The sequence below is a fragment of the Carassius carassius genome, chromosome 8, assembly GCF_963082965.1.
Source record: "Carassius carassius chromosome 8, fCarCar2.1, whole genome shotgun sequence".
Classification (NCBI taxonomy): domain Eukaryota; kingdom Metazoa; phylum Chordata; class Actinopteri; order Cypriniformes; family Cyprinidae; genus Carassius; species Carassius carassius.
In genome coordinates, this window is record NC_081762.1 from 14,310,688 (window position 1) to 14,432,583 (window position 121,896).

Consider the following 121,896-nt stretch of genomic DNA (forward strand, 5'->3'; position numbering starts at 1 on the left):
GCCATATTGGCCTAGAAAGTTTTCATTTTCCGTCGGTCTTAGTACACAGTGTAACTACAGAAGAGTCAAGTTTTAATTAAACAAAAATAATTAAGAAACTCTTTGGTCATTTTTGAGCGAGATGCTAACGGTCTAATCAGATTCAATGATCTGTGCTAAGCTAAAAGTGCTACCGCCAGACCCAGTGATCAGCTGAATGGATTTGAAAATGGTAAAACTCAACTGTTTAACTCTAGGGGAGTTGGAAAATGAGCCTATTTAAAAAAAAAAAAAAAAAGTGGAGTGTTCCTTTAAGGACACATTTTTGGGTGTTTTTAACCTGTTGTTGTTGTGGTGGTCTGGACAGGAAGGCAGACAGGCCTTTGAACATCATTAGATTCTCTTAAACAGACCACCAACCTATTAACAAAACAGTCTTGGGTGTTTACATCTGAGAATGTAGTTGCAGCGCTGTGAGACAGCTGGGAAACACCCGATTCATTTTTTTTACACTGAGGGCACAAGTGTCCTTGAGAAACAATATTGCAGACTTATTATAGATGAATGATTTCCAGATGGTAGTTATGTAGCAAGTTTCTATTTAGTGGGAGATAACAGGAAACAGTAGAATAGTGTGTATCACCAAGACATATTTGTAAGGTTTGCAATGGCCAAATGAAGCCAACAAAAGTGCAGAGGATGAATACAATGACATTTTTTCACTGGTTCTGATTTTACTGCACTCTAATTTCTCATTACAGACAAGTGATTTTAGGTCATTTGATAAAATACTTGAATATGTTTTACTAGAAGTGGTTTTGTATGTTGATTTTAAACACTTAGTTCACCATCATGCTTTTACTATGGCTGTTGGGTATTAAGTGAACACAATAAAAGCACACTGGTTTACACCATATTTGCTGGCCATTATTTATTTGTTTATTTATTATGCCCTATGAATTTTGCGTCATAATTGTATTATTTGCATTTTGAGTACCCAGAAATTATTTTCATGTAACAGCAATATATGGCATAATAATTTATATCATCGTTATATAATATTTAAAATTGTGTATAATGAATTGAATATAATCTGTAATTTTAACCCAGTTGAAGGCGCTTCTCAACAGAGTAAACAAACTTGAGACAAATGCGATTAACAGATATGAGAAACGAAGCTCATCAGGAGTAACTTACAAAGAAAACTAACTCAGCATGAATTTCAGACGGAAATACCAATAAAAGTTACGTCCTTAATTTCCATTAAACAAAAGAGTTGTTCAGTAGTGCTCAGTCTTACCGTGTGTTACTGCAGCTGTAGGACTGTCGACTCAAAGCTCCCAGTGTGCAGCTGGCAGAACAGCATTGCATTACTATCTTCTAGGAAACCCGCGATCAGTGACCGCTGAAAAACCAGTGACAGACAGACAGCGAGCAAAGCAGTCTCGCGAGTCGCGTCGAGGCTCGCTGTTGCTCTTGTTTATCAGATTCAGCAGTGGACTTCATCCACCGAGACAGCGCACGCGATCGCCCCTCCGTGACTCTGCAATATCATTTCACTACATAATCAACATTTTTTTGGAAAAAATTCATAATTATATTCAGAAACCTTGCATTACATCGATCAAAAGCGGTAGTAAGGAATTTATAATTAACATAACATTTATATTTCAAATAAACGCTGTTCTTTTCAACATTCTATTTATCAAAGATTCCTGAAATTATAATTGTAATATTCCACAATATTACTGAGTTTACTGTATTTCTGGTTAAATAGTGCAGCCTCATTCATCTTTAGACGCATCTTTTAAAGACATGAAAACTTTTGAAAATTAGTTTACATTTTTTATTTCCTTTATACAGTCTATAAAAACAAAAAAAAACATATTTTGACTTTTTTTTTATTAAATGAAAATCAAAGGGGTTGATGTTTGGAATCCATTACGTTATGTTATTATGGGCAAAAATGTTTTAATTATCGTTTAAAATATCTTCTTTTATGTTCCACAGAAGAAATGGTAAAGATTTGGAATGACATGATGAGTAAATGATACCAAAAGTTAACATTTTGTGTCAAATAACCCTTTAAACAGAACTCATTTGTTGTACTCAACTACTCAGTAGCATTTGTGACCCTGGACCACAGAACCAGTCACAAGGGTCAAGTTTTTAAAATCAAGATTTATACATCATCTAAAAGCTGAATAAATACGCTTTCCATTGATGTATGGTTTGTTAGGACTTATTTTGGCTGAGATACAACTATTTGAAAATCTGGAATCTGAGGGTGCAAAAAAAACACAAAAAAAACATTCAAATTATTGAGAAAATCGACTTGTCCAAATGAAGTCCTAAGCAATGAAAATTTAATATATTTATGGTTGGGAATTGACAAAATACATCTTCATGGAACATGATCTTTACTGAATATCCGAATGGTTTTTGGCATATAAGAAAATTGATAATTCTGACCCATTCAATGTATCATTGGCTATTGCTGCAAATATATCCATGGTACTTAAGACCAGGGTCACATTTAGAAAAATAACAGGGAGACATATAGTTCATTACTGTACATTTTCTTTATTTTAATTTCATTGTTAGCACAGTTCTAGAAATGCAGTGGGAAGAAAGAGAACTTCCTGATGGAGGAGAGAGACCGACACTACAGGAAAGAAGTGACAAGACAGTTGCGGCATTTAGATGTGTAAATACATTTCTACAAATTTCCCATTAGAGAAGAATGACACTAGCTACTTAAAAGAACCCTCAGGACATCACAAGATCTTCTTGAATATCCCTTTGTTATGGTATATATAGATACATATTACCTATGTGGTGTGGTATCACATGTGGCTTCGCTGCGATGAGAATTTCGGGTGTGCGAGGCGACTGACGCGTGGCCCTTTAAGCAATGTATGCAACCAGTTAAAAAGGTTCAGATTTATTCATGACATGCATAAAGCCAAGCAAAGTATGTCTTATTATAGAGCAAGGTGGACCAACCTGATATGAACTGATATGACCATTAGTAATAATCGATAGTGAGCATTAAGGAACATTAATGACACGTCGCTCAGACCAAGAAGTTTTGAACTTCATCTTAAAAATCTGAGTTTCTCATAAGCTCTTTGATAAAAAGAAACCATTTCCATGTTGCACAAAATAACACCCACAACACCCCCCTCTTTCTGCTTGGTTTCCACCTTCCCTGTCTGACACACACACACACACATACACACATAATCTTCTCATTAACAAGGCAACAAAACTACATCAGCAGTCCACAACCTGTGCCACAGATAGGTTTCTCAGACATGCACACAGAGAGAGACGGTGATCCTAGTTTGGAGGAAGAGTTTCAGTCCGACTCCGCTCCTCAATGCATGTCCCACTGGAAGGTTATGGGGGGCCGGAGGAGGGTGTCCAGCAGTGTAGGTGCAAGCGCCTGTGTTTCTGTAGGTAAGCATGTGTAGGTATTTGTTTGAGTATGCATGTGAGTTAAAAAGCCAGCTAGGGTCCCCCTGCACTAAGAGAGTGCTGTAGTTCTGAATGGTGGCGGCACAGCTACAGGCCCTGCCCTCCCACATCTGAAGACTGGTCACTTCCACCAGAGCCGCTCTGAGCTCGCTTTATGTACAAATTCAAAAGTTTCAGCTGGGAAAAGAGAGAGAATGTACATGTTACAGATGTTCTGAAATCTAAAATCGATAGATAATGAGAGGCGGAAAGGTGGGAAAGGTAAAGGGGTTGGGTTCTGCAAGAGGAAACAGCTCACCTTGCTGCCAGACAGCTGGCTGAGGTGAGGTTTCAAATCCTCTCCAATGACAGCATAGATGGCCACAAGGCAAAATACACACGCCTTTCGTACACTGCTCTCAGAGTCATCATAACCCTGCAAAGGAGAGAAAAAGATCATTAAAACTAGCAGGGACCATCATCATGAGCTTATAACCTTACAAAGATGCTCAATATCAGGGTAAGTCAATGTATTTAGCTTGTTCCTAAATACGTCCACTAGGGGTTGTCAAAGGGGGTTAAATTATGTATAAAGTCAACTATCAAAGTTTGATAGTATGTTCTACAGCATCTAGAACAACAGACAATCAGTGTCCTGACATGCCATTCAACTGAAGTATGTAGATTCATTAACTGGAACTTCACATGTTAAATATATTTTGCTATATCATTAGGAATGGGAATAGTGAATAATTGAACAGTTCCGGTTCGGAGATAGATTCCTTAATGGTAAAGTACACTGATTTTAAATGGTTTGTTTACCCAGAAGTAAAAATTCTGTCATCATTTACTCTGTTATATTTACAGTGTTATCACCTTACATCACCTTCATCAGGACCAAAAAGCTGAACTTGAACAGACCGCACAGACTACAGCCGACTGCAAACTAACACATGCGTTCTGTGCCTGCGTCAGCTAAATTAACTGTATATATCAGCAGCTATCAATAGAATATATTCATAATTTAAAAGGAGAAACTGAAACAAGGATATAAGAGGTATATGCAGATTTATGAAATGTAAACAAAGCAGTGCTTGCTTACCATTTTGAATATCAGTTATGTTGATAACATTCTTTATTTTAAGCGTTTTATTCACATATTGGAATGCTTGGGAAAGATCATGTAACATTAGAACAGTCTTGTGTATAAAGTATATTGCTCGTTTTCATCATTTTCACTTTAATTCTCGAGCACTGACTCGTTAGCTAAACTGAACATCCAATCTGTGGAACACACCAAACATACTATCCTTACAGACACTCGCCGACAGCCAACCAGCACTTAAGACTTTCTTTTGTTAACAGACCACAAAATGAATGTTGCCAACCAAATAGTTTTGGTGACCACTGACTTCAACTGTATGGACAAACAACACTAGGGCATTTCATAATAACATTTTTAAAATAACACTTCATCAGAAACTGTTCTTGCTTCCTTACCCTATTCATACAGCTTGAGCTCAGTAAGATTTGTTAATGAAAGAATTTTCTTATGCTCACCGAGGTTGCATTTCTTAATCACAAATAAAAACAGAACTCTAATATTGTGAAATATTACAATTTCAAATAATTAGTTTCTATTTTATTATATTTGAAAATATAATTTATTAATTTGATGGCAAAGGTGAATCATTACTCCAGTCTTGAGTATCACATGACTTCAGAATTCACTCTAATATGCTGATTTGCAGCACATGAAATTATTTTCAATTATTATCAATGTTGAAAAATTTGTCCTTTTTTCAAGATTCTTTGATGAATAGGAAGTTAAAAAGAACAGTATTTATTTGAAACAAAAATCTTTTTTAACATTATAAATCAATTAAACTTCATTTCTTCTTCAAAAATAAACCTTACTGACCTCATACGTAGAGTATATAAAAGAGTATTTACCTGAATGAGCCCAGGGACAATCTCAGGGAGCATTTGAAGGAGACCCTCTTTGGGCAGCCGGTCAATGACTTTGGTGAGCATCTTGATGGCAGCTAGGTTGATGGGGTAATCAGCCGACTGGATGATGGGGCACAACACCTTAATACACTGATCGGGACTTATAGAGGTGGCCAACATAGACGCTGCCTCTTCTGCAGCCCGTACCACCTGATACAGAGACAAAAGGACATTCTGTGTTTAGTTACAGTCTGAGCTGTCGGTCTAACATGCTTCATGTGTGTGTCAAGGAGCCTGGACCTCTTTGTGTGGGTCTTTATGTGCTTCCAGAGTCTTCATAATGGTGAGTTCGGCATAGTTTTTAAAGCGCCACGGCTGCCGGTTTAAGATCTCCTTCAGCACCCGCAGTGCTAATGCCCGAATGACATGCTGAGAGAGAAAAATTAAGATCAGCAAGTAAATAAGATGCATTTGGTCATCTTGATGATTCAGATTAGAGTGTGTTTACAGCAGTGAGTGTCTGTTTGCATGCACCTCTCCATCCCCAAGAGTTTCTAGGAGCAGCAGGAGGATGGTTTTGAAGTGTTCGTCCCAAACATGCAGTTGTGTTTCTCTGATCAGCCGCATTAGCTCACACAGCGCGGCTTTCCTCTCTTCCACCCGCTCGCTGTGATTCGAGAGCTCCTTTAGGAGCTCAGCAACCACCTCAGACTGGTCCACGCCACTGTCTGTAACACCACCAGCAGAAAGGAAGTCAGACCCACACACATGCTTACATGTACACACTTCACAAAGCAGCTACAAATAGCTATGGAAGTGATTTACCATCGGTGAGGGACTCCGCATCTTGGTCTGCATCTTTCAGGCTTTTACTGAAAGGGGAGGAGGTGAAGGAGGTGTCGGAGTAGCTGACTGGCTGGTATTCCTTTGTTGGGCGGGGACTCGAGGAGAGGAGTGGCATAGTATTTAGCAGAGAGGTCTTGTTATCCAGTGCCGTCCGACCAGAGTCTGTGGTTTGATCACCACCCTGCACAGAGACACATTCATAACACATCCGTTTCATAGCCTCTGAAATACTTCATTCCAACTGGTCAATCTCAATGGTGAAAACTCAAAAATGGTTTTAAATAATGAGTGCTTAACTGTATGAGTGGTTTCATATCACTCTGCAGTCTCTTTCTTTTTATACAAACACAAGTTGGTAAATCAAAATTGCAGTGTTATTTTGGTATTACTTTTATACTATTAAAGTGTTTTCATTTTGAAGTTTTAGTAATCATGCTGTTTTGTCATTATTATTAGTTTTCTTTTAAAATTTCTATTCGGCTTTGATTTATTTGGTCTACACTTGTGTTTCTTACCTCTTCTCCACCATCTCCATCTCTTTTTCGCGGTGACTCCGTCATGTCCTCTTGGCTGCGGACGCTCAGGTTCTGGATGGCCTGACTGACTCCTCTCAGGGAGCTGTAGATCTCCTCAGAGTTCATGTTTTCGGTATCGTAATCAAATGCACTGTGCACACACAAAATGACACAGGACATAGTTATGGAGAAATGCTGAGAAAACTCAAACAACAACATTTGTGGAATGAATCTATGTCCATGTTTGTAGTTTGTGACTCAGTGGCATACCTTGGAGAAGGTGTGTTTTGTGATGTGTTGGTAGGGGATGTTAAAGGGCTCGACCAACTGGCTGGTGATCTTGGAGTGTGTCGGGTGAGCGGGCTTCCCATTGGAGCCTGCGAGAAAAAAATGATTTCTTAGGCTTACGATACACGGGGCAACTTTTTGAGCGATGTTGCAGGGCAAATTTAGTCAATGTTGCCATCAACAGGCAACCAGGTGAGACACAGCAACAATAATAATAGTATTAATAATAACAAATATATATATTTGATTACGGTTTAAAATATAAAAATTAAAAAAATCTAAGAAATATATTAATGCTATAATAATTTCCTACTGCAAAAATATTGAATATTTATTTTATTGTAATTTACTTAGTATTTAACAATTTAAAGGGATAGTTCACCCAAAAATGAAAATTTGATGTTTATCTGCTTTAGGGGTGTGCCGGTACTAGTATCGATACCGAACAGTTCCCGGGCAAATTCTGAATGAAAGTGATCATCCCTATCCCCTTGGAGTGGGGACTTTGGAGTGAGCAGGGCACGAGCGTGCCATTAAGTAGTGCGGCTCGTGACAATACATTGATGTGTAAAGACACAAAACAATCGGCCTGTGCAAGAAACTGAATAGTATTTATAGATATTTCTTTTTATCTCTGATGCACTGCAATGCCTGAACTGTATGAGCACCATCTAAAAACACAGCCTGCGTGTGAGGTTTCTTCTTCTTCTTGCTTTACGGGGGATCAAATTACCGCCACCTATCTCTCAAGTGGACCTAATTGAGGTAGAAGATAGAGTGTCAATGGTCAATTTGAGAGATAGGTGGCGGTAATAAGTCTATGATCCACCATAAAGCAAGAAGACCATGCATCACATGTAGGCTGTGTTTTGAGAAGGCAGTCATACAGTTCAGGCATTGCATCAGAGGTAAAAACAAAAATAAATAAATAAACCTATATAAATACTGTACAGTTTCTTGAATCGTTTTGTGTCTTTACACATTAATGTATCGTCACGAGCCACATGTATGCTTTTTTTTTTCAATTGTATGTTTTAGCCGTGATTCCCATCCACTTACATTATATGACTGATAAATCTCAGTTTGTGTTCTACTGGAGAAACAAACTACATCTTGGTACCCCTGGGGGTAAGCAGGTGAACATCAAATTTTCATTTTTGAGTGAACTATCCCTTTAATAATATTAATACTTTTATTTACAGCTTAATTTGTATCATTTAAAAAGATACCTATAGGACAGCATCACCTCGATCATATTTCACATTATTCTAGCATGTTTAGAATTCTGGGTGGTATAAGATACAACACAGTGCTCATGTTAGAAACGTGTTCATCACCTGGGCTGTGTTGCCTGTGTTCCGTAGGTGGTTCTGCAATAATTTGGTGGCTCCATCCTGAAAGGTTTTAGGCAGTGCAGCTAGAAGCATTGTAAACTCTGGTGTGTTCAGCTGAAACAGGGAGATCAACACAGACTGTGCTGCCTACAAACAAAGAACATAATTAGACCCTCAAACCAATCAACATCATCACAAGAGATTTAAAACAAAATATCAATAAACTGAGAGCTCACATTATTTAGCTGAAAACACATATAATTAGTGTAATGACTCGTGAATTGTACCTTTCTGACGTCGGAGCTCTTGGGTTCGGTTGTCCATGTAATAATTCGTGACACTGCCAGTCTGGTTTCGCTCGAGTTGACAAAATCCTGTGGCTCCATTTGTAGTGTGAGTGTTTCTATGTACTTCAAAATGGCCACCTTCACCTGAAACATTATCCCCGTGTTACAACTGTGCAACAAATTCAGCTTAGGCATATTATGTCATTGAACAGTAACATTCACTCCAAAAGTTCTACTTCAAGTATTTTACCTCAATCACAAATCCTCCTTCAATCAAACTTTTCCACACTCAGAATCAAAACCCCATCACGGCTGCATTCCATCAGTTACAAACAAGCACGCAAAGTCACACGTTCACAGCTATTCGTAAATCCATGACATGAAGCAAGACAGCAGGGGGAAGTTGGAGTGAGCATGTCAGGTGTGATTGGGTTCAGCACAGCGTTTCAAAGACAAAAAAGCTTGTGTCTCAAGAGTATGTGTTGTCAGCGGGTTGTGTCCTGCTCTCTTTCAGTGACATCCCTCTCTCTCGAACATCATGCCTTCTATAAAATAACCTTCTTCTGTCAATACTGAATAATTAAGGTAATAACTCGCCCTCCCCTGATATGGTGCTCAAGAAACATTTCTGATTATCAATGTTGAAAACAGTTATGCTGCTTAATTTTTTTGTGTGGATACTGTGATATATTAAGGTTCTTTGATGAATGTTCAAAAGAACAGCATTCATTTTAAATAGAAATCTTTGATTGAAGAAACTTCAATTAGAGGATCAAACTGGAGTTTTAAGTTGGATTGCATTTGACCCAGGTTTTGTGCCGGTTAGGGTAGATGAGAGATTTAAACAGTGGGTTTGGAGAGGTTTCACATCTTACTGTTCAGTCATCTCTAATGGGAAATTACAGAGTTATCAGACACTTTCAAATACATTTGGACTAGATAAGCAGGATGTTTATAGATATTTGCAGGTCAGAGATTATTTTAACAAGAAAATTAAAAGTACACTGCCAGAAGATCATAATTTACAATATTTTCAAATGCGTACACATTAAAAGATAACAAAAAGCTGGTTTCTAGATTGTATGGAAGTATGCAAGCTTCCAAGAATCATTCAACAATATACATTAAACAAAACTGGGAGAAAGAGTCTGACTTACAAATAACAGATGAAGACTGGATAGACATATGTGTGATACAGACAAATATCACAAATTCAAAATCCTGGAGGGAATTTGGATGGAAGAATTTAGTAAGATTTTTTATAACTCCCAAATTAACAGCACTTCATACAGGCTCACAGAGCCGTGGCTTTTGTTGGAGGCAATGTGAAACCCCGATGGCTAATCACTATCATATTTTCTGGGCATGTCCAAAAATAAAATTATTTTGGCAAGGAGTAGTGGCAGAGATTGGGAAAATATTGGGAGTAGAGGTTGATTTTTAGTTCACTACTATATATTTAGGTAAAATACCAGGAAATATTGTAGACAAGGATAAATATTTATTAAAAATATTGTTAGCAAGCGGTAGGAAAGCAATAACCCGTAAATGGTTGCAGATTGACCCTCCAACGAAGGATCAATGGCTAGGGATTGTAAACGAAATATACAGTATGGAGAGACTAACATTTATATTAAGGCTCAAATTCGACAAATGTAACAAGTTGTGGGAAAAATGGATTATGTATGTAAACCATTGAGGAAACTGTGATATTGTATATCAAGATGTTGGAATTATTTTGTGATACTGTCTGATATTGTAGCATCCATGATAACCTTGTGTGCTTTGTTCCAATAAAAAAAAAGTAAAAAACAAAAAAAAATCTTTGTAACATTAAATGTCTTTACTTTCACTTACAGTAAAGTGGATTGCCTAGACGGACTAGCACTTACTTGCCACTAAAGCATTATCAAAATAAACATGTATGCAATGGGCAGGGTTCTCAAATTGTGAATTATGGATTGAAATCTGCGGATCTATCTGTGAGTTTCTGTGGAAGAGGTAAATTTAGTAACTTCTCTAACTGTTGGTTCCTTTTGAAACTGGATTTGGCGTGAGTTAGGTTGAGCTGAGGGATTTTAGTTGTGAGAGCTGCGCGTTATAGAACTGCTTCCCCTGAGTCTCACTGACCTGTACTGCTTGGTTCCACACTTGGATATTTTCCTGCAGTGTGCAAACATGCCGTCGCTTTCTGAGGGGAAGCAATTCTATAGCCCCGCCCCCGTGCCAGCAACAACGCCTTTTCCCCGGCTTCAGAGAGAGAGAGGGAGAGCACATCAATGAAAAGAAGCCCCAGACAGACACGCAGATGAGGGGAGGGACAGGAAGGAAAACTGGACAGGATGCGGTATTAAGTAATACTGAATGTGAGGCAGATGAAGGGGGAGATGGTTTGGTTAGAGGGGAGTTCTGTCTTTGCGTGTGTGGACTTGGCAAATATGGTTATGGGCTTGGTGTAGGACAGTGTTTCCTAAGCAATTTGATTGTTGCAGCCAAAGGTAACAACACAAATGTTGTTTTTTTATATTACAAAACAATTTTAATTAAACTCTCAATATAAGATGTATCTTTTCTCATGTCTTTTTTTTTATCAACACTTGATATTTAATCGTTCATGTTGATTTCCTTTCATTTTATTTTTAGACTACCTTTTGCTGTCATCTAACACTGTAATTTTAGCAACCAAACTATTACAAATCGGGGAATTCTGAAAATAAAATAAATTATTAGATGGAAAACAAAAACGTTTGTTTAAATTACATTTTAAAAAGATGCCTTGGAATCTAACGGAAATAAATAAGAGTAAGTTGAAGCACTGAAGTTACTGAAAAAATAAATAAATAAATTGGAAGTACATAAAGAAAAATGAATTCATGAAATGCATGATAATGACAAACTAAAAATGAAAGCCAGTTCAAAATATTAATAAATACAATAATAGTAAAAAAAAAAACACTGCTCCCTTACTAACTAAATTAAAACTAGGTTACTTTAAGCATTTACACTAAAACTGAAATTAAATCAAATTAAGCTATATACAAAAATGAAAAAAATGGCACATGAAAAATTTTTGAAAATAAAAAAAACTAACTTAAACTTAATAAATACTATAATACTATATAAATAATGCTAAAAATACACTGGCACCCTATCAATAAAATGCAAAAGTGTATTTTGTATTGTGGTATCAACTGAATTATTCATTCACAAATTTGACAATGCATTAGCAATGCAACAACTGACACAGTGGCTCTTCAGATTCAGCTGAGGTGCATGAAACACTGAGGGAGAGGTTGGAGATTCTTATGCAAGGCAAAGTCCTTGTGGCTTGCATGAGATTTTATGGAGTGATAACTACAACCTGAGATCACTGACCCAGTGCATGATATCCTGAAGAAACTCCAAAACAAGCACTAAAGTAAGACCTGGCAGCCGCAATCCATGTTGCTTTACATTCTCTGATACCAGCATGTTGCATGACACTAGTCGCTCATCCACACAGTGTGAGAAGATAAACTGTCTCCAAGAAAGCACTTACCTTTAAGTTGGGTGTCTGTGTTTGATCAACTGTGAATCTCATTAAGATAGTGAACTGGAGATCATTCGGGAAAGATTCTCTGAAGAAAAACACAAGAAATGAATAAACTATTCTCGAGCACCAAAATCTGTGGACACTTCATATCAGAGCATGGCAGAAATAATGGATTCCAGTTTTTCCATATTATACCATACCTTGTGACGTCTAGGGCTTTCTGTACTTTGGCTTGTACTGAGCCGAGCAGATCCGCTCCCATTTTCTTCAGCAGTTGTGTGAGCAGTACAAAGAGCCAGTCCTGCAGATCCTCCTTATGAACTGCAATGAAGTCCACCAGTGTTTCCAAAAACATGCTGAACACCTGGACAAACACCATCAGCAAAACAGACATCAGAAATATACAACCGCATCGAAATCAATAAAAATACATTAACAAGTTAACAAATGCATGACCACAAAAATAACCACTTTTGATTCACTTTTGATTCATGCATTCATCTCACTCAGTCAGAGGACATTTGTTGTTTATTTGTTAAGAGTTAATGGTGCAATGTTTTTGTCTGCCAGTAGGAAAATATCTAAGCAGTGCCAATGCCATCACCCAACTTCACCCAAAACTGTGATACGCAAGATATAAAGCTTAATATAAATTCTGATTTGACTCCAACTGAATGGCAGTAGTTAGTAAAGAAACGAAAAGTCAATTGGAACAGCATAAATGTCATGATACACTGTCATCATGATGGTCTCTATATAATTAATAGTTGATGTAGGGAAGTTATATAAAATAGATAGATATGGGGAAATTTAAAGTAAGCAGAAATCGACTGGTTCACAATATTTGATAAAGTCTATCCAAATGCCACACTATGATTCAGCCTGCAGTTTATTTTTGTGTGATAAAGGCACTACTTAGTTATTTACCTACTTGGGAATTTCAGAAGATTTGTCCCTTTAAGAACAAATACAATGTAGAAATTAACAAAACTGCATGCTATTTGTTACATTACAGCCAATATTTCGAACGATCAAACATCCAAACTACAGATTTGTTTCCAATATAAACACTTTTTAGATATTCTTGATTAGTTAACAGCCAAGCCACAGATTAATAGCAGGATCAAAAACATCTTTGTCATCTGTTAGGTGTCACATTTTCATCATCCATCATTCATTCATCATGTTCTGGATTAGTACATTAGGAAAGTAGATTGCACTGTTAATGCTCAGTCCCAAGCACAGCCCAAAACTGATTAAATGCTTTCCAGCTATTTATTAGAGAAGCATTTCACGGTTTATGGATACTGGCATTGCATAAAAACAAACAAGCAGTAAAAAAAAAATAAAAAAAAAATTGCACAATAGTTAACCACACTTACTCTCTACAGTTCCACCACAGGGTAAGGCATGAAAAGAAACAAACACACTGGTGAATGTCCGTAAAAAGATATAAAAGATTTTGGGAACAACATAAAAATGAATAAAAACATAAAAAAATTAAGTTGACCATTTAAACATGTTATGTTACTACATTAAAAGGTTAATACATCCCAAAATGAATATTCTGTCAACATTTACTCACCCCATGTCATTCCAATCTCTTTAGAATATATGTATAGCGATCATGTCTTTTCAGAAGACTTGGATTAAACCATTCAAGTCCACATTCTGTATGCATTTGGAACGACATGAGGGTAAGCAAATGAAGACAGAATTTCCATTTTGGGGTGAACTACTCCTTTAAGGAAAGGATTCAAACACTAGAAATGAAAAATAAAGCACCATTTTGAAACGAACAATATAGATATATATAGATAGCATATATTTTAGTTATCGACATAAAAGGATCCAGGGTTTTCTATACCCCTGAAGAAAAGCTTGGGTTGCTGTAGAATGTGATTGTGTTGGACAGGAGTATGAGAATGACATCTGTACCTTAAAAGAGGCAGAACTGATACCGGATTCTGCCGTGCCGAAGCCTCTGGGATCACGCTGCAAATCAGAAAGAGGGGCGGGCCATGAGCCATGAGCCATGAGCCCAGTAGTCAGATAAATTGGGGGCGGAGCTACAGCCTACACGACTAGATACAGAATGCCAGAAGGAAGTCCAGGAGAAAGAGACACACCTCAAACGTGGGTTAGTCTGTGTGCGTGTAGGACTGGGATGTCAATTCAACCAATAGTTGAGGAGTAAAATTTTTAAGAATTATTTTAATTTATACAAGAAAAGACACTTGAGACATCAGCGCTTACACTGAAATCCTACAAGTCTATATTGAACTTTCACGTTCTCATTTCATTCTCTCATGTGCTTCAAAATTCATTTCATGAATTTCATGAAACTTTCTTCTTTTTTTTCAGGAATTGTGACAGTCCCAGTGTGTGTGTGTATGCGTGAATGCAAGCAAGAAAGGAAGGAAAGCTACAGAGGAAGTTTGGACGTCGGCCGTTACAGTGGTTGAAAAAAGACGAGCGAGCGGTCTAAAATCAGAAATCCACTCAAACCAAACCATGCGATTAGCCACGGTCTTCAACCCCAGAGTTAGTGTGCACTGCACATGCCTGAGAGTGTGGATCTGTGTGTCTGTGGCGTGAATACGGGCTGTGGGTGAGGCAGAATCCGATACAGTCAAGCGGTTTCGTGTGATGCAGTTCATGCTGGTGTATGTCTTGCAGAAGAGTGTGTGCATATGTGGGGTAAGTGTGTTCTGGAGCTTGAAACCGGCAAATGAAGGTACCTTGCTATGTGGGTCTGCAAACATCCTTGTGAAAATTTCGCACAACCTCTTCAGCTCAACACGGCTGAAACAGATAGAAAGAATAAATGAAATTTAGTAAAGCTGGGATATAAAAAACAATCACACCTCATTTTGTGTTTGAATGGGTTACCTGAGAGTTCGTTGGGTTTTTAACAGTGCTTGCAATCCCATCAGCCCCTCTTTTCTCTCAGACCAATTGGCAGAGGCACAGCGATTGAGCACTTCAGCCACATCTTCAGTCTGCCGCATATATGTTGGAATACTGCCATTCCGGGAGCTGTACGAACGCTCCGAACATGCACTGGAGGCGTCGCTATTTGCATCATCATCCGAGTACATCCCATAGGTGTCATACCGCCGCCGAGCTGATTTTTTCTGCTTAGAAACATACATCCAAATGAGAATTTTAGGTATAAATTTTTTTAAGTCATCTTAATGCAGAGAGACAGACAGAAAGCCAGAAAGACTAACCTTGCCCTGCATATCTCCTAATAGCTGGCAGCATTGTTAAAAAAAGCCAAAGGTTAAAACATGAGTTAAAGACAGACATTTAGCACATAATACACTGGATAGATTAATTTTGTGAGTACAGTTATTTTTCTATAAGTTTGCATGCCCCTTGCAAAATCTGCAAGATGTATATTGCTTAAAAAAATCAATAAAAAAAATAACATGCATATGACACTTTCGACATCCCTACATAATATTAAATCCCAATCCTATATAAATATATATTGACGTCGAAAGTCAATTTTTAAAAATCTTTTAAACTTCTTTAATAATATTCTTATTCTCACCAAGGCTGAATTTATCTGATTACAGACACTATAAAAAGAGTTACTGTGAACAATTATTACAGTTTAAAATAACAATTTTTTTTTTTAATATATTTTAAAATGTAATTTATTTGATATGAATTTTCAGCAGCCATTAATGTAAACTTCAGGTGACAATTATTTCAGAATTCATTCCAATATGCGGATTTACTGCTCAAACAATTATTATCAGTTTAAAACCATGTAAAAATCTTAGCAGTCACGTCTGAGCAATTTAATTCATACCTGCTGAATTAAAGTAATAATTTTTCTAAACTAAAAAAAACCTGACCTTAAACATCTGAAAGGTGTGTACAAACAAATAAATAAAATAAATGATTTCTCTTTTTAAAACTTCCAAAAGTCAGATTCTGGGTATGTCATTGTTTGATGAAAGGGTATGTGAACTTGTATGTGAGAAGGGTGTAAGCAGAGTTCCCATATGTGTCTGTATTTATTTTTACCAGAGCATCAGCCAGGGCTTCCTCCACATCCGATCCTGTGTTCAGCACTCTCATGGCACTAACTGAGGATGAGAGACGACTGGACTGAGACATACCCAACCCAGAACCTACAACACACATCACACATTTTACACATACGTGCACAAATACATTTCCAAACAAAAAGCTTCATGCAGTGATCTTATCAATACCGAGAAATCAATTAAAACACAACTGGCCAATAATATAGATATTGACAATAAAAAACAGAAACAAATGATTATCACTGAAAAACACTAATGAAATTTAACCACAAATGCCAATTCAACAACAACAAAAAATCCCAAAACAAGTACACACGTGAAAAAAAAAAAAAAGGGTTAAATTCAGATAAAAAAAAAACAGAAAAGATAAGTGACTGTGAAAGATGTTTCACATGAATCTACTTGAATACGGTTGTTATAAATGTAATGGGAGGAACAGCTGTTATGAACAATAAACTTAAAGCATGCAGGTCTGATGGAGGCTAAACTGAAAGCAGCAGAAGGATGAGATGAAAAATTCAAAAACTGACATAGAATAAAAAAAAAATTAAATAAAAGAAATAAAGAGTCCTTTGCCGGCTGGGGTGACAGTTCACCTGCTGCCCCGAAGGCATCTGGGGCATGAAGAGCACCAGTGGAGCGAGAATAATGCCGGGATGCTGCAACACACACACAAGAATGCAAACAAGCACACACACGCGTAAATAACCAGGCAAGTGTTAGAGCTCACCAGAGAAACTCCAAATTAGCAGTAATGTGAGAATGTGCCATCACCAACCACACACATGCCCCGCTGTGACGCACACATTTCACAAACTTCAAGTGTCAACGCTCATGGGTATTAGTCCAGTTCTGCTTGTGTTCTGCACAACACCAGGAATATTTCCACACTTGGGCACCCCTTAGAAAAGTTCTTCTGAATTACCTAACCTCAAAAATATTGCTGGCAGCAGAGTCTCTATCTTAAATTTTATATTATCCTCATTCCACTTTGAAGTTTGAGCCTCTCTAAACAAACTTGAAAATGTTGATTATTTCCCAAAAAGAAGAAGAAAAAAAAACTTTTTTGGCACAGTTTTGTTTCAGCCTGATTTTGTTCTAAATGACATCATTTCAGTTCTTCTTCAAATTTCGTTTGAAGTATATAGGGGCCTTGAAGGCTCCATGTTTACTTTAATAAAATTCTTGTGAGAAGGATTTTGCACAGTATGTACATTTATAGAATCATCAAGGAATGGCAGTTAAAATTTTTCTTCCTTACTTCCTTTCTTGACATCTCTGTGCAAAACAGGATATTCAACAAGACAAAAAAAAAGTAAATACTGATGAGGAACGTGTATTTAGAAAACTGATGACTATTAGGGTTATTCCTAATATTTCCTGTCTGTGGTTTTACATCATTTTTCTCTGGTGTGCTGTATTTAAGGACCTCAGATGAAGCTTGTGTCAGCATCCATTAGCAATGTTTACTATGTAAAATGAGGCAAAAAAAACAAGACCAGGAGAAAACTGCTTCTTGACCAAGCTGGATGATGTGTGGCATTTTCAACCTAAAAAATATTTGTAATTCAACGTGAATGTGCTTGCAGTGCTGTGTATCACTGTACAAACATTCCTGTTTGGTAGCTACAAAAACGTTGAAGCAAACTGAGTCAAGCAAAGAGCAAAATGTGCAGAAGCTTGACTTCCAGTTGGTCCTGCTGATTGGTCCTGATAGATAAAATGGTTGCCGTGGTTACTCACCGAGCGGCGTGAAGGAGCGCACAGGGCTGGTGTCTCTGCTGCTCTCTCGGCTGGCCTCACGACTGCAGCCCTGACTCACACTAGGCCGTGGTATACGACTACCCCTCGCTGACCCACCCCCAAGAAAACATATCAAGACAAGAGCAGAGAGAAAAAACAGATAAAGAAGAACAGAGACATTGAAAGGTATAACAGACAGGTAAGATAGGAGCAACAGAGAAAGAAAAGCTGTAACACTTGCAAAGTTTTTCTATGCACTGAAACTACAATAGAGTTATTAACTTTTTGAGAAAAAAGGGCCCAATACAGAGCCCTGAGGAACCTCACAGAAAAAAGGAAGACAAACATAAAAACACTGACATTTGTACTAATTTCTAGAGTCCATGCACAAATTCCACATTAAAGAAACTGATAAGAAAAAAGCAGACATTTAGTGACGGGGCAGAAGAATTAGAAGGTTTAGAATTACAGGGTGAATGCTAATAAATGGGAGTTGAGGGGTCAGGATCTTTGCTTTTATATCCTGTGTCTTAACTAATGTTCAACGTTCATCTGCATTCATGAGATGGACTTCATTCATTCACTTTGCAAGGAGCAGCAACCAAGCTTTGGGGTTTAACATCACAGCAGACAAGGGAAGACCCAGCAGGTTAATGTGACGGCATGTTCTGCTTTCACAAAGCAGCATGTTACACGCAACACAGCACAACCTCCAGCATTAAACACCAATAGGATGACAGCCCCAGCTCAGACAGGCAGATGGGTTATCATTATGGGATGACTGGTGGAGATCAAGCGGGAAAAAACACCAACATACCTCCTTTTGATCCATTGTAGATGTGGCTGAGGTTTGAAGGAGCTTTGATTGAAAGAAAACATTTCAGTTTTGGTAAGAACATTATCACCCTGTTTATGTGAAGGCCAACTGAAGTCTCACAGCCAATGTTCAAATGCAACACTTTTGCAACTTATGCCCCAACAGATTGAATGGACACACATTGATTAAAAAAAAAGTATTTTATTCATCAAAGAGGAAACAGCTGAGGAAATCATCAAGACAGAAGATCACAGACAGAAGCCAGTGCTTACCAACAGAGAGGCGTGTGGGGCTGGAGTCTCGACTGCAGCCTTGACTGCGTGGGATCCGGCTGCGACGGTGGGACCCTGGAGCTGCACTCACACGCTGAGCTCCTGTACTGAGTGTGCTCAGAGCTGTGCTGGTCAAAACCCTGCCTGGGGAACCCGAGCGAGAACCCGCTGTGAATATACAGAAAACAAAGAAGTTTTGTGAGCTTGGAAAACCATTGGAAAACCAAAATGTACATCTTCCTACCGATAAATGCTTTTATATGCAAACATTAACACAAACAGCATTAAATATATATACACAAAATGACACAAAATACAGACTGTACACTAACACCAACTTAAACTTCAACAACGAACTAATAATCATCGCTATGCTGACATTTTGTTGTTTATCCAGACAGCAATAATTTACATTACAATAACAATCACAGATAGGGTTGGGAACCGAAAACCGGTTCATATTCAGAACCGGGTCTGTTTTTTGAAAAGAACTGGAAACATGAGCAATTTCTAAGTTTCTGTTCCGAAAATGGTTCTGGTGGAACACGTGACCAAGCACTGTGAGCAGCCTTCCGCCGGTGTTCTGATGATTTGCCGTTTCCCGTAAAGGATGTCACAAACCAAATAACAGAAATGCCGCCCTGCCTCTTTAATTGCCAAACACATGTTTCCCACGACTGTACACACAATCGCTTATTGGAGTGTGTAAACATGGTTATAAGTATAACAGTTTATATTTCATTAATGTCGGGAAATGAACAAGTGTCTTCGCCCTCAAGAGGCTATTTGGCCAACCAGCTTATTCCTGCTTGAAAAGCAAAATGTTACTGATAGTGTAAAAAACATCAACTTTGAAGCACATGCTGATTGATGGACTAGCATTACTCAACATTACTTACTACCTTCCAGCAACACTAAATTCAATGAAGGTAAAATAGTTAAAAACATAGTAATATTTAATTTAAATGGAACCCGGAATCGGAACCTGAAAATTTGTATACTGTAATATATGTTGAATTTTGACATTGCCAACCTTTAAATTAAGTTGACAGTAAATAATAAACAGCACTGAGCATTGAGTAGTTGAGTATTGTGCATTTTTCCTTACCAATATTTTTTAATTGTTGTTTAATGATTTTAATGGAACTGGAATCAGAACCAAAACCATTAGGCGGAACCGGGACCGGAAAATTTCTAACGATTCCCAACCCTAATAACGGACACAGATGACAGTCTGACATAGAAGTGCTAGTGCTGTGATTCTGATTGTGTCCGAGACAAAAAGGGAAGAATGAGGTTTCCGTAGTGTACAAGCGAAGATGTTTCTATGACTACAAACTCTACACAAACACAAATGAACATGCTCACACTGCACTTTGACAGACCAATGACCAAATCATTCAATTTCCCCACTCAGTGACATGAAGTAGAGATGGGCGATATGACCAAAATCTTGTGTCACGGTAATAATACATGCCTCACAATAATTATTTTTGCTGGAAATTCAAGCAAATATATATTAAATTGTAACACAGTTATTTATTTTTTGATAATTTAGTGGCTTAAACGGTTTCAACGTGTAAAGAACATCTTACTTTATTTACCTTGAAAGACACAAGTACCGAAACAGCTTCACATTACATAACACCAAAGGTTTTTAAATTGCGCCACATATATACAGGAATCGTGTAGCAGATTCATAGTAGAAGCAGAATCTGTATTAAATAATTTATATATATACCGTCATACCGCCCAGCATTAAAGTGAAGTTTAACAAATGATCCACAGGTTTGAAGAGAGAGAGAGAAAAAAAACACCATCCAAGTAATCCAAGCAACACACCCTCCATGCGGTGAAGAAAGTTGGGGCTGATGGGAAAACCCTTTTTTTTTTTTCACCCCCGTAAACCAAGACCAGGGAAGATGTACGACTAGAGGTTGGAGGCCTACTGGATGAAAGTGACTGGGCTAAGTGAATGAGTGACAGGTGAAATATGTTGAAAATCTTACCACCAACAGGGGTAGCAGACTGTGATCCTGCGCCAATGAGGGGGGAGGATTAGGGAGCGGGGTGGGTCCAAAAGACCCATTGGGTGGGGGGAGGAACAGCATATTAAACGAATATAAATGCATTATGGGGAAAAACATGCAGTCAATGTGTTGTTTTGACACACCGTACAAATGAATAAAACCATCAGCCTGCAAATAAAAACATCAGTATGAGACACACACATAAATTTAAATAGCCCTGCAACAGCATCGTAACTGACGTGACTCCACAACATCACCATGAAGGCACACAAAAGATGAAAAACGTCATGGCTGTGTTTGCCACCGCTTTAGTTCCATCAATACTCTCAATATGTTTAAGCAGCCCAGGCTGCCCAACATTCACAGCTAAACCGATGTGTCTGAGAGTTTGTGTTTCTACACGCCTGCAGGCAGAAATGGACTGATACCGTCACACCCAAGTGAAGACCACACAGCATGCAGGCCACTCAAGACATAAAACGTTTGCTCGCTCACAAACGCTCCCACACATGTTTGCATGAACTAAACACACTCGCCCACAATGTCAGACGAGGGTACCTGGTGTGCAATCAGAATCGTCGGAACCTAGAGGCACAGAAACAGTTGGAGGAGCTGTGTGTTACATCCTTGGAGCAGGATGACTCCTGATAATCTTTTACGTAAACACACACACATGCAGTTGACAATGTGTGTTACAGCATGTGGTGTGAAGATGGTTTACAGAAAAATAGCACTGAGTCTTATTTTTCCTAAATAAATGAATACTTTTATATATCGAGGATGCATTAAATTGATTAAAAGTTACATTAAAAATATTTTAATTGTTACAAAAGATTTACATTTCAAATAAATGTAAAAATGCATAATAGGAATAATAAAATGTATAAAAAATTTGTGTATGGATCATTCCTGGGGGTTTGCAGTCAGTACAATCCTCTACTGGCAAATATTTTGCACTTACAGAAATCTCCAGATTAAATTTACATGAGAGCGGTGTTATGTTAATATAGTGCATTTATGGTGTGGTACGTGTGTAAGGAATAGTATATAATATTTATCTACAATATGTGACCCTGGACCACAAAACAAGTCCTAAGTCGCTGGGGTCAAAATTATAGATTTTTTTTTTTTATGCCAAAAATCATTAGGATATTACGTAAAGATCATGTTCCATGAAGATATTTTGTAACTTTCCTAGTTTAAATATATCAAAACTGAATTTCTGATTAGTAATATGCATTGCTGAGAACTTCATTTGGACAACTTTAAAGGCGATTTTCTCAGTATTTTGATTTGTTTTTGCACGCTCAGATTGCAGATCTTCAAATAGTTGTATCTCGACCAAATATTGTTCTTTCATAACAAACCATACATCAATGTAAAGCTTTTTTTATTCAGCTTTTATATGATTTATAAATCTCAATTTTGAAAAAAAGACACTTAAGACTGGTTTTATGGTCCAGGGTCACATATTTGTGCTGCTTCACTGTATATGTGGAATGTGTATGAACACACGGTGTGTAGGTACTTACGTTGTGACTGGGACACCATCTTTGATCTGGTCCGGCCCCTTGAGTCCACCTGACTGCTGCCCATGCCAGATGCCGTTGATAAAGTCTGCTTTGTCCGTAGTCGCCCTTGAGAGAAACAAACATGCTGTAATACTTCAGGTCAATCATAAAAGCACCAACAAATTACTAATAAGAGATTTCCAGAGTGTCTCGCTGGCCCTCCAAAACCACCCACTTGGGCCAGTCCTGTGATTGAGGGAACATATTAATGATTGAGTTCAAGGAAAGACGACAGCATAGAATGGATAGAGTAAGAGGACAGCATCAGATCAGTAAGGGTGATTTTTAATGAAGCAATTTAACTTGACACAACCAGAAGCTGAAAGGCAGATGAGTCATATTCTTGCGAAACCACACGCCACCAGCAGACAGCAACAGCGCTACATCACACACAATGAGCTCCACCCACTATATGTGAGAGGATCAGGTTCCCTATTATGTCTACAAAGCACTGAAAAACTACAACAAAAGGCAAACAACTTTTCACCTAGCATAATTTAAGACAGATCAGAGACACGTAAATAAATCACCCCAAAATCCTGATCAAAAATTCAAAGACACACAGTAGGAAACCGTGAGTTACATGAACAGAAAGGAAGGCTGATAGAGAGAGGGAGAGGGCAAGTAAGAAAAGGGGAAGATGAAGAAGAATGGATGAGCAAATGGCAGATGATCTTACCATCTTTATCAGAGGCATCATCTTAAGCCAAAGAAGAGAGAGAGGAGCACAGCAAACCAGTTAGAACAAGACACAAACATACTTACAACAGAATCACACAACCACACAGTCACACAGACACACACACACACAGGTAACATTGAAGAATTAAGAATTCTTCACTCCAGTTTCTATCGCATGTGGTAGAAAAGAGCGGAGAGCCTGTATATTCACATGTATGAGTTATGCATATTCATAAGTTAAAGAGGTCATATTATGCGATTTAAATTTTTCCTTTCTCTTTGGAGTGTTACAAGCTGTTGGTGCATAAAGAAGATCTGTAAAGTTGCAAAGACTAAAATCTCAAATCCAAAGAGATATTCTTTATAAAAGTTAAGAGTCAGCCACGCCTACCTACCTCATTTAAACACGCCCCCACATGTCTACGTCACTGTGTGGGAAGATTTAAATAACACTGCCCAAATGTTCACGAAAAGAAAGAAGGTGTAACTTTTATTTTGCCACCACCACCATGTTGTGGAGACGCTGTTTCGTTGTGAAAGCGAAACTACTTTCTTTGGCCTTCCAAAAGAGGACATGACTAGAAATCAGTGGTTAAGTCGTATTTACAACACTGTTCCAGAACAGTTCAACCCAAATATTCAGATGTGTGCAGTGCATTTTATGAAGGACGAGGACTGTTTCCTGAACCAGTAACCTACAATGCCGGTGTCTGTTTCTATAAAGTGGGGCAATTCCGACTTTGCAAGGACAGTCTGACGCTTCTGACTCACAGCAACAAATGGCTCGTTTGTAAAGGGTTTTATTGGTTTTGTCTGGTCATGCCAGGACACATCATCACAGTTTGGTAAGGGACGTAACATTTCTGTCACACGCTTGAGGTATTCAGCCAATCACAATGCACTGGATATCTGGCCAATCAGAGCACACCTCACTTTTCAGAACGATGAGCTTTGTGAAAATTGACGTGTTTCAGAAGGCGGGGCATAGAGGAGCAACAGTAATGTACAGTGTGTGGAAAATAATGTGTTTTTTTTTTTTACCTTAAACCACAAACACATTTCACTAGACCAAATACACAAAATAATGTTCTTTTAGCGTGATCATATGATCGCTTTAATAAAATCTGGTAAAACTGTGCATCAACTTTATGTGGCTCTTACCGAGAGATGCGTATGATCCAGGGGTCAGGCCTGTCGTGACTCGGCCCGCCCCTCCAACCTGTCCGCTGTGTCTGGCTTTAGCACCGGCAGCTGCGTTGACATCCACATCACTGCGGGAACGCTGCAAAGAGCCTGGAGATCCTGACGATTTTGAACTGGCAGGCACTAAAATAACAAACAAATGTGTATGCAATATTTATTTAAATAAGCATGACAAGTGGAATCTAAAAGCAATCATTTACATTTATATTTTGTATAACATTCTCACTGTGGACCTTATCAGTATTTATATTCCAGTATTTTTTTTTTTTATTATTTAGATTTCAAAATAAGTTTCAGTATTAATTAACAATACCATCCCGGCTGTAGAACACGTGACATACTTGGGAAATTCACACACTTTCACATACTATCACAAGTTAAACATCCCATGCTCTCACAAACAAACTTAAACACCATTTTGAAAATTAAACTTAAACAGCATTTTGAAAATTCCTTTACAATTTTTATTTATGGAATATTTGTACCTTAAAATTAAGTAGTTAGGTTAAAGAGGTGTTTAAAATGGGTTAAAACTGTCAAATTAAATTGTCAGGACCTAAAATACTGACCTTTTTCTCAATTCAGTAATTACATTTTTATATAAAAATTGTTTTTTAAAGTCACTGAACACGAACAGAAGACATGCACACACACACACACAAGGATCTCACCTCTGCCTGGAGCAGCTGACCACTTTGACAGCGGCCGACTGTGGAAAAAGAAGAGAGAAAAAAAACAGCTCTTTTTTTAAATTCGCTGTATACTGGTTGTCTCTGGTATAGTCAGATGAGGTTATGTGAGATATTTTTACTTAAGGCTTTCTTGCGAACTGGAGGACGAGCGATCCGACTGAGGCAGGGATGCCACGCTGCCCGAGCTCTTTAGATGCGACTGAAGTGTCTTCTGATAGGACGATTCTAATGAGTTATAGAGAGAATCTGCCTCCCCAGGGAAATGAGCCCGCAACCCCCAGTATGCCCTGAGAGAGAGCAACATAGGAGATAAAAAACAACAGAAATGGCAAAATACATAAAGTAATTTGAAGACAGCACTCACTTCCTGGCCTCCACTCGAGCCTCAGAGTCTGCATCTCTGATTCCCTTCTTAATACTGTCCACCAACACAGCCACATGCCTGAGACACGGAGGAAAGAGAAAGAGCAGTTACATAGTGCAGCTTTGGCCTTTCAACCCCAGTAGGCAGTAGGTGGTACCTCTCCAGAGAGTGAGTCTGCCATTCCTGCAGCAGAAGATCCAAGAAGTCATAACAGCGCCTGACAAGACAGAGAGAGGAAGAAAGTGAATTCAGCAATGAATGTGCTCATAATGTCTGTAAACTTGCAAAGGGCTCAGAAGGTCTGGGAGATAAATTCAACATTTACAATATTGATAAAAACTGCAAAGTCGATTCATCAAAGAATCCTGGAAAACACTGTCAGGGTTAACACAAACACAAAGGTAAAAAAATAAATAAAGTAAATCGGAAAACTTTTCCCCTGTTTTGACCCAGCTGTAGTGTGCTGAAGTAGTTTTAACATCTCACCTCCGGACGGACACAGACTTTGACGTGCAGTTACTAGTGATGAGAGGAATCAGACGTGGAACATGAGTGTGCTAAAAAATTTAAAAAACATTTGGTCAAACAGACACACAGTGCAGTCAGACACAACAAACTAATGCACACCACTACTTCTTACCCGTATGATGATGCGTATGGCTGCTGTGCCTGATGTGGCCATCACTTTGGCACAGTTAGGGATAAGATTGAAGAGCACTGGAACAATGGCCTCTGCTCCATGATCAAACTTATTCCCTAATAGTGTGGAAAGATGCCTGCAAAGACACAAACATAAAATGGTGTTTTTTTCACAATGAACAAAAAGTCAAATCAAAATTAATTTGACTGGAAATGAGAATTGCTTTGCTCTGAAAGCTTGTCACCTCCTTGTCTCCAGCACTTAATTAAGTGGCTGATGGAAAGCAGATCTTAATAATCTACATACCATGTAAATACAATGTTCTAGTGCCAGAGATTTGAGTTCATATTGTTTAAGAAGTCAATTAGACACTCACGCCACCGTGATGCAAGCCTCCCGCACCACCTGAGAACGCAGGTCTTTTGCCGACAGCTTAAAAGCGCCATCCAACAGACGCAGGTGCTGGTAGAAACAATCATAGTCCGCTGCACCGGCAACCAGCAGAGATCGGAATTTCTTTAGCTGTGATGGGAAATGGAGGGGGAATGAGAACACATCAAAGAGGGTTTGTAACAAATGAATAGAAATGCATAAGCAAAACTAGACAAAAGCCAGGAAACTTCTGACAATTCCATTAAATATTGATTACAGGTTTAAAACATGAAGTGTAAATGAACCATATGTATGGTCACAAAGAAAACTCTAGGGCTGGTGCATCTCAATGGCATGAACTCTTGAACTTTTGACATTGTCATGGGAAACATTTCACCAAATATTTATTCAGTAAACAAATTCAGCGGCTTGTAAGTAGAATATGGAGACAATGTCAATGTGCTTAATGCCGAGTTCACACTGCACGGTTTTCAGACTCTTCGGACCGCCATTGTTTTCACATTACGTCTCTATCTGGGGTAGCATTCAGGTGCTGCTGTGTTCACATTGCACGATGGATCGGAGACAGGGGGTTTCACATTGCATGACTTTATAATAAAAAAAGATTTTTTTTTTTTTATGACCCAGTCTCGCTCAAGAACTCTGGTCTGATGCACGCGGGTTCTCCCGTTATTTCCTTATCACTTCTCGCGTGTGGTTTAGTTGTGAAACGTAGTTTGCGGAACGATATGTGTGTGTGTATATATATATATATATGTGTGTATGTATGTATGTATACATATATAGCCCACAAATTGTCTGTGAGCTGATTTCCAGCTACAAGGAGAAAAAGAAAAACAGATTATGCAGGTGGGAGATGCAGGGAACAGGGATTGGGTGTTCTTATGCTCATGTTGTGGCTGGTCAAGCAAATGTTTGTGCTTGTTTCGTTATAATATAATTGTTCATATATCTATTAAAATACTTATATTCTGGTATATAACTAGGTTTTATTGAACAAAACTTAAAATTCGTAATGTATTATAAAGAGCTTACGTACATTACACATTATAATAAATGCAAATAATTAAATTACATATATCAAACCTGCATCACATATATTTAATTAAATCATAGCATGTGTATGAAAGAAAAAAGGGGTCCAGGGTGCTCAAGGAGTTAAAAAAAAAGGGTTTAGTTGAAGGTGCTCGTTGGGGTCGGGAATTCAGTAAAAATGTACTAGAAGGAAATCCAAGGCACTCTTCTTTAGAAAATTATGACATATATATCACATATAGCATATATTCATATATTCATAGTAGCATTATGCTTTATTATGATTTTTAATGGGTTTAATATATCATGTAGCTTTGTAAACCAGTCTAAAGGTGTGTCATATCACGCCATATCATAATTACCATGATCGTGAGGTACTAGCATTCACATACTTGTAAAAATCTTAATTACAATTTGTGAACTAGTAAAATTAAGTAGAACGTGTTGTCATCTCGAAATTAAGTAATAACTCAGATTTAATTGAGGAATCATGACAGCCCTAGTCATAAACATCCAGTGATGCATACTGAAGTCCACTTAAACCCTTACACTTGGATGTGCGTCACAAAACAGAAGATTTGACGCTACTTCTGGTTCATTGCGACTTTAAAGAGAGCAGAACATTTTGAGTGAAGAATTGCTTACTTTTTCCTCATTAAAAACTTTTTTAAATTAAGAAATGAAAACTTAGATGGAGTTTAATCCGTAATCTAATGATTTTCTTTTTAGCGCATTGATGGAGCTCGTGCACTCTGTATAGTTGTTTATAACCTAGGGAAGCCCAAGTGCATTTAGATTCAACCCCTCACGGGCCAGACCGAAAGATTGAGTTGTTCCGGGTGGGTCCTAATTGGTGCTTCCATAGTCTGGGGCATTCCCATAGTGAGATACCGAGTGATTGTTTAAAAGAGAACTGAAATTATTGTTTGAATAAAAAAAAATTAGCAGAGATTTTGTTTCATACCAAAAGTAACCTGCTGTGTCTTGTCTATTGGCATGTTCTCAGTTTTGTCTTTGGGCCATGATGTATTTTTCACTGCACGAGAACATGAGAGCAGCATGGCTTGTCAGACCTAACAACCTTAACGAAGGGAGGTGGGTCTTTGCGAAGGGTCAATTGATCAATTAATAGGACTATAAAAAGCAAAAATGTGGCATTAGTATCTGCAAATTAGGGGTGTGAATCAGCACTGGTTTCACGATTCAATTCGATTACGATTATCACGTCAACGATTCGATTCAATTCGATATCACAATGTTTCACAATACATCATGATTATATCAAATTTGTTTTGTGCATTTTTATTAAATTATATAAGCAGGCTACTTTTAAAAATAATTATGTTCATTAATTAATATAGAATAAATTTATTATTGTTAAGAATTAAAAGAAAATACAGCTTCAAAACATAAAAGGAAATATAAGGTAATGGAGGGGGGCAATTACAAGTGATAAACAAAATTCACTTTCAGCATTTGGATGTGCTTTAAGTATCGAAAGTTTACAGATAATCATAATTATATGTTTTGTTTTTTTTTCTCAGCATTATTGCCATTTGATTTTTACTGATGAGATCATAGACAGTGACAGCTTTAATAGACTGCATTCACACTAATGCACAGATCTATTTCCACATATAAGATGTTTTGTCCTGTTCTGAAAACTTAACTGTGTTTACTTGAATTTCGTATCATAAAAGTAGATGCAAGTGCATTTAACCACAACCGTGAGCTTCAGGACAAACAAACTCAAGGCGCACATGAAAGTCTATGAAGTACACGAATTTTGTGCATTTAGTACATACTGCATTCCAAGACGGCAGAAAAAAAAAAATATCTAAAGACTAAAATAACAGCGAATGAAAGCACTGTCAAGCAATGCACACGTGTCTCACAGCACATATTCTGTGCAATGAAGCCCGACGCATTTTTCTCGAGCGCACACGTGCCATACGTGATTTAAAAATATAGAGTGCATTTCTAATATTCGTGTGACAAGCATATGCGAATGACGTCACAGGCTATATTCGATTATGGTCTATTACTGCATTGATCCAGAATCATCTATGTCTGCATAGCAGATGCAACTATTAATTTCGACACCACTACTGCAAATGTGTTTTTTATGACACTGCATCCACACCACTAGGTGTCAGTGTAAGTCTAAGGCGACCGCCATATCAACCAGCGTAACTGGACAAAATTACCTGCATGAGTGTTTAAATCCTGTACTGTATACTGTACTAACCGCGTTTGTTCTATGGTCCCAGTCATGTTTATCGTCAGACAGAACTTCGCGAATCTTGTTCAGATTGTCCTCCAGGTCTCGTGTGGAGTAGATCTATGTAATGAGAGAGACGCACAGAGAGATACCAATTTTAGATCAAACAATTCCAAGCCTTTCATCAAACGTTAACGTTATGAAAGCCACGGGTGGATTGTAACTAGGTTCTGAGGGAATTGAGTAACGCCTCCCTCATTTACATGCAAGTGTCTCACCTGAACCGTGGGGACGTCTGTGAATGCTTTGATAAAATCCTCCTCATCAATAGCTCCTGCCCCCTCCTTAGTGATGCCTGCAAAACACATGAGTGACTTCCATTAAAACACAAAAACTTGAGACAGCTATGAAGTTTATGAAGGGCACATGAATCTGTCACTGTTTTGAGACATTTTTAATCTCAGTCACACTAGGAGAGAACTAACTGACAGTTACAGCCATTACCCTTGAAACGGAGCACAATGAGGTGTTCATATGGCAACTCTAGTATTGCTTGTCAAACAGGAGGGTGTTCTCTGTGGGGGGACAGAGTTTCATACATACAATGCATTCAGAATAATCAGACCCCCTTCACTTTTTTCAATATTTTTATGTTGCAGCCTGATACTACAGTTGTTTAAATTAATTTTTTTCTCATTAATCTACACTCCGTACCTAATAACGACAAAGTAAAAACAGAATTTCAGAAATGTTTTACATTTTATGTCTTTGTAAATGTGTGTGTGTGTGTCATATCAGGACACAACTTTGTACAATGACATGGGTATGACACAGGTATTACAAGGAGAGGCTGACTTATTAGGATATAACCCATGAAAACACTTATAAATCATACAGAATCAGTTTTTTTGAGAAAGTAAAAATGCACAAACTTTCCTGTGAGGTTTAGGGTTAGGTGTAGGGCGATAGAATATACAGTTTGTACAGTATAAAAACCATTACGCCTATGGGATGAACCCACTTTTCACAAAAACAAACGTGTGTGTGTGTGTGTTTTTAAATCTGTGTACCGAATGCAGTGAAATAGTGCTTTGTAACCTATTACAGAGGCTTTTAATGTTTTATATATGGATAGAAACTTATCCTACAAATTAACAGCTTTCAGTCCTAATGGACTTCCTGTCTGTCTTCCTGTCCGGTTGTAATCGAATGGTCAATCAAGAAGACCAGAGGGGATTTGGCCTAGTAAGATCTGCCACACAGGGGGGGGGGGGATTCGAAGAGTCTGATGAACACATCAGTATCAGTGAGCTATCAGTCAGCCTTCAGGAAACCCCATATCAAAGCATTTTGGGTGACAATTTTTAAAAATTGAAAGCTTGTAATGAGCCTCAGCAAAAAGTCAACTCATTTTGAACTGCTGATACAAGCCAAGTACTTTTAACAAAAAAAGTGATTTGTGCAAACTTGTGTGTTCTGTAAATCCAACGCATACAGCTACACAAATTACATGAATTGCATTGAAATAACGAGCAAACAAAACACTTTGCCCACTTTGCCCAATGCCCATAAGAGGTTTTGATCTCAGTTAGAGAGTATACATCTCATACAATAACAGAGATTCTTTACAACCAGTAGAAATATTTCTCTATACTGTAGTAGATATTTTGTATATAAGCAATGCAAAAACAAACAGTAATGCAACGTAATGAAAACATATACAGCAGAATGTGTCCCAATCAAGTCGAGACATTGTAAAACCGGCTATTAAGTTATTAACCAAAACGCAAAGCTAAATAAATGTATTGCTACCAAGCATTTCACAACTGGTGAATATTTTACAACAGCTCTGAATGTGGTTCATCAACTAGAATTTAAAACTGGAACAATCCATTTTATAATATAAATACTTTGATCTCATTATTACGTAATGTGAAGCTGTTTTTGCACTGATGCCAGACTGAATAATCTGTTAAGAGTAATACTCCAGTTTGTGTCTATCAAGTTCCAAATTAAAAGAGAAAATCAAGCGAGATACCTTTCAAAGTACCTTTCATGTGTGAAATGTTTTTTTTCTCCACTGGATTGTCTAAAAATAGGCTTCACCGAATGGTTATTTCATATAAACAATTTTTTTCCAATTCATTTCCATCCATTTCATTTCAACACATATAAATTTAGCATTATATAAATTTTTTTAAACATATTCTTAGACATAACACCAAAATGATAATCTTATAACATCTTCCTGACAGCACACAATAATTGAGTCTGTCATCAGTCAATATGGACTTTAAAATGCCCACCACATTTATCTAGATAACATGCACAACAAAGCTGCTTAACAGCATCAAGGCTAAACTGTTCTGCACCCTAGGATATGAAAATGCAATGTCACACTTGTCTCACCTGTCTTGGCAGCTCCAGTGGCACTGGGTCGTCTGGAACTGCTTGCAGAGTCTCCAGGTTTCTTGGGTACTTTGGGTACTTTAAACGCAGCCTGAGCCGATGACGGCCTGCTTCCATCCACAGAGTCATCATCATCGAAACTACGATCTGAGAAAAGCAATGAGAACATGAATCAATAGGACATCAAAGTCTGAGATCAGACCAGCTGAGATCAAGTGCCTCAATTTCTGTTCCAAAATAGACGTACTGCACAGTGACGATACATCAAACAGAACTTATTTTTGTACTAACAGTCTCATATTCTCATTCAAATGTATCTTATTCATTAATAATCAGAATATATCAATAAACCAATTAATTACCACTGAAACCCAAGACAAGTACATGTCTGATTTCCTCTCAACCACAATAAAGACCCAGGACATAATTGAGGCCCAAACCGTAAAAACAGGAAGTATAGGTAACATTAAATCACTCAAACACATTCACACACAGAGCAATGCCTGCACAACTCAAAGACTCCACAAAGCCACCCACACACAAGAACAGATTGGGTGCATCCAGTAAAGAGCAAGGTTGGAAGAACACACACAGTCTCTCATTTCATCCACCGGCTATTAAAAACACCACAAATCGCCACGGCACCTGATCGACACCCTATTCCTTCACTGGTTCAGATTTCAACAGTCATTTGAAATGCCAGCAACATTTCAAACACCTTGAGAAGACACTCACAGTCACAGATGCGTTTGCAGATAAGGCGCCTCATGCCTGAAGGCGGGCGTGGCTCTCTCTCGTATCCGAGGCAACGCCCAAGCTCCCGCTCACATGACAGCAGTTCTCATGGCGCCGAAATATCCCGAGACGGATCAGCAAGGCACGTAACAAGGTTGGCAGAAACCACCACCCAAAAGCTGGTCGGCATCTTCCTCTCAATTACACTCTTGCTCCATTCCTCCTCGTCTCCTCCTCCATCAATCCCTCCCTCGCACTTTGCTCCTCACCGCCCCCTCCTCCATCCCAGCACCCTAAGAGCCAATCAGGAGAGTGATGACATCATCTGTGACCAGCCAGTGAGCTTTGAGATTTGAGGATGTTTCTCGCATCTCAATGAGGCTTGTTTTGTCTGGAGCTCAAGCTAAGCTAATTAGCATCATGGTGCTGCATTACCATCGTAGTTTAAACCCAAATTCATGGTCAGACACACACATGGTTGAATAAAATGTGTAAATACTGATGAGAACAAAGGCCACACCGCTACAGCTCAAAAAGTGTGTGTGTGTGTGTGTGTGTGTGTGTGTGTGTGTGTGTGTGTGTGTGAAGTCACACTGTGACCCCTTTACTAAGCCGAGGGCTGACTGCACTGACACATTATGGATGCTGACCCCACTAGCGAATCTGAAAGGGCTCTGTGTCATTGCCTATGTGTTTAGCATTATTAGCATTGTAGCATAACCCGCCCTTTGTTCAGACGGGAGGGCGTGAACAACAATCTAACAATGACGGGCCAATGACGACCCTGTAGAGCAAGATCAAGTGAGAATGAGGCAGGCCAAAAGGAACAAAACAACTACAGGAAGCGAGAGTGAAAAAAATAAGAGGGGACAAGCTGAAGGGAAAAAGGGAGAAAAGGCAAGGATGAAGCAAAACAGACAGAGAGAGAGAGAGAGAGAGAGAGAGAGCTGGCAGCTCTCAAAGGCTGTTGCCATGACAACAAGAGCAGCCCGCATCAGTGGATTTAAAAGATAAAAAAAAAAGACTGAATAACATTGGTCTGAATTTTAGTATGCCAAAAATGGGTAGCTGAAAGCAAAAAAAATTCTGCATCTCATCAGTAAAGCTGGTCCTGTGATTAGTAGTAAATCACCATCACCTGCTTATAGATTGAGCGGCATTCACTACACAGAGCCGTAGTTCACTGACAAGCAAGGCGATATCGCGTTTAAAATCTAATGCGATTCATCTGCGATTATGAACGCGAAGTCAGTGAACTACGGCTCTGTGTAGTAAATGCCTCATCGTCTGAAAGCATGTTATGGGGATTTACTACTAATCACAGGACTGGCTGTGCAAAGCCCTACTATATATATATATATCACACACACATATACACACACACACACGCACACACATTTAAAGATATCTATCAAATATATATTTTCTGCAAATAAGGTTGCTAGGACATCTACATTTCAGAGACCAGCGAAATGTCACAATTCTCAATACCACAGCAGAATACAAGAGTAAATAATATTAGTTAAAACAAACAACAACAAAAAAAGGTCCTAAAAATTATTGAAAATAATCAAACTGCCAGTACCGGTAATAAAAAAAATCTAAAGAAATACAATGCCAGTTATAAAAAATCTAAAGAATAAATTTTTTTGAATGTGTCTGTTATTGTTTGATTAATATTAAGCACACAGCGGGCAGCAGGAATATTAGCTCGCTGTAACTGTGCAGATCCAATTTACTGTTACACAAGTATTTTCATTTTCAACTCTTTACATTTATTACATAACCGACGAGGGTTTACGTGAATAATCAATAAGCGCCACATTTTGACACATTTTTGTGTGTACTTGACCATTTAGGCGTATACACAATAATCTTCCAGAGGAAGCACAAGCACTCTTTCATGCTTTTAAAAACATAAATAAATCTTTAAAACTTAAATCAAGCACATCACAATTTTGCAAAAGTCTTGTTAAATGATTTTACAGATTTGCACGTGAAATCGGGCTTCCATGGAGGAACGAAAGAGCACCGCTGGAAAGGGGATGGAATGAATCTTTACATAAATATTTACATAATTGTTGGAGGGCGAAATTTAAACTGAATTTCGATTAATTGCACATACATATATTTTATATATATATATAAAATATATGTATGTGCAATTAATCGAAATTCAGTTTAAATTTCGCCCTCCAACAATTATGTAAATATTTATGTAAAGATTCATTCCATCCCCTTTCCAGCGGTGGATATATATATATATATATATATATGTACACACAGATTTTTCATGTTAGTTTGAATTTTGGTCCGCCAAAAATTATTATTATTAAAGACTAAATTTACATACGTTTACAATGTTGGTCTGCCCAAAATGGCCAGCTGAAATATATAAGTAAGTATTAGTAGGAATGGGGGAAATAGTAGGAATGGGTTTTATTTTTCCAAAACAGTATTTTACCTTCTAAAACATTCTCTTAGACTGCCCATCAAGCAATGAAGTCAGTGGGAAATCAATGATGTGAAAAAATTAAATGCTATATAAAATAAAAAAGGATCACTCTATTTTACAAAGCACCATTCAAGGAAGGCAAAGATTGCAAGATATAGATTTTTAATAAAAGAAATATAATATTGTATCGTGACTAAGTCATCAATGTAATGACACATTACCCACAAATTGCCAGTTATGAAGAATATGTATGTCATTTAAAAATAACACTTTTGACTGCACACTAATATGTGACATTTCTCACTCAAAACTGACCTGGAAACACACATACTGTCAGTCTAACTATATTGCTTATTGGTGGATGGGTGATTGAGTGTTGATGTCTAAGTCCTCACTGGTCAGTCTGTAACCTAACTGGCTATTTAATCTGGTTATCAGGATTACGGAGAAAAGAAAGCAAAGCTATTTACCCAGAAAGACAAACAGCTAAAGAGCAGCCTGTGCAGTAAGCCCACAAAAACATACCTCGAACACAAGTCTCGTGCTCAAAATCATTTATAGTCAACAAACACTCAGCATCTCATAGAATACCTACATTTCCAGGACAAGAACTGCAATACATTCTGATTAGGTATTATACCTTTAATATAAAGGTAATAAGGTATAACTCATTTTAACAGAAATGCACATTATGATTTGAAAGAGATGCAGATCATCACTAGAAGAAAGTATTTCCCAGACAATAACTCTGCCATGTCCTAATTTTTTCCAAAAGATTCAAATATACAAATCATAATGCATACTGTACTGTTCATATAAACAAACAACACAACAGCTTTTCATTTCCATACTACTTAATATATAAACGCACTCACCATCTCCATCATCACCGACAGACATGGCTTTAATGCTTCTGAGAAGAGGCAGCTCTTTCACTCTCTCCTTCTCTCGTCCTGCACTCGTCCTTCTCTCATCCTCTCTCTCTCTCTCTCTCTCTCTGTCACACAGTGTCAGAGTAATGCCGTGACAGGCACAGCTCTCAGCTCCCTCTCTATAACCCTCGACTCACAGCGGCTCCATTGGCAAAGCCAAAGGGTGGGAAAAAACTCTTTGAATGTTGTCTACTTTGTCTTCAGCCAAATAAAAAAAAATGACTAGTGAGGAAGTTGGCTGCATGGCGATCGACCCCCTTCCTGTTCTTATACTGAATTCTGGCCAGATGCATCTCAAGGCACATAGCCAAGCGTAACAATCAGTTTAACACTTTTGGAAGTTCACCAATACGTTTGAAGAGACATTGTTGAAGTGTGAATGGTCTCGAAGACCAATAGGAATCAGATTTTATCCATTTAATGGCCTAATGCAGTGGAGGAGAAGTCTTGAATCTGTTTTCCAGATTACAGGCAACGGGTCTGGTCTGGAGTTCTATTAACAAAGTAGTAGCTAGCTAGTAATAGTTAGTATAGTCATAAATAACACCTCAAACTCACATATGTCAAAGGTCAAGCAATATAAGTAAATGTTTCAAAACATGAAGCATTATAATAAATAATTCAGGTAAGAGTTAACAAGCAAAGACAAAGGAAGAGGTGACTGGAAAAGTTGGAAAAGAATTAAACACTGTATATACTCAATTATACTGTTAATTAAACATGTACTCAATATTCAAGGTTGGAGCAACTCTACAATATGGAACAAATATTGAGCATTTTGATTGTTCACTAATCTGAAATCCTCCATGTCCCTCCACTCAAGTCAAAGATAATGCTGAACCCATAAACACCAGTATAAACACGTTTAACCTCATAAACACAACAGCTGCAAACATGAAAAAGCAACCATGGTATAGCTTAAGTCACTGTAAAACACTATATAATTATATAACACCAACTCAACACCATAACCAAATGTGAGGGGCATGAAAAGAACAGCACAGTGTGATCTGCCTGGAGATCCAGCTCTTCCATCATATGACATATGGCAAACACATCATGGAGATTTCCAAGGCCATGGAAGTCTGACACCATCTCCTTTATTTAGATTCCAGCCCTCACGTTAAATCTAACTCACTGGAGACCGAAGGGACACAGAGAAATCCAGCATTTAGACGTAGCCAGTCACTTTATGTTGAAGTTAACCCTCTAGTAATGGTAATGAAAACCCTGACGATTAGCATTTAGATGAAAGTAGCATTGCGGTTAAAGCTGGAGCTCAGATGTCAAAGGCTTATGTTCAGTACTGTGGTCAAACACACTGACAAAGGCTAATATTAGCATTGTAAATGAAGCCAATGGAGACAAGTGTTGCAAACAGGATTTAGCGAGTTAACAAACATGGTAAAGTTAACTTACCTTGACTCAGGCTGAGAGCCATGTTTCCCGAATTTAGTACTTCATCAAAACGGCTTAAAATGGTCTGTAACCTGAAACACACCGAACAGTAATGGTTTGAGATTACTATTAAAACAATACACACAATCTCAATGAACAGCACATAACTTTAATGTGAATATTTTAGTCATAACTTGCCATCTTAAGCAATAGAAATTAAGGTATTATATAAAAAAAAGTATTATGAAGTGTAAATGTGGGCAATATCAAATATACACAATAATTTAGCTGGTGATATACTATAAAGTAACAGTGAATATTACGTTTTTTATTTTGCCCTTTCCTTTTCTTACAAGTATGCAAATGTTAAAGATGTTTTAGTCAGCCCAACTTGTCAGTCAATTTCAATGAATCAATTTAAAATTCAGATTCAAACATTAAATTGTGGCATCACTCAAAAAGATGACATGAGTGAACCACATTTTTCATGAATTAAATGTTTTAGGTAAAAAAAAAAACCTTGGGAAGTATGATTTTATTACTTAATTGAAATAGGTAATTAGTAGGAAGATTTAATACCATTCAAAACCTTCAGGTCAGCAGGATTTTGAAAAGAAATGCATACTTTATTCAGCAAACTGCATTATATCGATTAAATGTGACAGTAAAGAGATTTATAATGTCAAGATTACAATGGTTAGTTATAATCTCAAAGATTTCTTTTTGAAATGAAATCTTTTTTGAACTTTCTATTCATCAAATAATTATATTTCCACAAATATTAAGCAACTGTTTTCAACATTGATAATAGTAAGTGATGTTTCTTGAGCACCAAATCAGCATACTGGAATAATTTCTGAAGGATCATCACAATAATAAATTACATTTTTAAAATGTATTAAAACTGAAAACATTTTAAATTATAATATTTCTGTCCCAATTGAATGAGCATAAGAAATTCAAAAAAAACATTTCAAAAAAATCTTTCTAACCCCAAACGTTTGAACGGTAGTGTTCATACTGAAAATCGACAAAAGGCTCAAAAATACAAAGATTTATTTTCTTTTTTGTAATATCACCCACCCTCATGGGATGGTACAGTGCAATGACAACACAATAAACGTATTTCATTCTCTTTCACTGCACAACAAACAGTCCTTCTGAAGTCAAATACATCTTGCACACTTCAAACAGAATAAAACTGTGGCAACTGCACCAACAGCCTTAATCTGTCCATCACAATAATGTTGCTTCTGATTAAAACAGATACAGACAGCTCTGCCTTTCTACATGTTCGTGCACCGCTGTCAGAGCCCAACCAACGTCACTCACAGAAAATGTTCTGCTAAGTAGCTTTAAAGGCCTTTAATTAACTTTTTTCTTCAAGCATGAAAACGTATTAGCCATAAAGATATGCATTAAAGGCAATTAAGATGCAAAAGGTTAAAATAATACCACAGAAGAACCACAGGCATAGTGATATACATTGCAACAAATTAATGCATTTAATAAAAAATACAAAAATTTAAAATCACAGCAAATCCGCAGTGTGCAATGAACAATTAACAAGACACCGCAGAGTAATTACTGTCCCTCACCGGCCCAATGTATAGCAGACCAAATGCTAAACAGCAGCTACAAATGATGCTTACACCCTGCATGAGACTAAATTATATTTCATAAATGTGCTGGACCAGCAGACCCTAATAACCTGCAATAACATGAACGTTCACTTTCTCACATGTGATATGCATGTTAATTTGCACATTTAAGGCCACATGTGAGATGTTGCATGCATGCTCAACGCAGCGCTTGCAGACCAGACGAATCTGGCATGTTCTTATAAACATACGCACATACACACAGATCATCAATCCCTATTAACGCAACCGTTTTAGGATATCTGCTCTTTCTATTCTGTAATACGAGAGGCTAAAATGTAATGAAACAGAAAAAGTGAATGAACAGCCAAGAATGAGAAGAAAGAGAGAAAATGCAACGACAGGAAGAAAAGGGTACAGAGGGACGGCATGCGAGGTCCCACCCACCTGCTCAGACATACTGCCCTTCATATGTGGCCGAACAGCGTTGAAAAGACTCGACTGCCGCGTCTCTGTGCACCACAGAAAACGAAGGAATTGCCCACCGGTGAGTGTATGTTAGAGAGATACACAGCGCAAGAATTCTCTTCCCCTTTACATAACCTCCTGTCTGGAACACACATCTGTGGGAGGGGCTAAAGCTGTGGCGCTCAGAGACAGGGCTCCCACCCCTCCCCCTTCCAGACACGGGCACACGGGGACACACACACACACACACACTTAAGCACTGATCACATTCCCCCTGACCTCATTGCTACCCCCCGCGTCTCGATTGCCCTCTCACTCTCTTTCCTTCCTGTTTTGAACCCGAGCTCCTTTCAAACCATATCCATGTCAACAATATGCATGTCCTTTCTTGTAGCTGTTATCTCTTGGTCAAATGAGGGCAGCGCAGACACTGAATTACAGTGTTTGTATGTACAGTAGCTTAGAGTGGTTTTCGGGCTTTTGTGCCCAGCCTAGAGTGTGGGGGATAAGATCATATCATATCATATCAATGTGATGGAACAGGATTCCAAAGGCAAAGTGTAAGAGACAAACAACATCGGACCCTCACTAAATTATACATGAAGAAAGAAAGTGTGAACTCAAATGCTCTCTACTAATGTGTATTTCTTATACAAAATTTGTTATTGAACTGTATTAGAATTATTATTATTATTTTTTTTAAAGCAATATTGCACATTGTTCAAAACTGGATATTTAATACTTAGGGATCTACTGATACATTCGTGCTGATACAATGAGCAGTAAAGAAAAATCTTTTTCATTACCTGGGTGATAAATGCAAAATAAGATAAAATACTTATTTGATTAAATAAATAAGATGAATAAAATTCTATACTAATTTAACTAAGCATTTTTTTAATTAAAGAAAGATACTAATAATCACTTAGCCCTAATATTTAAGTCACCTTTATTTATATAGCCCTTTATAAAATACAAATTGTTTCAAAGTAGCTTCACAGTATTAAACAGGAAAATAACAGAATTAATGATGCAAAGTTATTTAATGAAGCAAATTCTGCTGTGAAGCAGCTATAATGAAGACAGTAGCATCGTTATTCAGCTTGAGTCAGTTCAATGAGGACTCAGTAACGGTGTTGATGCTGCAAAATGTATAAATTATTAACAAATTCAAATCAGATATAAATCAACTACACAGAAGTATTTAACATGCATTATATGCCTCGATAGATTTTTTTGATATAAAAGGAATTTTTAAAGTTGCAGTATTGATTTATATTTTTCCACATTATTTTTTAAATGGATAAAATATATTTGTGCATATATATAAAAATTTTAATTTAAACAAAATATATATTCAAATATTTTTGTGTGCACATACAAATACGTATAATTAAGTTACATTAACATTAATTTCATAAATGTATTAGTATTTATATGATGCACCCTTAGAGAAAACAATGAAATGCACAAATTACAAATCAAATAGACTTTAATATATCTTTCACATGGGCAGACACATGAACTTTTGTGTTCTAGACCAGCAGTATTGTCCGAGATGATGTGTCAGAGTCACAACCATGTCACACACCAGACAATCTGACACATCATACCATATATATGGAAGCCAGGTGGAACATGTGGGTCATCCCAGACCCCATGTAGTTTAGTTTGTTTTAAAACATCTGGACTACTAAACATGAATCATTCAGAACATTAAATCTGATTCCTGTGAGAATTAATATAGTGCAAAAATGCCAAAATCTAGCACCATGAAATCAAAAACACAACATATATTGCTCCAGAAAGAAAAAAAACACTTGATTCAGCATCATCCACTGGCATTATAAAACTGATCATGAAATGTTTAAGATGCAGCCAATGGAGTCTTTCCAAGCGCCTTACGGATCTTACATCAGACAGAGAGGAATGCAGGAGTATTAGACACAGTCTTCAAAAACTCAATTTACCACAGATCAACGTGCACACTGATGTCAGCCTGCAAGATTTGATCAGATTATAAGGAATCCTTTTTTAATTAAACACAACGTAAATAGACTGTCATCATTCTATCACAGGAAACCCATGAGTACATTTCTTGGAATGTACACCGTACACATATCACAAACATTACAAATAACCTCCTTAGAATGTTCAGACTGTGATAGAGTGCATGTACTGAATTTTGCAATAGAACTGCAATGACAGACTAATAAATCGAGTTCTGTAATAATCTAATGCTGTTTCAGTACTCTTTTATTCACTCAAAAGGCTGATCTCAAGAGAAACTGGTCAAGTAATCCATTCAAGGGCTTCTGTGTGTGGAAAGATAATTAAATGTTCATAGGTTCTGATTTACAAAAAAACTAAAATTGTGAATAAAAACATGCAAGATTTTTTTGTAAACAGAGAACAGTCCACTAGGCTAGTGAAGATAGACTTAACACACACATACATATATATATATATATATATATATATATATATATATATATATATATATATATATATATATTTAAAATCTGATAAAATACACTAAAAAAATAAATAGGCTATATGCTAATACATGTATATCTTATGCTGTCATATTTAAATGAATAGTTCACCCAAAAATGTAAATTTTCGGAAAACCTTCAGGCCATCCAAGATGTTGATGAGTTTCTTCATCAGAAAAGATTTTTAGACATCATTTGCTCACCAATGGATCATCTGCTATGGATGTGTGCCATCAAAATGAACTGATAAAATCATCACAGCATTCTAAATGACTCCAGTACACCCATTAACATCTTGTGAAGCAAAAAGCTGTGTGTTTGTAATTAACAAATTCACTATTAAGGCCTAACTTCAAATTGTTGTCTTCGATCCATAATATTGTTTTCTTCAGTGAAAAAGTTATATATCCTGATACAAGAAAGTAATCTGAACAGATAAAGCACCATTCACATTTGTCCAAAAACAAATCTGATGTAAACAAACATCCCAGTGGATTCTGATGTGAGAGGACAACAGTGGACGGATATTTTCACTGGAAGCAGCATTATCATGATTATTACAGCTAAATGTCTTAATGATGCATTTGTTTCATACAAAAGTGCAACTTTTCACTTCACAAGATGTTAACTTATGTACTGGAGTAATGTGGATTACTTGTGGATTGTCGTGGTGATGTTTCAGACGGCACCCATTCACTGCAGGCTCCACCGGTGGGAAAGTGATGTAATGCTAAATTTCTCCAAATCTGTTCTGATAAAGAAACAAACTTATCTATATCTTGCATGGCCTTAGGGAGAGCAAGTTTTTTTTTTAATTTTCATTTTTGGGTGAACTATTCCTATAATGGTCATCCCTAAAAATCACTGGTATTTAACAAGGACCACAAATGAGCAGCACTCCTACCTTAAACACAATTACCACATGCAAAAGTATCCTTTAAATATAGGTGTGTCCAATCTATGTGAATGTGCTGCCATTTGTACAATTCTTCATAATAAATCACCCAAAATACGCCCAAGATGCGCACAAACAATCAGGGAGATCGAAGTCATTACAACTGACTCATGGAGTAATTATACCATTCCTGAAACTGTCAACACAACCGTGGTGTGGGTATAACACGTGAGTGGGTTTGAGACGGAATGATGCTTGCTGGCTTAACACACAGTCATTAAACTGATAGATCTGTAAAAAGCTTGCGGGTTGAGTAGTAACACATACTAACCGTGCAGATGGTAGATCTCTTTTGTTGAGGTCTGCCCTCACTTTCTCTCCCACATGCCGATACACCTCCACTAGGGTTGTTATAGCTGCCTCCCGTACCTGTGGAACACAACACAAACTCTTAACCAAGAAACACAACTCTGTGAGAGTTGGTGACATGCATTATCATGTGACAGCATCTGATTGAACTGCTGTCTATGCGAATGCTTGCTGATTGTTACATATTCATCAAGTTTGGGGTAATATTTTGAAATGTTTTTGAAAGTAGTCTCTCATGCACACCAAGGCAGATATATTTGATCAAAAACACAGTAAAACAGTTATATATAGATATTATATTACAATTTAAATAGCTTTTTTCTGTTTTAATGCACTGACAAATTGGTGTAGGATTTACTTTGGAATTATTTACCAGAAACTTGTAAGTGTTAATTGTTTCAAAGAAATGACAAGTAACACGTTAAATCAAACTTGACATTTTTAAAACTAAAATAGTACTTTCTTATGAAATACTCAATCTTTAATTGATTTGTAACTGAAAAATCATTTTGCAGTGTATATTTTAGCATTTATTCCTGTGATGGCAGAGCAGAATCTTTCAACAGCCATTACTTCAGTCTTCAGTGCCACATGATCGTTTAGAAATCATTTTAATATGCTGATTTGGTGCTCAAGAAATATCCCATGTTAGCAACTAACAGCATTTATTTGAAATAGCAATCTTTTGTAATGTTATAGACGTCTTTACTGTCACTTCTGATCAATTAAATGCATCCTTACATTAAAATCTTTCTAAAAAGAGAGGAACGATTGGGATTGATCAGACATTTCTTTCTAAAAGATCTCTCTTTTTCTCATTCTCCCATTTGAACCTCTAAATCTAATGCTCTTCTCTGTGAGTGGCCCATTCGCCCAGTGGGAGCTTGAACTCAGCTGTACATCTCTAGAAACCTAACATTAGTGTGGACTGCCTCCCTTCCTCCCTCACACACACACACACACAAACAAACATACACAAAGGACAGAAACAGAGAGTGCATCCAACTTGCTTTACTTTTTCACACACATTCCAAGCATTACAAACATACACAGACTCAGATTCATACCTGGGGGTTTTGGTCTCCTGTTAGTGAACAGAGATGTGGAACAAATTTACTCAAACTCAAGGTCTGAGCGCCGAAACTGAGAGGGAGAGAAACAAACAGTTCACAGCAAGTTCAAATTACCATGCATGTATATACACACAGTTGGAATCATCATCAAGCTTATTTTGCTTTTTAATAAAATACATATTTGAGGAATGCTCCAGCTGTTGTCAATGAGCATTGAACCCCACTGACTTTCAGTGAATGGATAAAAAACTAAACAAACACTGAGACATTTTTCAAAATAAGTCCAACAGGTTTGGAATGACATACGGTGGTTGACTAAACAATGACAGAATTTTTCAACTGACCCATAATGTAATACAAAACCCAAAGAACTGCAATTTCAAATTTGTTTTGTAATTAAAGCAAACTATATTGCACACAACATTTTATTATTATAATAACAATGTAGCATAAGGCTTTTTAGATAATGTGACAGCTCTTTTGTGTCAGCAGTTGGGAGTAATGTTACTGAGAAACAAGTTTTGTTCATGTAGTGCTTCAATGAGAATGTTAATCTGTTAATCTGACCATCCTGGTATCGATACAGGCAGGTAAGAGGATTACCTCAGTGGGCCGAGCTTGTTTACAATGTATGACAGACAAGGAACCTGTATGAGCGAATGTCTGTAGATTACATCATATATCAGTGAGTTTAGATGTCAAAACAGGGTGCAATGTCTGACTGCTAGTTCACTGCTATCGGTGATAAACCCAAGGGATTTGATAGCATCAAAAAACTGTGATATGGAAAACAAGTGTTACAAAGTGAGAATGTATGGGATTGTATGAAGGACTTACGCATTTAGTGTGGCGACCAAGCACAAGCAGAGTCCCTCTCTACTGCGGAAGTTTTTGTGTTTGAAACCAGGACACAGTCTCTCCCAAACATACTACACAGAGACAGAGCAAAAGAAACAGTGTAACTGGTTCATTACATATCCATTACTACAAAAGCAGAGAGAGAGAATGAGACGATGAGCTACGAAAGGAAGTGATGAATCACTGGCAATAGCCACTGCAAAAGGGATAAAATTTGGTTCTATTCAACCAGCAGCAGCTCTCTCTCTCTCTCTCTCTCTCTCACACACACACACACACACACACACACACACACACACACACTCTCTAGACAGTGGCTTCATGGTTTTGTTGTCGGTGTGAATGGGTGTGATGATCTGCCCACCCGCTGTATAGTTAGCTCACCATGGGTGTTGCCGTCTGCTCCATCAGCTTCAAAATGAGCTCTTGTGCCTGCTCTCGAACCTGATCCTTCGCATCTCCCAAACGGTCAACTAATGCAGGCACCACTGAATGAAAAAAAAAGCGGGAAAAAAGGTTTAAAAGGCCATTTAAAAAAAGCAGGGATGCACAAATTAAAAAGATTTTTTTTTTTGCTTCAAAGAAAAGCTCCAGGTTTGCTGTACTTGCTTGTATGGATCTCATATTTTGTAATACACCGTATATATCAATGTGACTATAATATACTAACACTACTGTAATAATAAATGAAATAAATAAAATAAAAAGCATTCTATTGCAATATTTACATTACAATAGTAATAAGATGTAACATTATGAATTTAATATTTTACTGTAAAAATTGATAAGAAAATAACTATTATTGATTATTTTATCTTACAGTACAACTCAAATTACAACTATAATGTATAAGGTCTTCATTTTTTTTTTATGTTTTTTGAACCATTAAGCTTTTATTTTGGCCAAAAACCACAGGCAGATCATAAGCTTCTCATTTGCTGACAACGGTCAGTTTACAAGCATTTCTCTGTGCAAAATTCATGAAAAGTAAATTTCAAATACATACCAGTGATCCAAACTATGAGCAAAGATGAGATCATATGAATCAGTATTTACAGTCAACCTAATTGCTCTGAGATAATGAAAACACCTAATCACGATCTACATGTGTGTAAATAAACACAGTGCTGGCTTCAGTCGAAAACATTTAGCACTACCTTCATGATTTGATGACTGCACTAAGGAATATCACAATTTAAATTGTATTTTGATTTAATGGTATAGTGCAGCCCTATAATAATGTGTACCTTTAATAAAACATATTTTTTCTATCCCAGAATGCAATACGCAAATACAACCATTTGTAAAGCAAACATAAACATCTTCTCCCCCAAATATGTTTTTGAGCGTCCCAAAGCTTTCACATAGTCTCAACTAATGGAGTGAAACAAAACTATCTGTTTGGTTGGCCAGAAATGTTATTTTCTTTATTGTTGTACACCATGCAGACGCAAACAGACTCTTTGTGTGAAGTCATCTCATTCCTTTCTCTATACACAGTTTGTTCCATGTTTTTAGATGAATGAGGTATGATGATTGAGGGGGGTCATCTGTTATAATCAAAACAACCTGTTCCCATGGTAACAGGAGAAGGCGGGGCTCAAACAGCTGAGAGACAAGCACATATACATGGCACGTCATCCTGGCATTCCCCTTTCTGCTGATTATGCAACGGAAAAGATCTTTAGCTAATGCTGCCTTATTGAAGCTCTGACTTCAGTGGAAAAAGCAACAAGCGTGCACACATCGCTTACCTGTGCCGATATAACCTCTGAAGTGATCAGTCATCCGATCCACAAATGCGCTGACGATATCGATCCCCAGCAATGCAACCTGACACCAAGCAAGAAAGAGACAAATCAGCTGAAAACATTGAACCTCACTCTTCCTCTCTTGCAGGCAAACTGTAGGACAGCATTTTCAAACACATGATTTTGCTTATTCGGTATCTGATACAGTATCAGAGCTTTACAGTTACAGCTGATACGTTTACAGAGCTTTGTGTTGATGTGCGCTATGTCTTTAAGACAGACTGTTGTTATTGAGTGAGAGTGGGTGAATGAAAATAAGACATTGAGAGATGGACTATATTTGAGGATTGCGGTGGGATCGCTGCAGTGTGTTTCTTGGCAGTGCAGTATGGAAGTTCACATTCCAGAGACACAATCAAATATTCACTACATCCCAGAAGCTCCAGTTATGACCTATTTTAGGCAAAGCAGCTAGAGAGAGTCCCAAGTAAGGATTAAAGAGAGAGTGCACCTGAAAGGCAAAACTGGAAAACACCTGGGCGTTTCATTTTGGAAATGGTTTAAATGTGTTTTAATTGGACAGCATTCAACTACACACTTTGCAATGAGTCCAGCCACACTTTAGGGATTAACCTCATTTCTTTTAGTTGATAGAATCAGCAACGATTTCTGGTTTCTCCACTTGTGGGACTTATGGAGAAAATGTGTGTTTAAATCAAGTCCATTCTTAGATCATTTCTCATTGAGCGTTGTCAGCATTTAACTCTATATAAAGCATTGTTTCTCTACCTGTTCTCACCTATAACAGCACCTCTATAACAGATACATTATAGTTCAGAGTAAAAGATCATCATAAATGAACAGAAAATTGTTATAGCTCTAATAATATATTACTGTTAAATGGTTTGGGGTACGATTTAAAAAAAGTTTTTGAAAGCAGTCACCATGAGAGCATTTATATGATTCAAAATACCAAAAATACAAAAACAAATTTTTTTTGAATACATCTCTTAATAATCAACATTAAGAAAATTAACAGTGTTGCATATAATTATACACAAATATAATATTGCTATTAATAAATATGAATTTAAATATAATATTTTCATTAAAATGTTTAACTATGAATTAATTGCAAAATAGATACAATTATTTATTTTTTTTAAATGTGGTTATAAACATAAAAAACTCAATTATTTCAAAATATATTTTAGTGGAGAGATGAAAACGGTCTACCAGATCTTCAACCAATGAGCCAAAGAATTTGACACCCTGCATTTATCAAACCACATACATTTGTAGAAGTCTGCAGCTGTGTCTCCAATTTATGAATCACCCTCATCATTTCAAAATCCAACCTCAATGAGTCTGATGTCATAGCCATCCATTAACATCAATACCTGAAGACCACAAATACCAGCTGAAGATAATACACAGATGAACATCTAAAGCTGCTTTTAAAACATCAATACTCAATCATGTTTCGTTCCATGCTTCCCGTTTCAGTGTCACAGTTTGCAGAAGTGACCATTTTTGCCTCAGCCTTGAACACTAGCAGCAGCATGAGCCAGCATAAAAGCTTCAGCCTGCATCCACAGGCCATTTAAACATGACTGGCATGTATCCCCAAACACAATTAGCTTTTCTTAATCAACATAACACACACAAAAAAGCATATGTAAATGGATAATTCATATACACTGCAGTGACATGTGCCTTTACAGCCCCAGTGTAACAGGACAATACCCCACGCGACCCTCCCCCATCCTCACAACACCCCCCACCAGCAAATCCAACCTCCTAGACACAAATGAATATGTAATGTATGCACATTGATATTAATGTACTATTTGAACACTTTTTACCTAAACACATACACAGGAGCTTCTCAAAAATACAGTTATATTAGCATTTTTTTATCAGTTTGAAAAAAATGGTACAGAAGGGAATGCACAATAACATTAGCCTGATGCAATTAATGATCTGCATGCAAATATAGACTTTATAAGAATGAACGGCTGGGTTTGGCTCAAGACTGCCACTCCAGAACAATGCAGGAATCTCTCATTACTTACGTGCCATACGGCTTATAACACAGTTTTTATGACGCTCAATTTAAATATACAGGTCACACGCTATGTACCTTGTAATTGCTGGAGTTGACCCATCCCGAGAGCTCATCTATGGTTTTATCCAGGCGGGATTTGTCCTGCTCCACATCCCCGGACCTCTGCGGGTCGCTCAGGTAGTCTATGAGATCCGGGCCGACCTGCAGCCGCCGGGTCACGTCCTTCTGCAAAACCTGCTTGTAGAAATAGTCCATGTTGTCATTTTCCTCCATCGGGACGCTTTGTGGTCAGTCCTCAGGCTGCGGCGAAACAATAACAACGACAGAGTGACTGTCGGAGTCGCGTAAATGGCACGAGAAACTGAAATGTGTGCAACGAGGAAGTCAAATACTGCGTTTAGACACTGAGAGGGCGGTTAGGTCTGTTGTTTAGTGCATTAGCTATGCAATAACGGAAAATAAACAACTTTGACAAAGTTTCCCAGAAACAAAACGACTGATCCCCCGAAAAAAAAGTGTGTTTCTACTGAATAACAAAGTGACGAAAGCGAAGTAAAAGAGATCGACTGCGAGGCGCGTATAAAAACAGTGGAAATGTATCCGAGCGAGTGCAGACAGTCTCGGCTAACAGTGCTAGCTTTAACCCTTATGGTCGAGTGTCCTGGGGCCTGCCGCCGGGGCTCTCTTCCCTCCAGGCGTCCATTTCAGAAAAGCCCGCTTCACGCCGCTCGGGTGACGGTTGGATTAGCCAGCGGGACGCGCGCTGTGCTCCTGTTTACACTCAATACGAAAAAATATCCTCACTTTGACAGCTGCCTTCTGAGCTCACTACAAGACCACCGCTAAAGCTAGTGAACCGCCAGCAGCCGCAGTACTGGAGCGTTGAATAGCAGACGACCCCGAGAAAAGAGTGTGATTGGACCGATGCCTTGGGGTCCTTCAACGCCGCACAGATGTCCAGCATGATGCCTGAATGAAAATATGCTCATTGGTACACAATTCATTATTCATCAGGGGATGAGCAGTGCAACACTATTAGAATAGAGACATGTATGTTTATTATATAGTATTAGGAGAGACACAATACGTGCTTAATATTATTAATACTACTAATACTACTACCCCTAATTACAGACTACTACACATTTTAATGCTATTATTGTAAAAATATTGATTATTGTTGTTGTTATTGTTAACATTACAATTTAGTAAACATATTAATAATAATAATAATAATTAGATATTCCAGGATGTTGACACTTTTCCTCATGGTATTATTGACTGAAATAAGTTGTTGAAGATTTTAATATATTAATAAATGATTATTATTTCTTAATTATGACAACTTCGTATTATTATAATCATTTCATAAATGAACACAGATTTTCAAAGAACCATTTTGTGCACTAGAAAGCACCATCCATGAAGACGAATAAGAAACGAGCTTGTATTTTCAATATGTTCCTCCATCTCCCCCTAGTGATATCAAACGTGTATGCCATACGATTCCTATAGGATTTATTCATATATATATATATATATATATATATATAATGACATTTTACCACAAACCACATTAATGGAATGTACTAAATATAGTGCATACTACATTTTAAACATACATATACACAGTATTATTAACAATTAATTATTATTACAATATATTAAGGTTACAACTAAAATCCACATAAAATCCCATATATTTAGGTGTTTATCTTAAGAGCTTTTTAGAACTCTTGGTATAATGAAAACTTTATCCAATAATTTCATAAAATAAAGGTTATCTGCAGTTTATATGAGTAATCCAAAAAGTTATCTGGTTATTTAGGTTCCTGTTTGAATTGATATCATGATTGTCGGTGCCATTTTTATTATTTAATCTATTTTCTATATAAATCATATATTGTTACAACCCCACAAATAAACACTTCATTCATATCAACAATAAAAGGAGTATATCAAATCAGAAGAATTAACCAAACCAGAATGTGACACACTGCTCAGATCTTTTATTTAAAGAAATGTCACATTAACAACCAGAACACAAAGACATTCAGGTAAATTGTTTCATTTTTGTCAAAAAAAAAAAAAAAAAACATGGGAGAGAAGGAGGGGAACCGATTAACTGTTACATAACAATTCTAAACAAAATTAATTTCGCAGACTGGTTTAGCATTGTTTTCTAAAGTGGTTTCATGTTTGAGATAAATACTGGATTCACTGGTGTATGCATTGACAGGAAATGATGACGCACTCCTTCAACATCATCATATCCAATGGCAAAAACCAACTTAAATGGGGGAATACAAGATCAAAAATATGAACTACATCGCAGCCCTGAGCATTTCTGTTGCTGTAACCCACCCCTCTCCAGTTACAAAATTAAAGGCACTCACACCGACAAAAAAACATTTCCAATGCGTAGGTGATCAAGTCAGCATCTGTTTTCATCAGCAAAACAATTTTAAATATGCAATGTTATGCATCAAACCCATGTTGAATATCAGTTTTATGCATGAGACTTAGGGACAAACTTACAAGGATGGTTTACCAAAAAATGTCATTTTTTGTTATCATTCACTTTTTGTAGTAAATCTGTATGAGTTTCTTATTTTATGAAACACATAAGGAGATTTCAGGCAAAGCCAAACTCTTGGTCACCATTCCTCTTCACTGCCTCTTGGTGTTTACAATGAATGTGAATATGGACTGACACTAACATATTTTTTTCCACACATAAAGATGGGTCTTAGAGCAAAATGAAGTTGAGAAGATAACAGAAGTTTCATTTTTTTGCAGAACCATCATCACTTTAAATCGTGATTGCTTGGTTAAGTTTTGATATTTTCACCTTGACGTTTATATACGGTTGACTTTTGTATATATTATTTACATATTATGCTCATCTGATCTAGTTCAACCAAAAAAAAAAAGAAAGAAAAAACATTCTGTCATCATTTACTCACCCTCGTGTTTTTTCATACCAGTATGAATTTTTTTTAATGAAACACAAAAAAATTACATTATGGTAGAATGTTGCATTCCAAACAATATCAACTGGACACCAAAACATTTTTTTTTCAGAATATGTTCTTCTGTGTCCAACAGATAAAAGTTATACAGGTTTGGAATGGCATGAGGGTGGGAAATTGATAACTTTTTTTGGGGTGAACTATGCCTTTAATAAAGTGTAATTGACAGTAAATATACAGGAAAGGGAGACTGTGATGATAAAACTTTGAAATATTGAGGAAAGCCTGAATACAGAGTATTCTTAATCCTGTCACATACCACAATTACATGCGCATGGGCTTTTAATATTGCACTGAAACATTGTAAAACTTATGATAACCTATTCCTGATATACCCCCCTCCCCCAGCCCTTCCTTAGCACATATATATTGTCTAAATTTGAACAATCACATCATTTGTGACATACTGGAATGCCACACTGGAGTAAAATCCACTTTATCTCGTATGCACAATCGCAGTCCTTCTCTTTCCCTTGCTTGGGTGAATTTTCGTCCTCTCAAAATTAGGGTGAGCTCTAACAGAAAATAAAACACATTTTACTTAGTTTTAATATGGGTTGATTCATTGTAGTGTTATTTGTTTTGCTATACTTGAACATTCTCACACACTCGGGCAAAACCAGACAGAAACGCTCAAAGCTTCCTGCTCTCAGGTTCAAGAAAGTCACATGATCAATCGGCGGGAGGCGTATCCTACAAAACTCCAGAGACTTGCATCCTGCTCATCGTTTTCTGTTCTTTCTATTTGTTCTCGTTGGGAGAGAATGCATTCCTATTGGTTGAGGAAGAGGAACAGGACGTAAACACTGTGTAGTCATCATAACGGCATCAGAATGCCTCAATGTTGTTTGCGTATCGGTTTTATATTCAGTAGTTCCATAATGCTTTAAGTACTTCCTTCAATTTGTTTACTATATATCCAAATATGAAATATTTTACATGGTAGCTCCTTGGTTTTTCTTCTTGTATATCCAGTAGGCGGTATCATATTTATGTAGTATGTCACGTTGCATTGTATTTATTTTGCGTAACTTGTTCAGGTCCGTGCTGCTGCCAGGCAACCGCTCAGTGAACAAGCCATACCTCCTGTAGCCACAACCCCACACAGCATCTCGTAGTGGTGTGGAGCGGAGACAGGGCAGAGTTTAGAGGTTGTCTGACAGCTTGACTTTCTATGGGATCTCCTAGAAGCCCCTCCTTCTGTCAGAGTACGACGCAGCAGCGGCAGAGACGCTGACCACCTCCGTGCACTGAGGGAGGAGGTGTGACCGGGGCAAAGTAAGCGTGGACCTTGATCTCAGGAAGGTGAGCCTACAGGAGAAACAACAGCAGAATGAGCCAGAAGGCAGAATATGACATAAAAGCTGGATGAAGTCATTTTTCAACAATCTAAAAATAAATAAATCCTATTGCTTTCTCCTAGTGTCGAAACTTATTTTTTTGTAAAGTTGCTTTGCAATGATTTGTATCGTAAAAAGTGCTATACAAATAAACTTGAATTGAAAGTATAAATGTGTCTGTGTGTATAAACACCCATTATTATAATGGTTAATATAATTGATGTATGCTACAGTGTAAAAACAAATCCTTTATTCATCTTTTTATTGTCTATGTTCTTTAGGTTGCTTATCAGTATGGTACTTACAAGCCATGGGTGAAATGGGTAACTTCCCAGATTTCCAAAATAAATCCTGGGCATCCCATTTAGCAGGAGCATCTGTAACCCTAATGGCCCAATTATTTGGTGTTTTTACAAGTATCTACAATTATGACTGTGTACATAAAGCATTTCAATACCGTATCAGCGAAAAGTAAATGATAGATTGTGTCCAAACAACACAGAACTACTGCAGCAAAATGACAGTAAACCTCAATATTCAACTGGAATGCCCCATTTTCTCAAAGACTGTCCACAGAGAAATTCACAATATCTATATGAAAAAGCTGCAATTTCTAAAACTTTAATAATAGGCACCAATGCAAAAAAAAGGTGTCTTTATCACAAAACCTGGACAGTTGGAGCACCCTCTAGACACGGCCATGTTTGAAACACCTCTCTGGCACCTATTTCAGTAATGTAGGAGCAGCTCCTATCTCTTTGAATGGGGAAACAAAGTTCTCCAAAACCAAGCTTACGATTAAATTTCAGATTTGAAATTACCTATAAAATCTGACGACCGCAGTCACATTAATGTTGTTTCTTATACTCAAATTGGGTAAAAAAAAAAAAAAAGCTTTTTTTTTTTTTTTTCTTTTTTAAGTTAGACCAGCTGATACACATGTGCAATCCTAAGCACGCATCTCGGGACATTAAATTATTCTATCAGCCTTATTTTTCCCGTAAGAGTGGTGCAGCAATTTATAAATGTAAAGTGTGTGGCTTCTGGACTCATTTGCTTCCAGCTATTTTTAGCTGTGTTTTGCTGCCTGATAATGCAAACCGGTGTGTTTTACAATATTATTTTAATGTGCTATCTAAACTATGAACACAATGGTTTGTAGTGCAAACAGTTTTACCGTTTACTGCCCTTTATTATTCTTCTTGCTATTTCCCTACAGCAGGTAGTGAATCAGAAGTCATGCACATTTACAGGAAACAGCCAACTACTGCACTGAAAAATAAAGAGGATAGTATCTGGACTTTCTAACAGCAGCTGCAGTGACACAATGACTTTAGAGATTGTGATTGGCTCTTTTATTTATAAGGCGTTATTGTTCTGCCATATTGCGTGGCGTGCTTTCTCCCATTCATAAGTAATAGAAGTGCACCATCTTTGTACATCTATAGTCTTTGACCAAAGTGAACCTTAACATCTGCCCTGGATAGACAAATCATGTGACCCAACCACTGTGGGAGGGTTTCAGAGAAAATGTGACCCTGGAGCATAAAAGCGTCTTAAAGAGTCTCATGCCTCTGGGGTATATTTGTAGCAATAGCCAAAAATACATTGTATGTATTTTTTTTAGTAATATGCATTGCTGAGAACTTCATTTGGACAACTTTAAAGGTGATTTTCTCAATATTTTGATTTTTTTGCACCCTCAGATTCCAGATATTCAAATAGTTGTATCTCAGCCAAATATTGTCTGATCCTAACGGACCATACATCAATGGAAAGCTTATCTCAATTGTGAAAAACTGACTCTTAAGACTGGTTTTGTGGTCCATGGTCACAAATGAGAAACCGATTCCCTTCTCAAACACCTCTAAAACAACTTACAGATGTTTTGATAAATGAAAATCACCTGGAGACTATTTAAAATGTGTATGAATCTATTCTAACGAGGTTGGAATCTGTATTAAAGCCAAATGGTGGTAAAACACTTTAAGAAGTATTTCCTGTTTCCCAAGCATTCAATATATTTAAGCAAAGTTGTTTTTCTTAAAATAAGTCTCAATTAAAAATCTAAATTTAGAATGAACAGTTAGATACAAAAATATTGAGGAAATGACAATGTATTCAATTAATGTTTGAGGGAACAGCATTTATAGGCAGGCTCTGTATTAAACTGCTCCCAACTGATTTACTACAAAAGTGCAAATATGTGTATAAAAAAAGAAAAGAAAAAGAAAAGCTGGCCCCAACTGCAAGTAACCACAATTGGTATTGCCACAAATAACTGTTCAACAAAACAGGCCAAAGTTTACTCCCAAAATGACACAGCAACAAATGAAACTAAAAATAAGGCCCTTTTTGATATTTCAGTGTAGATGTTACAGATTGTAATGTGATCAGTATGAAACTGAAAAAAAGTCACATAATTAACATTTTCGTGACTGATTATTTTTGCTGTCAAGTACTCATAAGTATTTATACGCTTACTTGCCAGCACTGTAAACAGACACTGCACATTTGAGTTTGCGCATAAGGGACGATCATTTTTGTCTGTATGTGGTCCTTGCATTTGAGACCATGTGTAGGAGTTGTGACATATTTAGTGATTATTTTCCACAGACCCGGATTCGTTTGATGCCTGCACGGGTGACCTGCTGGCAGTCATAGAGCTCAATGCGTTCCAGATGCTGGCAACTCTTGAGATGCTCCAGTGTGATGTCTGTGATCAAGGGGCAGTTGTCCAGCTCCACGACCTGCAGACGCTCCTGACCACACACACTGCTGCTCAGGTGTCTGATTCCATCATCTGTTATCAACTCACAGTGAGACAGACTCTAGAAAACACACACACACACATATATGCCGAAGTGAGCAGGCTACAACGAGTGAGCTTTGAAAAACAAATGGACATGCTTTATAATTCCTTTACAGAAAGCCATAAATAAGCATGGAAGCAATCCTCCCACAGACTCTCTCTCAAACACTCACCAGCGCCTGCAGCCGAGGGCAGTGGATTGAGAGCTGAACCAGAGTGTTATCAGTCACCTGAATGGCATGTACAGACACAGAATATTAATATTAGTATGCTGACTAATCAGGAAGAATAGTTGCAAGGAAACAGACACAGCTCAACTTTGACACAGAATACTTTGGCTTTATAGTAGAGGTAGGTTTTTTCACCTTTTCATTGTAATAAATTAAATACCTTTAGTATATGTAATGATTAATTAGAATATCAAAAATTCATTTAGAAAATAAATAATTTGGATAAATTGTTGACATTTTTCATTGTTTCACTTTTTAATTTGGTTGTAGGCTGCCTTGTGACAACTTACCCATATAAATACAACACCATTCAAAATTTTGGGGTTAATAAGGTTCTCTTTCTTTTATTCGGCAAGGATGCATTAAATTGATCAAAGTGAAAGATACAAAAGATTTCTAATTCAAATAAATCACAATTTCTGAAAATAAAAAAAATATATATATATTAAAGGGTTAGTTCACCCAGATAGCAAAAATTATGTAATTAATAACTTACCCTCATGTTGTTTCAAACCCGTAAGACCTCCGTTTATCTTTGGAACACAGTTTAAGATATTTTAGATTTAGTCCGAGAGCTCTCAGTCCCTACATTGAAGCTGTGTGTACGGTATACTGTCCATGTCCAGAAAGGTAAGAAAAACATCATCAAAGTAGTCCATGTGACATCAGAGGGTCAGTTAGAATTTTGGTGAACTGAATGATTCGTTCGCGAACCGGATATCCAGACTGCTTTGTTTTGAACTCTCTCACACAACAGACACGGAAGAGAAGACAATGCTGAATAAAGTCGTCGTTTTTGCTATTTTTGGACCAAAATGTATTTTCGATGCTTCAAAAAATTCTAACTGACCCTCTGATGTCACATGGACTACTTTGATGATGTTTTTCTTACCTTTCTGGACATGGACAGTATACCGTACACACAGCTTCAATGTAGGTACTGAGAGCTCTCGGACTAAATCTAAAATATCTTAAACTGTGTTCCAAAGATAAACGGAGGTCTTACGGGTTTGAAACAACATGAGGGTAAGTTATTAATTACATAATTTTGCTATCTGGGTGAACTAACCCTTTAATCCGCACAACTTTTTTCAACATTGATATTAGAATGTTTCTTGAGTAATGGCTGCTGAGAATCCAGCTTTGCCATCACACGAATAAATAGAAAAGTGTATTTTAGCGTATTTATTCAAATTCAAATTCAGACTGTATCTGAAAATGCCCCCTATAGGGCACTATTTGAGGGGACAGACGTTTTTAGGGGTGTCCGAAACCATAGTGGACATTCTCGAGTGCACTCATTCAATCTCCCCAATGCAGCGCAAAAAGCTAGAGATAACCCATAATGCACTGTGAGAGTAGCGGACCGAATGAATTCCCATGTCGGTCTCCCTCGCAGCTGAATCATCCATTCATTTTACAACGCACTCATCCACAGCGTAATACAACACCGGTACACATTTATTGTAAATTAACTATTATATTGTTTAACTAGGGTTTATACATAATTTCCGTGACAGAATTCAAGATAAATCCTTTAATCTTACTACTGGAGCTGTCTGTTTCAAATGATGCAAACTATGTAAAAGCGGCAGTCCTTCCGGTACATTCACTCACTCGTTTTCATTCACTCCTTCAAGTGGACTGTATGAGTGGACTAACCTAAGGAACAGTGAATTTGGGTATAGGGGATGATTTCGGATACAGCCTCAGTCTTTATGAACATAAGGAACTTTTTAAAAAACATTTAAAAAATCTTACCAATCCCACACTTTTTAATGATAGACTATATTTATTTTATATTAATATTTACAATATTATCATATATAATAGGAATTTTAAACTCACCAAAATACATTCCTCTAAATCCATCTTCTCCAAATCATGACAATTCTGAAACAGAAGGCATAGTTTGTTTAGGAATCCTCTCATATCAGCAATGTCTTCTAACACAAAGCATGCTCTCTAAATCCAATGCGTTGATGTTTTGTTGTTTTGGGGTGTTTGTTTGATTACTCACTCTGGCAAGAACAGTAAAACCAGCATCAGTCACATGTGAGCAGCGAGCAGCCTCCAGGATCCTGAGGAAAACACATGCAATGTGAATGAAGGACTCTGTGTGGGTACGTGTGCTTATCTGCGTACAGATGAAGAAAGCTTTACTTGAGCCGTTGGCAGTTGAGGCCGAGGGCAGTCAGAGAAGCGTCCGTGATGTTGCTGCAGCCAGACACACAAACCATCTGCAGTTTGTGACAACCACGGCACAAACTCACAAAGCCGTCATCTGTGATTTGCTGCAAGATGGATAAAACATCTTATTTATGTCCAACAAATTTACATTTGTGTATTTGTTTTTCATTAGCAATATTTAACAACAGCATAGTAATAAGTCAAAGCCTTACTGTGCATGATTGCATGTTGATTATCATGAGCTCAGGACAGTGCTTTTGAAGGTGCTTTAGTGCAGTATCATCAAGCTGAAATGGCACATTTAACGATTATTATGTTACACTGTCAATGATTTCCCTCAAAGTGTTTTGGTGCTTGTATAGATGTATGCACCTGGGTGCAGCCTCTCAGAAACAGAGCTTTGAGACTTGTGCAGCCACGGCTGAGAGCCTCGATGCCATCACTTGTGATCTGATCACACCAGGACAGGTTCAGATTCTCCAACATCCGACAGCCCTCACTAGCAGACAGAAAGAGTCAATAAGACAAATCAAATGTTACAAATTTTAATAATTTAGGTTTACCCCAAAATAAAAATTACCCCATGATTTACGCACACTCAAGCCATCCTAGGTGTATATGACTTTCTTTCAGACGAATACAATCAGATTTATATTGAAACATGTCCTGGCTCCAAGCTTTATAATAGCAGTGAATAGCTGTTATTTTTCAATAGTCCAAAAGAAGTTTAATAAAGCGCATCAATCCACCATAAGAAGTGCCTAACTAATCTCCAGGGGGTGAATAAAGGCCTCCTGTAGCGAATCGATGCATTTTCATAAGAAAAATATCCATATTAAAAACTTTACAAACAATCTCTAACTTCTACCAGTCATACACGAGTTCACAATAGAACGCCGTTCCAGCAGATGACATAGGATGTAGGGGTAGCATAAGTCTCATGAGAACCAACGTTTGTTTACAAGGGCAAAGGAAGCAAAGTTTACTTACTTTAGCAAAGGAAAACCAGTCTTCTCTTAGCTTATATCAAAATCCTCTAACATTTTTCTTCACAAATCCTTGTTTTTTTTACTTATAATTCATGTGCAGTGTTTTGTTTTGCTCTCTCCTCTGCACTTCCATGTCTGTCGCTTTTTACCGTCCTATGTCACCCACCAGAACGGTTTTCTTTTATGAACAAGAATGAGATTAGTGTTTATAAAGTTTTTAATATGGATATTTTTCTTACAAAAACAAAACAAAACACTGATTCACTACAGGAGGCCTTTTTCACCCCCCGGAGCCATGTGAGGCCATTTTTTATTATGGATTGATGTGCTTTATTGGACTTCTTTTGGACTATTGAAAAATAACAGCCATTCACTGCTATTATAAAGCTTGGAAGAGACAGGATGTTTTTAAATATTCGGATTCGTCTGAAAGAAGAAAGTCATATACACATAGGATGGCTTGAGGGTGAGTAAATTATGGGGTAATTTTCACTTTTTGGTGAACTATCCCTTTAAACATAATTTATGCATGCACTATCCAAAACTAACAAACACTGCACAAAAAAAAAACTAAATGATGTTATTTAAAAGAAAAAAAAGGAAAAAACTTTTAAACCGCAAACCAGTAGAGTAAATAAACAATCAATAAAACAAAAAAATAATTTTGATTACAACAACAAAAAAATCTTGTTTTTTCAGTTTTAATAAACTAATTGTATGAGGATGAATAAACCACTAAAATTTGTTTCAAAAACATTTAAATAATAATATAATTAATTATTTTAAAATAAGCATATTTAATCAGGCTCCTATATTCATGTTCAGTTGTTTCACTTTAATTGCATATAAAATTACCTATACACTGCCATTACAGTAAAATTACTTAACCTAAACATAGGAGCCTAATAAAAATGTTCATTTTAGATTAAAATTTGAAATGGCACTTAGAGGATTTTGTATCTGAATTCTTCAAATATAAATATTTTCTTTTTAAGATGTAGGAATATAAACAGCTATCATCTCAAATGTCTAACAATGAGTTAATTATTCCTCTTAGTCTGTTTAAATATTCGCTCACGGAATTTCCTGCTTCAACAGCTCATACAGAATAATCTACTACAACTGTGGAAAAGATTCATTAGAAGAAATGTGACAGAGGTGACAGACTCATAATCATTAACAACGCCAAACTCCTGACACAATAAAATCAAACCAGGCTTTGATTTAACACTCCCCAGTTAAGTTTTAAAGACTCCATAAAATCAAAATCACAGTTTTGTGTTTTTTAGTCCATGTGTATTAGTTTTAAGGAAAAACAAGGAATCTTTAACTTTAACTCCTGACAAAATGAAGCAATTTTACGTTCAGGACATCAATTTTCTGTCTAATAAACATCATGCTATTTAACATTAATTACACAATCAAAGCAAAAAACCCAGCCCTAAATTTGGTCTGGAAGACCTTATGACTGCCCCACCTTAAGGCCTTAAGTGCATGATTGGTGATGGACACGCAGGAGGTCAGGTCAAGGTGGCGAAGTTTGGAGCAGAACTTGCTAAGGCTGATGCAGGTGGAGTCTGTGATCTTGGTGCAGCCATTGAGGTTCAGATGTTCAATGTTGCGACAGTTCTGAGCAAAGGTCCTGCCAAATCAAATGAAACCTCTCAGCTGACAATGTTAAACAGAAAAACTACACAATAAAAATGGTAAACATGGTGCCGCCAACAACAACAGCAACAAATAATCCTTACACCATCTAACCAGCCGCAATATGGCATTTCCAGCGACAAGACATTTGTCACAGTGAAAGCTAAACTGCTGCATAATCCAATTAGCTACCTGAAAGATATTTAATATATAATATGCAATTATATGGAAAGGGACCTATAATATTCATAATGGGCGGGGCCATTCAAAATACCACAAATCACAGCTAGTTAACGACAAAAACTGATTTACTGAGATAGCTTTAAAAACATTTTACTTTGACTTGCTTAAATGCAGCCAAATGCTATTTTATATTTAATTTATTTATTGTATGAACTGTGCAAACCTACAGTGCATGTTTTAATTAACAAAAAGTAATGCAGCTCACTTCATGGAGGCATCTCCCACACTGAGGCAGCCCCGAAGACTGAGCTGCCTCAAAAACCCCCCACATCGCTTCGAGATGTTCTCCACGACACGGCCCTAATAGAAAGACACAGAGAGAGAGAGAGCTCAGGCACAGAGGATCAAAGATGACGTTATGGTCCGCAGAAAAACCTACTGACCCAGTGTTAATCCCACACACATAACACCCAAAGACAGACAATTTAATGCACACAGCAACATATTACTGATGAAATACTAAGACATACAAAGCAAAAGCCGATAACACACAAGACTGTATCTGTAATCACAAACCAAACATTTACTTGACAGTTGCTTTTTCACCTCAATATCTGTCTGAAAGTTGAAGAGATCAATCTTCTGCCAGTTACTTCCATCTAATGCAAGAACATTCCATGCCTGTTTATCCACATAGAAAAGGAGAAAGCATTGTTAGAAAACTATTTTAATACTAGATCGTTTCATTTAATTTGAACTAAACAAGCTGTTGAACATACCTTGGATACTTGGGCACACCTACACAAAGTGACTACATCCAGGAAAGAGAAAATCCTGAAATAAAAACAGATTTTTGATTACTTGTTTATTTTTGGTCATTATTCTGTTTTTTCCCCTTCTCTACACACTTCCTGACAGTACATACAGAAGTATGTCAGGCTAATAAAGCTATTTCAATTTGAAAACAAAAAAAATTCAGATTGACAGATCCATAGATATGCAAGTTAGACAAACAGGCAGAATGATAGACAGACCAACAGATAGGAAGACAGACGGACAGATAGATACATAGATATTCACAAAATTCATTAAAACGTAATCTGCCATCTATGGCAATAAGAGTCATTAATTCTGATGGGCTCACCTGAGCAGAAGCTCTTTGGGAAGTTTTTTGTTGATTGGGGCCTCATCACTGTTTGAGAACACCTGGACAATATGACATGACAGATGAACTAAATAATAAAGCCCACACAGCATCAGTTTAGCTCATGCACAATCAATATGCTCAAAGCTGGTTCAGACACGCCTCGGCCTGGTGCAACTTCACTCATAACACTTGCACAAGAAGGACAAATAGCATTAGCGAGTGTCTTAGGTAACACTGCTGCTTTGTGACATCTTCTCAAGCCCTCGCATTCAGGGCACGTCAGCAAGCCGATCCAGTTTGATCTAAACTCCAAGAACAGCAGCCAACTCTAATGTTAAACGGATGACACGGTCAGCTGGTGCCGTTGTGTTAGGACGGGATTACCCTTGACGAACAAAAGCCTAAACACGGCACGTAAAAATAGAGCCATGCTCGGTCCAAAACACACACACAGTACACTTGCAGACACGCACGCAGTCACTCACGCGCGAGCGCGCGCCCACCAACACAAACAGACGCTTAAACACACTGTCATCGCTCAGACAGCCTGCCACCGCCCGTTTTCATTTCCTCGGGCGAAATATCACAGTTCGCTCGATATGAGTTACCTCAAATCTGCTCTTGGTGATGCCGTTCATGTCTGTTGCAGTGTCAATAATAAAGACAGTCCTCGGCAAGCGCTGCGCACAGCGACGTTTGCGCGTTTTGTCAACGCTGGCGATCAAACTATCGTGAAACAGACGCGCAGCTGTAACGTGTGGCCTGCTAGCCGTTCGTGTCTGCGCTGGTAACCGGAGAAATCCCGGGCTGCCCGCCGTCCGTGAACCATCACACAGCCAAAATAACAATAATAACATGGACGGAGCAGACTGCTGCTCTAACCTCTTCTTCTTCTTCTTCTTCTACTAGTGTTTAATGGCGGTTTGGCAGACCAACATAAATGGTGCATTTCCGCCACCTACTGATCTGGAGTGTGGAGTGTACTTGGCTTTGGAAGAGAGAAAAAAAAAAAAAAAAAAAAAAAAAAAAAAAAAAAAAAAAAAAAAAAAAAAAAAAAAAAAAAAAAAAAATTTAAAAAAAAAAAAAAAAAATTAAATTCTATTTACTATTCCTGTTTTATTTAGATATTTAAATAATAATTCATGAATTCTTGATTGTCTTATTCCATTTCCTAGTAATACTTTAATTGAAATTGTATCAACTCCCATCCTTCCTAACTCTTGACTTAACTGTTGTCTCTCCCTTTCATATGCAGCACATTCTAAAAGAATATGCTGCACTGTTTCTAACTCCCCGCAATTGTCACATTTTCCTGTATCATGCTTCCCTATTTTATAAAGACTATAATTTAATGCAGTGTGACCAATTCTTAACCTTGTAATAATGACATCTTTTTTCCTATTTCCATATCTTTTCCTCTCATTTCCAACCCGTTCCTGAATTTGATAAAGATGTCTTCCTTTAGAGTCATTATTCCATATCTTTTGCCATTTTTTACTAATTTCAATTGCTATTAACCTCTTGATTTCTGATTTACTTAATGATACCTTAATTTCTATTTGTGGATGCTTTAATGCTTTCTTTGCCAACTTATCTACCTCCTCATTACCATCCACACCCACATGTGCTGGCACCCAGAGGAAGAATACCAATACCCCTAACTGCCTTGCTCTAAATAAACCTTGCAAAACTTCAAATATTAAATCTTGTCGAGATTCCGATTTTCCACTCATAAGACTAGTGAGAGCAGCCATTGAATCCGTACATATCACAATTCTTGATGGTTGCACTTCTTCAATCCACTGTATTGCTAATATGATAGCTAGTAATTCAGTAGTAAATACTGACACATGATCCGATACTCTTTTTGCAATTTTTATATTAAATGTAGGAATGAATACTGCTGCTGCTGTTCTACAAGACTCTGGATCCTTTGACCCATCTGTAAATACCTGTAATACTGAATAATATTCTCGATTTACATACTGTTCAACTACTAACTTAGTTGGTATGCTTATTTGATTATTTATTTCTTTATGTATTTGTAAGTCAATTAATGGCATAGGATACATCCAAGGGGGAATTGCTGGTATAGGAACAGAAGGGGCTATTAAATATTCTTTCAATCCCAAGCTATTTGCCTCCTTCCCTACTACCCAACCAAAGCTTTCTATTTCTTTGTATTCATACTCCCAACATTCCTTCAAAAGTATTTTTACTGGATGACTTTCCAGATGTCCACATACACCAGACCAGTATCTCATCCTCAATTGAAGTCTGCGTTGTTCCAATGATAATTCTCCTAATTCAACTTGTAATGATACTACCGGAGAAGATCTAAATGCTCCACAACAAATTCGCAATGCCTGATTTTGTATTACTTGTATTTTTTTAAGTAAAGTTTTATTCGCAGAACTGTATACCATACTTCCATAGTCTATATTTGACCTGATCACTGCATAATAAATTCTTTTCAGTGACTGGCAACTTGCTCCCCAGTCCGCACCTGACAAGCATCTTAAGACATTTATTCCTTTTTTACACTTTTCTATCAATTTCTGAATATGAACTCCAAAGTTTAATTTATAATCCATCCACATACCCAGAAATCTCACTACATTGACTTGTTCCAGCTGATTACCATACATTTTAATATTTAACATAGGATTATTTTTCTTATTTGAAAAACAAATTACTTGTGTTTTTACCACAGAAAATCGAAAACCCCAACTATTTGACCATTTCTCCACCTCCTTCACTGCTTTTTGCATTTTATTCTCTACAAACAGCCTATTACGCCCCCTTTTCCACAATGCCCCGTCGTCTGCATACAATGATCTTCCTATTCCAGTCTCAATATTTCTAAATATATCATTAATCATTAAGTTGAAAAGAATAGGGCTGCTCACACTTCCCTGGGGAGTTCCATTCTCAATTGAGAGAATCCTAGAATATGCAGACCCTACTCTAACTTGAATCGTTCTTCCAAACAAAAAACTTGAAATCCAGTTATACATTTTTCCCTCAATTCCCAAACTTTCCAATTTCATTAACAGCCCTTCTTTCCACAACATATCATAAGCCTTTTCAACATCGAAAAAGACTCCCACCAACATTTCTTTATTAACTTGAGCTTTTCGAATTTCCGCCTCCAAACTCAGAATTGAATCCATCGTATTTCGCCCTTTTCTAAATCCGCTTTGACATGCTGACAGCATACCTTTACTCTCCATTTCATACGTCAACCTATTCATAACCATCCGTTCCATAAGTTTGCATAAATTGGATGTCAATGCAATTGGTCTATAACTAACTGGCTGGGAATGGTCTTTTCCAGGTTTAGCGATTGGCACTATTACTCCATGTTTCCAACTCACAGGAATCTTCCCTGAATCCCAAATTTTATTAAAAAGTCTTAAAATTATATTCAATGATCCATCTGACAATTGCTTAATCATCTCATAACAGATTTCATCCTTTCCTGGGGAAGTATGTTTAACCCCTACAAGTGCTCTCTTTAACTCATATAAAGTAAATGTTGAGTCTAACCTACTTCCTGACGGAATCTTCTTTTCATATATATGCTCATTCTCTTTCACTTTCTGTTCCCTATACTTCTTCATATTATCTGTAATATTATCATTACTATGCACCTTTACAAATGCTTCCACTAACATCTCTGCTTTATCACTATCTTTTATCGCTATTTTCCCATGTCCTACTAAAACTGGAATATTAATATTTCTCTGAATCCCTCCCATCTTCCTAATCATGTTCCAAACATCATTTATTTCAATGTCTTCCCCTATTCTATTGCAATATTCTCTCCAGAACATTCTTTTTGCTATTCTTATTTCTCTCCTAACCATAGCCTGAGCTCTCTTAAAAATAATGTAATCAGTAAACAATACAGATTTTCTGGCTTTCTTCATTGCTTTATTTCTTTCCCTCACTGCCTTACTACATTTTTCATTCCACCACGGGACTGCTTTTCTTCTACTTATAGTTTTCGTTTTTCCTATTACTTCCTCTGCCGTATTTCTTAACACTTTAATTACTTTCATACTTAACTCTTCTATTTCTTCAATTTCTCCCATTTCGTTCATATTGTTATTACACAGTTCTTTAAAAAGCTCCCAATTAGCTCCCTTAAATTTCCATCTTGGCATTCTCTCCACCACAGTTTGTACAATATCCACACCAATTTGACACCATATTGGATAGTGATCACTTCCCATTGAACTTTGCTTGCTTACACTCCATTCACATTTTCTAGCTAGATCTTCTGAAACCAGAGTAATATCTAATGCTGAATTACGCCCATTACTCACATCTATTCTTGTTATACTTCCATTATTAATACATACTAACCGTCCCCAATCTAGCATTTCTTCCACTATTAACCCATTATAATCTGTTTTAACACTCCCCCATAATGTATTATGTGCGTTAAAATCACCACACCATACTACCTTCTGACTAGTATTACCTCTTATTTTTTCCACTGCATTCTTACATAGCTTTTCACACGGATTATAAAAATTAATTATTTTTATACTTTGATTCCCTTCCCATACTTCCATCATCAACGCCTCTTGATCCTCACTCACTTCTACATTCCTGTATCCCACCCCTTGTTTTATAAATATTGCTACCCCACCTCCATTACAGTTTTTCCTATCTTTCCTAATTAGTTGATACCCTTGCAAAACAAAATTTAACTGAGGTTTAAACCATGTCTCCTGTATGCATATAATATCTGGTCTTTTATCCATATCAGAGATGAATTTTTTAAACTCTTGTCCATTAGCTATTAAGCTTCTCGCATTCCACTGGAATATTAAAAGCACCATTATGAACCACCACATCCTGCTTGCGTATTTGTTAACTGCATCTTTAATTTTTCATTAATCATTTCCACAGAAATCCCCTCAATCTCTAGATATTTTTCAGCTGCTTTTATTATTATTCTGATTCTTTCAGTCCGGCTTTCTGTTTGCGCAGAACAATTCACCACTTCAGCTATAAAGGTTACAAATGCCACATTATTCTTAATCCCAAAGCTCTCTTTAGTTTTTCCCTGAGCCGTTTCCATCTTTTGTTGAGGAATTCCTTTACCTTTATCCCCTGATTCCAAAGTATTTCCTACTTTCTTCACCGCCTCCGAATATGACAATCCTTCCTTTATTCTTACATTTTGCACTTGAGCTGCATTTTTCCTCACCTCACATCCTCCATACCCCGCACTATGCTCCCCTCCGCAATTACAACACTTGGGATCAACTCCTTGCTCGCATTTGCCATATTCATGCTCTCCACCGCATCTCGCACACCTTTGTTTACCTCTGCATACAGCCGCTACATGTCCAAACTTTTGGCATTTGTAGCATCTTAGTGGAGGGGGTACGTAAAGCCTAACCGAGAAACTCATAAATCCTAAAAAGACTTTACTTGGCAGCTTATCCTCATCAAACTGAATCATCACTGATAGACTATCTCCCCTTTCATTGTTTCTATTACATTTAAGTCTTTTCACACCAATTACTGCGCCTCCCGTAAGACCTTTCTTAATCTTTTCCTCTGTTACATCAGTAGGGATCCCTGTAATTACTCCTTTAACCCATTTCTTTTCTTCTTGAACTGAACAATTCACACCCTGTCCCATGATCGTTTTAATTTCTAGAGCCTTTTTCTGTTGTCTACTGTCCTTACAATATATAATCAATCTACCATCCCTCAACTTCTTCACACTTTCAACCAGTCCTATTTTTTCCTTAATCACTTTAGATAATTTCAGTGGATTAATGACACTGAAAGATCCAGCATCTAATTTCAACAATACCTTAAACTCTTCTTTCCTTCCCCTTGTCACGTGTAATCCATTCTCACTTTCAGTTTCCGATTCATTTCTTCTATTTTTCTTCCTTTTCCGATTTCCTACTGTACTCCATTCACTATCTCCACCTTCCGCGCCAAAATTTTCATCCTCCATTTCCGGATCGCTACCGGATTCTACTCCACTTCCTACCATGCACACTCCAGTCACAGATCAGCTGTCTTCCGCCAGAGTCCAATCCGCGCCCTTGGCCTTGACAGACTTGTCCACCAACCTCTGCTCTAACCTCACTTCCGCCTGCCGAGCTGCCTCTCTGACTACATTTCCGCTCGAGCGCAAATTCCTGCCTGAAGTGAGTGCTGCTTAATCTTTAAACGACGCCAGTAAAATGCCAGAGGTGTCTGGCAAATAAGCATAAAGAATAGCACTGGAGTTGAGAACGCGCTCGTGGGCTCCAGGGATTCAAAAGAGTGGCTGTCGTGACGTCACTTTTGCGGGAAAAACACGCGTGGTGCGTTTGTTTTGGTAATGATGTATGAGGTTGCATAGGTCTGTCGTGGTTAACACCAGTGTTGGGGAAAGTTACTTTTAAAAGTAATGCCTTACAATATTGCGTTACTCCCTAAAAAAGTAACTAAATACGTTACTTAGTTACTTTCACGTTACTTTTTAAATATGAGCAGGGCTTGATTGTTTTTAATATAAGAAGTTCTATTTATAGCAAATGTAAAAGCCCTTCCACACCAAAAAGTGTAATGAATAAACCTCAGGCTGAAGGAAAAGTAAATTCACGTCTGTACAGTAGAACACAGGAGAAGAAGGTTCAACACTCTTCAGCAATAAAAAAAAAAAACAATGAAGCACAATTGTTAGTTTATCTAAAGTCATTTTTTAATTATTAGTATGGTTGAACTGGATCATTAAAGGTCAGCAGCAAAGACACTGTTAATAAAATGGGAATAGATACATTTGTGTTATTTAATATATTTAGTTATAGCAGGTTTGCGTCATATTCTGAGTTTGCATTTCACTGTTTTGATTAATTTTGATGAATACTAAATCTGTTTTGTTTTTTTGTGAGTGGGATGAATTAATGCACATTCACATTTAGTCTAGAACTACAGTAACATGTTCACACAGTGCACACAACGCCTCCATACTTCTGATTTCTCCCAATATGGGAACAGGAGGCTTGTCAGTCAAAAAATGGGAATACAAAGTAACTGGCGTTACTTTTTTGAAAAAATTAATTATATTAAATTAAAATTTAATACGTAAAATTATATTTACGTATTTTTATTTCATTTAAATGTAATTTTTTTTAAAGTCTCTATTAACATAAAATGTTAAACTGTAACCAGTATCCTGAAACCAGTTTAGCTGAGACTGTTAAATCCAGCTTTATAGGTGATTAATAGTTGAATAGTCATAAAATGATTGCTGTCTGTTTGTCTGTCTTCAGCAATGTCATGACGACATGCAAAAAATGTACTTTGGTATAAATATAATAAAAATAAAATAAAATAAAAAAAGCATTGTATTATTAGGCTATATCTGAGAAATGCAACTAAATTCAGTAATACTTCAGTAAGGTACAATATATCTCTCATAGGAGGTGTTATATATATATATATTTTTTACAGCCCTGAAAAATCAGATACACAGTCTGAATTTTATAAAATGCTAATTTCTGTACATGAAAAGGCACTAAATGTGTTTTTGCAATGCAGTAATCCATGTCAACAGCAGAGGGCGAAAGAGAGCCGCATTGCAGGTGACTTCTGATCTTTCATGATTTTCAGTCTAAGAATGGCGCTTGAATATTTTCCCATTACTAATTATTCAGCTATTGTACGGTCTTAAAGTGTCTCCCAGTTAGTCATTATACAGCTACCGCGTTTAGTAGGACCGGCAAGAGATGCAGTTTATGTAGATATGGTCTTGCGAAAAACTTCTTATTTCTGCATGAATTTGAGGCTGGAAAAGGCTGCAGAACTAAGGAGTTTTGTCTTTAAAATGGAAGAAGAGAGGAGCAAAAAAATCACTCCATGAGCAAGATTCCAGAAGGTTCCAAAGAACCCCAGAGTAATATCAGCATAGATCTACAGGCCTCTCTTGCATCGGCTAAGGTTGTCCAGGAGTCCACCATCAGGGAATGAACAAGAAGTGTGTGCATGGCAAGACAGCAAGATGGAAGAAAATAATATTGCTACCAGTTTGCCAAAGACTCAGTGAATGAGCCAGAAGACTATGAAAAGAATGTTTTGTCAACAAATTAACATCAGAAATAGACCGGATTGATATAAAAATAAGAAGCGTATAATCTGACCAAAAAGCCCCAGCTAACGGGACATTCTCAGAATTTTGGCTAACATTCTGGGCAAGGTTCTTTCAAAGTTAAGAACAAACATTATTCCCAGTAGCATAAAATGAACGTTCATTTAAAGTTGTCAGGTCTTTAATAATGTTCTCAAAACATTAGCACAAATTATTGTTATTATACATCATTAATGGAATGCTTTTCTGAAACATTTTAGTTGGATGTTCATTACAACAGGTTTCAAAACGTTCAGAGAACATTCAAAAGTAAAATTTCCATTGCAAAGTGATAAAAAAAAGTAATTGTAGTTCAAATGTATCCACGTTCACAAATGTTCTAGCACTATGTGTGTGCCGGCTTTAAGCTGTAATTGTTTGGCTAATTCCTTGACTAAATAATAAGCTAAGGAATTAAGGATCACACATAGCTCTGTTATTGAAGTAAATAACATTAGAAGCGGTTCAGACACACTCCTGCCACTAACTCACTAAAAACCAAACATACTTGCTAATTCATGCTCACTATCACTTTCTCCAGCATATAAAAGCCTTTAAAATTAAACGAATGTGAATTGGAGTGTGTGTTTGTGGGTGGTTACTGTGTCCTGAGGTTGGCCCCAAGAATTTGGGACACAGACACAGTTGGTTTTGTCCTGCTCTTTCTGAACTGACATGCAGCCAGGCGCGCTATGGTGACAAGACTCGCCTAAATGAAGGGTCCAGTCCTAAACACACACACACACACATTACACGGTGGCAAACTTTCCTCTGTGCCAGGGAAGCACAAGCATTATGAGCCGGACTCCCCACGGCCCTGGAACAATCCCAGTGCTTCGAGTCTCTGTTCTCATGCGGTACTGCACAGGTTCTGAGTCATGACGTATTTACTGACAACGCCGTGCGAGTTTTCGCACGAGCGCACAAGCTGCTCGGTAATGTACCTCTTGGTCAGATAAACCTCCCCTTGCACCTCTGTCACTGCGCCTTTTAGTTCTTTTCTCTCGGCTATCGGGATCATCGGACCTGTCCGTCTGGCGAGCGCAATTCAACTGGGATTTTTCACCTTTCTGACAGAAACACTGTTTCATTATGGGGCGAGCCTGTCACCGAGAGCTCGCGCTCCTGCCGCTGCTGGGATACTTGGCTTGCCTGACGCGCGCGGACGGTGGGGTTTCTCTTGATGATCTGGGTGCGGTAATTTGTTTCACGCGCCTCTGCAATACACATTTACGCGAGGTGATGAATGGACGCGTGCGTGTGTCCGAGCTCCAAAAGATTAGAAAGTTGTTTGCATGGTATATTTGTTCTTAGTGTGTGGTTATAAATCTTTGTCTCTGTGTGTGTGTGTGTGTGTATAGTTGTATTTTCTTTTTAAAGTAATTAGATAGTTTTTAAAGTAATTTTGTGTTGGTTTGTGCTAGTTTCTTTGAATAGATATGTCTACATTAAAAATGTATTACATTTTATTACAGCTTGAATTTTAGTTGTTCTGGTAGCCTACATCAAGTTAAACTAAATGAAAATGAGAAAATCTGAAATAAAATGAGTTTCACTTTCTAAGTATATATATAATGTATATACCGTAAATATAAATGCATAGGTCAGTGACCCTTCTTTGTTCATTCTATTAAGTTATTTAAAAATACTTTCAAAAATCAGTTTATACAGTGACTTGAATACATTTAGTTTGTTTTAATAATTTTATGCAACTTAAAGTAAAAAAAATAAAAGTCTATGGTGTCTTGGGGCTCGTTCAAAGACTGAAATTCTTGAGAAAAAAGAGAAAATGATAGTCTATAATTATCTATTAAATTAATCTTTTTGTTGTTGTTGTAAAATATTACTATTTTTAAATACTTTTGTCAGCCAAATTCAAAATCCGTCTGGCGTAACTAAAATGAAAGAAGCCATTTTGTTGTCATGTGACAAGAAAACTACACAACTGAAAGGACCCCTTTAGATGTTTAACTGTGTCAGTATGAGTTTTAAGAAAAAACACATTCTCATCTTTTTAATGAACTGTTTAGTTGTTAGTGGAGTCAAAATCCTTTAACTAAAGATCTAATTCACTTAATGAATTTCATGTTCATCCACCACAAACCCCTGATATCTTCACATCAGCATAACAGACTCATCAATATGACACTAATGAATTTGTAACAAACGATTGATAGATGACGGGTTGTTTGTGGTGGGTCTGCTTGATTAGTCAGACTTCTGAACATGACTCAGTCTGGATTTACCTCACTGACACCAACCTTCTAACTTTATCTCTTCCAATTCAAATTGATCCAAAATGATGATGTCAGCTGATGTGTATTTATTAGACATGGAGGCATGAGCCGTTATTCTATTATGAGGGGGGGGGAAATGCTGCATGTTTGGGGACGTGCATGTAACCTCGGTTTCATTTTGATCTATAATTAGCTCAATTTCAGATTTCTACACAGGAACTGACTCACTGAATCTGCTATTTTATTTCCTCTATGTGAGACTGTGACAAACTAATGTTGTTATTAAGGAGCTGTCCTTATGTAAGATTTGATAGGATGCTGTCTGATGTGTGTTTATATGTGTCTACAATATAGTCTGTCAGAATGGGGCTTGTGATAAAAATGGATTCCTTCACCTTCACACTGACAAAAAAATGCTGCAAAATACACTTTATACAGTAACCGCCCTCACTTGACCCTGCTGTTAAAAATTGCCCTTTGCCATACAAAGCTCTTTGGTGCTGTAATTCATAGCATTCATACCACCTGTAGATATCATATCAACTTACTGTGGCTTTATCCTCGCATTCTCCTAATTTCCCAATGTCCTTCTCATTTCCCCTGTTTGAGGTAATGTATTCTCACTAATGTAATGCAAAATGCGCATTCTAGGAGTAACACTGGATAATTTTTTTTCCCAGTCTCTCCATTAGGACACGTGTTTTTACTGGAGTTGGAGAGTTTTCCAAAAGGTGGACAGGAGAAAGGGTTCGAGGCAGCAACACATGCCTGTATGGCTCAAGGGGCCCAGGTGGCATCCAGGGCCGACCTGCATCACGCAGTGTTGGAATGTGCCTTCTCAGCCTGCTCGCGTGGTTGGCTCTCCGGACCGAGTGTTGGGTAAGAACATTAATTACCTGAAGAACAGATGCTGTCAATCAAAGTGTTGTTTCATTGTACGGGCATTGTGCTTTTTTTGAGGCACAATAATGAGCTCGCTTGCTTGGGTATATCTGTGATTGCAAGAGAGAATCCTACCTGTGAATTCAGCCAGAACATTCCTATTTACACCTCAGGCCCTGAGAGAAATGGACCTGAGCTGCTGTAAGGGAACACATCAGCACCTTCCATGTGTTCATTTTCTGTGCTGCTCCGTTGCTGAGGTGTATTACTTTACCACTATGCACAAATCCCAAAATAATTATCACATCCAAAATGTGGTCCGAAACCATTCTTTCTTTTTCAAAAAAAAAAAAAAAAAAAAAAAAAAAAAAAATATATATATATATATATATATATATATATATATATATATATATATATATTCAAGTTTATTTGTATAGCGCTTTTTACAATACAAATCGTTACAAAGCAATTGAATTGAATTGAATTGAATTGAATTGAATATATATATATATATATATATATATATATATATATATATAGTGGGCCCAAAAAGTATTAGTAAAGAAATACAAAAATTGTGTATTGCATTGCCTTGAATAACAAAAAGCATTATATTTTTTATATAGTAATAAATAATATATATTATAATAATATATAATAATATTTACTGCATGAAATACAGTGGGGGTTACATTTTATTGTTTTTTATTGTAACACATATTATAAATTTTGGTACATATTATGTATAAGTTTTGGCCAATAAGCTTTCTTTCACATTTAAAAAAAAAAAAGTCTCTTATGTTCATCAAGGCTGCATATTTAAAATACAGTAAAATAGTGATACTGTGAAATGTTATTACAATGTTAAATATATTTAATTTCTCATTCTATTTTAAAACTTAATTAATTCCTGTGATTGCAAATGAGAATTTTCAGCATAATTACGCCAATTTTCAGTGTCTCATGGTCTTTCAGAAATCATTTTAATATGCTGATTTGATGATTAAGAAATATTGAATTATTATCAACAAAAGCGGTGCTTAATTCCTTAATTGGAAGCAGCTTTTATGATGCAAAGAAAGTTCAAAAGAACAGCTTATTTGTAATATAGAAATTTTGGCCTTACTGTCACTTCTGATTATCCATGCTTAGTGATTAATTAATATTACCGAACCTAAACTTTTGAACAATAATATATATTCACTTACATTTATGCTTGCAATGGGGTAAGAAAAATAAGCTTAATTCAATATTGTTTGTTCTAAGTTGTACACTTCTTTCCAATAAGTCTGGAATACAAAATTCAAAGCATTCTGTTGTTATCAAGTATGGATTTGTGAATGTCTGAGGCCTTTGTTGAATATCACTTGCATCTGCAAGTTTTTTCCAAAAGGAGTGGCCTTCCCTTCAGAACAACCTATAGATTACATATGGATTTCTCGGTCGTGAAACATAAATTGCACATCAATGACATACATGTGAAAATCTACAATCTACCTCTGTGCAGCTGAGCCTTAATAACTAAACTTTGACACTGGGTGTTTCCTAGTAACTTAACACTGTCCCAGGAGAGTCCAGTCTGGTAAGGATTCAAGTCGTCTGGTTGTGGTTTGAGCCCCCCTCTGCACCCACTCAGACATACCCACATGCTCATAATTCTGATTAAGAACTCACAGCTGAGTGTTAAAAAGTGAGGTAAGCAACTTACTTCCCTCACAAACATTTGGAGGAAGGTCTCTAAAAGATTTGGGACGAAACATTCTTGGTTATAGACATGCACAGTATATTCTGGAACCTTGACTGACTTCTTGAATAGTTCTGTTTGAAGCCATTGTAAAATGAGTATAAATGCAAATGTCACATTCTATATTATTGTGGCACGTGCTATATTGCTTGGAAACTGCAAACATCCTACAGTTAAAGTAATGAACAATATCAGTTGGTGGAAGAGCTATTTATTCTGGTGATTAATAGTACTTTTTATTTGTTCACCTGTTTGGTATCTTTAATGATTAAATGTTTTTCTAAATGTTGTTTAATTGTTGATCAATTGTTGTATATTATGAGTTACTTGTGGTTTATTGCATATTTGAATCACTCTTGCATTTTTTGTTCTAACAGACACACAATCAGAGAGTGGTACTGGCCGACACAAGCTTTAAAAACATATACACGCACGACAGAAAACAGACCTGTGATGTAAATTTATACAAACACTGGAGACATAGCAATGTGATGGGGATATACTGCATAGAGTGTGTGTGTTGAAATAGGACATGAGATGACTATGTAAATCGAATTCAACAGTGACATCATGTCTGTTGCCTTTATAATGGGAAAGACAAAAAGAATTTGAGAAATAATTCCTCTAATTTACTTTCAGGACTACAGTGTGCAGCGGCGTCCCGGGCAGTTTGAGGCCAGTTGATGTGCAGTTGGAGAATTTCACTAGGGACACTGAGAGACTGGGCGTGTTCTGCGTGAAAGATAGCGGTCAGTTTTAAATCTGAAACTGGAGAAGGGGACTGTGTTTTTTCACTTATGAGGGCTCATGAAGGACTATTTCATGTAACACATACCTAAAAACTTTGGCCTGTTTCATACCGCATGTGAAAACAGAAGAGCAAAAGCATATGTGTTAGCTACAGCGCCAACACAGAGGAGTTTCTAAACTTTTAATACCAAGGACCCCCAAATATGATCATCCTGTGAGAGACTTCTTTCATTAAATAAAAAATAAACAAATAAAGGTAAAATCCAGACTATTTCAAATATTAAGTTCATAGCTGGGATTTGGAGTAATTGCCATTTGGATTTAAATGTGCTTCCCATCTTCAAGTTAATTATATTTCCCCTAATAAAAAAGGAATATTTTAAAAATCAGTTAATTTCAAAATATAGTTCAAATCTATTAACAAGTTTCCTGACATATCGCTTGAGACTTACTGATTAAAAAATTATAATTAAACTTTATTTGGAGTACTACTTTGTGCACAATGCATTTTTATTTATATTAAGCCTAAAATGTGTTTTATTGTCATTATTGATGAGGATTGCATGATCTTTGAATAATATCGATCTGTAATGCAAGATATTTAAAGTGTACACATATGCTTGCAATAGTTCCACTTTAGCACAATCAAATACTTCAGTACATCTTTAGTTCAGCACTACTTCTGCAAAAAGTGCATTAAGTACAAAATTAGTTGTTTCAATTTTGCAGACTTTAAGTATACCAGTTTAGTACACTAAATGTACAATTGCAAGGTATTTTTTATTAAGCACTTAAATCTGTAAATATATTAGTAGTATACTTAGCATTTTTAGTATATTTATTTTTCATTACCATCACATTGGTAAAGATTCTCAGCAGCCAACCTCCTACAACCATTTTATAATTGATGATGTTAATAAAGGGATTATCCAGTATATTACTATTATATATTATATAGCTGTCACTATAGAATGCTGTCACAGTGTGTCAACAAAACTGGCATTTATTGACATTTTTCTTTTATAATTTATGACACGCTCTTCACCTTTCATCAATCAGATGCTCCATGTGGCCAGCCACCTTCATTCCCACACTCACATCTGCAGGGGAAAACTGGTCTGGACCTCGGGGATGAACTTCTGTATACCTGTGACCCAGGATATAAACTTCCCAATGGAGATACGGGCTTCAGCCTGCTTTGCGACAGTTGTGGAGAATGGTACGGAATGGTGCAGCATTGCCTGAAAGGTGAGCTGGGAACACAAAGATCAGATTTAAAAATAAAAGCAGTCATGTTGAATATGAGACAGAGGCTCCAAGATTCATAATTCTCTAGGTTCATAGGGTTTATTTGGCGTTTGGGTGTAGCTGCGTATTCTTCAATAAGTTTTATTTGTTGCAGATGATCCTGAAGGCCACATCGACTATGAAGATAAGTTCACAGATGGGCATCTCCTTGAAAATCTGAGGGAGGAGCATCATATTTCTTTGAATCCAGGAGGAACGCAGTCCACTGTTCATGAAGTAGAAGAATCCTTTCCTGAGCCAGAGCCAGAGCCTGAGCAGACAGTCATGTCTGAAGAGGAGAAGGAGAATGATGGAGATTCAATATCAGTCACTGAACCTCCAGTGTCTCAACTCAGTCAGAAGCACATGTTCTGGTTTCCTTCAGAGGCTTTCCAGGAAGAGAAGGAGCAGCCGGGTATCACCACTGATTTCTCCTCTGTTAAAAACCCCAATGAAGATGAGAGTCACATGACGGTCAAAACAACCAACAGCCAGTCAGTTCCTGATATTATCGCTGAGGAAAGTGACCATTCTCCCACTGATGAACCTACCCGTCCCAGTGATGGTGGCTCAGACAATTCCTGGTTAGATGGATACCCTGTTCCTCAAGATGAAGATAAAGCTGGAGGTGAGTCCACAGGGGAGGCAGGGCCAGAACAAGATGTAGAGTCAGAAACAGAGACCTTGACTGGCCACTCTGAAGTTGAGGTGTTTGAGGATGTAAACAAAAACCCTGTGGAAGAAGACACCGGGGGTTTGATTGACAACCCTGAAGAGGACGAAGATGGAGAAATAAAAAATCCAAAGGACACAATCCACATGAAAGGAGATGAGGAGGAGCTCGGTAAAGGCACAACAAGACTTGAAAAGGAAGAGTCTGTTGTAACACCTTATGAGGAAACAACTGAAGGACTTTCAAAAGATGAAATGGTGAAAGAAACGTACACACCAGAGGAAACGGATTCTGATGGATCCAAAACATTGGGGTTTGATGGTGTTACTGACAGTCCAAATGGTGTGGAGGTGAAGCCTACCACCTTCATTACTCAGATCACACCCAGTCCAGATGATATTGCTGTACACAAGCGGCCCACGCCGTACACACCAGCTTCCGCTCCTGAAAACGTGAGCACTAGTCAAGGCGGCCTGGGCCCTGAGAACACATCCACACCTTCTGGGATGGTACATCTGGATGGTCCACCTGATTATATCACCAGCATGCCCACACCCGTCATCAAGGATCCATGGGAAACCTTCGATGACCACTTCCTGGAGCACATACCTGGTCACGTCCCAACTGAAAACCCTGAAAATCAGAGCTTGATGGAAAGAGGTGGAGATCACAGCCTCGATCAACAGGAGCGGGCTGGAGAGGGTGCTTGTGCTGAAGACCCCTGTCATGGTTCAGGCCGTGGGCCAATGATCGCAGCCATTATCGTTGGCATCGTAGCAGCAGTGGTGGGTGTGGTCTTGGGGGTATGGTATTATAAAAAGAGGCAACAAAAGAGCTCTCACTACCAGCTCAATGGAACTAACAGGCAAACGCAGTGCATTGAGTTACAACAGACTGTGTGAAAGTCACACAGATCCTCATAAAGCCACACAGCTTACTCAGTCATCCATACAAAGCCATTTATGTGTGAACATTACAGTCTACGTCCACTGGGGCTCAGCTAAATTTAGAGTAGAAAAAGTGCGAAATCTATCTTTCTATCTACATGTATCTATCGTTATACCATTTTTCTAATTTTGTAGTAAAATTACAGTTATATTAATTTCTTAAATATTTTAATTCACTTAAATTTCCTTCAAATTCAAGAATTGCATTGGAAAATAATCTTAATTCAATTCTGAATGCCACACAACCCTGACTTTCACGCTAACACAAAGAGTGTCTCTGTTTAACACTCCTTTATCGCACAAGGTTGGATTGTTTAGTGCTTACTTAGATAGTATTTCTGTTTTACAATGTTTTCTTTTTCTTTATGTTTCCATTGTATTGTGGATAATTGATGGATCATGAATCTGATGTCTTCTCTTGCTTTGGACGGACTGGTGGTCGGTGCATGTGTATATGGGGTGCCCATCTGTCCAGATTTGTACATGTTTATAGCTTTGTCCATTAGTGAGTAAGCGTGTATAAGAGAATCATTGTGACTTTAGCCAGTTTTGGTTTTGAAAGAGAGCAGTCAGTTCAAAAGAGAGTGTGGTTGAACTGTGTGCGCAATTGAGAGTTTCTAGCTTGCAGACAGGTGATACATTCTGGTCAGGTGAATTCTGATTGGCTTTCAGCTCTTACAGTCCCAGAGCAGGCAGAATAAATAGCTTTCTTCCCTAAGTTTAGAATACAATGAGCATTTGTTCATTTCAAACTGTTTTCCTATAAATAAGTGAGTTTCTTGGGGTTGAGCTCAGGACTCAGAAAGATTCACACTCACAGACAGGTGAAGCATTCTTCTCAGAGGAACAAAGGGTGGATTCTGATTGGCTTTCAACACATTTACAGCTTATTGAGTTAATATATCCAGCGCTATAAAAGTTCTATCATAGCAGATTATTTTCTACATATATTTTCCCAGATATCTCATTGATGTTCAGTGCAAACTTTTTGGCCATGACTTATACAAGATATTCACCTCCAGTGACGTTTATGAGGCATATTTATATTGTGTATTATAAATGTAAAAACTTTATTTTAGAACTAGTGAATTAAAACAACAAAAACACAAATCAGATATGTCTAGAATCACTTATTTCAATTGTCATACTGAGGTCAAACATATAGTATTTTATTTTAGATAATATTAATAATAGGTAATTACGTATAGTAAAGCAATTTATTTCTAGGTGTTGTTAGAGCAAATGTAGCATTTTTTATATTGTTTGATTGATTTATAAATGAAGAAAAGTGAAGTAAAGCTTCCTGAATTTTGCAGGGTCATTTGTAAGTATCCATTAAGGATCGACTGACAGTATTAACATTATCTAACTGTTTGGGTATTTTTGATTGTTGTCTTTTAATATGTTTTCCAGCCCTGACATCTCTATTTAGCATAGAAGCTAGCACAGTCCTATTATAAATTAGCCATTTAGAGGATGCTTTTATCCGTAGATACTTACAAATGATGAAAATCACAAGCAATTTATCATAGCCAAGAGCCAAAACACTTGCATTTACTTACAAAATAATCTCATTTCTAAGATCAAGAAATCACTTCCAGTTGGCTGCTGTAGATATATTTAAAGCTACAGTGGATAAACACATGAACTGCTTAACATAAAATAGGCCATTTGCTATTTGTGAGGTAAATGTGGCCATTGGAACTATTTTATTTGCTCTGATATCTTCTGAAAGTTATTTTCTGAACTGTAAAGTGTTTTTATTGTGATGTGGAACTGTGAGACTTCATACTCTTTGTTCAATTCATCTGTAATCATTTCAATTCCATTTGAAGCTAAAACTGCTACTAATATCAACATGACACTGTAAAAATGTCAGTTAGATGTGACATGAGGGTATCTGACTAAACATAGCTGTGGAAAACTAACTGAACATTAACCAATAAATTACTTTTTTGGGGGAAAATGGCCGCTTTAGTCTTCCTTGGTGTCAAGATGACTTAAATAGGCTTAAAAAAACATTTCATTCTGAAAATAAGACTGCAAACATTTGCGTAGCGTTGCCAGGTGACTCTGTATGTGTGGAAGAGCAGCAGAGCCAAACCAGATATCACAAAAAAAGGGACATGTTTTCTGTGTCTATGCTGTCGTTTTTACCACAAAACAAAGACGAAACACTCAGAAACTTTCCTGCATACAAATACTCACACAGCGGGAGAACAGAGACTTGTTTAAATGTGTTTGAACATGGAGTATCTGTGCAGTTTATCACACCGTAGTAGGAAAAACCCAAAGAGAAAAGGAAAGAAGGGGTGGGGGATGAGGAACGAGAGATGTGGAGGGAGTCTGGATTAAAAATGACCAACCACATGCACTCTTAAAATTCAAGTGCTTTGCTAAAGGTCCAGTGTTTAGTCTTTTGCTATTATATTTATTCTGAATGTTTACTGCTTTTAAGGGCAGGCAATACTGGTTCAGCCTTTGAAATAGACAAGTTTGTTTGATTTCTTCTACGCAGCACCATTTCACACATATTTTGAATAATAGCCAAGTGAACATTTGAATTTATCAACAACAACATATTAGTGCCAACATTTGGTCCAAAGAGATTGTGTGAGGCTTGGCATTACCAAAAAAAAATTTCAAAGCTCAGCATCTTAAAGTAAGCCAGTCTTTCTGAAATGCCAAATAAATAAATTCTCCACCAGAAGGAGGATTTTACAAAGATAGTGTAACACCTGAGCTAACAAAAATTAATTAAAACAATACAGATATAGAAAATGACTGATGAATTAGCATGTGTTTCACAGCACAAAAGTGCTGAGGTTTTTTTTAAGCATTTTCATCCATATTATTTATTACGACGGCATCCACATGTGCAACAATCAGCCAAAAAGTACATTTTCAGTGTTTAACCAGTTCTTGGGGCTCAATTCTGCCTGGATTTCTTCACATGGTAACAACATTGCTTGGGTTGTATACAATATAGAAAAGCATTTCTTATTTTAAAAAAATCTAACCAACAAAAATAAAACACATTATTGTATTCTCTGAGATACAGTAACCTGACAGTGACTAAGATTCAAAATTATAATATTTTGGCTTGTGGTGCATAATCTGTACTTACATAGATACAAGCACATATTTTAATACAGATGTGTACAGTAAAAAGATATCAACACTTCCAGTCACCAACCCCTAAATAAATATAAGAATAAAAACAGTACTGGATGGAGAGAGTACCTTTATGGTCTTTTTCACAATATTTTCCTTTAAGTGCAAATAAAATCATTTTCTTATTCATCATCAGCATCAAGATATTCATCAAGAAACTCTATGACTTCACCCTGAAAGACAAAAATGGTTGGAGGAAGAGTTAGAGAGAGAATAACAGTATACCATTGATACTAAAACTACACTGCGCAGTAAGCATAATGCGCACCCAAGTGGCCAAAACTCACAATGCAAGCTTTTAGCACTACTTCGAATATTTGAAAAACACCTTCATGCTTGTGAAATATTCAGCAAGCATCCATATAACCTATGCACAAACACTCTCACCTCATCATCTGAAAGTAACTTCTGTTTGGCAAATTCTAGCATCTGCAGCTGTAGCGTTGTCTGATTGTGGTACCGTACTGCTTCCTGTCATGTGAGAATTAATTATAAGTACAACATCAACCATCTAAATGAAAATAAATGTATTTATTCATTATTTACCATGATGTGAGACACCTACCGCTCTAGGGAAGAAATCCTCATCAGTCAGGCCAAATTTTTCTCTGTGGTACCGATAATAATCCACATTATTCTTCATCACCTCATCACTGGGATCAAAGAGCATGTAGCTGGCCACACATGGCACAGCGTTCTTCAGATCATTCACTGAGTGAGAAACGAGAGGAGAGAAACGTTATTCACATTCATGGTTCACGTAAGTAGTCATGTAAACAGAGAACTTTCTAGACTTACATTTATAATAAGCAAACTGGAGATAGTGGTACATGGTTGCCACAAATTTCTCAACGACAAATCCACCTACAACCGGTGTAAGCTCGCTTTCACAGTGAACCTTCCTCTCCAGAACCTCTGTGTAATGATCTAAAGACAAAAACGGATATGTTATGTTTCAGCTAAAGCAACAAAGGATCTCAGAGGCAGACATGACTAGAGCAGCAGGTAATGCCAACCTGCAATGGACGGGTAAAAGTCTTTGAAGTCTTTGATCTGTCTGGATCCCTCTGACGCTGCGATGCACTCATCATACACTTTGAAAAAGTCTCTCAGTGCCAGCTCCATATCTGACACTGACGTCCTGAAGTTATCCCCATTGTACGCCCGCACGGCCCGAATGAACAGCATCTAGAGAAAAAGCACCGCCATTAACCATATGTACCTGAAAACTACAACACTGTTTATAACATTCAACAGACGTATTGCAGTTGTATGCATTACCCTGAGCTTGGATTACACAAATGTAGACATATATTATTATAGATAAATATTACATATGCACTACTGCTTAAAAAGTTTGGGGTCCTGAGATTTTTTTATGTTTTTAAGTCTCTTATGTTCGCCAAGGCCAAGATTCTTTGACGAAGAGTAGCTTAAAAGAACAGCATTTATTTAAAACAGAAATATGTTAAAATTATAAATGTTTTTGATCAATTTTCATACATGCTTGCTCATACTGCCCCTAAAAGTTTGAAGTGATGTTTTTATATTATCTATTGAACTGAATAGAATTGAATGTAATTACTATCAGCATATCTAAAAGAAAATTTTAATTTGAAAACTAACATGAATTTCAGGATTTCTTAGTATTTAATTTGACCCCCTTTTGGCTTTAATGGCAGCAGCTCCCAATCTGCATTTACAATAGGATTAACATAAGGATTTGATTTTCCTTTTATTCAGTGTTTTGTGTATGAGGTCTCACCTCATATGACTTGGTCTCCAGGTCTTTCATATGTTCATCAGCTCCAGGTAAACTCTTGTAATAGTTCATGTTCCTCTGCATCATCTCATCATCAGGATGCTTCAAGAGGAATGTGTACGCGGCAGATACAGCTTTGCCCAAATTATCACTCTAGAATGATTCATAATAATCAATTCTGTCAGACATTTCCAAACCAAAACTCTACACATAAAAATATTAAAAGAAATCTCGGTACAAAAATGGTAAAGCCACTAATTTTTTTTTTGCCATGTACCATAGTGTGTTATTCTTTTGACGTGGTATTTTGTTAATATCATGGATTTTTTCACATGTACTTGTACAATGCATAGCATATTATATTAGTCTTTGAAACAGGCTACTTTGAAATAAAATGTATTTTGATACATGGTACATGGTTATCACCATTGTATTACCATCTAATACAATCTACACAACGAAAAAGAGCAAAAAACAACCATCGTACTACCATGTTTTTTTACTGTGAACAATCTGCAGTCCTATTATTCCCATGTTACAGTATTGCAAAACACTCACTCACCCTTAAACTAGCTTTATTAATAATTGTTGACGTAATGAGAGAAAGTAGTAGACTCACTTTGAAGTAAGCAAACTGCAGGTACTTGTAGGGCTCCCGTTTCTCAAACTCCTCGATGGTTTCCCGGCTGGGGAGCGTCTGTCTGAAGGCAGGTAAGCCCTGCTTGCACCGCTTCAGACACTGAGCTCGCTTCATCACGTTACCGAAGGCGTGCAGCTCGGGGAAGTCGCTGAAGCGCGTCTCGTCGTCGAGGCGCACCGTGCTGCAGTTGAGGTTACAGAAGGCCTGGCTGTCCCTGAGCAGCCGGTACAGCCGGAGACTCATCTCCAGAAACTCCACGCTCTCGGGCCACTTCTCCTCACTGTACTGGTCTAAAGCGTGTCGGTACGCCGAGTCCAGGGGCATAAGCTCGTGCCGTGGGAAACTGCGAAAGTTGTATTTCTCATACTGCGCAAGAACGCAAAAAGAAAAACAGAATAAAATAAATGGTAGCCCGAGGCAGAGCGATGAGGAGGCCATGGTCCCGTATGTGAATCCTAAAGTACACAGGGGTGTTAAAAGTATAAGACCCGCCCGCTCTGCAGCCTCTCCACGTCCCCAAAGTCAGTCGGGACGCACCCTTCCCCCAAGCAGCTAAAAAGCATTACAGTGATTTACTAAATATATATTTATTTATTCGTCAAATCCCACCGGTAGCATTTTGAAGGGCCTAAAAGAGTATATTTTACACGCAGGCCTAGTTAACTATGAAGGTTCACACTTTTGATGTGTGAACTTTTTAATGGCTGCTGTAAATTAAGCTAGATAACCTGAACAGTTCATTCCAGTTTGTCCAAACCCCGCAAGGAATCATACATGTCATCTGGTGTGGCTTATATACAGTTTAATCATTTGATAATTTATTATAACATTATTCACGTTATACTGACTGTAAATTATTGTTTTATTCATTAGGCTAAAAGAAAACTAAAGTAACTTAATGCATTTAGGTGTAAGAAGTATCTGAATTTGTTATAAAATATGCATTTATCAAAACGTACTTAACTATAGAGACATTCTCATTTTAATCTAATGAATATAAAGTTTAAAAAGGCCTGTTGCACAGCTCGGTGGGCACTCTATAATTAGCATGCTCTCGTTAACCCCCACCATAAAGCGCGAGCGAGCCGCCCCTCTCTGTGCCACGTAGAAAACATTCCAGCCTCTAGGCCTGCATTTCCGCATTTTCCTTACAAAACGGAGCAGCTTCCTGCGCACTCTCCCTTTGTAAAGTAACACCGGAGTCATAGGCAGAAGTTAGAGGGAGTTTGAGGACCTTTCCACCACGTCTACACACTTCCCCTCTCCCATCCAGTGAGCGAGAGAGAGGCTTTGAGGAGACTGCTGCAGCACCAGAAAGCAGCAACTAGCCCAGTGCAAAACACGAACGGAAGATGATACGGTTAACGGTTCAGATGACGATTCTCCTGGCTTTCCTAGTGACATTCGTGGCGTGCAACGCGCCTCCGGTACCGTTAGATGACATCGTGATTGAGAAGACGTTCACCCCGGAGCGCTGCGACCGGGTGGTCAAGTCTGGAGACTTTGTTCGGTATCATTACATCGGCATGTTCCCTGATGGAAAGAAGTTTGACTCCAGGTTAGTGCAAAATGCTTGTTTGACCTCCATTGGTCATCTTCTCATCTGACCTAAAGCCATTTGCGTTTGCAGAGTTTACAGTCTGTGGAGCTCACAGCCACGGAGTATGAACATTTACTTCTGCGAAAGCACGTCATATACATTTACAGCTGATTTAAAACAAGCTAACATTTTGTAAATTTTAATATAGAATGACTGCAGAAATAAGTGAATGAATAGCCTACATGAATGTACAAGTGACTGAATGAATGAATGAAGGGATGAATGAATGAATGGAGGGATGGAGGGATGAATGAACGGATGGATGAATGAATGAATGAATGAAGTATAGTGAATGGCTGTAATTTTCCATAATGCTTAATGAAAAGGCATACTTTTTCAGCTTCTTAAAATAAATTTCGAAATTGTAAATGAAAGATCATTGGAGTATATCGTACAAGAAAATACTGTTTTAGTCTTTCTTCTTCAAAATTACATTTAATTCAGTGTTACATGGTGTTTCTAAAAAAAATTTAATTTGTGAAAATTATTCTACCAAACATTTTTTTTAGTGGAGATTTAATTGATTAAATTTTTCAAGTAAAATGTACAAATTATTCTGGCATTATTTATTTATTTATTAGCAAATTATAGCACAGAATTATTATTGCTCTAACCTAATTTTAATTGAATTGAATTTCTTATGAAGAAAGAAATCTTTAAAAAAAACACATTTAAATAAGAAAAGTGTCTGAAAAAAGTCTTTTCAGAGAATATTTCTTTAAATTAAGTTTGTTCTTAGCCAATTTCCAAATGTTTAAATTAATAATACTGTTTAAGCTCACGTGATTTTGATAGATAAACATTTAATGCAAGACTTATTTAATTATTTGCCAAAAGATAAAAATGTATTTAGTTATATATATATATATATATATATATATATATATATATATATATATATATATATATATAAAATATATTAATGTGTGTGTATCATATTTAAAAATAATTATTTGCTGATATTTGTTGATTTGTGTGTTTGCAGTTATGACCGTAGCACCACCTATAATGTGTTTGTTGGCCAGAAGCAGTTGATTGCTGGGATGGACAAAGCTTTAGTGGGCATGTGTGTTAATGAAAGATGGATGATCAAAATCCCTCCACAGCTTGCTTACGGAAAGGATGGTTACGGTAAATGGACTTTTTAAAAACACAGCTCTCTAATTTCCACTTTATGCATAAATGTCAGTCTGTGTAGGTGCCATCAGCACATTTACATTTCAAATCATTCATTCACATTTAAATAGCCACATACCACTAGGTAACATGCTAATGCATGAAACTCACCTACAATACCCATGATTCTCCTGGACTCCTGCTGATTCAGAGGAGCATGGGATCTCCAGGTGGAGAGAGAGAGAGGGGGGGAGGTTGAACAGACTGGGGTGTGAATTCCCAAAGGGAGTGACCCTAAGAAGAATGTTGAGCCATGTACACTTGTCAGAACTAGTTGAGAAAATAGTGTGTGTCTGCCCTATTCAACTGCAGGAGATACAGACAGATGTGTATAATTTAACTGACTTAAATTATTAGTAATCCCAGACACATTCATCTCATGATCAGCTCTCAGTAAAATACACAATACACAGGGTGGCACACTTCCCCTTGCACAGTTTTATTGTAGTGAGCAAACAACAACTAATAATGCAGCCTTTATAGTAAATACAAAGTCTAAAGCATTTATTGTCCTTCTTTAGAGTAGCTGGTTTTAATCATGCTTCAGTGGGAAGATTTCAAAGCTGCCAAGCTGGGTTTTTTATTTACAGTATTTTTATTTCATTCCTTGTCAGGTGACACCATCCCCCCAGATTCTATCCTTCACTTTGATGTGTTGATGTTGGACATTTGGAACACAGAGGACAAGGTGCAAATAAAGACCTACCACAAGCCAGAGAGCTGTGGACGCACTGTACAAGTGTCTGATTATGTCCGTTACCACTACAATGGTACTCTGCTCGATGGCACACTATTCGACTCCAGGTGAGATGAGTCATGCAAACCTGAAAAAAAAGAAAAAAAAAAGATTGATAGAGATATAGATAGATCATTTTAGTAACTAATTTTATATATGGATTCACTTTAATTAAAAATCTTTTATCGCCAGTTCAGGGAAGGGAATTATTTTAATGTTTATGAACAAATCACCTAGCCCAGTGATTCAATGACTCATTCATTCCAAGTCCTTTGAATGAAGGCATCAAATGACTCAAATATACAGTCACATGTCGCCACCTACTGGCGTAATCATGTAACATCTAGACAGAGCCGCAAAAAAAATCCCTATCACTAATGACAGGTTTATTTGTTTATTTAAATAAAATAAAAAATAAACTATGAAATTAAATAGGATTACAATTAAATATTAAAATAATATAATTAAAAATGTATTGCAATAAATAAATATTAAAAGTATGTAAATAAATAATGAATACATCTAACAGGACTATAATGAGTATACAAATAATAATGTAAGTTAATAAAAGCAAAACCTTTTCCAAAAAAAAATTATTTACACATATTTATAATGTTTTGTTTCGTAGTATAAATGAGGTCTTTATTCCCTCTTGGACCTTATAACAGGACCAATCAGGTTCGAGGACCAGAACTAACAGCACAATAATGTTTGCATGCAATATATTGTGTCTAAGTGAAATATTAAATATGTAAAATATTTTTTAATGAATTCATCTAAAAATTATTCAGAATTCATTTATTAACATAGAATTAAACGTAAACATATTTCATTTTTGGACATAAATAGATTAAAACATTTTAATCTGAATTCTTATGATTATTTTTATTTATTTATAATTAATGAAGGAAAATATTTATATCATTGAAACAAATGTGTGGATGTCTACATTTGATGTTTTTCCCAATTAGTAATTCTGATTCTTTCATTTGCAGTCACAAACGTATGCGGACTTATGACACTTATGTGGGGATTGGCTGGCTCATTGCTGGAATGGACCAGGGGCTTTTGGGAATGTGTGTGGGAGAAAAACGCATCATCACTTTGCCACCTTTCCTTGGCTATGGAGAGAATGGAGATGGTGAGAGTAATTTTATTAGAAATATATACTAACAATATTTGTGCATGCAGAATAAGCATTACAACCTCCAGTTATCTCCACTCACAGGAAGTGACATCCCTGCTCAGGCCTCTCTGGTTTTTGATGTGGTTCTGCTGGACCTTCATAACCCCAAAGATGAAATCACTGTAGAGGTGCAAAGCCTTCCAGATCCCTGTCCACGCAAGAGCGTAGTAGGAGACTTCATGCGTTACCATTATAACGGATCCCTGCTGGACGGCACATTCTTTGACTCCAGGTAAAAAAAAACCTTGATTTGAACAGAAACCACTTTTAAAGTGATATACAGTGCACTTATGCTTTTGTTTATGTTTCAGTTACTCAAGGAATAACACATATGACACATACATCGGTAAAGGCTATGTGATCGCAGGCATGGACCAAGGACTCCTGGGTGTGTGTGTCGGAGAACGCAGGAGGATTGTTATCCCACCTCACCTGGCATATGGAGAAGAGGGCACAGGTGTGTGCTGATCAGTCCTTTTATAGTCAAAAGAACATGAGGTTAACGTTTATCTTTGTACTAATCTCTTCTATCTCCTCATTCAGGAACTAAGATCCCTGGCTCAGCTGTGCTGGTGTTTGATGTCCACATTATTGATTTCCACAACCCATCTGATACAGTTGAGATCACCAGTGTGAAGCCAGAGAACTGCAGCAGGATTGCAAAAAGTGGTGACTTTGTCAAATACCACTACAACGCCACTCTCATGGACGGCACTTACATTGGCTCCACGTGCGTTGCAAATATACGTTTATGTATCGGGTTGTTTTGGCATGCGTCTAACCTGACATTACAAATATTTGATAATGAACAAATGGTTTATATTTAAGAAATGTTATGTATTTCATGTTTTCTCTTGCGTCTGTATGTAACTGCAGGCACACCTTTGGTAAGACATACGATGTGGTTCTGGGGGCTGGACAGGTGGTCATAGGCATGGAACAAGGCCTTATAGGAATGTGTGTTGGAGAGAAGCGCAAGCTAGTCATTCCACCTCACCTTGGTTATGGAGAGAGGGGAGTAGGTAAGACATCCTCTCACAAAAACAAATATAAAAGTAAAAATTAAAATATAAAAATAAAAGTTTTTGTTTACATAGTATATGTGTGTGTACTGTGTATATTTATTATGTACTGTATATATATAAATATACACCTGTGCATCTATATATTTAAAAATAGGTTACGTTTATATATTAAATATATTTATATACATATAATATAAATTATATGAATATAAATATATACATTTAAAAACTTAAATATTTGTAAAATATATACTGTATGTTTGTATATTTATATATACATATTAAATATACACAACACACACAGATATATTATGTACATAAAAACTTTTATTTTGAATGCAATTAATCATTTGACAGCACTAATATATATATATATATATATATATATATATATATATATATATATATATATATATACAGTATATACATATATGATTATTAAATAATTATATAATAATTTATACATACATATAATATGAATTCTACACATTAATTAATAGTGCGTTTATATTTTACATTTGTATGTAAATATTTCATGTTTATATATATTGCACCTATGTAACAAATGTGCTTCACAAATGTTAAGTACACAAATTGCTTTATTTTGAGATGGAATTTAGTGAAAGTCTCCTCCTGATTCTAACCAGTTGACTACTAGTGATTTTGTGAGGTGATTTTCTTTTTTGAATGCTTCATAAAAAGAGCGGTCTCCATAAGAGTTATTGGGTAACATTTTACATTAAGGTTCCATTTGTTAAAATTAGTTAACTACAAAAATTAACATGAATTAACAATGAAACAATTTTGTATTAATATGTATGTACCTTAGTTAATGTTAGTTTCAACATTTAATAATACATTTTTAAAATCTAAATACCTATCTGTTAATACTATTTAATGGACCTGAGCCAACATAAACTAACAATGAACACTTGCATTTTTATTAAAGACTCGTTGTAAGTTAATGTTAGTTAAAACATTCAAAAGAAATGTGACCTTATTATAAATTGTATTATATAATTTCTGATTGTGCTGAATTAATTCACTAAAAGAACCGGCTCAAAGGACTCATTTGCTCGCGAGTCAAACTGCTCACGACTCATGCTGTTTGTTTGTGCAGGAAACACTGTTTATCCTCAGAGCAAAATATCAGATGCCTTTTATTTGCCAAAGAAAACTGTTTTGTTACATGTGTGTAATGTAAAATTAAGTGTTAAAATGTTATGTTAATTTTACATGTTACTTGTTGCTTCCTGTTTCTTTAATTGCACCAGAGGGAGCCAAAGTAAATTCTTCAAACAACCTTCTCAGCTAAACTAACAATGTAGTTGCTGATGTGTTGATATTCAGGGAGGTTTGGGTTGAATTCGAAACTGTATATTTGAACACTACTCTTATTATTTTTTGCCTTGTCTTTCTGTGGCAGTAACAGTAAGAATAGTATGCTTGCATATTTAGTTCAAACTTCAATATTTCACAATAAGCACTATTTCTTGCTCAGATGGGGAGGTGCCTGGAAGTGCAGTGCTGGTGTTTGATGTTGAGTTGGTGGACCTTGAAGTAGGTCTTCCTGAAGGATACATGTTTGTGTGGAACAGCGAAGTCTCACCCAACCTATTCAGTGAGATGGACAAAAACAAAGACGCACAAGTGGACGCTACTGAGGTATATTGTTTTATATTGTAACTGCATGCTTAGCAAATACATCTCCAAAATGTTTATTAAGCAGATTTTTCCATTGTCTGTTCCTCCCATACAGTTTTCAGATTACATCCTCCAGCAGGTAGAAGAGGGCAAAGGTCGTCTGGCGCCAGGTTTTGAGCCGCAGCGCATTATAAAGAATATGTACGATAACCAGGACCGCAACAAGGATGGGCGAATCACAGAGGATGAGTTTAAACTCAAGGCAGATGAAGAAGCTGCTCATGATGAGTTATGAGGCTGGACTCAGGGATGGAGGGTTGTGACTGGTCGTTCTGTGGTCGATTATTATAATAAATAGGAAGGGTGTAAAGATACTGAATTTGCCAGTGAAGTGTCTCCCTGTAATGCTGTTGACTGTAGATGTTTGTCTGAGAGGTGTGTGCATATGTGAATGTGCATAATTGTGTTTTTATGATTTTTTGTTGTTGTTGTTTTTTGTACAGGTCTCTAAATGTTTGTAGGCGTATGGAGTGATACAAATGTGCAAAACATGACTTTGTAAAAAAAAAAAAAAAAATCCCTTAAATAAAACACATTCCAACCCCCAAAGTGTTATTTCAGTTTCTCACTAAATCGCTACTTTATGAGAACTTTAAAAATATTGCTTTAAATAACTCATGCTCAGTGTTTCTCCAACCTAATCTAAGTCAGAAGCCGGGTAACACCTTGTAGCTTCCTCTTAAAGTGAACAGCTGCAAAACAACCACAATTTAAGGTTTTAGCTTGTGGATTGACAAGCTGAAATGCAATATGCTGAAAAGGAAGTTTGTTGTCTGAGCATAATAATGATGAACTTTGAGCTTTGAATGTTTTCTTCATGATTGAGCATGCTCGTTCTAAAATATGTTCCTGATAATGTTCCTTCAGTCTTAGCAAATAAGAATAGCACTAAAGCAGTCACGACATGGCTCAATGAACAATACTTAGGTATAACATGAGCGTCTAAGTGTCTGTGTCTGCCTGGTGTTTTTATAATCCTTTGAACGTGTGACAGTGTGTGTTTAGTAGGTGTGGGCTGATGGAGACTCCAAACCGGAACTGACTGTAACAGACTAACAGACATAAGTAATATGATATAAATATAATATTTAACTTTTCTGTCCCCTAGACAAAATAAATAAAATTTAAAAAAAATTGTGTGCAAAATATACAAGAATCACCATCCCCTAACAATGCTGTCATTGCCAATATTGTCAAGCATTAAAAAAAAAGCTTTATTCAGATTTTTTGTAATTCAGAAACAACATTTCTTCTCATTTATTTATTATTTTTTTCCAAAAAGAGAGAAATATGTGAACATTACGTCACAGCCTACAACCCACGCAATCACACATTACACCAAAAAATCTGATTTTAAAAAAGTAATCCAATGTAAACCCTGTGGTGCCCAATTTTGACCCCCTGCCAAATTATTACCCCCCTAGTATTGGTAAATTTAGGAGTAGGTTTGGAGGAGGGGTTAGGATTAGGGATGGGGTTAGGATTAGACAATCAGGTAGCGATTTGAATGAGGGGGATAATAATTTGGCAGGGGGTCAAAATTGGGCACAACTACCCAAATTAGCCTACATGAAAAACGTGAAAAGTGATACATCTTTATGCTCAAATACCACACAAAAGTAACTACAGCCAGACTTTTTTTTTTTTTTTACTTACTAGCACAATACTGACGAGAGAGAGAGAGAGGTGAGGGAGAGAGACATACATAACATGCTGTGTGAACGTGAAGTGATTAGTAAAAGAAGTGCATACTCGGTGAAGTGTGAGAATCCGGTTCGTATTTTGCTCTGTGCCAGAGGGCGGGTGTGAGAGAGTGCCAGTCCTGCCAAATCAGACACAAACGAGTGTGTGTTTAGAAACAACCGACAACTAAACTTGACAGAAAAACTAAGAGAATGGCCGAGCTTGAAGACATTCGATGAGGAAAAGGTATTACATTTTGCTCTACAAGTCAACATCAATTGCTTCTTCTCTTTCATTTTCAAGATTGCATTTGGTTCAAGTGAGAGAGTTTGACAGGTGCGACTCCATCTGTTAATTCGTCTTCGACTGTTGGACGTTTAACTAACCTGGAGCCGTTAGCAGCTTGATATAAAGTACATTATAATAAGCTTATGTCTATGTTATATGTGGAAGTAGATGTAACACTTGGTCTTAGTGAAATGGTCATTTGTTTTGTTTTCTTTTGTCTTTTGTCATTGTTTGTTGTGCGCGTGCGCGATTCAAGCATCACATTGCTGAATTAAAACTTTCCTGATGTTCAATAACATTTATATTGGAAATTACAAAGTGAATTTAGTGGTTTGGAAAACAAATCTATTTGGTTTACTGTTTTCTTGATTTAATATCGTTACGGTAGGATTTAGAGATTTACAATAGGAAAAAAGTTGATGTGTGGTAATATTAAAAATAACATTTTGGGCTAAACTAAAATTCACATTTTTAAGTGGAGTAAAACAAATCTTAACAAAAGCATTGAAGAATGTCATAATCTCTAATGATTTTGTTGATGATATTAATAATGTAACTAATTGTTCTTGTGGAATCGAAAACATTTAAAAGAAGTACCAAAGAGTATCACTGTGCTGTACACACGCCTATGTTTTTCCCCTAGTTTTAGGGAAATATATTGTTTCTCTATTTCATCTGGAGAACATTAATAAACATTTAATGCAGGTTGGAGCATTAAGGAATGTTATAATTTCTTGCACTTAAAAGAATACATCTGATATCAAAATATCAACTTTACATTTTTTTTATTGTTAGTTGTTTATTTTTTATTCTCTCATTAGTGCATTCGTGATTACTACAACTAGTTCAATTCCCACATTTCCATCTGCGACTCTTGGGTGTGGATTCTCAAAAATCGCATCTAAATCATCTTAATAACCAGGTGTGATCAGTGTGAGGTGTGCCTGTAATGGAAGGGGAACCTTTCCTAGATCTGTGTCACCTGACTGAGGTGGAGCAGACTGTAATTTTCAGCGTTCTGCAGAGAGATGCTGAACTACGCAACAAAGAGGAAGGGAGAATACGGTCAGTGTGTGTAAAATACTGAACTTATTTGGCAAATATAAGTTATATGAGCAATGCAGGATGAAATGCTTGTTTTCAGGAAACTGCAGCAGACTGTGTCAGATCCTGTCCGTCTGCGCACTCTCTCGGGCGCGTGGTTTCATGAAGAGCGTGCTAAGAGATATCAGAAGGGAGGAGCTGATGTTGTTCATGCTTCAATACGCCATAAGAGGCGTGAAAAGGGTCAGATGATCTCTTAGTCATTCCTGTTGTGTAGTGTTTATGTATTTGTGTGCTGTCTCACCCAACACTCTTGTTTTTTGTTTTTTTTCTGTAGATATACCTCTGACGTCAATATTTACTGAAGAAAAAGGTAACTCTTCTCAGCTACATGAGCAGCAAGAGGAAGACAAAAATACAGAGAGAGAATTGCAGGAAAATATTAGTGTAAGAGAGGATGACAATGGCCAGGAAGAGAAGGAAAGAGAAAAAGAAGATGGGGAAAGGTTGGTGCAAATTCTGGTGTCATCTCTTTACTTAGGGCTGAATAAACTGAATGGATCTAAACAGTCTGTATAGTAGTATGAGTATACAAATCCATAAATGCAGAGTGCATGGTCATATTTCATTATTGAATGAGAAACAGGCAATTATGTGTGATTTAAAATGCTGTTTAAACCTCTAATACAGTTAAAAAAACAAACAAACAAAAAACACTCCTTCGGGTCTCATTTACTAGCTTTTTACGCAAGTATATGTGCATGAACATGTTAGCATGCAATCATGATTTGTTAATTATACGTCTGACAACATACATTTTGAATGATTTTCACTTACAATCATTTATTTTAATTTTGTGATGCTTTATTTTTAGTTGCATTCCTGTGGTTACCCCTGAACAACAATCCAGGATTATAAACATCACAAAGGTCAATTTACATTTTAGATCATATTATATGCTTGTGATATATGTGCTACTGCATGTGTGATATTTCTAATGTCCTTGCTTTGAACAGAAAAATGCAGCAAAAGAAAACTGTCTTAAAGGTAAAATAAATTATACTGTTAGGGAAATCATCTGATAAATGATGAAAGACAAAATATAAATGCATCTAAACTCCACTCTGCTTACTTTACTTTTCCTAAATCCTCCAGAAAGTGTTGGAGAGTCTGAGGACAAAGAGAAGAGAATTTTGCCGAATACGTCACCATCTCTGCAGGTCTGTTTGGCAAAGCCAATTGTTCAGATACACACATCCCTGAAACCTTCTGTATTACCGGTATGTGTGTGTGTTTCGGTAGATTGACTCAGAGGGTGATGGGGACATGGACTCTGGCAGCACTGAAGTAGACTATACTAGGTTTGGGTCAGTTAGCAGCTTGGCCTCCCATCATATGGTAAGATGCACTCTCAAGCACAACACTTGAACTTCTGCACCAAGTTTTGAAGGTGTAAACGGTCCAGTTTCTGTCTGGGTAGATGAACGGCAGTTTGATGAGCCTGTACAGTGTGGGCGATTTCGGGGATGTTGTGGTATCAGGGCAGATCCAGTTCTCGATGCAGTATGATGTCAAGAAAGAGGAACTTCATGTGCACATAATACGCTGCCAAGATCTTGCATCGGCCCGTAAAAATCGGTCGGACCCGTAAGTTGACTGTGGTCATTTTCATTCAGTCAAAACTATCAACTACTTATCAAAGTGGTCAAGCTTTATTTTATATTGTTATCAAACAACATTGACAACAGCAATGGTGCTTAATATATCTGTGAAATCTGTGATTGATGTTTTAAAGGATTATTTTGATTAATAAAATGTTTAAAAGAACAGCATTTATTTGAAATGGAAATCTTTTCAAACATTACAAATAAGTTTGCTATCATGTCTTTGTCCTTCTCTTAAACACAGATATGTTAAAGTTTACCTTCTCCCTGACAACACATCCCGCAGTAAGAAAAAAACTGCAGTGAAGAGGAAAACATTAAATCCAGTCTATGATGAAACCATGAAAGTAAGTTTTAACAATTTATTATTTCACAATTATTCCTATGCATTTAAAATACACGATCAAACTTCCAAGAATTATTTGTGCGCTCAAATATTAAATGTTGCCTATACCAGTACAGAGTGCGGAGACTGGACCTCAAGGCTCGTGTGCTGAGTATGTCAGTCTGGCACATGGAGAGAATGAGGAGAAACCTCTTCCTGGGGGAAGTGGAAGTGAGGCTGGCTCAGTGGGACTGGATCCAGAGCCAACCAACCTGGCACAACCTCCAGCCAAGAGTAAGACCATTTCAAAGATGATCTGATATCTTTAGTGAATTAAACATCCTGTTTAACCCCAGATTTTTCCCAGACATGAAAATATCCAAATGATGTGTCATTAGTAACCCTTTGAAAATACGGTAATTATTTTTTGATTATTTCTTTTTTGGAAAAGTGTGTAAAAAATTCTGTTTTATGTTCGGTCACAATTGTGACCAGTGGGATAATTTGTGTACTGAAATAATATTTCTGCAGTCATAAAAATGGTTAGATATCTTAGCCCAGCTATTATAAACTGTTTGATCAGGGTTACTATTATGCTTAAAAAAACCTCATGCAACATTGATAGGAACATTGAGATATAAATTAGAAAATTCAACCATCACCACATTTTAAAATTTTTACTTTTGTAGGGGTGCACGATAAATATCTGCCGATAATTAATGCGCATCTCGTCAGTAAAGCCAGTTCCAGCAGCTTGTCAGTTAACAACAGCTCTGTGTAGTAACAGCTGCTCTATGTGAAAACACGCACCTGATGGTATCTACCGCTGATAAGATAACTGGCTTTACTGATGAGATGCGCATTAATTATCGGCCGATATTTATCGTGCACCCCTACTTTTTTGTAAATATCACATCAAATTTTTATATAAATGCTACGAGTATTACAACATCATTATTGTAAATTTTTTGTAACATTTGAGTTTTTAATTTTTTGCAATATTTTGTCATTACAACATTTTATTGTCATTTTCACTAGCAACTGGATTTATATTGTATACCCAAGTTCACTGTTATCCCATCGGTCACTATTGTGACCATCAACATGTTTCCTCATTCTATGACCACACTCAACAAAACTAAATATGTGAATTCATATATTAATACTAACCACCCTAAAGGTCATGTGTACCAAAAATCTTTGCCATATGTTAAGACATTATACTAGCCTTTAGTTTTGAAGCTTTGATGCAGCCATCATCTTTTAAAGGTGCAAACAGGAAATAAGCAGCTCTGGTCATGTGACCATTTGCACTAATCATGTGAAACTGCACATATTTAATTGAGACCCTTTATTTTTTCCATATTTGCCGGAAGTGCACTAAAACATAAGTCAGTAAGGTTTTCAGAGCTTTATAAATTAAAACCTTTTTTACTGTCACTATTGTGACCGGTGGGATTAAAGGTGTTAAACGTGTTCGTCTGATTCTCATCATGAGAGTCTTTCTCTTAATGTAGGTGAAGTTGAGTCCAGATGACATCATCAGCAGAGGAACCATTCTGTTCTCTATTAAGTTTGTACCCCCAGGTTCAGACGGTGAGTCTAGACAGTTCCATATTTACAATCTCTATATCCGCATTTATATGCAGGTCCATTGATAAATAATGTGTGGTAGGGTTGTGCCGATAGACGATAGTATTGTGTATCGATGATCGTCAGAGATATCGACATAAGCAGAATTCTCTGTCGATAATCAAGACGATATTAGGCTAATTTTCCTATTAATGTATTAGATTATAATAATAACTATTATTTTTATTTTTATTAGGCTGCTTATTATAATTCGGCTTTTAAACTGCCCAGCTATTTCACTTAATTTCACTGCCCGCATTTCACACACACACCTCGCACGCGCAGGAGGATTACAGCATGTAGTCGGTGAAGTTGTAACGCTTTGACTCGGATAATTTGTTAAATCCATGAAATGAAAGAGTGGTGTCCCACACATTTAATGGCTGGTATACGGCAACACGCTCTTCTCATACATGAGAGATTAAGGCCCAATCTCATTTCTCTGTCTTACCCCTTCCCCTTCCCCTTACCACTTTGTCTGCGTCTTCCCCTTGCTTCTCGATACCGAGTGAAGGGGGGTAGGGGTAGAGCGTTTCCACTAAGAAATGAGACGCCACTCGATTGCCGTTTGCAAAATCGCTTAAACATTGTATTAAAGTATCCTAAAACACGAGTGTCATAATTATAATGTCAATTAAACTGATGAAAATACATTTGTGCGACTCCTTCACAGTACGACGCTCAGCCATAAAAAAAGCTTGATGTTGGCACTTCTTGAAAAAATTATACGTTGTTACCCCTCTCTTTCAAGTGTGGTCCTCCGCAAACTTCGTTTCAAGGGCTATGTAGCCCTTCGCCTTGGCCCTAGCCCTTGATCAGAATGAGAATTGAGACGCCACTTCCCCTCACATGAACGCGCAAAACCGAGGGGGAGGGGTAAGGGTAAGGGCTAAGACAGAGAAATGAGACGCAGCCTAACTCTTTCTTGGTGTCACAAATAAAGTAAAGACAAAATAATTAACAAGGCGAATTTACCATCCATAGTCAGAGGTGGGTAGTAACGAGTTACATTTACTTCGTTACATTTACTTGAGTAATTTTTTGGGGTAACTAATACTTTTCGGAGTATATTTAAAGATGGGTACTTTATACTCTTACTTGAGTAAATTTTTGGGGAAAAATCTGTACTTTTACTTCGTTACTGTGGGCGACACTCCTCTCGTTACTTTATCTTAATGCAATAAATGTTATAAATGCTTCAGTTTATTCCAAACGCGCCGTCTACTTTCCTCTGGGCAATGAGCGATGCCCATTCGTGAATGATTCATTCTTTTGAGTCAATTCTGTTCAAAGGCTTGATCAAACCAATTGGCAAACGAGTGAATTGGTTCATGAATCAGTTTGAATGAGTCGTTCAGTTCCCTGCCGCACGCGCTGAGCATCTGAAGTGGTTCACTCGGAGTTGTAACGTTTAGGAACATCAGCAGCGTTGAAAACGTGGCAGTAACTGCACTGAATTGAAAGCAAATCTGCAAAGGCTATTATTTGCTTGCGATGGAGATCCTTATTAGATGAACACCGCGTGTGCTGTCTACTGTTTAACAGGTAATAACTTGGGCTACATTCGATTACACCACTGTGACATTAGTTTGTTGTACGTGTGTGGCTTATAACAGAGGGGAGTCAAGTTGAATGCAGCTTCCAAAAGACAAAAAATAGCCGATTAAGATTTTATTAATTTTAATACATATCATCAGCTGCTAAATTCAGATCTGTGATTGCTTGCTGGCGCTGAGCCAGAGATGCGTTTATACAGCGCTGCGCATTATAACAAATCACACATGATTCTTTTGAGCTTATTAAAGCATTGGCCAATCAGAGGCGTTCAGATGAGTCATCGCTAAAATGCCGGTGCTTCCTCCACCCGCTCACTGACTGAATACCTCTTTCTGGCGAATTCTCTCGTCAGAAACAACAAAGTGCAGATGTGTGTACGAATCTTTAATTAAGATATTGATTTCACAGTGTTAACAGTTTCAGTGATTTTAATGGGAGTTTCTGAGAGTGATTGAAATCTAGACTGTCAGTGAAAATGATCTTTAATAATGTAAATGTTATTTGCTCTCTTTCTGAACAATGAAAGATTAGTAGCAATATTTATATCACATTAACTTTCAATGTTAAATTCACATTTAATATAAAGTCAGTCGTATTAAAAATATGTTATGGCATGACACCTATATCTGTTACTTAAGTAAACAGACAGGGTTTTATAATAAATTACATAAATTGGAGTAAAGGCTGATGAAATATATATATTTATACACACACACATAACATACATTTTATCTATATATCTAAATAAAAATAGGCTCAGTATATATGACCAAAAGTAACTAGTAACTAACTACTTGAGTAGATTTTTTATCCGATACTCTTTTACTCTTACTCAAGTAACTATTCAAGACTAGTACTTTTACTTTTACTTGAGTAAATATTTCTAGAAGTACTTTTACTTTTACTTGAGTACAGTTTTTGGGTACTCTACCCACCTCTGTCCATAGTGCATGGTTCTCACGTAGTCCTTTTCTTAAAGACTGATCACTTAACTTCTAAAACACATTATGTGGTGATGACGTAGAAGGACTACGTGAGAACCACTATGGATAATAAGTTCAATCTGCCGCCTTGTTGTTATTTTCATGCACACCGCACTATAATGTGATGCGTGCAAAATACATAGTTTTGGCCGTTACAAAGTCTCCATCCACAAACAGATATAAGGTATTTCATTGCACTTTAACAAGTAATCTAAACGGCCTATATACTGTATGTGCAATATATTAAACGAGCCCTCACTAACTGAGTTTAATGCCACAGTTATGTTAGAATGCATCTTATTCTTGTTTCGGTGACGGTGCGTCAGACTCGTCATGAGGAGCGCGGTCTGGAGTGATGTATGACTGATGCAGTTCAATTCAACTTTACTACAAATATATCAACTTACCTGTTTTAAATACTTTATATTTAAATGTTCGTTTATGCCCAATATTAGTGTTTAACTGTTGGACTTTAAATGAAATCTGCTATTGATTTTCACCGTTGACTGATTTTGCAGAACATTTAGACTGATAACTTCCCTGCGCAGATGCGGACGTGCGATATGACAGTTGCGTCCGACTATGTATGAACTAGCTGTTTTAAATACAGTATTTTTATATTTAATGTTAGTTAAATCAGTCAGTATGTTTGAAAGTAATTTTTTTTTTGATTATTGGTGACTCCATAGGCTCTCTCTCTCGCACCTGCGCGGTTTAAAACACCAAATAGTTATGCTATGACAAGAACAAAGAGTCTCTCTCTTGCTCCACCCATGCTCGATAATATTGTGTATCGTCGATCTCACAGGCTGACGATATGACGATTTGAAAAATGACCATATCGCCCAACACTAATGTGTGGCTCATTATTAATTTATTATGCATGGGCCCACTCTCCCCTCAATAAAAAGCTATATTGCAGAGCAAATCTAATAATGTAATATATAATATAATCATTTCACATAAAATATTTACTTGAAGCACCCCCTGAGTTATGTTGATATTTTAATCATTTAACAACACATTCTTAAATTCACAATTTTTTTTATTTATTTTTTTTAGTTTGGTTAAAATTTTGTCATATTGCAATTTGATCTAATAAGAAAGTGTTTTAAATTCTGTTCCTGAAAACAGGCAGAGAGAATGTTTTATCATTCTTTATTGTTTTTATATCATCATCATCGTTGTTGATGATGTTGTTATTAACTCTAAATATAAAACATAAAGACCAAATATATTACTGTAAAATAAATTTTAAGTTAAAATAAAGTTAAATAAAATATAAATGACATTAAGTAATTCTTAATAAAAGGAAGACATTTTTATTTGAAAATCATTTTAAAAAATGCAATGCAAGTTACAAACTACAATTGCAAAACAAATGTTCATTTAATTATTCATTTTCAAATGTGAAACCCTCAAGCTTTCATTTTAGTAGAAAATAATGTCTTTGTTTAGTCGACAACCCATTTTTAAACGCTTCTGGTTACAAATCTGATAAAATGCTGAAAACTGTCCACAAAAATGTTGATGTGTATCAGACTAACTTTCAGTCTTTAGTGATTCCACTAAGCCATACTGTCACACTCTGTGTAAATTGTACAGTTCTGTTTGTTTATTTTAGGAAGTGGTTGTCCACCGACTGGTGAGCTCCATATTTGGTTGAGGGAGATTGTTGGTCTACTGCCCTCTAAACGTGGCGCACCTAGCACATATGTAAAAAGGTGTGTGCACATTCATAGTATATTGTCTGTTTTTGTATGTTATTTGCTGAGCACATCAGTATGGTTTGTGTTTGTACAGCGTGGTATTACCAGATGAGAGTGGCATCAGTGGCCAGCAGACTCGGATGGTGCGAGGATCTGTCAACCCAGTGTTCAACCACACCATGGTTTATGACGGGTTTCAGTCTAGCGACCTTATTCAGGCCTGTGCAGAGATAACGGTCTGGAATCAACATCCCTCCAGCTGTCTGGGTGGAGTGCGACTCAGCACAGGCTCAGGTAACACAGATTTGAACATAATATACTTAGAATATATACATAGCTGAGAGTTAAGACTGTCTTCATATGTTGCAGGTGTGAGTTATGGTCAGGCTGTCTGCTGGATGGACTCAACAGAAGATGAGATTAGTGCGTGGTCAAGTGTGATTCAGTGCCCCAACAGCTGGGTAGACACCAGCCTACCAATCAGAACCAATTTACAGCCCTATTCACCCTGTGACTTTGGTTGTGAAACATTCTGGAATACACCACACAAATTTTCCCCCAATCTTTGACCCAGCTTGTTGTCTGGATGAGTTGAAGCCAGTTTGCAACTGTTAGATGCTGGAGTTGATAGATTTCACAGAACATTGTGTAGTATGTAATGGGCACAGACTATGGGTTGTAGCTTCAGACTATGACTCCATCCAGTTTGAGGATATCAAATATGTTTTTATATTTTGAGCCAATTTTAGAACACTGTGTATGACAGTGTATTTTAGCGGTGTATGACATAACCTAACTGACTTGACACTATTCATCTCCAACCACGGTAGCAATCTCTACAGGACAAAAGTTAGATCCTCCTCCTTTACATAAAATGGAGCAAATTCTATAAGGGGAATAGAAACAAACATTTTTGCATTATGGATTTGTCACAAAATAGTCCACACACATTTCTTTGAGTATGTTGCCAAATAATATGAAACAGTTTGGTTTACTTTGTTGTAAGATTAAGTGTTTTTTTGCTAGAATTTGCCAGTGTCATGCAAATCTAGAGGGGAATGATAATTCGTTGTCAAACTTTAACTTTCCTCTTATGAGAATAATTATATTTTCATTTTTCTACTTGTGGTCTCATAGAAGGTCAAGCCACATATGTAATGAAATACTAACTGCTGATTAAAACCACACATTTTATCTTTAATTAAATGCACATTTGCATCAGTTTTACAAACAAAAACAAAAAAACTATCAAATCAGAATATATTATTGTACATATTTTTGTCAGACTGTTTGATAATCTATTTTGAAACAAGTGCTTATTTTTACTTGCATTAGGCTAAATAAAAAAATAGATTTATAAAATGATAGAGACATTCTGTGTAATTGTGATGTATGTTAAATGTTATTGCATTCCATTTATTTAAGTTGGCCTACATTTTTTCTGTCTATGGCAGTAACAAACATTTCTGCACAGATACTTCCCGTCTCCCATTTTAGTTTCATTTTCCCACTGGGTGTGCCTGTCAATTTCAAGCACAGCATTTATTTGACCAATGAAACTAGTAGCAGGAATGCTTAGGTAGCTAGCTTGAAGCCAGTGGGCTGTTTCTAAGAACAGAGAATCTAGTCTAGTTACATCAGGTAGGGATGGGCAGTATTTTAGATCCATGTATTTAAAATTTGTATTTGAAATAAAAAATACTGTTTTGTATTTTAAAGCCTTTGGAAAAAATGAAATGTATTTTGTATTTTGTATTTTTAAAATTACATAAAATACTTCTTTAATCAACATAAATACCTCTTTATCAAATATTGAGCTTGTATTGGGAACAACAGTAGAAGAGGCTAAGGATACGGAGAAAGCTGTTTTAGAATACCTTTTATCACTATGTAAAGTAATGTGGTAACACTATTTTAATGTGTTCTTGTTACACGTGTTACATTTAATTACTATTATAATAACAATCACGCATAATTACATGCAAGTAACCCTAAACCGAACCCTAATCCTAACCCTAACCATACAGTAAGTATATGCAGTTAATTAATATTGCTCAGTACTTAAATGTATAATAACATTGTGACAAGGAAACCTTAAAATAAAGTGTATAACCTGTGATGTAATCAAATCATTGTCCATGGTACATGGTGTTATGCAACTGATAAATTATAGCAGTAATCCACCATAAAACTAAAAGAAGAAGAAACTTTATCGGGTGCTATCATCTAGTTCAGACAAATCCTTTCCCTGCAACCCCAAAATTCATGCACGTGAGCTCCAGTTGTACAAATCCATTCAGCATTGGGTGAGAAACTTTTCTGGAATAAGGTATGGATGTCATAGTCAATTGTAGTAGTTGATTACAGTTAAAATGTTGCATCGTGATTTGCCTTAGGTTAAAGGGTTAGTTCACCCAAAAATGAAGATTCTGTCATTTATTGCTCACCCTCATGTTATTCCAAACCCGTAAAACCTTCGTTCATCTTCGGAACATCTTCTCTGACCCTCCATATACAACAAGGATTACCAGGATCACAGAAACGTAAACATCGGTAAAATAGTCTATACTTTTTGTGCGCAAAGAAAATGTCTCCGGTTACGAATGTAACCATGGTTCCCGGAGTAGGGAATGAGACACTGCGACCTCTAGGGGTCGCTATGGGGAACACCTCATCATGATCCTGAAGCATACATTGAAAAAACACCAAGAAGTTGGCCAGCAACAGCCCCTGACATCACTACCGGTGCGACTATAGATAAATAGGCACCAGGAGAACAGGTCATTCACTTCTTCATCTGAAGCTTGCGTCCGAAGCATGACAGGAAGCTTGAGGACACAGTGTCTCGTTCCCTACTCAGGGAACCATGGTTACATTCATAACCTGAGACATTCCCTTTCAAGTGAACTTCAAACTGGATCCTCTAGGGGTCGCTATGGGTGGCTGTCCGTGACATCATCCCTTATGGCCAAAGGTCTAAGCTACATAACCAACTTACTTGTTAGGGCCTTGGCGCCAGGGTAGAGCTCAAGGCTTGGAATCAATAAAGATTCCTTTAAAGGGATACGGCAAAGAGACTAGCATTTTATACTAAGTTTTGTCACACAGGGGCTACCGCTTGCTCGTGAATAAGCTTGCTAAAGGAACTGTCTCAACAGATCCCTAGTAGCAACACCCTGTTTAGATAGGTATCCGAGGATATATAGGTGGAGTGGCAACCAAGATGAACAGGACTTTTACTAACTCAAGAAAGGGCACGAAACAACCACGCAAATCCCTCACCATATAGGATTTTAGAAAAACACAGAGCACTAGCATGGGAACACAGTGTGGATTTCAGAAAGTGCACAAAGACTTCACGTGCACACTTACCATAACATGGATTTTAAATACTCAAGATGACCTGGCCGGACCTCTAGGAAATTCTTTGCAGTGCCGGGCCTGATGATCATGAAGGCTCCCGCAGAAACCTATGACCTGGCGCATGATACCAGAAGCATGAAGCCGGAATCAGGGCTATCATACTGGCTGGACATAATATCGACGAGTGTTTAGTAAACACTGTGATTGAAAAGATTAAAAGAAAACTCACAGAGGATTAATACACACATAACCACCAGCAATTTAATACATACAAAAAATTATAATAATATATATTCTAATAATATATTTTCTTTACTATCACTTTTTATCAATGTAACACATTCTTGCTGAATAAAAGTATTGATTTTATTTAAAAAAAGAAAGAAAAAATATTAAGCAGCAGAACTGTTTCCAACTTTGATAATGATGTAATGATAAACATATTAGAATGATTTCTAAAGGATCATGTGATAATGATCCTAAAAATTCAGCTTTGCATCACAGAAATAAATGATAATTTAAAGTATAATAAATTTAAAAACAATTATTTTAAATTGTAATAATATATCACAATATTAAATTTTTTTCTGTATTTTTGATCAAATAAATGCAGGCTTGATGAGCAGAAGAAACTTCTTTTTCAATGTTTCCAAACTTTTGGTCTGTACTGTATATATTTATATAAAATGGATCATACTCACTCACCCTGGTTCCTGCGCTGGAGCCCCACTCCCTTTAGTCTGGACCATCATTAAGGTGGTTACTACCCACCGGGGCAGCTGTGGCCTGATGGTTAAAGACTTGGACTTGTAACCCGAAGGTTTTGGAGCTGGCATTCACATTGCTGTGAAGGAGCTTTTCTCTAAAAACTGTACTTCTTCTTGCCCTCGCTTTGACTAGGGGATATAGTTTTTTATGTTTTTTTTTTTTGTGGATAATGATTGTATATGTGCTTTGTAAACAGACTCCAGTTTGAGGATTTACATTGACAGTCCGGCCATCTTTCGGCTCTTTGATTAACTTTTCGTGTGCTACGGTGGTCGTATGAAGGGCTGGGATGTTTCAAAACAGAGGCTTTCTCACTGGATTGTGGATGCTGTCCATGGTGGCTTATACGAGCCAAGGTTTGGAATACCCCTTTCACATTAGGGCCACTCAACAAGAGCTATCGCCTCCTCCTTGGCTTGGTCAAGAGGTATGTCTATTCAGGATATATGTCTTGCAGCTGTTTGGTCTTCTCAGAATACCTTTGCCAGGTTTTGCAAGCTGGACGTCCAAAGTGCTGTTGGTGAGTGCTACCTCTATTCATGTTATGTTGCCTCACACACTCTGAGCAGCCCTATATGCTATTGTTGTTGTATGTACATGCATGTCTAACTCGATTCGTTTACCATCATCATATTATGTTATACTGTTTAACACAGTTATCTCTGTGTACCCCCACTTAATACTGTTGTTGTTGCTTCTGCTCTGTCCTCAGTGCAGTCTACATTATTTCTGAACAGATATGCAAATTTAGTATACCTGGGTTTTAGACGCACATTGGCTTATCTCCATCTATCAGCTGCAAGCCCGCCTAACAAGCGTCGCTATAGGTTATGGGAATCATGTGTGTGTTCTACAACACTTCACCACTCTTTTGGAGTCCCACAATGACAAATACACTATTGACTACAGTGACTTCAGCCCACAAACTGAGCCTGACATTTTCATACTACCTGGAGGTAACTTGAAAACAAACTGACTATTTCTGCATTTTTCAACACATCATCCAATCAAACATTCACTGATGTATTTGGTTTAGGAATGACCTGTAGAGAGTTTCCTGATCCTGTTGAGAAGCACCAAATATTGGCCAACCCCATTCAAGACTATGTCAACACCTCTCCTGTTAGCCATGCACTCTCAGAATAAAAGGTATAAAAGCTGTTACTGGGGCACACCTTTGTACATAAAGAGCCCATATTAGTATATTAAAGATTCATATTAGAACCTAAAGTCTATATATTAGTATCTAAAAGGTACCCCCCCAGTGACAGTTTTTATACCTTTTTTATTGAAAGTGTGCCCCCCCGTCTGTTTGGTCCCTTTAAGGAGAAATTCAATCATCAGTATAAAAGTGAGAAGGAATATGAAGAGCACGAGAACTACTTCACACATACTCAACATTGAGGAAAATGACAAGTAGTAGTAAACAATCTGTGTCTGTATTAAGATATGCATGTTTTTTTTACATCCTCTTTCTTATGTTTGTGCACTCTACAAACAGAACCGGTCTTACATTCAGCGTCGTTATCAATAACTTTGCTGACTGATCAAAAGTAGAGCTGGCCAGGATGACAGGAGGTATACCAAATAAGGAAAAGGATGTTACAAAATAGTCCTCAGACATTTCTCTGAGTATGTTGTGAATGTATGTATTATAGTTTAAGCCTTTATTTGCAAGAGATTGTCATACAAATCTGAAGAAGAATAAATGAGTATTCCTTCTTAACACAAGTACGGCATAACTCATAACTCACAAACTTAAACTGTCCTCTAATTTGTGGTAATTTCAGCTTTTTCTAAATCATATTTTTAATAATCTCATTTGATTAAATGGAGTATCTTCATCTTTAAGCTTTTTTTAGAATAATTTTAAATCTATGGTTTGTAACTGGTCTGATTCTAAAGTTCTCATTGTGACACTGCTTGTCAAACTCCAAATGGAATGGAGTGCTGACGATTAAACTGATATTGTGTAATCTTTTGTAACAGACTATTCCATCCATTTTATTTTATTATTTTGTTTACTCTTTTTTTATATTAGGATGAATTTAAAAAATCTACACAATGAATATATTATTGTAATTTATAATTGTATTTATTTGTATACATGTTTTGATCCTTTAATTTTTTATTTAGTATTTATTTACTCATCAGCTATTTCTTAAGGAGACTGATCTATCACTGTTGTCACTGTAAATCAGTGTTCAACATGTTGAACTTCAGCCAACTGTGCAACTTTTTACCTACAAACTCAAAAACCAATAAAACACTCTACTAGCTTGCCGATCCTCAATTTGTTCTCAGAGATTATTCTGGTAGTTTAAAGTTAAGTTGATTCTTATATTTTCTTGTGGCTTATGGTAGAACCTTATGGCTTTTGCATATTTCAACCAATAATGCAGGTATTGTCCTTTAAAAGCATAGCTATATATTTGCAGTGTGTTTGCTCAGAGATGTCGCAAGCAGGGGGAGCGATGGACCAATTACAGGGGTCCCACAACAATCACCCCTGCAATCTCTACTGAGAGGACCTTGTCCTGGCTCAATAAATATTTGTCCACTGACTGATGGACCCTCATGTCATATGATGTTATTTCAGTTCCTTCTTCATCTGTTATATTGGGAACCACTTTTATGGTTATCCATATCCTCTTCCTAATTTTGTTTTTTGGTTTTTTTTTTTCTTTCAGACTGACAAAAGCTTTTAATCTCCAGTGGATATCTGTCTGGTTTCTTTAGATTACATTATGTGGCTTCTTCTAGCTGGGTTCGTGCTGCTGGTGTGTGCTGCAGGTAAAAGAGAAAACAACACACAGCAGGATGAAAACATGGAGAAGTATGCTTGGTTATGTGTTTTAGTTAGAAAGAAACCTATTAAATTAATTGTGTGATTTCTCTTTGCTTTCTTCCTCAGATGCCACACCAATTGATGCCAGAACAGTTCCTGATTTTGGAAAGATGTATCATGTCAAAGGTAAATTTCTCTCTAATTATAGAGTGCATCCCTGTGAAGTGAACTTCTTTTTTTACAGTATCCCTTTTTATGTAGGTGAGCTCTCTCTACCATATTCTGATTTAAAAGAGCCAATTGAAGCTTGGTACGACCTTGATGGAAACAGAAGTCGAATCGACTATTATAATGGTCAGTGATTATCAGATAATAAAATCAGGCAGTATTTAAATGAAAATAGATTGTGTATGTAGTTTCTCATCACTGATGCTCTCTATGCAGGAACAGTGCATACTTTTCTGATTGGAAATGACTTGGATTATGGTGCCATTTACAAGATCACACCAATCACCACAACAACCGAAATCCAAGCTATTAAGTGTTTCCAGCTTAAAGGTACCCAGGAGGATCCAATACGGCCACAGGCAGCACTGCCTGATTTGCAGGGCTTTGAAGTACGTACTACTTAGGGATACGGGTAGTTTAATCAAAAATGAAGAATGCGGTCCTGTGCACATTCACAATTGTCTGAAAGAGTTTGGTTTACATATGTGCTCCCCCTCAACCCCCTCATGCTAGCAAACTTATAAAAACATGCTAGTGATGTGCTAAAATATGCCAACATCTGTCAGAAATGTGTAAACAATGCCTAGCAACAACCAGCAGAGGACTTTTTTAAAAAGGTTTTAAGCCCTATTTGGTAATTGTTTCTCATGTGGACGTAAGTTATTTTCACCATTTACAGGGGGTAGACTGTGATTTTATTGCCGTCCGAATACAAAATGTCAGTGTTTATCTCTCAGCAGTCACCAACCAGGTAAAAACACTGTATGGAAACTGTTGTACTTCGCTGTTATTTGCATGCATATTTATTTCTGAAATGCTGGAATTTAAAAGAACAGTAGGCTACTTAATAAATGCTCCACCACAGCCAGTGGGAGCAGAAAGAGAAAAGCACGTAAACATTTAAAATGGGTCTTTATTATGGCAGCAGCAGGCATGCAATACAACTTTAAAATGTGAATTATAAACAGTTTTTTACAACGTTCCTTGGTTGTAGGATCACAGAACTCGCTCCTCCATTGTGAATAAATCACTGAGGTGATATGTAAATTTATTTTTACAGACATCCATATGAGAAACAGTTGCCGTCCCGAATAGGGATTTTGAAACATATGAACAACTTTACATCCCATAGATTCAACTGTAATGCAAACCAAAACATCAACAAGGCTGAAATGTCTGAGATGTTTGAGTTTATTGATTGTTTATTTGTTCGTTAGTTTGAGAAGATGGAGAATCACACAGGTATTCTCTGTGAGGTCTGGAAAAAGGTCACTGAGGTTGGCCATAAGAAGAACACATATCGTCTGTGGGTCGCTCGTCCAGAGGGAATCGATTCCTTAGCCACCCCTCACCACTTTGAGATGATGGGCTTCAACACTCTTTTGGAGTCCCACAATGACAAATACACTATTGACTACAGTGACTTCAGCCCACAAACTGAGCCTGACACTTTCATACCACCTGGAGGTGCCTGGAAAACAAACATTCAGTGAAATTACTATTTCTGCCTCTTTTACACCAATACATCATCTAATCAAACATTGACTGATGTATTATGTTTTTAGGAATGACCTGTGGAGAGTTTCCTGATCCTGTTGAGGAGCATGAAATATTGGCCAACCCCATTCAAGACTATGTCAACACCTCTCCTGTTAGCCATGCCCACCGTCTGTTTGGCCCCTTTAAGGAGAAATTCCATCGCCTGTATAAAAGTGAGAAGGAACACGAAGAGCGTGAGAACTACTTTATACATACTCAACGGTGAGGAAAATTACAAACTTTGCAATATAGTAGTAGTAAACAATCTGTGTCTGATTTAAGATATGCATGCTTTTTTTTACATCCTCTTTCTCAGGTTTGTTCACTCTAAAAACAGAGCTGGTCTGACATTTAGTGTCGGTATCAATAAATTCGCTGATTGGTCAAAGGCAGAGCTGGCCAGGATGACAGGAGGTATACGGATTCCAAAAAAGGAATAGGATGTTACAAAACAGTCCTGACACATTTCTCTGAGTACGGCATAACTCATGTAACATAAACTTTTAATTAGTGATATTTTCAGCTTTTTCTAAATCATCTTTTTAATCATTTAATTTGATTAAATGGAGTATCTGCATCTTCAAACATATTTCGGAATCATTTTCAATTCATGGTTTGAAACTGGTCTGTTTCTAAAGTTCTCATTGTGACACTGCTTGCCAAACTCCAAATGGAATGGAATTCTGATGATTAAACTTATAATGTGTAATCTTTTGTAACAGACTATTCAATTGGTTTAGTTTTTTTTCTTACATTAGGATGAATTAAAAAAAAAAAAAGACATTCTTAATACTGTAATATATTAATAAAAATATATCATATATTTTTTCCACTATGCCAGTAGCTCATCTAATTTCTCTGACATTACCTCCCATCTCTCATTTCACTACATGTCACTGGTGAAAGATGCATCAAAAAGAAGAGTCTGATAAAATAAACATCCTATTAGGTCTTGCATTCTCTACTCATTCTAATGCTCATGGCTGACAGAAAGAGCATCATTTAGTCTACTGCAAAATAAACATGGCAAAACTAGTTCATTTGACATCTGAATCCTTTGATCCATCTGTATATTTGAAGAACAAAATTCTATTTACTATTTACAGTACAGACCAAAAGTATGGACAAACCTAATTCAAAGAGTTTTCTTTATTTTCATGACTATGAAAATTGTAGATTCACACTGAAGGCATCAAAACTATGAATGAACACATATGGAATTATATACATAACAAAAAAGTGTGAAATAACTGAAAATAATTCATATTCTAGGTTCTTCAAAGTAGCCACCTTTTGCTTTGATTACTGCTTTGCACACTCTTGGCATTCTCTTGATGAGCTTCAAGAGGTAGTCACCTGAAATGGTCTTCCAACAGTCTTGAAGGAGTTCCCGAGAGATGCTTAGCACTTGTTGGCCCTTTTGCCTTTAGTCTGCGGTCCAGCTCACCCCTAAACCATCTCGATTGGGTTCAGGTCCGGTGACTGTGGAGGTCAGGTCATCTGGCGCAGCACCCCATCACTCTCCTTCTTGGTCAAATAGCCCTTGATGCCTTCAGTGTGAATCTACAATTTTCATAGTCATGAAAACAAAGAAAACTCTTTGAATGAGAAGGTGTGTCCAAACTTTTGGTCTGTACTGTATATACTAATCTATTCCTTCATGGCATGGATTATTTGAGTATGTTCCTTGAGTTTTACTTATAATGTATGTTACGCCTCCCTAATTATTTGGCATCAAGGTTTTTCTGGGAGGTTACAAAAAGTTGAATGAATAAAATAATATTTATGCAGGCAGAGGCAAAACTGTACCCAAATTTGTTTTTAGTAGGAAAGATAACTCAATACAACAAAACTCCCAATAGTAAAATTAACAGTTAATCCAAAATATACCTTCAAAACCAACAAATATCTATTTAAAATGTTTTCCAAATATACAAAAGTAATGGATTAAAGACAACAAAATTGAGGGACAAGAGCAGTGCTAAAAATAAAATAATAAAACAAACACGCTAACTAGAACCAATCAAAATCTAAGCTTAAAAAAAAACAATTAAAGAAACATCTTCAGCGTAGAACACCACTAACTACACTGACTAACAAACATAAATACAGAAGTTGGCAACCGCTTATAATCTAGTGTGTTTAGATAACCTTACCCTGTGTGTAGTGAGATGTAAGTCACATGACATGCTTCACTGGTCCCATCACTATGTGTTGAAGAAGGACTTAAACTCGGGTAAACCGAGAATCGAGTAACAGCGTAGTTAAACAGCCATTGAAAAGTAATGTTTCACAAGAGAAAACCCAACACACAATAACTCAAATTCGGAAAACAAAAACAGGAGCAAACACCAAAAGCAAAACATCCATCCATCAAGTCGCATCAAGTCATGCGAAGTGAATGGCCTCGGCCAATGGCAAGGTTCCATTTATGGAGGAGGGAGGAGATGGGGCCATCCCCGATCTGTTGAACCCAAGTTAGCCGAGGGCGACCAGGTGGTCTGCTTCAGCCGATGGGAGTATGTCTTTTAGAGCTTCGGGCAACAGTGCAGGCTAAGGCACCATGGGGAGGACTTACTAGCTTGGCCACATGTCCGTACAAAAACGTGTGCCGGCAAGCAATTATGTCTGTGATTGTTGGCAGACCAGTGCATAGGTTGATGGCCGCGTTTGTTATGAGGTCGGACCAACGAACATGCAGGATTTGATGCTGGCAGCGCATATGAAATGAATGTAACCTTCTGGCAGCTTGTAATTGAAGAGTCCAGGTCTCTGAACCACACAGAAGGATTGGCAACACGCAGGAGGAGTATAACCGAAGTTTTGTGCTAAGCTGAGTCCTCTGTTGACCAGACCAATTCGGCATGTGATATCAGCCGTGCACCTTCCATCTGAGTTTTGTACACTCCCCAGATACATGAACTGTGTGACATTTTCCAGCTTCTGACCCATTATAGTAATATTCCTGATATTGGATCCACTTCCCAGGCTCTGCAATTAGTTTTTTTTTTGCCATGATAAGTGTAGGCCCAGTTGGGAAGCCCCTTGCTCAAAATGCTCAAGAGATTTGGATGCACATTTGTCTAGCAACACGACATCATCTGCGTAGTCTAGGTCAGTGAAATCATGTTCTGGCAACTTAATGCCATTCAGTGATGCTATTCGCTTGAAGATCCAATCCATAACTCTGGGGTCAGAGCACAGCCCTGCCTTACTCCAGAGGTAGTTGTAAGCACCTCAGAGAGTGAGCCGTAATCCTCCCTCTGGCTCTAGTACCTGAATGAAGGTCCTTAATGAGATCTAGCAGGAAATTTAGGACATCAATGCCCCGTAGTGCACTCCATAGTGTCCTTAAGATCGACATAAGCTACTGTGAGTGGATAATTAAACCAGTGTTAATTTTGACAGCAAATTTTGATTTAGGTTTAGTCATAGTCTTTTGACTAAAATGGGATTTAGTTTGTCATATTTTAGTAATCTGAATTGTATTTAGCTTAAGTCTAGTTTTAGTCGACTTAATATCATAAGATTGGCTAATATTTAACGGGTTTAGTTACAGTGCATTTATTAAGCATTTCTCTAAAATTTCCAAACTCATTATACTGGATTGATATTAAGGTGAAGTAACATGCCTTTATGTTAAAATTAAATAATACCACTTCTCATAAAGAATAAGAACATAGTCTTCTTTTTAATGAAATTCCATTGGTATAAAGGCTAATTATGCATTCTTTATGCAACTTGTTTACCATATTTTTCATACCTTTAAGCAAGCATATAAAAAAATTTAGATAAATTTTTGGGGCTACTAAAATGTTTCAGTCAAGAGCAGTGCATGATTTTCTGTTTCTTTTGTTGCTTGATTAACATCAGTGACTCAGACAATAGAAACTAAATTAGGCTGCTGTCCCTCTAAAACCAAATGCGAAGCTGCAATGGATGCTATGTACTGAAGCACATTCTCCCTACTGTTTACATTCACTAAAGATATAATCAACTGTTTTTACATGAAAACTCGTCAGAATGGACAATTCGACATAGTTTTGGTGTAATTCTCCATTCTCCACACCGAATTGACTTCTCTCTTGCGTTGTCAGATTTATACATATGTTTGCTCTTCTCTTAGTCCCACATATTGAAATTTTAAACATTTTATGTGACATGCAGCAAGTTTATGTTAGCTTATGTCTTGCTGGTTAATATGTACGCATCTAACCTCCAAACCATGCACAGCAGATTCGATCTGAATAAATGTCTTCCCAAATCGTCCCTCCCTAACATTTTCATCTCATTTTTATTCGTTGATGAAAATGTCAATAGATTTACATCATAGTTTTTGTCATTCAAAAAGAGGTTTAGTTCGTTATCGTCTCGTGGTCGTTGGTGAACAAAAATTTAATTAATTTTAATTTTTTTTAATTAACACTGGATTAAACTTTCTGATAAGAGCCTAAGGGTGAGATTGGCATCCATTTTTGAAAGGATGGAATTTACCAAAACTGAATTCAAGATTCCTATCCTGTAATAAATAATAAAACTCACTAATCTGAAGAGAAGATCTACGAGAAAAAGCACAGAACAACAGTTGGCGCAATCTCGTTTCTTCCCCCAATGCTGAGTTCCTGACTCCTCACACCCTCTCCTTCCCCTCAGGTCTCAGTCAGTCATGCAAAATTCACAAATCTATTGTTTCAAGCTGTTTTATGTGTGGTCAATATAAATACTTCAGGTGCGACTGGTAAGGTGGTTTTCGACTGGTGAGGTGGTTTCACTCATCAACAAAACAGGCAAGAATAAACAAAACAAAACCTGTTCTTCTGATGTGGGAGATGTCCCAATAAAGATCTTTGATAACCATTTTCTTTATCATCCCCAAAACTATGTGTGTGACCTTTTGTGTTACGACACCCTAACAAACCAAAACGTCTTTTATGTTTTTACAACTGATTTGAAGATTTCTTTGTTCTGGTCTGGATATATAAGTGAAGTGGCAAAACAATACAACCTTTTTGTCCCCTTTTTGTTTTAAAGCTTGATGAAGAGAGCGCAAGTTGCTGCAGCTGCGAGGAGGACAGTGATGCACACGTACAGGAGTGATTGACAGTTCGCGGCACTGTGTACAAAAAATAAGTTTAAGCTCATTAGCGTTAGTGTTACAGAAAGGTCTGATTTACGCACTGTTACAACAGTCATTGTTTTTTTTTCTTTTTACAATGACATTTGAGTTCATGATTTTAATGTTGTTGTTTCTTGTGGCAGACTAAAGAGTAATGACAGACGGTTGATCTTTGAATAAAGATTTGTTTAGTCAAGGTTTGAAATTCATTATCTTTTATTATAGGCTACGAAGTCTAATATCATAAGCCCCCCATCCCGTCACCCAAGACCGCAGACATCCCCCTTACTTAAAGGTAGATATTTACCCTGCACCATCTGTCTATGCTCAGAACTGATGAGTTTATGTCCGTGAGACTGCGTTCGACCGGTACGTTAGTTCTTTGTGCTTTCCCGGGTCCCTGATGAGCGAATAATTGAAAATACGGGATGTTCAGCAAAAAATATATATATAAATGAATACATAATCAACATTTGTGATCAGTTTTTAATTAGAAACTGGGAGTGGTTGGATCCTTGCTAACAAAACGTGTGCAAACACCTTTTCTGGAACGAACATTAGTGTAATAGGTCTATAGATGGAACATTAATTGCTTGACCCCTTACCCTTGAATAGAGCCATGATAATGCCTTCTCTCCACTGAGCAGGGACATTCCCAGAAGACCACACCCGGAGAAATTGTTTATGGAGAGCTATGCAGAAAGAGTTGGTGATGCATTTAAATAGTTTACACAAACATTAATGGAGCTTACATCGCGACCCCCCTCCCCCACCTCGGACAGTTTGATCAGCTTTCTTTGTTTCTCACCCCTAAGTATTCACCCCTCATCAACCGTGTGAAGCCATCAGTGAATACCATCAAAGTGTGGCCAACTGGAGCAGACTCTTTACTTCAAGACAGGTTTCAACACACTGACTGGAGTATGTTTGCTTCTCAGGCTGCCTGTGGCTCTCACACGGACATTGATATCTACACCTCCTCTGTACTGGATCACATCAACACTATCATTGACAGTGTTACAACAGAAAAACAGATAACAACATACCCTAATCAGAAGCCATGGATGAACAAGGAGGTGCGACTTCTGCTGAAAGCCCGCAACACTGCCTTCAGGTCAGATGACTCTCAGGCCTACAGTAAATCCAGGGCTAACCTGAAAAGGGGCATCAAAAAGGCAGAGTACTGCTACAAGCTGAAGGTAGAGGAACACTTTTCCAACTCTGACCCCCGATGCATGTGGCAGGGCATCCAGATCAACAGTGACTACAAGTCAAGCAACTCCACTCCAACGGTCACAGATGTCTCCTTCCTTAACGAGCTAAATGACTTTTATGCTCGCTTCAACAGCGACAGCAAGGAGACGGCCACCAAAATTACACACTCAGCAGACCACCAACCTCTCAAACTCACCTCCACAGATGTCCACACTGCATTGAGCCAGATCAACGCACACAAGGCTGCTGGCCCGGATGGCATTCCTGGACGTGTGCTTACGGGCATGTGCAGAGCAGGTTGAAGGGGTCTTCACATACATTTTTTTAAGACATGTTTTAAGTCCACATCCATTGTGCCATTACCGAAACACTCCTCCCCAATGTGCCTGAATGACTATTGCCCTGTAGCACTCACACCCATCATCATGAAGTGATTCGAGCGACTGGTCCTAGCACACCTCAAAGACTGCCTCCCACCCACACTGGACCCACACCAATTTGCCTACCGCAGAAATAGGAGCACAGAGGATGCAGTATGCACAGTGCTGCACTCTGCACTCACACACCTGGACCATAACAACACGTATGTTAGGATGTTGTTTGTTGACTTCAGTTCAGCATTTAACACCGTCATTCCCTCCAAGCTGACCACAAAACTTGGAGACCTGGACATTAACACCTCCCTCTGCAACTGGATTATGGACTTTCTAACCAACAGGCCTCAGCATGTTCGGTCAGGCCACACCCACACCACCACCATCACACTTAACACTGGCGTACCACAGGTCTGTGTGCTGAGCCCATTCCTTTACTCCATTTACACCCACGACTGCAAGCCTGTGCATGGATCCAACTCCATCATTAAGTTTGCAGACGACACCACGGTGATTGGCCTCATCACAGACAACGATGAGACTGCTTACAGGGAAGAGGTACAGCACCTGGCCACATGGTGCACTGACAATAACCTGCTCCTTAACACCAATAAGACTAAGGAGCTCATTGTGGACTTCAGGAAGAAGAAAGGAAGCACGCATGACCCCATCCACATTAACAGGATGGTTGTTGAACGTGTCTCCAGCTTCAAGTTTCTGGGAACCACCATCTCGGAGGAACTGTCCTGGGCCACAAACACCTCCAGCCTGGTCAAGAAGGCTCACCAGCGCCTTATCTTCCTCAGGACACTGAAGAAGAACCAGCTGTCTTCAGCCATCCTGGTGAACTTCTACCAGTGTGCGATTGAGAGCATCCTGACCAGTTGCATCACAGTCTGGTATGGGAACTGCTCAGTGGCTGACCGCAAGGCACTGCAGAGGGTGGTGAAAACTGCCCAACGCATCACAGGGACACCACTTCCTGCTCTTGAGGACATCCAGAGGAAACACTGTCTACGACGAGCTCACAGCATTCTAAAGGACTCCCCTCACCCTGACCATGGACTGTTTAACCTCCTGCCCTCCGGGAGGCACTTCAGGAATCTCCAGACAAGGACCACAAGATTCAGGAACAGCTTTTTCCCTAAAGCTGTCTCCTTGCTGAACTCTGCCCCCTGACATCCCTCAACACCCCCCACACCACGCACACAGACTCCTCCCCCTCTTCAACACTACATCTGACTGATTTATTTATTTATTTACAACAAGCAAAAAACACTAACTTGTTATTACTTGCACTACTGTCTGTTCATCCAGGAACACTGAATAATCCATTTGCACACTGAAATATTTTCTATGCACTTTACTGTCCATTGCAATAGTGTTATTATGTTCATATGTTCATAGTTCTGCCTATAGTGTACATACACTTTTACATAATCCACCTGTATAGTATGTTCATAGTACACCTATCTGTATATCATGCTAATAGTATTTAAAATCTGTAAATTATGTCCATAATACTTATCTGTAGTTATTGTACATATTGTAGACCTTGTATATTCTGTACTTACTGCTTATTGCACTTCTGGTTAGATACTAACTGCATTTCGTTGCCTTGTACCTCACATGTGCAGTGACAATAAAGTTGAATCAAATCTAATCTAATCTAGTTCTGGTGGAATTCGGTCTGGGCAGGAACTCTTGAATGGCTGAGCGAACCACATCCAAGGTTGGAGCGTTGGGTGATATACTTAGATCATCAAGAGCTGAGGTGGATTCAGTGGCCAAATCTGAACATAGCACAGCTGATGAGTGATTGAGTGCATTCGAGAATTATTCATGCAAGAGATGCAGAATATTGGATTGGTTAGAGCATATTGAGCCATCTGTTGTAAATATCGGGGTGGTACTTTGAGTTTTACTCTTTATTCTGATGTAGTCTGTCCTCCACCTTGTTAGCTAGGGACTGGTAGTATGCTTCACAATCAAGCTTTGCCTTGGCCCTAAAGATACCCTGGAGGTGCCTATACTCTGTCACCAGCTAAGCAGACTTGAGCTTTTGCGTAGCTTGTATCCAAGGCTTCATCAGATAGCCACAGCTTCCGGCATGATCTTCTATAGCTTACAATGTCTTTGGCAACTGTGCGGATAGTGTTGCTGATTGTTGCCCATGTGGTCTCAACATCCTCTGAAAGTTCGCCCAGCACTGAGAACTTACTATCGATGGTGACCTTGTATCACTGAGCCATCTCGAGGTTGTCTGATTTTTTTTAACTGAAATACATTTGTCTTCAATTGATCTTTAATACCCATTTCTCAATTCTTGCACATAGGCCTACATCAGTGTGTTCCATCAACATTTTCACATTATATTTTAATATTCTACATTTACACAGTTATTTTTGCATTAAACATATTTTAGATGAAAACATGAGCTGCAAAAAGTTACAGTTAATAGCCTGTAGTTTTTTTTTTATAAATTGTTTGACAAACAATTATACTGCTTATAGACACCAGACAGATAATGTTTTTTGCAACAGATACTCATTTTCACAAAACATAAATATTTATAAAAGTGCCATTCCACAACCCCCCCCCCCCCCCCCCCCACAAAAAAAGACTTACCTTGCCAAAACACTGACAGAACTCATTGATCTAATTATGTTGTTGAGCGCTCGAAATGCAAACAATCAGGCAGCAACTGACATCACTCTGATCCAAAGGCATAAAGGCATTGTCAGAATTACAGTACTGTAGCCCATTGACGTTGGGGGATCCAGTGGGATCCAGCGGCAATCATATTTCAGGCTTGCCTAGAAACGGTACTGGGGAGTAGCACTGTATAAGATCGACTGGGTTATCACTTTGTATTATTTTAAATTTAACTTATATTCATTCTTTATTCACAATCTCCTCATCCGGCAGGCACAACACTGATTTCAGCAT

General features: G+C 37.3%; 7 protein-coding genes across 53 annotated transcripts; 4 read left to right on the forward strand and 3 right to left on the reverse strand.

The window, feature by feature from the left end:
• Positions 1-2,542: 2,542 nt before the first annotated feature.
• clasp2 (cytoplasmic linker associated protein 2) lies at positions 2,543-50,340 on the reverse strand. Of its 45 annotated transcripts, none has more exons than XM_059556305.1 (43): positions 49,499-50,340; positions 47,359-47,437; positions 45,989-46,092; positions 45,584-45,675; positions 44,741-44,816; positions 43,636-43,733; positions 37,867-37,937; positions 32,326-32,472; positions 30,195-30,271; positions 29,944-30,036; positions 26,644-26,789; positions 26,268-26,403; positions 26,114-26,184; positions 25,785-25,844; positions 25,628-25,705; positions 25,383-25,550; positions 25,243-25,280; positions 24,530-24,694; positions 23,367-23,387; positions 22,649-22,753; positions 21,675-21,701; positions 21,096-21,122; positions 19,087-19,254; positions 18,815-18,856; positions 17,998-18,105; positions 16,851-16,913; positions 16,232-16,338; positions 15,424-15,447; positions 15,083-15,330; positions 14,932-14,995; positions 14,129-14,185; positions 12,391-12,554; positions 12,197-12,275; positions 8,659-8,802; positions 8,375-8,518; positions 7,020-7,126; positions 6,750-6,900; positions 6,214-6,415; positions 5,923-6,116; positions 5,689-5,817; positions 5,392-5,598; positions 3,758-3,874; positions 2,543-3,636 (listed from the first exon to the last, which is right to left on the reverse strand). In XM_059556305.1, the coding sequence occupies exons 1-43, from the start codon at positions 49,694-49,696 to the stop codon at positions 3,547-3,549; spliced, it is 4,686 nt and encodes a 1,561-aa protein (XP_059412288.1). In that variant the 5' UTR covers positions 49,697-50,340; the 3' UTR covers positions 2,543-3,546. The 45 variants fall into 45 exon arrangements, with proteins under 45 accessions (XP_059412288.1, XP_059412289.1, XP_059412293.1 ...); XM_059556306.1 differs by having other exon boundaries at positions 15,083-15,327; positions 49,499-50,339; XM_059556310.1 differs by lacking the exon at positions 21,675-21,701.
• A 2,240-nt stretch (positions 50,341-52,580) lies between these two features.
• On the reverse strand, positions 52,581-69,244 carry fbxl2 (F-box and leucine-rich repeat protein 2). Its single transcript, XM_059556357.1, has 15 exons — positions 69,116-69,244; positions 63,602-63,875; positions 62,991-63,052; positions 62,626-62,680; positions 62,453-62,527; positions 62,112-62,206; positions 61,494-61,658; positions 59,400-59,526; positions 59,240-59,314; positions 59,001-59,131; positions 58,858-58,918; positions 58,686-58,730; positions 56,781-56,837; positions 56,414-56,626; positions 52,581-53,766 (listed from the first exon to the last, which is right to left on the reverse strand). Exons 2-15 carry the CDS (start codon positions 63,848-63,850, stop codon positions 53,659-53,661), a joined length of 1,518 nt encoding a protein of 505 aa, XP_059412340.1. The 5' UTR covers positions 63,851-63,875; positions 69,116-69,244; the 3' UTR covers positions 52,581-53,658.
• On the forward strand, positions 69,106-80,488 carry susd5 (sushi domain containing 5). 3 transcript variants are annotated; one of them, XM_059556355.1, is made up of 5 exons: positions 69,106-69,181; positions 74,063-74,261; positions 76,651-76,760; positions 77,821-78,009; positions 78,164-80,488. In XM_059556355.1, exons 2-5 carry the CDS (start codon positions 74,155-74,157, stop codon positions 79,621-79,623), a joined length of 1,866 nt encoding a protein of 621 aa, XP_059412338.1. In that variant the 5' UTR covers positions 69,106-69,181; positions 74,063-74,154; the 3' UTR covers positions 79,624-80,488. The 3 variants fall into 3 exon arrangements, with proteins under 3 accessions (XP_059412338.1, XP_059412337.1, XP_059412336.1); XM_059556354.1 differs by lacking the exon at positions 69,106-69,181 and adding an exon at positions 69,205-69,340; XM_059556353.1 differs by lacking the exon at positions 69,106-69,181 and adding an exon at positions 72,213-72,313.
• Positions 80,489-82,494: 2,006 nt separating this feature from the next.
• crtap (cartilage associated protein) lies at positions 82,495-85,753 on the reverse strand. Its single transcript, XM_059556359.1, has 7 exons — positions 85,224-85,753; positions 84,608-84,757; positions 83,859-84,030; positions 83,641-83,769; positions 83,408-83,553; positions 83,230-83,313; positions 82,495-83,015 (listed from the first exon to the last, which is right to left on the reverse strand). Exons 1-7 carry the CDS (start codon positions 85,680-85,682, stop codon positions 82,965-82,967), a joined length of 1,191 nt encoding a protein of 396 aa, XP_059412342.1. The 5' UTR covers positions 85,683-85,753; the 3' UTR covers positions 82,495-82,964.
• Positions 85,754-86,387: 634 nt separating this feature from the next.
• On the forward strand, positions 86,388-93,220 carry fkbp9 (FKBP prolyl isomerase 9). The gene is made up of 10 exons (XM_059556358.1): positions 86,388-86,802; positions 87,830-87,975; positions 88,635-88,824; positions 89,752-89,897; positions 89,985-90,174; positions 90,254-90,399; positions 90,486-90,672; positions 90,819-90,964; positions 92,469-92,632; positions 92,727-93,220. Exons 1-10 carry the CDS (start codon positions 86,597-86,599, stop codon positions 92,904-92,906), a joined length of 1,701 nt encoding a protein of 566 aa, XP_059412341.1. The 5' UTR covers positions 86,388-86,596; the 3' UTR covers positions 92,907-93,220.
• Positions 93,221-94,332: 1,112 nt separating this feature from the next.
• Positions 94,333-104,125, forward strand: sytl1 (synaptotagmin-like 1). The gene is made up of 15 exons (XM_059555427.1): positions 94,333-94,600; positions 95,565-95,707; positions 95,787-95,929; positions 96,024-96,192; positions 96,561-96,615; positions 96,703-96,733; positions 96,842-96,906; positions 96,989-97,084; positions 97,167-97,333; positions 97,595-97,697; positions 97,808-97,969; positions 99,193-99,271; positions 103,472-103,571; positions 103,651-103,850; positions 103,926-104,125. The coding sequence occupies exons 2-15, from the start codon at positions 95,592-95,594 to the stop codon at positions 104,123-104,125; spliced, it is 1,686 nt and encodes a 561-aa protein (XP_059411410.1). The 5' UTR covers positions 94,333-94,600; positions 95,565-95,591.
• A 6,210-nt stretch (positions 104,126-110,335) lies between these two features.
• zgc:123103 (uncharacterized protein LOC641325 homolog) lies at positions 110,336-112,952 on the forward strand. Its single transcript, XM_059556360.1, has 7 exons — positions 110,336-110,480; positions 110,602-110,661; positions 110,737-110,829; positions 110,920-111,092; positions 111,921-112,170; positions 112,269-112,464; positions 112,559-112,952. Exons 1-7 carry the CDS (start codon positions 110,435-110,437, stop codon positions 112,680-112,682), a joined length of 942 nt encoding a protein of 313 aa, XP_059412343.1. The 5' UTR covers positions 110,336-110,434; the 3' UTR covers positions 112,683-112,952.
• The last annotated feature ends 8,944 nt before the right edge of the window (positions 112,953-121,896 follow it).

Coding starts and splice junctions, on each gene's coding strand:
- fkbp9 (XM_059556358.1), top strand. CDS start 86,597: ATGATACGGTTAACGGTTCAGATGACGATTCTCCTGGCTTTCCTAGTG. Junction 87,976..88,634: donor TTACGGAAAGGATGGTTACG/GTAAATGGACTT, acceptor ATTCCTTGTCAG/GTGACACCATCCCCCCAGAT. Junction 90,673..90,818: donor GGCACTTACATTGGCTCCAC/GTGCGTTGCAAA, acceptor ATGTAACTGCAG/GCACACCTTTGGTAAGACAT.
- zgc:123103 (XM_059556360.1), top strand. CDS start 110,435: ATGTGGCTTCTTCTAGCTGGGTTCGTGCTGCTGGTGTGTGCTGCAG. Junction 110,481..110,601: donor GCTGCTGGTGTGTGCTGCAG/GTAAAAGAGAAA, acceptor TTTCTTCCTCAG/ATGCCACACCAATTGATGCC. Junction 112,171..112,268: donor CACTTTCATACCACCTGGAG/GTGCCTGGAAAA, acceptor TTATGTTTTTAG/GAATGACCTGTGGAGAGTTT.
- crtap (XM_059556359.1), bottom strand. CDS start 85,682: ATGGCCTCCTCATCGCTCTGCCTCGGGCTACCATTTATTTTATTCTGT. Junction 83,554..83,640: donor CCAGTTTGCTTATTATAAAT/GTAAGTCTAGAA, acceptor TTTCTCACTCAG/TGAATGATCTGAAGAACGCT. Junction 83,314..83,407: donor AGGATTTCTTCCCTAGAGCG/GTAGGTGTCTCA, acceptor CTCACATGACAG/GAAGCAGTACGGTACCACAA.
- susd5 (XM_059556353.1), top strand. CDS start 72,238: ATGGGGCGAGCCTGTCACCGAGAGCTCGCGCTCCTGCCGCTGCTGGGA. Junction 74,262..76,650: donor CTCTCCGGACCGAGTGTTGG/GTAAGAACATTA, acceptor ATTTACTTTCAG/GACTACAGTGTGCAGCGGCG. Junction 78,010..78,163: donor GGTGCAGCATTGCCTGAAAG/GTGAGCTGGGAA, acceptor TATTTGTTGCAG/ATGATCCTGAAGGCCACATC.
- fbxl2 (XM_059556357.1), bottom strand. CDS start 63,850: ATGTTATTATTGTTATTTTGGCTGTGTGATGGTTCACGGACGGCGGGC. Junction 62,528..62,625: donor GGTGTGCCCAAGTATCCAAG/GTATGTTCAACA, acceptor GTGGATAAACAG/GCATGGAATGTTCTTGCATT. Junction 56,838..58,685: donor ATTTAGAGGAATGTATTTTG/GTGAGTTTAAAA, acceptor CATGCCATTCAG/GTGACTGATAACACTCTGGT.
- sytl1 (XM_059555427.1), top strand. CDS start 95,592: ATGGAAGGGGAACCTTTCCTAGATCTGTGTCACCTGACTGAGGTGGAG. Junction 96,907..96,988: donor ATACGTCACCATCTCTGCAG/GTCTGTTTGGCA, acceptor GTGTTTCGGTAG/ATTGACTCAGAGGGTGATGG. Junction 97,334..97,594: donor CGTAAAAATCGGTCGGACCC/GTAAGTTGACTG, acceptor TCTTAAACACAG/ATATGTTAAAGTTTACCTTC.
- clasp2 (XM_059556305.1), bottom strand. CDS start 49,696: ATGGAGGAAAATGACAACATGGACTATTTCTACAAGCAGGTTTTGCAG. Junction 24,695..25,242: donor GTCAGCTGCTCCAGGCAGAG/GTGAGATCCTTG, acceptor TTGTTATTTTAG/TGCCTGCCAGTTCAAAATCG. Junction 7,127..8,374: donor ACACAGGCAACACAGCCCAG/GTGATGAACACG, acceptor TTTTTCTCGCAG/GCTCCAATGGGAAGCCCGCT.